Source organism: Marmota flaviventris, chromosome 3 (assembly GCF_047511675.1).
Source record: "Marmota flaviventris isolate mMarFla1 chromosome 3, mMarFla1.hap1, whole genome shotgun sequence".
NCBI lineage: Eukaryota > Metazoa > Chordata > Mammalia > Rodentia > Sciuridae > Marmota > Marmota flaviventris.
In genome coordinates this window covers 48,088,657-48,225,527 of record NC_092500.1, presented here as the reverse complement: position 1 = coordinate 48,225,527, position 136,871 = coordinate 48,088,657, and the positions used below count along the sequence as shown (strand labels likewise).

Here is a 136,871-nt window from a genome sequence, read left to right as displayed (position 1 = left end):
GGGGGAGTTGAATCAGGGTCCAGATGACTCACCTGCAGGCTTTAGAGTATGTTGAAGATTAGTTCTGAGCAATTAAAATTATCATTTGAGAAAGGAAGTTATCATTAGTGGAGTCTCTTTCAGTGCTTACATTAAAGTTGTGGGTCAGGTTTTGTTAGGTTCTATGTTACTCTTTTTTCTCCCCCTGATTGTTTTCTATGTTGTTATTATACGTTTACATTTTAAAGAAGGTAGTGTTCATTAATCCCACTTGGATTAAATTGAGATTTTTGTCTGTAGCCTACAGAGGCAGAGAACATTTAACCATAATAAAAGATGGCTGAGAGCAATTTTGACCAAATGCCACCCAAAACTCCAGGAGTCAGTCAAGGCCTGATACAGTATAACAAGGAGATACTAAAAAATTATTATTATTCTTTTTAAGTTTTACAAGGAGATTTTTTTTAAATAGAGGATTGATAGTTTCCCCGGTCTTCCTAGTTTTGTTTCTCAACAAATACATGAAAGAAGAATTGTTAATAGTAAGTGTTTTCCATTGCTATCCTGGGTCTTTGTCTCCCTTTTATATTTCATTAACAGAATTCTTGGGTTTTTAAATGGCACATCAGTTCTGATCAGCTGTTGTCAATGCTAGATAAGATCTATACATTCCTGTCCTCCACACAGGGGCATTCTACCAAGTAATCTACATTTCCAGCCATTTTCATTTTGAGACAGGGTCTTGCTAAGTTGCCCAGGCTGGCCTCAAACTTGGGACTCCCCTGCCTCAGCCTCCTGGTTTGCTAGGATTGATAGGCAGGCACCAGGCACCATCATACTTTTATTTTATTTTTACATTCTTTTCAAAAGTCCATACCCCACTTACAGGAGAACTTCAGTAGATAGAATTTATTTCCTTAATGTAGATCTGAATTAAGATTTGGAAAAAGACCTTTCGGCAGGAGTATGCTATTAGTAGGAATTGAAAGAAGAAGGGGGTGAAGAACATAGCCTGAGTGGAAACTCAGCAACAGGCAAGGCCTAGGGCTTGTAAGTCACATTTAAGACTGTCCTAAGAATGCTGTGGAATCCTTGGAAGTGAGTAAAGCATTTCAAGTAGATTCGTTGCAGATTAAATTGGGAAGGAAGTAAATAAGGTAGTCTAATGAGACTTTTACAAGAGTCTTTAGAAAAAAAAAAAAAAGTTGGTTGAAAGACCTAGGAGGCAAAATCAACAGGATGCTGTGAAAATTAGGCTATGAGAAGGTAAGATGATGACTTGGAGCTTATATAATAGTGTGCCATTCACTCAGGGGGGGAAACACCAGAAAAACATTGGGCAGTGGTATGAATTTTGTACATTTGCATTCCAAGAAATAGTTATTAATAGCCATAAGATTCTGGAATTGAGAAGAAAGTATAGGTTAAAGCCTTAATTTTGTAGCCTGAAATAAGGGAGTTAAAATAGAGAAGAAAACATCCCAATATGGGATGAGTCTGTAAAGGGGAATCATGAGGAGTTCATGTTTGGTGTGTGAAGCAAACTGAATGATACCAAAAACAATAGCATCAAAACAAATAGTGTCAAAAGTAGCTTTGGGAACAAAGAGGAACTTCCTTTGGAAAAGGATACAAAATATGGAAGGTTGTGGGCTTGTAGTAGGTGGTAGAAACTTTAAAAATGTTTATATTTGGTGATTTCTATTTGAAATAGAAGTTGAGAACATTGTTATGTGAGTATGGCTTAAGTTTGCAAGAGGTAGGATTTGGGGACTCAGTGTATCTAAGCTTGAACACTCCATTTTTGTGGTGGCAGTCCAGTTAGTAACATTTTTTTCCACGAAAGGAGTTATAATAGCCATAAGATTATATAGTAGTTATAATAGCCATAAGGGTGAATTAAACCTGTGGGATGAGGAAAGTAATAATTATCTTACTAATATTACAGTTTAGTGATTGTCAACCCATCTACAAAATAGAATCACCCATGCCCTCCCCTCTTGGGTCAAATTGCCATTCTGCATTACTTAAAAATTGATTTTGTACTTGCTAACTCACTAGTTTTGTCTACTAAAATAGGTTAAGATAATGTTCTACTTTTACAAAGGCAGCTCCAAGGGACTGGCAAGAATGGGTGAGTAGAGATTAGAATAATTTTATGATGCCAGTTTTCCAGTTAAACTTTGTTCATCCTGAAACTGTACACACTTGGGAATATATTTCTTATAAATGTTTGTTTTTACATATCTTGAACACCTACTCTATAAGGTGCTGTTAGATGCTTACATGTATACAAGACCTTAGCAACTTAGTGGTACCTTTTTTGTTATTAAAAAAAAAAAAGTCTGATATAAATACTTGTACAGATTCTACCTATATAATATAGCTATCTATTAAGAATGTAAGGTAGACAGGTATAACTAACACTTATGGGGAATTTGGGCCCTACATGTAAACGCTGAATATCATCCCAGTATAGTATAGAAACTTGGGCCCTGTATATCACTTTAGTAAAGCATCTTTCATCCTAAGAATTAGCAAGCAATTTGCACAAACTGGAACAATAAAAAGCTAGTTATGGCTAGCTTTTCAGAATTAATAGCATATCTTAGTTTATTCATTATGAACACCAGTCTTTGAAATCATTTATATACAACTCAAAAATTGATCCAGGAATGCTGGCAGCCATTCTACTCCAAGTGAATGAGCTCAAATAATTTATGAATACATGTATTTGCACACAAAGAGATTGCCTATCTACAAAGTTCCATAGCGACCCATTTTACATTGTTTTCAATAAATGATCTAATTGATCTAAATACGTGAGTGGACACTAAAAGGAAGAGGAGCATGAATGGTCTAACCTCTTTTATTACCTAAAGTTGGCTTCTAAGAGTTATTTCCCCCATTTACATACAAAGGACGGAGAACATGCCCTCTTATCAAACTCAGCCAGTCTGGTGCTTCATCAGTTAGTGGGGACAGTTAAAGCAAGGAGTCATAAGTGCAAGTTGAAATTCATTTCTTACACCTTTGATATGCTTTGTTGTTTCTTTTCCCTGATATTTAAAAAAAAAAATTGGGGGCACTCTTGGTGTTCTTATTTAGTTAAGTCTTAATGTCAGTTTCCACATATATATTTTCCAATTCAGACCTTTCTTCCAAACTAGCATTTTAAATGCCAAGGCTGAATTTTTTTTTAAAGAGAATTTTGTAATATTCATTTTTTAGTTTTCAGTGGACACAACATCTTTATTTTATTTTTATGTGGTGTTGAGGATCAAGCCCAGCTCCCTGCGCATGCCAGGCAAGCCCGTTACCGCTTGAGCCACATCCCGAGCCCCTGATTTCTTAAATCTTTTACCCTCTCACCCCCTCAGCCCAGTGCCTTCTCCTGTAGCTAACATCAGTACCTTCATTTCAGTGGCTTAGGCTCAAAACTTGCTCTTGATTCCTCACATCTCACATAGAAGTCTTGGACATGCCATCAGAGAATGCTTAGGACCACTTAATACTATCCCCACTGTTTTCTGCCTTTGCCACCATATACAGTCTGTTCTCAGAATAGTTGTCAAGACTTTTTAATCTGCTTTAATCAGCTTTCCCCATTTCAGAGTAAAATCCCTATCAAGTTCTTCTGTACCCAGTTCATCCCAGCCACTGTGACTTTTTTTTTTTTTTTTTTTTAAACAAGCCAGGCATACTCCTCCCTCAAAGTCTTTGAAGGAGACATTTCACCTACCTGCAAGTTGTGGATATCTGCATGTGACAAGTTCTCAATGAGATTTATTTTCACCTTTCTATTGAAATATAAAACCTACTTAGTCTTCTCTTTTTTATGCTTTATTCACTTTTCTGACCATATCTTGGGTTTTGTCCGTTTGAATATAAATCTCATGAAAGCAAGGATCTTGTTAAATTACAGTGTCTATCGGTATGTGACATAAATACTCAGCAAATATTTCAAAAGAATGAATGCCCTTTTAGTTGTACCATATTTTGTTAGCTTAAACTTACTGCAGTTTTGCTGTTAGTTTGGGGGTTTTGTTTGGTGGTGCTGGAAATCAAACCCAGGTCACAGGCTAGGCAAGCACTATACAACTGAGCCACACCCTTAATTAGCCACCTCATTTTTTTAAGTTGTAAAAAATATATCACATTTGGGGCTGGGATTGTGGCTCAGTGGTAGAGCGCTTGCATAGCACTGGGTTTGATTCTCATCACCACATAAAAATTTCAAACAGCTAATAAAAAATTTTTTTAAAAATCACATTTTAGCTTCAGGTCTCACTAAGTTGCCCAGGTCGGCCTCTAATTTCTGATCCTGCTGCCTGAGCTTCTCAAGTAGCTGGGATTATAGGTATGTACTACCATGCTTTGCAAGTTTTTAACTGTTTTAAGTGTGTAATTCAATGGTACCAAGCTTATTCATAATGATGTATAACCATCACCCCCCCCCCCCATTTCCAGAAATAACTACCCATTTCTACTGTAGCCCCAGCCCTGGCAACCTGGATTATACTTCTCCACAGCTTACGTACTCTAGGTGTCTCATATTAAATGCAACCATATAGTAATTATCTTTTGATGTCTGGCCTATTTGACTTTGCATAAAGTTTTCAAAGTTCATGTTGTAGTATGTAAATATAGAATTTAATCCCTTTTATGGCTGAATAATATCTTATTGTATATACCACTTTTGTTTATCCATTTATCAATAAGCATTTGGGTTGATTCCATCTTCCGGCTGTTGTGAGTAATGCTGGTGTCAACCTGGATGTATAACTACGTTTTAAAGTCCATTCTTGATCCTTCTGGGCATATACTTAGGAGAGGAATTGCTGAATCACAATGGTGTGTCTGTGTTTTCTGGGTCCTGCAATGGATGTAATTATAAGAAACTTTTGAAGGAATCATGAAACTTTTTTTAACTAGCAGTTGTACCATTTTACATTTTGATCAGAAGTGCATAAAGATGTCTGTTTCTCCAATATCCTCACCTCCCTTTTTGTTATTGTTTTGTTTTATAATAACCATCTTAATTGGTTTGAAATGGTATCTCATTGTCAACAGTAGTTTTCAGTGACTTTTTTTTTTTTTTTTTTTGAGAGAGAATTTTTTAATATTTATTTTTTAGTTTTCAGAGGACACAACATCTTTGTGGTGCTGAGGATCAAACCCTGGCCACACGCATGCCAGGCCAGCATGCTACCGCTTGAGCCACATCCCCAGCCCAGTGACTCATCTTAATTGAGTCTTTCCAAAGTATTTAACTTTGTTCTCATGGAACCAATTCTCTTTGCATTCATGTTCTGTTGGTTTATATATTATATATATTGGTTTATGAGACCACAGGTATACTATTGACATAGTTTAGAAACAGATGCAGCCTACTCTATTTAATATTTATTTTACTCTATTTTAGCTCAGTTAGTAGGATTATGTTGGATTCCAATGCTGCATGAATGCCCATTTTATAGAGAGAATGTATGGGTAGCTCATGTGGGGGGCTTGAGGACTCTTAAATAGCAACATTTTTTTTATTAAATGGTCCAAAAAACTTGGCACTAAAAGTTTGTTCTACAAACCAGAAGCATAGGTATCAGTTCTGACCTTGGAACTGGTATCAGAATTTGCAATTGAATGAGACCAGGTGATTTGTATGCACATGAAAGGTGGGCCAGTTGAGTTTTTAGACTTTTGTCTAAAATATGATATTTTGACTAATTTAACTACTTTTGTCTTTAGGTGTTCAAATTATTTCACTAAATTTTTGGCTAGGATAAAGGGTACTGCAATGGATGTAATTTTAAGAAATATTAGTGCAGATGTTTTTTCCAAAAATTAATTTCTTACCGACTGCTTCATTCAAAATGTGAACACTTGAGGTTTGTGACACATTGAATTGCCCTACCTTTACCATAGCTGTAGATAAAAATACCTGTTTCTCTGCATTTCTTAAATAGGGTAATTTTTTTAAGTGTCAGTTTTGGAGATTAAAACTGATATATTAGTTTTACATATTTTGTGCTTTTTATAGTTTGTGCTGCTGGGGATTGAACCCAAGTCCTTGCACATGAGAGGCAACTACTTTACCACTGAGCAATAAGTGAGCAATATGCCTGCCCCAGTTTTTAAATATTAGTGCTATGCTGTCATCTAGTGGTAAGTTGGTGTTAAAAAAATGAAAGTAAGTCTCAGTTTGGTATTTCCATTTTATAATAGGAAATAGTTCAGTGAATGCATTCAGGACCCAAGTTATACAACCAATAAAAGGTAACTCAAGAACTGAAAGAACCAAGAAAGATCTGAAAGGTTGTTTTCTAATCAAGAATCCCCATTATGCAATACACTCAAATCCTGGTGAGTATGATAATATGCTGTCTGCTGTGGTGAAATTAGCTAATCACAATCCATTTTGTGTGTGTTTGGTGCTGGGGAATGAACCCAGGGCCTTGTGCATTCGAGGCAAGCACTCTGCCAAATGAGCTATATCCCCAGCCCCACAATCCTTTTTTGTATTCATCCTTATATTGAAAGTATTTCTAAATTTGTTAAGATGCATATAATGAGTCATTTAAAAGGAAAGTATTCTATACTTAAATACATAGGTCATTGCTTAGAGAACATGTTTAACCTTTTTTTAAAAGGAATTTTTAGTGTCCTGACTTGCTGAATTGTATTTTTTAAAAAAATATCTTTATTTTTATGTGGTGCTGAGGATCGAACGCAGGGCCTTGCACGTGCTAGGTGAGTGCCCTGCGCTGAGCCACAACCCCAACCCCCTAAATCGTAGTCTTACAGTAGGTGCTTTAGACTGGAATTAGTTTTACATAGTTCTGTGATGCTGATTTTGGCAGGGAGGAGTACTGAGGATTTAATTCAGGGGTACTCAACCACTGAGCCACATCCCCCCCTTTTTTTTTTTAGTTGTAGTTGGACACAATACCTTTATTTATTCTTATGTGCTGCTGAGGATCGAACCCAGGGCCTTGCACGTGCTAGGCAGGCACTCTACCACTGAGCCACAACCCCAACACCCCCCACCCCCACCCAGCCCTATTTTGTACTTTATTTAGAGATGGGGTCTTACTGAGTTGCTTAGCACCTCACATTTGTCCTCCTTCCTCAGCTTCCCAAGTCTTTGGAATTACAGCCGTGTGCCACCACACCCAGCACTGATTTTGGTTTTAACGCTAAGTGAATAGCATTTAGGTGTCCATTCTGTGCATGTGGGATTCAGAAGAGGAATACAAAGCCAAGCAACATGATTTCTGTCTTTTGGGATCCAGGGCATAAAATGGTTTCCACCCAATAAATACTCAAAATTATTGCATCAAGCAAAATACCTTGAGCACATAAAACAATTGGCTGTCTGAAAGAAAGGAATTAAAAAGTATTGGTCACTTTCCCATGTGCAATTTTATATAAGCATCAAAACAGTCCCATTGGAGTTCTTCATCATACCAGTAAGGTAACAAAGTTATAGTAGTAAAGCAGTGGTCCATTTTATCTTGGAGTTAGAGGAGCCATCTATAGAATGTAACAGCAGGACTAAATTTCTTAGTAGTCAGCCTGCAGATAATGTGTGAAGATACCATGTGAAAGAATCTACTGATAAATTAGAATTAAAAGTTGAGCAAACTCGGTGAATGCAAAATCAATTTAGAAGCTTGATATTTCTAGTGTTAAATTTAAAAAATTGTTGGGCATGGTGTTACACACCTGTAGTCCCAGTAACTCGGGAGGCTGAGCTAGGAGGATTGCTGTTTCAAAGCCAGGCTCAACAACTTAGGCCTTAAGCAAGGGCTGGGAATGTAAGCCAGTGTTTTCATAGACATTAATTGACAGGAAGAATTAGCATTGTATGTATGACAGTTCCAAGTTGACCCATAGCATCACCTCAAATAGAGTTAAAATCCCAAGATAAGGTGTTTTTGTTACTGATGTGGCAATCTGGTTCTATATCTTATGGAAGTTCAGAGGCAAATAAGAATGAGATGGGATAAAACTTTCCTAATGGATCCCAATGACCTGTAATGAGTAAGGTAGTACAGATTTTGTGTGTGAATAGACAGATCAGGGAACAATAAGGAGACAATAGAAGCTATGTATGAAAACTAGATTTGTGATAGAATGGGAATTGCTATGGGCTACACTGGGATGGAAAAATTAAAATAGGATCTTCATGTTATATATAGATATCAATTCTAGATTGGTTAAATATGGGCTTATTATGAGAGGCAAAGAAAATATAGGAAATAATTTATGGCTTTGGATCAGAGAGGCATTTTTTTAAGACAAAAAATAATGAAGATAGGTTTGAATACATTAAGAACTAACAATCATTGAAAGTAAAAAGAGAAGTCCCAAACTGAGAAGATACTTGAAATGCATATAACCAACAAAGAACTAGTATCAATAATAAATAAATTACAAATCTGTAAGAAAAAGAGAACTGGTATAAAAGTGAACAACCAATAAGAACTAACATTTCACAGAAGAAACAGTCCATAAGTAATGAAATAAAAGTTCATTAGTAATCTGGAAAATGCATATGAAAGTCACTGGTGCCATTTTACACCTGCAAGACTGGCAGAAAGTTTTTGACTTGTTCTAAATACTGGTTGGTATATGGTACATTAGCACTGCTGGAGGAAGTGTAAGTTTTTACAACCACTTTGGAACACGCATTAGTATTTCTTTGTAAAGTAAGTATGCATGTATTTCCTAGAGAAACTTGGATCTTTAATCTAGGAGACATTTACAAGATTGTGAATAGGATCATTTACTTCTAATAGCAAAAAAAGAAAAATAGCTCAAATATGCACCCCTAGCCAGGCATCGAACACACTTGTAAACCTAGGAACTCACAAGGCTGACGTGCTCACAAATTTGAGGCCAGCCTCAGCAACTCAGCAAGGCTCAGAGCAATATAGACCCTGTCTTTAAAAGGGAGTTGTAGCTTGATGATAAGGCCCCTAGATTTAATCTCCCATACCCACACACATACTCCCCAAAATACATATGTATATGCCAGTAGATTAGTAGGATATTCATAAGTGAAATACTATGTAACGTGAAAACAACTCTAGCTACATAAATGAGTTTTTAAATTATTTTGACTGGAAGAAAACAAATCACTGAAGAGTTAATATGGTATTCCACTTATGTAAAATTTTGACGACAGGGAAAATTGAGACTTGTACATTAGAGATTCCTATGTTGGGGATATAATAGAAAATAAAATACAAGGAAATTATTAACATAATTCAGCATTGTTTAGAAGCAGAGGAATACAATTGGGATTCCATGGGGGGCTCCTTATGTCCCCTAGTTTAGCTATTGGCCACAATGTTGATGCCCGTATGTTTTTTTTGCTGTTTTTTTTTTTTTTTTTTTTTTATTGGTTGCTTAAAACATTACAAAGCTCTTGACATATCATATTTCATACATTAGATTCAAGTGGGTTATGAACTCCCATTTTTACCCCAAATACAGATTGCAGAATCACATTGGTTACACATCCACATTTTTACATAATGCCATATTAGTAACTGTTGTATTCTGCTACCTTTCCTATCCTCTACTATCCCCCCTCCCCTCCCATCTTCTCTCTCTACCCCATCTACTGTAATTCATTTCTCTCCTTGTTTTTTTTTTCCCATTCTGTAAATATACATTTTAATGCACATGTATGATGTATTTTACAATAGATACAATAAAAATAGTAGATAGTTATAAATCTACCTGGATTCTAAACCATTTAAGTTACCATCATACCTAGAAAATGATCATTAAAAGTATTTCAAATGGGTACAAAAGTGCATGCCTATAATTGTAGCTACTTGGGAGGCTGAGGCAGGAAGATCACAAGTTCAAGGCCAGCCTGGGCAACTTAGCAAAACCTTGTTTCAAAATTTAAAAGCGTGTGTGGGGTTGTGGTGCAGCTCAGTGGTAGAGTGCTTGGCTTGGCATGCACAAGACCCTGGGTTCAATCCTTAGCATGGGAATTTTTTTTTAAAGAAATATGTTCAGATATTTCTTCAAAAGTTCAAAATTTTTTTCTATTTGTACGCGAAATTTTGTTTTAATATGGTCATCTTGAAATGGGAGATAATCTGCTGTATCAGAGAATCGCAACGTGAAAGAGGCATGTATGACTTGAAAAACCTTAAAATTCCATTCCTTTGATAAGCATAAGGAAATTATTAGAAGTGGGCTGGGATTGTGGCTTAGTGGTAGAGCGCTTGCCTAGTATGTGTGAGGCACTGGGTTTGTTTCTTAGCACCACATATAAATAAATAAAGGTCCACCGACAACTAATAAAAAATTTTTTTTAAAAAAAGTGACCTTATTAGTCTACACACAGCACTGGGTACAGGAAGTTTCTGGTCAACCAGTGTCCCAGGTACTGGACTGAAGGTTGGGAAGAGTGCAGTTACCAGTGATGGTATTTATAGGTCCATAACAAGGTAAACAATCTTAAACATTTACTCACACATAATGCTACACAAAGTGCTTGTATTCATTGTCTTAGATGGGATAACAAATCAGCACAAGTAATGTATCTGAATAGGCAATAACCATTATCTTCTCTCATGAATCAGACTGCTTTGGAATTTTATCCATCTTGGACCAGTATCCATGCTTAATATCTTTGTACCCCACAGTAAAACCATCTGTGCAAAACAATTTCTGCCCATATGGTAGTGTGGTATGATGGTATGAAAGGAAACTTGGAAAGGTATGTGCAAATAAGTTATGTAATCTAACATTTTATTATCCGTTGCTATTTGGAAAATAAGGGACAGTTGAAATAGGCATTCCAGGGAATAATTTTGCATTAATATAGGTAAAACAATATAGTGGTTTAAATTAGGGGAACTACAATGGAGTCACAGCACAGTTAAGATTTTCTCTCTCTCTCTCTCTCTCTCTCTCTCTCTCTCTGTGTGTGTGTGTGTGTGTGTGTTATCAGTACTAGGAATTGAACCCAAGGATGCTGTGCCACTGACCTACATCCCCAGCCCCTTTTATTTTTTATTTTTTAAATTTGAGCCAGAGTCTTTTTAAGTTACCAAGGTTGGCCAACTTTTGATCCTCCTGCCTCAGCCTCCCAAGTTGCTGGGACTACAGGTGTGCACCACTGTATCTGGCTGAGTATTTTAAAGATAAAGCCAACTTCGTTTGTTGCCAAGCAGCTGTAAAAGAAAGAAATCAAGAATATTTTCAAAGTTTCTGACAAAAAAAAAAAAAAAATGGAAACGCCTTTAACTGAGGTCAAGAAGACTGGGAAATGGGGTGGGGACTTTTTAAAATTTATTTTTTAGTTGTAGTTGGTCACAATATGTTTATTTATTTATATGTGGTGCTGAGAATTGAACCCAGGGCCTCACACGTGCTAGGTGAGTGCTCTACCAGTGATCCACAACCCCAGCACACGAGGAGCCTTTTTTGAGAGGGTAGGAATAAAATGTTTCATGTTGAATTTGAGAAAACTATTAACCCATCAAATGGAAATATCTAGACATATGAATATATATATCTGAAATTCAGGGTCAATGTCAGCACTGGAGACCAATTGTGGGAAGTATAGGTGTATATATGGTATTTATGCAGTGGGACTAGATAAAATCACTGAGAAAATGATGATGGACAAAAAGAAAGGCTGAATCATGGGATGCTCCTGTATTTAAATAGGGAAACAAAGAATGATTCAATAAAGACTGAAAGGGGATAACCTGTGAGATAAGAAAAGGGGGGGGGGGAGAGGGCTGGAAAGAAAGATGGGATGGTAGAAAGAGAGGAAGACAGTGTCACAGAAGCCAGGTTTCACCTCAGAGGGAGCAATGTAGTGTCACCTGATACCGAGAAATTGACTAAGATGAAGCTTTGGCTTGATGGTTAGTACTACTAACTAATGGCTGAGTACCTGTGGAGTGGTAAGGACAAAAAGATCATTCAAGTGAATTCAAGAAGGAATGAGAGGGGAGGAAGAAATAGTCTTTCAAAAACTGTTGTAGGCCATCAGCAAGATTGTAGAACAGGAAACCATAGGCCCTCCGCAACACAAACGAATTTAACAATGATGTACAAACCAGATGTCTCTGGAGAAATGCAGAAACTAGTTAAAGGTTCTTGTACTACAGGTGAGGCTGAAGTCAACTTCAATGAGGCCAGGATAGGAAATTTAAGGGTGATATCTCTTGCCAGAGTATCCCAACACAACCCCCTCTCCCTGCACAGCATGGCACAATTAGAAAAACTTCAACATGTTTTTTCCTTGGGGGAGAGAAAGGTATAGAACATACGTCAAATGTTCTTCTGTCAGAGGGATTGGTTCTGTTGTGCCTGAATCCAATCACTGATGGGTGAGGTTGGAGTTTCTGAGAACAAAGGAAATTTGAAGTACCACACATAGATGCTAGGTGGAGATCAAGTATCATGATTACCCTAGCACCAGAGGGACCACCTTATCACAGACACCAGGAGCTTCTGAGTTGACCAGAAAACCTCTTCGATTAGAATGATATACCCAAGCCAAGAGAGAACGCATTGTCAGAAAAGGCCTGAGATGTTTCCAAGGTCTCTAGCCAGACTGGGTTAAGAAAGTCTTCCCTGTATAAAACCAGACCACAAAATCTGGAAGAGGTGGCTCATTCTTCAATACTGAAGTCCAGAAAAAATTAAGAAGACATACAAAAGAGTGGAAACATGGCTCATGTAAAGAAACAACAGAAACCAACCTGAAAGAAATGGAAACCATGACTTGCCAAGGAATTCAAACATACATCATGCTTATTGAATTAAAGCTCAGACAACTAAATAAAATCATGAAAATGATAAATAAATAAATAAATGAGAATATCGATAATAAGGGCCTTAACAATTAAAAAAAAAAAAGAAACTGTAAAAAAGAACCAAACAAATTCTGTAACTGAAGACTACAATACCTGAATTAAATTCACTTTTGCTTTATTCCTCTGTTGAGGGTACTGAATGGCAATGGCAGGGAGTGCCTGTCAAAGCAAACTGTTTACATCATGAGCCAGGAAGCAGAGAAGACCAACTGGGATCCTATAATCCCCTTTAGGGATACACTCCCAGTGGCCTAAGGACCTCCCCAAGGCCCCATTTCTCACAGACTCCACCACCTCTCAATAGCACCACACTTGATACCAAGGCTTTAACATGGACATTCATCCAAACCACAGCAAGGTAGAAGAAAGAACTAGTGAATGAACTCCTTTGAAACTATCAAGGCAGAGGAGAGAAAAGATAAAAAATAAAGAGATCCTAAGGTGCCGCGGTCTGGCTGGGCACAATCAGGAGCCACTTGTCAAAAGAAACTAACTTTATTTTTAGAACCACACACGCCAAACAAAACAGCCTCTCAGGAAAAACCCTCAGAGCCTCAACTGCCACCACCGGCTTTCCACAAGCCTCTCTCTCCAACACAAGCCTCTCTCCACACCTCCCACAATCCTCCTGCTCTTGAGGCCGATTGGCTGGGTCACGTGGGCGGAGCCAAAAAAGTCCCCCAATGAGCAGCTCCGTGGTCTGAAAGGGCAGGGAAACAGCCCAATGAGCATCACCGCAGAGGAGCCAATCAGCTAGATGTTGCTGGGGCCGCTGTGAGCCAATCATCAGCCGGCAGCTGGAAGTTTGCTGGGGCCCCTTCGGCTGTGGCTCTCAACACTAAGGAGCTTATGGGATGCCATCAAGCAGAGCAATATACATATGAGAGTTCCAGAAGGAAAAGGAAAAACAGAAACATCTTGAAAAACTAATGGTTTAAATCTGAGAGAAATAGTTCAAATAACTCTACAACTAGGATAAATCTAAGGAGACCACAGCAAGACACATCATCATTAAACTAAAAAAAAAAAAAAAAGTCACAAGGAGAGCATCTTGTATCAAGAGAAAGGCAACTCATTATTTACAAGAACACTTCTATTATCAGATTTTTCTGTAGAAACCTTGCAGATCAGGAGTGATACAATATAGTCAAAGAACTGGAAGAAAAAAACTGCCAACCAAGAACACTATATCCAGTGAAACGTCTTAAAAAATGAAGGCTTTCTCAGATGCACAAAAACAAGTCATTACCATTAGATATGCCCACAAGTGAGGCAAAAAAGATATCAGGGGGCATTTAGAAAATATCTGGAAACAAATACACAACATTACCAAACTTACAGAATGCAATGAAAGTAATACTAAAAGGATTGTTACCATGGCAAATGCTTACATTCAAAAAGAAGAGAGATTTGAAATCAACAACCTAACCTCCCACTAGAAAAGAACAAGCCTAAAGTCAACAAAAGGAGTCAAGATTAGAGGAGATAGGAACAAAATAGAAATACAATAGAAAAAAGTGAAACCAATTTTTTTTCAAATAACAAAATTGATAAACTCTTAGCTAGACTAAGAAAAAAGACAACAAAAACTGGAAAAAAGAGAAGACATTACAAAAGATGTCAATCACAGAATTAAGAGGGTTGTGAGACTATTGTGAACAGATATGCCAATAAATTGAATAATCTGAAAGAAATGGATAAATTCCTAGAAACAAACCACCTATAAAGGCAATCATGGAGAAGAATCTGAATAGACAAAAATAGTAAGGAGATTGAAGTAGTAATCAAAATCTTCCAACAAAGAAAAGCCCAGTACCATGAAGTTTCACTGAGAATTGTATACATTTGAAGAATTTACAACCGTCCTCCTTTGACTCTTCCAAAGAATTTAAAAGGAGGAAACCCAAATTCATTCTGTAAGGTCAGCACTGCCCTCATATCAAAGCCAAAGACAACAGTAGAAAAAAACTATTGACTAATATCACTGACGAATATATTTGCAACAATTAGGCATATGAGGAATTTACCTCAACATAGTAAAGGTCATATATGACAACCTAACATGTTTAATGTTGCAAGAATGAAATCTTTTCTTCTAAGATCAGGAACAAGACAAGGATGTACACTCTCAGCACTATCAACATAGGGACACTTTACTAACTACTATCTCCAGTCCTCATGAATGGTAGGTAAGCTCTCTACCACTGAGCTGCATTTCCAGCCCTATTTATTAACCCCAGCCACAAACTTGGGTTTCTCCTAACCCCAACCTCCCAGATAACTAGGATTACAGATGTGCACCACCGTGCCTGGCTAAAACCCAGCCATAAGACCTAGAATTACAAAAATCCTTGAGGAAAATTTGGGGAAAGTCTCTAGGACATTGGATTTGGTCATGACTTCTTGAATATGACACCAAAAACATAGGTAACAAGGACAAAAATAGATAAATGGGATGTCAAACAAAATCTTCTGAATACCAAAGAAACAACAATGTATAAATATATATACATTGAAAGCCACATTATGTGCTGGGAAATAGTGACTCCAAATGGTTGCCACAATAAGAGTTCTGTTTCCAGCAATGGTAGAATAGATGGTTTAGGCTTCGCCTCATTAAAAACAATTTGAAAACATCAGAAAGCAAATGATGCCAGAGGAATTGTGGGATTCAGATCTAGGAAAGGAAAAAAGAGACATGAATCTGGCTCTTGAAGCCCCCTCTCCCTGCCAGTTCTGAAAGTGGAAGCCAAGAGGTTTAGAAGCTACACAAGGTTTTTTCATAGATGCATAGGGCTGAAGGGACAAAAGTAGAAAGGGCTGCTGAGAAGGTATACGCCTCAGGTTTTTATCTGAGACCCCAAAAGTCTCAGCTCTACATTATCTCAATGTTGCTTCGGAGTAGAGGGATTAAGAGGAACTATTAGTAATGTAAATCTCCTACCTATCTTAAACAAAAGTTATCTGGGGAAGAGTACCTTCTAGAAGTCTCACACTATGTACAGTTGTTCAAGTGCAATTCTGGTACTAGAAAATGACCTGATTTACAGAAGACATGATATGGATAAAAGCCAAGAGAAACAAGCATTGGAAACAGACTAAAAAGGAATCTAATAGGTTCTGAGTCAGGGGTCAGCAAACAATGACCCATAGGCTAAATCCAGCCCACTGCCTGTTTTTATAAATAAAGGTTTATGGGCACACAGCTACACTGATTTGTTTATTTTTGTCAGTGGCTGCTTTGATACTCTGAACAGCAGAGTGAATAGTTGCAGTAGAAACTACATGGCTCACAAAGCCTAAAATATTCAACATCTTAGCCTTTACTGAAAAACTTTGCTGATCCCTCAAATTTAAGTTCTGCCACAATAAGGTAACAAAACAACAAAATTTAAAAATAGAAGGAATACAACTACAAAGATAAAAGAAATTTGTGGAATATTAAACAGATTCAATATAGACAACAATTGGTATTTAGAAAAGATAATTAAACCCCTAACAAGACAAACTTTAAAGTAAAACTAACCAGTATAAGGAATAAAAAGAAATTAATGAAAGTTTTACATAATTTAAAAGATAAGAGGATTTATCAAATAATTATAGTAATAAACTGGAAAATTTATAAGAAATGGACAAATTCCTAGGGCAAAAAATAATTACAAAAACTAAAGAGAAAAAAATGAAGACGTGGTGCAGTGGGTGCAGGCCTGTAATCCCAGCAGGTTGGAATGCTGAAGCAAGAGGATTACAAGTTCAAAGCCAGCCTCAGTAATTTAGTAAGGTCCTAAGCACTTAGCAAGACCCTGTCTCTAAATAAAATATAAAAAGGGCTGGGAATGTTGCTCTGTGGTTAAGTGCCCCTGGGTTCAATCCCTGATACAAAAAAAAAAAAAAGAAAAAATGAAGAATCTTCTATTAAAGGAATTCTCACACAAAAAATTATTAGGTGAGTTATTTCAAACATTTAAGAAAGAAATACCAATTTCTTAAGGGTGAAGTGGGAGTCCATAAGGAAAACTGGCCTAGAGTATGGTGTTAGGGTCTAAGCTAAGACTTGCCCACATGGGGGCAGCCTTACATAGTCTCTCAGGGCTCAAACAACAGGAGGGTGTACTTATGGAAGAGGGAACCTGGTAGAGCGAGGTCACTCAAGTCATCCCCAAGGGGAGTAGTAGCCTTGTGGATTAGCACAGCCCACCTAGTTGAGTTAGGTGTCTGTGATTGGATGCAGGAGAGTCAGATGAGTAAGGAGAAGAATAAACCATTGTGGGTTGACACAGCCCACAGGAGATGAGAGATTGGTTACATATGAGGGGAGAGGGAATGGTTAAATAGGAGAGTGGAAGACAGGGCTTTCACTTTCTTAACAAGGAAGTTAAAATACACATAAGGTGAAAGCTAGAGTGAACTCCATGGTTTCGTATTAGATGGATAGACATCTGAATTTTATCTACTGAGAGGGAATGATGGAATTTCATTATTAATGAAGGTATCTGCATCCAGATCTTGGCTTTTTATTTTTATTTTTGGTACTAGGGATTGAACCTAGGGTGTTCTACCACTAAGCTATATCCCCAGCCCTTTTATTTATTTTTAGACACGGTCTCACTAAGATGCCGAGGATGGATGGGCTGCAGCCCGGCATCCCAGAAGTGGACGCTCCGCTGGATGGTGTGTTCTTCGGTTACCACCCCCCCACCCCCACAGCTAGGACTTGGGGCCAGGTTTTACTACTTCTTGCAGCGCCTGGCGCGCCAAGAACTTCTAGCAGCACCTTGGTGACGAGTTGGAATCGTCATTCGAGGCTTTGCTAGTCTTGTGAGTCAGGATTATGTCAGTGGCCCCTATCAGGAAGAAATGTGAACTGTTGTTGGTCAGTGTATCCAGAAGTTTCTGGATATTGAAAGACAATTTTTTTCTACCAAAAAAAAAAAAAAATGCAGTTGTCTGTCTAGAAACCAAAGCAAGTTATCAGTGAAGACGTCTCAAAACTAAAGAATGAATTGCAGCTAAAGATGCGCTGGTGCAGAAGCACTTACACAGCTGAGGCATTGGCTTCAGGGGCTGGAGGACATAAGTGTGCAGCACAAAATGCCGGCTGAAGGCCCTCAGGGCTCCTTGGCCTACCTGATGCAGGCATCTGCCAATATCCCTGTGCCTGAGAGCAGTCTGGCCTATAAGGTGCCCTCCTACAGACAGTTTCTCCAAACTTCTCTCTATGTGGACATGGCATTTTAGAAGAACTATTTATTTGCCAGAGAATGAGTTGGTGTTAATTTTGTTTCCACCTAAAAATTTCCCCAATTTTTACTTGAGTACTTTATAGAATGCCTGTAGCTTGGCAAAGGAGGTGAGCGGTCTACTGCTGAGCCACAACCCAGCCCGCCACAGATTTTTTTCTTGGTTTTTTTTTTTTTTTTTTTTTTTTTTTTGCTTGTTTTTAAAATTTTTGTATGACTTTATATAGGTTTGTGGGGGGTTTTTTTGTTTGTTTTGTTTTGTTTTTGTTTTTTTAGTTGTTAGTTTGTTATGATCTGAGGGGGAAAAATAAAATTATTGGAGAATCAGGGGAGGAGTTTGGTTTTAGGCCTTTTACAATTACTACACATCCATGGTAGTAGAGAAAAATATATAAATTTACTGTCTCAAGTCTTTGAACTACCTTAAGAAGAGGAATCTAATGCAACATTTGTAATGCTTCCACAGCAGTACAGAGTGCAGATATTTTGTAAATGTGTCAGAAAAAAAGGATTAAAATATGCTAGGTTAGTATAGTAATATTGCAGTAGATCCTTTAGTTGATTCTGCCTTTTCTTTGGGTGAGTGTATGTGTTGTGTGGTGTTTGCTGTTTTGAGGGAGCTATATTAGGAGTACAACCTGCTGGGGGCCTTGCAGTAATGAACCAGTGTGAGTAACAGCAGACCCAGTCTCCCTAGCCTGACAGCTAGAGCACAAGTGAAGTACAAGGGGTCAAAGCTTGGTTTGATTCTTTTTCTTTTGAGTTTTGTTTTGTTTGCTTGTGTTTTTGTTTTACTTTTTGGAGAAAAGACAGTTTACATGGAGGAAGGTTCTTGCTCATGAATTTGATTCCAAGAGACTAGGGTCTTGGGGTGGAGGGTGACCTGAAGAGTGATCCTCGGCTACTTAACCTCCACAGAGAGCATGTAGATCCTCTGTGGGGAAGGTATTTTGCCTTCTTGTCAGAAGAGGTTTTCTTTTCTCTGCTTTATGCATCTCTTAGATTACATCCCTTCAGCCAGTGCAAACACTCCACTGTCAGTAGGTCTGTGGCTGTGTCTTGGTTCGTTTTGTCCTCTCCAGCCCTGATGATCCCTTCCCACTGCCTCAATATCCACTCATGTTCCTGATCTGGCCTGAATGCCACCTGGTCCATGAAGCCTTCACTCCATTCCAGGACATAGGACCTTTATTTCTTTCACAGTCTTGTGGAATATGAGGTAGGATGTGAGAATATAGAGGTATTAGATTATAGGACTAGTGAAAGGGTAATCAAAAGAAGTTAGCTGTTAGCAGGAAAAAAGAGAGAGAGAGGTGACCCCATGAAATGCTCCCTGTTGCCTCTACAACAGGATGCTTTCTGTTAGCATACCTAGTAAAGATACTTCTGGTGCAACTAGGCCCACAAGGACCTTGGTGACAGTTTTCCAGGTCCTGGTTATTGTCCCTAGATGGAAGTGGCCATGTGCCTAGTTGGTGGTGGCAGTCATGTCAGGGCACCTGCAGATACCTCAATGTTGGGCTGTCAGTGTCCCAAGGTGGAAGATGCCCCAGCTAAAGATGGCAGAGGCAGAGGTAACCCAAGATGGTGGTGGAGGTGTCCTAAGATGGAAACAACTACTTTCAGAGATGGGGCTGGAAGGATGGGCTGTATGGTGGCATTGGGAGGCCTATTTGGTGATGCCATAGTGTGGTGTGTGGTGCTGCAACAGGCAGCTGCCTCCTGGCCCTGTCCAATGTCCCATAATGGAGATTACCACGTGGGGAGGGCTATGGTGGTGGCTGCAGTTTCCCAAGATGGAGACGGTTTGGGTGGAGCCACATGTTAGTGAATAGGGAACCTCAGTGTGGTGGTGTTCCTCTCCAGTACAATGGACCATAGGGTGGGTCAGGCCTCTCCAGGGCAGCCTTTGTTTGCTTTTTGATAATGGAGTATTATTGGCCTCATAAAAATGTGTTGGGAATTATTTACTGCTCTTCTATTTTTTGGAAGAGTTTTCGAAAAGTGATATTATTTTTGGAAGGAGGGTACTAGGGATTGAACTCGGACACTCAACCACTGAACCACATCCCCAGTCCTATTTTGTATTTTATTTAGAGACAGTGACTCACTGAGTTGCTTAGCACCTTGCTGTTGTTGAGGCTGGCTTTGAACCCGTGATCCTCTTATCTTAGCCTCCCAAGCCACTGGGATTACAGGCATGCACCGCTGTGCCCGGCTTTTCTTCTTTTCTTATTAATTCAATTTAATGTTATTATTAAGACATTAAAATGCTCCATTACAAAACGTTCACTTAAGGCAAAAGAAAGCAGTATAGGAGAATAGTGGAATGAAATTGGCATGAGACACATAAAAATATAAAGCAAAAAGACAATTTAATGTTATTATTGATATAGTTAGATGTGCATCTTTTTGCTTTATATTTTTATGTGTCTCATGCCAATTTCATTCCACTATTCTCCTATACTGCTTTCTTTTGCCTTAAGTGAACGTTTTGTAATGGAGCATTTTAATGTCTTAATTATTTGTCTCAATTTTTTAAAGTATTTTAGTAGTTATCCTAAGTTTTGTCATGTACATATTAAGCTATCAGTATCAGCTTCAAATTTATATTAGCTTAATATCCGTGACATATGGAAACATTACTCCTATATAAATCTATTCTCCTTTCTCCATTTTTGTTGTATTATTTTAATGCAGGTTACATCTGTTATTATTCCAAACCTAACAATACAATTGGATTTTACAGTATTACAATACTTCACTATTTGTTGTTATTTCCTTAGCTCACTACTACTTTATTCTCACCTATCTTCTTTGTGCTATGTGATTTATGTGCCAATATTTTTGAAAACTGTACATTTTAGATGAAATATCATTCTAGGCATACCTTGGAGATACTGCAGGTTTGGTTTCAAACCACTAAAATGAAGTTATTTTCATAATAGAATGAATCACACAAATTTAAAAATTTCCCAGTGCATATAAAAGTTATATTTATACTTTATTGTAGTTTAAGTATGTAGTAGCATTAAAATGCTAAAACATATATACTTTAATTTAAAAGTACTTTATTGCTAACGATCCTAACAAACATCTGAGTCTTCAGTAAGTTGTAATTTTCTTGCTGGTAGAAGTTCTTGCCTCACAATTGATGCTTGCTTGACTGATCATGGTGATGGTTGCTGACAGCTGGGGTGGCTGTGGAAATTTTAAAAAGTGAGATAGTAATAAGTTTGCCACATTGACTAATATTTTGTTTCCTGAAAGCTCTGATGGATACCATTTTTATCCACAGCAAAACTTCTTACAAAATTAGAGTTAATCCTCTGAAAACCTGCCCCTGCTATGTTAAGTAATTCTATGTAATATTTTAAATAGTTTTTTGTCATCTCAACAACGTTCACATCATCTTCCTCAGGACAGATTCTATCTCAAGAAGCCACTTTGTTTGCTCATCCATAAGAAGCAATTCCTTATTTATTAAAATTAATCCTGAGATTGCAGCACTTCGGCCAAATATTCATGCTCCACCTCTAATTCTAGTTCTCTTGCTATTTTCACTACATCTGCAATGACTTCTCCACTGAAGTCTCAAACCCCTCAAAAGTCATCATGAGGGTTGGAAACAACTTCTTCAAACTCTTATTAATATTGATATTTTATGTTCTCCCATGAATGTTCTTAATGATATCTAGAATAGTGAATCATTTTCAAGATTTTCACTATCAGAGGAATGAGTATCTATGGTAGCTGTAGACTTATGAAGTGTATTTCTTAAATGATAAGACTTGAAAGTTGAAATTACTCCTTGACTAGAAGCTTCAGAATGGATGTTGTGTTAGCAGACATAAAAATAATATTAATCTCATTGTACATCTCCATCAGAGCTCTTGGTGAAAGCTACATACATTATCAATGAGCAGTTATATTTTGAAGGAAATTTTTTTCTGGGAAGTAGGTCTTAACAGTGGGCTTAAAATATTCAGTGTACCATATTGTAAACAGATGTTCTGTTATTCGGGCTTGTTATTCAATTTTCAGAGCACAGTGGGTTCCGTATAAATTTTATGGGTCTTAGGATTTCTGCAAGAGCAAATGAGCATTGGTATCAATTTAAAGGGACCAGCTGCATTATCCTCTAACAAGAGAAGAAACTTGTCCTTTGAAGCTTTTTGAAAAAAAAATTTATTCTTTTTAGATATACATGACAGTATATTTTCCTTTGAAGCTTTGAATCCAGGCATTGACTTTTCTCTAGCTATGGAAGTCGCAGATGGCATCTGCTTCCAATAAAAGCTGTTTGAAATCTGTTGTTTCATGTACCCACCTCCATTGGTTATCTTAGCTAAATCTTCTGCTATAACTTCTATATCAGCATTTAATGTTTCACTTTGCACTTTTATGTTTTGGAGATGACTTCTTTTCCTAAACCTTATGAACAAACCTGTGCTAGGAACATCAAAGATCACAGATCACAGTGCTGGGGCTGGGGCTTAGTGACTGTTTGCCTAGCACTGGGTTCGATCCTTAGCACTTCATACAAAAATAAACAAATAAAATAAAGGCAAGATATCCATATATAACTACAAAAAATTGTTTTAAGTCACAGATCACTATAACTATATAATAACAATGAAAAAGTTTGAAATGTTGAGAGAGTTGCCAAAATATGAGTTCAAAGCTGCCTTCAGCAATTTAGTGAGGCTCTAAGCAACTCAATGAGACCCTGTCTCAAAATAAAAAGGGATGGAGATGTTGCTCAGTGGTTAAGGGACCCTGGGTCCAATTCCCGGTAAAGAAAGAAAGAAAGAGAGAGAGATGGGGGTGGTGGAGGGATGAATGGAGGGAGGACATGCTATTGAGCAAATGACACCAAAAGACTTGCTCAATGTAGGGTTGCTACAAGCCTTCAAACCTTAAAAACGTGAAATGTTTTGGGAGTGGAATAAAGTGAAGCACAATTTTGAAAAGTTATGTCTGTATTTTTTTTTTTCCTAAACATACATACCTATGATAAAGTTTTGGTTTTTATGTTTTGTTCTGTTTTATTGCAGTACCAGGGATTGAACACAGGGGGGCTCTATCACTGAGCTACAGTCCCAACACTTTTTGGTTTTTTTTGTTTTGAGACAAGGTCTCAACAAATTGCTGATCCTCAAACTTGTGATCCTCCTGCCTTAGCCTTCCGAGCAGCTGGAAATTCAGATATGCACTACTGTGCCCAGCTATGATAGAGTTTAATTTATAAATTAAGCACAGTAAGAGATGAACAACAAGTGATAATAAAAATAGAACAATTATAACAACATACTATATTAAAAGTTATGCGAATGTAGACTCTCTCAAAATATCCTAGTCACCCACCCTTCTTTTTGTGATGATGTGAGATGATACAGTACCTACATGATGAACTGGAGGGAGATGAATGGCACAGGCATTGTGACAGCACTAGACTGCTACATTAGGGTTACTTGAACACAAGCAGTATGATACCAACATTCAATTTGAGAACCAACAGCTGCTAAGTGAAATATGGCAAGGAAGGCAAAGGGATGAATCATGTCCTAGTCAAGATGGAGCAGGACAGTAAAATATTTCATTATACTACACCAATAGCATAAAATCTAAATCTTATTGTTTATTTCTGGAATTTTTCCTATCATATTTTCAGATCACACTTGAATACTGATAGCTGAAGGAAAAGTAAAAATATAGATAAGAAGGGACTGCTGCATAGAGAAATCCCGTGGAGCCATTCTTTAGCCTCCCCCAATGTTAACATCTTGCATAACTATGGAACATCAGTCAAGAAATTGACATCAGTGCATGTTGAGAGCCACAGCCAAAGCGGCCCCAGCAAACTTCCAGCTGATTGGCTCCTCTGCAGTGACGCTCATTGGGCTGTTTCCCCGCCCTTTCAGACCACGGAGCTGCTCATTGGGGGACTCTTGTTGGCTCCGCCCACGTGACCCAGCCAATCAGCCTCAAGAGTGGGAAGAGCCGGTGGTGGCAGTTGGGCTCTGAGGGAATTCCTGGAGAGCTGTGTGGTGCCGAGTGCGTTCTAAAAATAAAGTTCGCTCCTGCTTGACAAGTGGCTCGTGAATTGTGCCCAGCCAGACTGCAGCATTTTGGTGGCCTGTATGGGGAACAACTGAGGTTAAGTGATAAGGTAAACTGCTCGCCCCTGAGGGCAGGGTGAGAGGATGGGTAGCCATTTTAAGATTCTTCTTTCGTTTTGTTTCGCTTTTGTTTTGCTTTTGTTTTAAGTTGCCTGTCCCTGGAGATGGGTGAGACGGAAGAAAAACTGCTCACATCTGAGGAAAAACTATTTGCATCTGAGGAACAGATAGGGAGAAAGGACAGATGGACATTTCAGGAAGATAGAAAGGCTGATATAATGAATTTTTGTTCCATTTTTGTTTCATTTTGTCTCGGTTTTGATTTGCATTATCTTAGTGAGGGGTATCTTTGTCACGGAAATATGGAATTAAAAATTAGTAAAAAACAAACCAAAAAAATGTTAAGTAAATTGTTAGAGGAAGGAGGCACCCCAGTAATATCAAGAACAATTAGGGCATACATTGAAGATTTAAAAAGGATAGAAAAGGAAAGCCCAGGAACTCTGCCAGTTGGCACATTACTATTATGGACGTTGGTACAATCTTGTTTACTTAGTCAAGGAGAAGACATTTTAGATCAAGTAAAAGAGGAGGCCTCTCGAGATAGTCAGAAAGGGGAAGAAAGTTTAAAGCAGAAAAAGCCATCAGGGGAGAAGTTACAACAGGAGACTGCTACTAACACCTTTCTATCACCAGAGGGCGTAAGTGTCCAACCAACAGCTCCAGCTATAGAGACAACATATGCTGGGAGGCCCCCAACCCCTGTAGTGATAGGTGGGATCCTGAGACAGGACCTCAAAGATTAGCATGCCCTGTATTTGAGCAGGCAGGAGGGCAGCGAATTCACCATGCTTTAGATTTCAAAACAGTGAAGCAGCTAAAAGAGGCTGTAACACCTATGGTCCTCAAGCACCCTTCACTGTAAGCATGGTCGAATCCATTACCAACTTGAACATGACGCCAGCAGATTGGACTAGTATGTGTAAAGCTGTGCTGAATGGAGGACAATACCTGTTATGGAAGATTGCCAATGAGGAATTTTGCACGGAGACAGCTAGGCGAAATGCCGCAGTCTGGCTGGGCACAATTCAGGAGCCACTTGTCAAGCAGGAACGAACTTTATTTTTAGAATGCACGTCGCACCACGCGAGCTCTCCAGGAATTCCCTCAGAGCCCAACTGCCACCACCGGCTCTTCCAGCAAGCCTCTCAACCGGCCTCTTCCCGCTCTTGAGGCCGATTGGCTGGGTCGTGTGGGCAGAGCCAAAAAGAGTCCCCCAATGAGCAGCTCCGTGGTCTGAAAGGGCGGGGAAACAGCCCAATGAGCGTCACTGCAGAGGAGCCGATCAGCTGGAAGTTTGCTGGGGCCGCTTTGGCTGTGGCTCTCAACAAGTGCACTCTGTGGAGTTTATTTAAATTTTAGCAATTGTGCATGTTGTGTGTGTATGTATGCAATTCTGTCACGTGTATGCAAAACCATCATCACATTCAAGATATTAAGCTACCCCATCACCCAAGACTCATGTCACTACTTCAGAGCCTCACCCATCCCCCAACTCTCCCATATCACTACTTTATAACCACACTCAAAGCCTCTCTACCATCCCTGACTTCTGGCAACAACTATTCTGTTCTTTATGTCTATTATTATGTTATTTTTAAAATGTTAAGTAAATAGAATCATCCAGTTTATATCCTTTTGAGAATACCTTTTTTCATTCAGCATAATTTTCTTGAGTTTCCTCCAAGGTGTTGTATTTATCAATATTCCATTCCTTTTCTATTGCTGAGTAGTAGTAGTAGTAATAGTTCCATGGTATGGATATACCACAGTTCATTTAACCATTCACCCATTAAAGGACATTCGGATAGTTTATAGTTTGGGGCCATTGTAAATAAAATTGCATGAGCATCCAGGTAACAAGTTTTTATGTGGCAATAAGTCATATCTTTGTATATATGACCAAGAATATGCTGCTGGATTGTATGATAATCCCAACTTTTATTTTGACAGGTGTTGCCAAGTAGTATGGTCTGAATTTACATGTCCCCTTTACATTTAGTTGCACCTGCAGTTATCTCAGGAATTCTTAGTTGGGTCTGACTTCCCCCTTCCAAAGCCTGGTTATATACATTTATTTTAAGGAAAATAATGAAATTATTTTTTAAATTTTGAATTAATGTTTATTGTTCTAAATACTACAGAAATCAAACTTCAATATGGATATTTCACTTTTCTAAGTTAGTAACTTATAGCTCCAGTCCAGACCCTCAAGGATCCAAGGATCCAACTGGAAATGCCTACCTAGCATATCCACTTGGCATCATAATGATAAACACAGTATTCAGAACTGAACTCAGTCATCTCCCACCCATCCATCCCCCTTCAGGTTTATTATGCCTTCCCACTATTGGCCCAGCAGAATTAAGCATCAAGATAGATTCTTCCCTCTACCTTATACCTTTTCATCCAAGCAATCAAAAAATTCTCTTGATTCTGCCTCCTTGATAGCTCTTACCTGACACTTCCTTTGTATGTACTCCCTGCCTTCCCTTATCTTGTCTTGTCATTATTTTTCTTGTGTAGATAATAAGTTTTCAGAGAATGAAACAGTAATTTCTCAAAGAATGATTTGCAATCTATAGTCCTTATAAGTGCCCATGAATTGATTTTTTAAAAGTCACTTTTTTCATTTATAAGAACTAATAATGTAAAATTGTATATATTTTTATTGTCATATACAATAAAGGATTCATTACTAATAACCAATTAGGTGAGTTACTACTGGTTACCAAAATGTTGTATTAATAAGCTAAAGTTATATTAGTAGGATCCTCTCATTAAACTGTTACCCTACAAAGAAGTCTGGCTGAATGCAATGTTCATAAATAGTTGGAGTTTCCCTGGTTTTCAGAAAGGATGCCTTTTGATTGTGTCATGGTTTTCAGTTTCTGCTTTTTTACTTTTTAATTATAACTTCCCATATGTGTGGATTTATATACAATGCTTTATGCTTATACCTAAAAGATAAATTTTAATTCAAATATTAATCATTCATAACTATTAGGCTGAATTAAATGAATATATAATCCTCCCAAACTTGCTTTTTTTTTTAAGTAACATTTTATCTTGATGACTCAGTACTTTTTCCTCTGGACTATAACAATTGGTGGGGTATGAGAAGTTATGGGATCATTTCTTCCCCTTGCAAAATGGATCACAGTCAAAAAAGTGAGAGCCTCTGTCTATGATCATGTCATATTTAATTCCAGCCTTCCTTCTTCAAACGTATACACAATGCACTTTGTACTGTCAAAAAGCAATATGAGATTGCTAACACACAACATACAATCGTGTCATTCCCTCATTCTCCCTCCCCCCCCCACCCCCCCACCCCCGCTTTTTGTGGTACTGAGAATTGAACCCAGGGTACTCTACCACTGACCTATATCCCCAGCCCCTGAATCTTCTGGCTTCCCGTTTCACCATGTGATCTTCTTTCATGTGCTCCTGCCGTTGTGATGCCATCTACCTTGAGGCCCTCTCTAAAGGCCAAGCAGATGGTGTCACCTGATGTTGGGCTTTCAGCCTCCAAAACTGTAAGCCAAATAAACCTTTTTACAAATAAAGTATGCAGCTCCAGATATTTTGTTACAGCAACAGAAAACAGAGTAAGACACAGTTTATCAGATGTTCCTTACTTTTGATGACCTTGACAGTTTGAGAAATACTGAGTCAGGTATTTTTCAAAACAAATTTGGGGGAGCGGGAGTACCAGGGATTGAACTAAGGGGCACTTAAGCACTAAGCCACATCCCCAGCCCTGTTTTGTATTTTATTTATTTAGAGACAGAGTCTCACTGAGTTGCTTAGCGCCTTGCTTTTGCTGAGACTGGTCTTAGACTTGCGATCTTCCTGTCTCAGCCTCCCAAGCCACTGGGATTACAGGTGTACACCCCTGTGCCTGGCCAAATTTTTTAAAAATTGGATTTGTTTTATGTTTTTCTCATGATTAGGCTAGAGTTATGTGTTTAAAAGAGGAAGAACACAGGGGTAAAGTATTATTTTTATTGTGTCATAACCGGGAAACATACTGTCAATGTGCCTTATCATTGTTGATGTTAACCTCAATCTGTTGGCTGAAGAAGAATTTGTCAGTTTTCTCTACTATAAAATTATTCTTCTCTCTTTTCAAACTGTTCTTTAGAAGGAAGTCACTATGCAAAGCTCATACTTAAGGAATAGGGAATTATGCTCTATTTCCTTGAAGTGGAGTATCTATATAAAGTATTTAAAATTCTGCACAGGAATTTATCTATTTGCCCCTTCCTTTATTTTAAATATGTTTACCTCTAACTGGAATGCTAAAATAACAAAAACAATTTTAAAATTTTCCAATGGCTTAGTACACGTTCTATTTCTTGTTCATTACAAAATGTCAACTATGGTTCAGCGGATACCTCTGCTACACATAGTAACTCAGACTGCCAGAGGTTCTGTTAGCTTCAGGTAGCTATACACCGACTTTAATTTCTTTTCTTTATTTCTTGCTTTCTTGCTTGCTTTTTCTTTTGATACCAAGAATTGAACGCAGGGTTACTTAACCACTGAACCACAAGAACTTTTTAAAAATATTTTATTTAGAGATAGTGTCTCACTGAGTTGCTTAAGGCCTCAGCTAAGTTGCTAAGGCTGCCTTGTAACTTGTGATCCTCCTGCCTGAGTGTGTGCCACAGCTCCTGGCTCAGGTAACTGCACCTTCTGAAACATACAACTTCATCTGTTGCCAAGGCATAGGAAGAGCTCTGGAATGTTTCACACCAGCACCTTCTGAAACATACAACTTTATCTGTTGCCAAGGCATAGGAAGAGCTCTGGAATGTTTCACACCAGCAAGTAAAGGTGTCAATTTAGCAATTACATTTCTACCCATAGTTCATTGACCAGATTTAGCTTAACATGACTGTGCCTAAATACAAGGCAGTGAGGGAGTCTAATTCTGCCCGCTTCCCTCTGGCTCCCATTCCTGCAAGGAGAGAGAATCAGGCATGAGTGAGTAGTAGGAGTAAACACAAATCTCCTACCCCAGTTGCCCACAAAACAAAATCCTGTTTTTTCTCCAGTTACTATTCAGCTGAAATGCTATGAACCTTCACTATCTGTTTCATACTAACTTTGGGTCCACCTAAAGCTCCCTCAGCACTTTATATATCAATATTAAAATAACAGTTATATTAGATTATAGCCATGTTTTTTCACCTTGATTTCTCAGCATCAATGTCTCTTACATTAAAATACTCAATAAACCTTTACTATTTATTGAATTAAATAAAGAGGAGAAATGGAGGAATTCTTAAAATTTGTAACCAAATGTTTCACTGTAACTTCTTCTATAAAAAAATTACTTATTTTGTAATTTATTGGCAATTCAAGTAGAATTTTTTCCCTTATTAATTTATTATTATTATTATTATTATTATTATTATTATTTTTATTTTTATTATTATTATACTAGGGACTGAATTCAGGGACACTCAACCACTGAGCCAAATCCCCAACCATATTTTGTATTTTATTTAGAGACAGGGTCTCACTGAGTTGCTTAGTGCCTCGCTTTTGCTGAGGCTGGCTTTGAACCCGTGAGCCGCTGGGATTAAGGTGTGTGCCACCACACCCAGCTCCTTATTAATTTGAAACGAAGTATTTAATTATAACTTCAAATAGATTTTTACCTAGATTGGCATAAGAAATTCTGGGTCTCAAACACAGAATCTTATTTCTAATTTACTTTAGAGGGATAAATTAAATGTATATTTAAAATTTTTTCTTTATTTTATTTATACTTATATTCTATGTATAGGTATTCTCTGCCTGACGAGTAATTATTTTCTAATTTTTCAGAAAGGACATCCTTATGTCATTCATGATTGATTTTTGTTGTTGTTATTGTTGTTTTATTTTTTTTATTTTAATTAAAATTTTTTTCTTGTATTGGAGATAGAACCTAGAACCTTTACCACTGAGCTACATTCCCAGCCCTATTTTAAAATTTTGAGACAGTGTCTGACTAAGTTGCTTGGGGCCTCACTAAGTTGCTGAGGCTGCCCTCACTAAGTTGCTCAGCCTCCCATGTCGTTAGGATTACAGGTATGTACCAGTGTACCCAAATTGTGATTGGTTTTTTACTTGTAAATTTTTAACTTGCTTACCTCATTTGTAATATGAGAATCTTGTTTTAACACATGGTCAGGAAAAGAGAACACTTTAATTGCAGGTAGAATCATTTGGGGTTTTTTGTTTGTTTGCTTGAGATAAGTTCTGGCTCTGTTGCTCAGGCTGGCCTCCAACTCCTGGACTCAGGCAATCCTCCTGCCTCAGCCTCCCAAATAGTTGGGACTACAGGCGTGTGCCAACTGGCCCAGCAGAAATGCATTGTTTTAGACAATGACTTAACCATATTTGTTGAGTGATTACATCATACCAATGCGTGTGCTTTCTACTGGAAAGGTAAAAGAGAAGATTTCAAGGAGAATAAGATCTTACAGAGCTCATTATGACAAATATAAATAAAGACAATATAAATGCAAACCACAATAATAGACAATACCGTCATAGATAACAAATTATTGATGTATCTGTGTCATAACACTAAGTCACTCTGAATTCAAGTATGGTACTCTCCTGGTGCAGTAGGGATCAGAGGGGAGAGAAACTGGAACTAAGGAGATTAGTCAAAAAGCCATGTTCATAGTCTAGTCATGAAATTCAGACCTAAAACAAATTCCAAACTCCATAGCACACACGCACACACACACACACACACACAATGTTTAACTTGAAGTTTGACTGAATTCCTTGCATAAAGAAGATGTTTTAAGTGTAGTTTTTCCTGTATTTATTATTCCTGTTGTTTTTCACAAGATTAGTAATTGTGTGTGTGTAAACTTTTCTAGAAAATAGTACATTTATGAGGAAAACAAAAATATCTTGACTTCCTAGATGCAAAACCATCTATTCTTTTGTGTGTGTGTGTGTGTGTGTGTGTGTGCTGGGGATTGAACCCAGGGCCTTGTGCATGCAAAGCAAGTACTCTACCATCTGAGCTATATCCCCAGCCCCCATCCATTCTTTTTTTAGTGGATTAGAATTTATCGTAATTGAACATGAGTTTGAATTAGCAGTCAAAGAAACTATTTTCCAAAATAAATATATGAGACACTGATACCAGCCTTCCTCATTTGGGGGTCAGGCAAACTTCATTTGAAAGATCCAAGTGCAAATGGTACTGTTTGTGTGTTTGTTTATACTTAACTCAGTAGGAAACAGGCTGTCCCCTGTCCACAACCAGGTACTTCACAGAGGTATTCTATTGACTATAGAGTTGTGAGGCCAGGAAAGGGAAGAATAAGTGTGGCTGCATATAAAATAACTTAAAAGTGATGCTGAAGGGGAGAACAGATAGCACCCTCTTCAATTAAATGTGTGCATATCTTACTTGCTAAGGGGTGCAACAAAATATTTGTTTGTCAAGATGAAGGAAAATACAACCAAAAAACATGACCCAATTCCTTTACTTTTGAGAATCTTCCCTTTTCCCCAACTTTTTTGTGATATTTTTTAGAGCTCATTTACAAGTTGAAATCCCTGATTTTTAGTTTAATTAAAGAGAATTTAATGAATATACAGTTGAACAGGCAAAATAAGATTATATGGAAACTTAAACATCATACCTAATACAGAAATGAAATGCTGAAAGGAGGAAATAAAAATAGGGACATATCCATTTCTTTGCAAATAGCTGTATTTCATCACATGTTATTTCATTATGATTTCTCAATGTTGAATCACCAGTTATTTTGCAAACTGAGAAGGGATTTTTGCAATGTGGCCAAAGTGGGAAATAAATTATTTGTTTATAATGTAGAATGAGGAAGTGAAATCCAACCAAAATTCTAGTTGCTTTGACCCTGTTATCTTAAGGTGACAGAACTAATAAGAGTATTGAAAAAACATTCACAGAGAAATCAAAAGCTCTCCAGAATTCCTTAATCAGCTGCTCAACAAAAAGGATTCTTGTTAATAAAATAGGCTCTAGGCTATCAGTGGTATTGTCTAGTACTAGACCAATCCCTTAAAGAACACTCACACCTTTAAAATAAATATGTGTATGTGTATATAAATGAGTTTGCACAACTATATCAGGAATTGAAATCAGAAAGGAGAAAAATGTGAAATTATAGTGTGCCAAGGAGTAAGAATTGGGTTTCAATAGAAATTATTCCCTTTTAACTTCCACTTTTACAAGATAGTGTAGTAAAAAAGAAGATGCAACTGACCTCAGCCCAAATCCCAACTCTGCCACTTACTGTGTTTCTTTGGGCAAGTTGTTAGCTCTATGAGGTGCAAATTATTCATTTATGAAATGGAAACAATACCTATTAAAACCCTTGTGAGAATTATACTGTGCTTTGTTTTGTTTGTACCAAGGACAGATCTCACTGAGTTGCTTAGGGCCTTGCTGAGTTGCTGAGGCTAGCTTTGAACTCAAGATCCTCCTGCCTCAGCCTCCTGAACCGCTGGGATTACAGGCGTGTACCATCCTCCCACCTCCCCACCCAGCTAGAATTATACTATTTTATTTAGAGACCAGCACTTTGTAAGCATTCAATAAACAAATCTAATATTATTTCCTTTGCCTTTTCCTTTATCTCAAGTCTGAGTCTCAATCACCAAGTTTTGGTAATTCAACTTCCTAAACATTTCCTGATCCCTCTCAGTTCTCTCCATACCCTAATATCATCTGCCATCTGGATTATTTGTCAGTTTTTTTGGCAGCTCTCCTGGAGCCCAATCTAGAGAAATTTGCAAAGATTTTGATCCTAGTATTCCCTTATTTGATATGCATGAATAATTTCTCATTATCTTTGGGATTCAATTCTAAATTCTAAATCCCACTGTCTTTAGAATTAAGTACCTAACTCTGGCCCTGCTCCATCCAGTATCATTAGTTTCACCATTTGTCACTGTATATCCTAGACTGCTTTCAGTGTCTTCTTCAGCCTTACCCTTACCTCTTGCCGCGGGCCTTCCAAACATGTTGTTTTAGCCCCATTCGTCCTCAGTTTCCCTACCCTTTCTCATTGGCTACCTACAATTCATCATTCAGGTCTCAACTAGAATCTCCTAGATAAATCTCCTCTGTTACTTTCTTCCATAAGCACTGTACTTCCCTTTCTGTAGAACTTGGCTGTTTACCACTGAGCAGCATCCTCAGCCCTTTTTTTTTTTTTATTTTAAGACAGGCTATCACTAAGTTGCTTAGGGCTTCACTAAATTGCTAAGACTGGCCTTGAACTTGTGATCAATCCTCCCACCTCAGCCTCCCAAGTCACTGGGATTACAGGCATGCACCACCTTGCCAGGCAAGTTAGATTTCTGCAGTTTGGATGGTGTCAGAAGACCCAGGAAGGAAATTCTATTCCCCATTTGATCTAATTTTTCAATAAGCAGGAGCTTAAATTGGAGGGATATTGAACCCTAAAAAAAATAAAGGGATCGTCAATTCTTGGAGAAAAATACACTGGTCTGGATATTACAAACCCAAATTATGTACCATTTCCTAGCAACCCATGCATCTCAAGAGCCAACAAAATGCCACTTGTGGGTTGGGGTCAAGTTCTGCTCCTGTGGCAGAGGATGTTCTCGCAGGCAACTCTGACCTTTGCAGGTGCAGCTGCTTGGGGTGCCCTTCTGTTTTATAAAAGTCAGTTACACAGCCAAAGGGCAAGTCCACCAGTTGAGAGAGAAATTATTTCACCTTAACCTTTCTTCATCTGGTCTTCAATGAAGAGCCACAGTTGTTGTCCCACCTCCTGCATATTCTCCTAGCATCCACAACAGAGATGAAACTAGGTCCTCTGCCCCCACAGGGGCAGCACCAGCTGAGTGCTGAGTGAAATGAGGCTGCTGTAACCATGCACTTGAAGGTCCTTAATGACAAAAGAAGCATGCACTGCTCCAGTGTCAAATGAATATTGATGCCTTGGGCAAAATATACTGTTAACACAAAATTATTTCCTCCACTAATACAGACTATTTTAATTTTCTTGGATCATCCTAATTAGAATAAACAAGTCCAGATCAAATAGGATGGTGGGTGTAAGTTTGCTAAACCGTAAGTGGATATAAGGAATAGCACTCTGCTTTATTTTTCTAAATCAAACAAAATTTGACTCTAAGCTCTATTTTCCCCTGAGTGGTGGCAATGATAATCTTTTAAAAACTTTTTAAGCAGACTTCCTGACCAGGAACTTCCAAGAGTCTCAAGAAACTACAAAGTCAGAAAACTCAGGGGAGACTTTAGAGCTTCAGTCTGCTGTGGTCATGCTTGAGAAATTCATACAGTAGTTATTACCCAAAGGCTGGAAGCTCCTTTTCTGACCTCCTTGACTTGCAAGATATGTTTAGTCTCCTAGCAGCTACCTGCCTTCCAACAGACCTCTTGCCATCGCCCTGGATCACCTAGAATGGAATGGAGGCCATCTCTTAATTCTATTAGATGTGTAATTAATGTGGCCTTATTTAGAAAGACCAAGGGCTCCATTTTTATTATAGTGTCTTTGTTTATTCCATGAAAGTGATATTTTCTCTTATTGCTCTGAGATATTAATTAGGGTTTTTATTTTATTTTGCATTGCCTCTGTTTCCTCTAAGTTCCTCTTCTTTAAATGTTTATTTTGATTTTTCTTTCCTATTAGTGGCTTTCATCAAGTATCTGATTGATTGTATATATGGCTTAAGCACTAAGGAACTAAGTGGAAAATCCATGATGGGTCGTACCACAGGCAATTGAGCAAAACAGGACATTTCGTCATGGGCTCCAAATATTAGTATCTATGGGTGTTTTCTCCTGGATCAGATATTTGCCCCAGAGAAGAATCCTATTGACTCCTGCCTGGGAAATAATTTGACAACCATATCAGTAGAGGTGGATAGAGAGCTAGGGGATTGGTTTCTGGTTCAGAAGGCAGACTTTGACTTCATCTCTCTGTTTATGTTATGGCCTGTAGCCCACCCCCCTAAGGTGCTGCTTTTCCCTTTGTTTCTTTTATTGTGGTGCTGAGGATCAAATTCATGGCCTCATGCATAACAGGCAAGTAAGTACTCTACCACTGAGCCACATCCCCAGCCCTTTTTATGTGCCTTGCGTTTCAAGTCCAGATTCTCTGGTTCATTCTCACCAAAGAATGATCATCGCATCTTTCTTTCCCTCAGGCTAAGAAGAAACAGCAACCTGCTTTACTGGTCAAAAGGAGAAGACCTGAGAATTAAACTACTCCATATAGACTTCCAACCAGTCTTACTGTTCTTAGCCCTGCCATTCACTCCTGCTTCAGAGTTGCCTAGTCTTTTCCCAGTTCTAAGACAAAAGTCATCTTGCTTTTTATTAACTTCCTCTTCTACAGGCTCTGGGTTCTCAGGTTTCCCCATTATCCTAAATTACCACTATCCCCTCTGGATTACAAAATTGTATTGAAGTTTCTCATTTGTTGTTGTCTCTTCTGCTTTTCCATTGCCCTTGTTGCTTTATGCCTTTTATAACTTCTACTGTTGATATTTTAATGGGGTTTGGAAGAGGGAAGAGATAGTCCTGTGTTGTCTGCACACTATCTTTAACAGACATTCCATAGCACATTCTCTATAGTATCATAAGTTGTGCTAAGTCTTGGCCTTTAAGAATGATTTCACTTTGGGAGAGTAATCAAAAGTCTGAGAGATCCTTGGTCAAATTCCCTTTCCTCGGCCTGAAGTCCCCAACACTCACCATAATTATTTTTTCTCTATTTTTTGGGAAAATAACTTTAATAAATTATTAATTGTGAGCAATTAATAAGTTATTATCCACTGTAATAGGACAAACATCTGGGCTCTACAAACACCTTTTGTTAAAAGGCAAAATGCAGATATTGCATCAAATAAAACATTTAGTATACACACAATTTTGGGGAAAAATATTTCTGCCCCCCAAATCATACCTACTTGCTCTTTTATTTTTAAATATCTTGTTTTTTATTTCAAGTGAAATAATAACAATGTTTATCAAATGTTACCACTGCCCATAACTCTTGCCCTTGAGGAAATAACAAAAGGGGATTAAGAATGCCTCTTTCCTTTCAAGTAGTCACACTGTATCATTGTTATCAGCTTGGCTCTGGGTGGCAAGAAATCATAAGAGCATCACTGTTCAAACATTTGTTTAAGAAAAATTAATCTTACCAGCTGAAGGCAGAAACCAGCATAGATAATAACAGGGTGTTCTCCAAGTATTGAGTTAGGAAGAGTACAAAGGGAACCAAAGACTAACTAACTGATTCCTATATCTTCGGTTCCTGAAAATCAGCCTATTATTATTTTTAATTTAGCTTTATTCTATTTTATTTTATTTTGTATTTGTGGTGCTGGGGATGAACCCAGGAGTGCTCAAACACTGAGGTATATCCTTGGCTCTTTTTATTTTTAATTTTGAGACAGGATCTTGCTAAGCTACTGAAGTTGGCCTCAAACTCCTTCCTTCCTTAGACTCTCAAACAGCTAAGATTACAGATATGTTCCATCACAAAAAAAAAAGAGGCATAGTTTAAACAATATGATTATTCTTGATTTTCTAATAGGATTGCCAGTCATTTAGAACCAAAGCTGGTAACCTGTAAAGGCCAGGTGGAAATATACTGTCATTGATGCAAAATAAGGATAACTACACCAAAAAATGACCTTTTATGTGGCTGAGAATCCTTCCTCATAGACATGGCCAGAGCATAGTTCTTTTTTAGTTCTGGTAGTGTTGTTTTTAACAATTTTTTTTTTTTTTTTTTTTTTTTTTTTTTTTTGGTACAGGGATTGAACTTGGGGCACTTGACCACTGAGCCACATCCCCAACCCTATTTTATATTTTATTTGGAGACAGTTTCACTGAGTTGCTTAGCACCTCCCTTTTGCTGAGACTGGCTTTGAACTCACAATCCTCCTGTCTCAGCCTCCCGAGCTGTTGGGATTACAGGTGTGTGCCACGGTGCCTGGCTGACAATTTTTTTTATCTTTCTTGTTTTTATGCATTTTATCACTGAGCCACATCACCAGATTTCTTATTATTTCTTCAGGAGAAATTTCCAATGATAGATTGCTCAGTAAAAAGTTAGTGGGGCCAGGTGCAGTGGCTCATACCTGTAATTCCAGTGGCTCCAGAGGCTGAGGCAGGAGGATCATAAATTCAAAGCCATCCTCAGCAAAAGCAAGGTGCTAAGCAACTCAGTGAGACCCTGTCTCTAAATAAAATACAAATAGGCTGGGGATGTGGCTCAGTGGTTGAGTTTCCTGAGTTCAATCCCTAGTACCCCCAGCCAAAAAAAAATTAGTAGGCATGTCTTTTTTCACATTATTCAAAGAGGACCTTCTGTCATATTAATAATTCCAGAGCCTCCCCCAATGTAAGTAAATGAGAAACAACATGCTGTATTTCACATCAAAAGGAAAAGAATAAAGAAGAAGTTTTCCCCAACAATCACATATATGGATTCTTGGAAAATAACTTCTTGGTATGCTTTCCTCAGCCTAACAGAATAAAACTGGCTAACGGTAATGAAATTCCAGTGAACATCCTTTTCATTCCTCACCACCTCTCTTTCAGCTTTGTTGCAAGATGACATTTATCAAACTGCAGCTTATGCAAAAAAGGTTATCAGTGACTAAGACATTAGTGCATGGTATGACTTAAGGATTAAAAGTGGGAATTGTTTTACCCTATTCTTGACGAATGCAGTGAGATATAACTTTCAGAGACCCAAGTGTTATTATGAAACTGAAAGTTGCAGTCTGGGGCATGTACTGTATAATATATCACCTCCATCTCTGAAGAGGCAATCTATTTTAACTGATTCCGAATCTTGCTCTTTTACTCCTCTATTAATTTTAGAGATTTCTAGAGTTTCAAACATTCTTCACTCTCTACTAGTCCTTTCTCTTATCTTGGAACTAATTTGTAGAATATGTAAATGTTCCATGCACATAATTCAACATTTATGTTCAGCATTCTGTGCCCTATGGAGGCCTCTGAGGAAGAGCAAAGCACCTTGTGTATTAATTTCCACTTAATCAGTAACATTATCTAGGTCTAGTTGTAGCCTGTATGATATTTATGGATAGGATCTTTTGTTCCCCAAAGAGGTTTAAGTATGTACACTACAATGCAGATATGTTTTAACCTTTGCTTGTGTGTTTCTCTTTTCTCTGCAGGGTGGCATGGAGAAATCATTGTCAAAACCATGACCTCACTCAGTATATTCAGGGGTGTGGATGTAACTGCAAAATTTTCCTTCCTTCTCCAGCTCATTTTTTCTCTTTGCCACATTAAGGGACACACTACCATTGTTTCCCCTTCAAACGAATAGCATTTTTACAGAAGTAGGAGCAAAACACAGCCTTTCTCATAAGAGCCATACTGTTCACTAATGTGCGTATTATTTAATAGTTACCCCCCCCCCATTTCCAGCTTGCTAATAAAGCTAAAGCTGGTGAAAATTTAACTGCAACCTTGATTATTAAATAATCTCCAGCACATTCAGTTTTTCATTAAAGAAATTATCTATCCAGACTTAATCTTAAATGATACAAGTAGTTCCCAATATTACCTAAAATACAAAAAAAAAAAAAAAAAAAAGGCTATCTGAAATGCATTGATATTAGGCAAAATCCAAAGTGTGTAGAATCCAATGCTTCCCATCTTCATAGTTATCTTCAAAGATAGGAAAAAGAACCACTCTCTTGGACAATATAAAATTTTTTAAAGAGTTGATGCCAGATGGCTAAAGATAGATATGGACTGAATAAAGAATTTTGTTGGCACAAAGTATGTGAACTTCAGTGTAAATATTTTCATAGATATTGCCTTTATACAGCTTTATAAATAAACTTACAATATATCAATCTATTTTAAACCTCTAAAAAAACACTTACCTACATCTCACTCATTGTGAAGGTATTAAGAAGGGATTAAATGGGCTGTTGCTGTTCCCATTTCTATTAACTTAAATTCATTGGGCTGGAGATGTGGCTCAAGTGGTAGCGCACTCACCTGGCATGCCCAGGGCACTGGGTTCAATCCTCAACACCACATAAAGATATTCTGACTACCTAAAACTAAAAATATAAATATTAAAAAAATTTTTCATACATTTCATCTAAATCTGAGATAGATAAGCTTGTATAACTAATAACCACAGGAGTGAAATTATGCATATTCTAAAATGTTATTATTAAGGAGTTCAAATCACATATTTTGTCTGCCCTTGTTTAGACCCATCTAGTGTCTATGGCGAAAAAACTTAAATAATTTGTAAAAACAAACAAAAAAAGATGTAGCACTCTTAATGCCTACTGTATCCTCACCTCCACTTAAACAGGTAGATATCGCTGGAGAAAAATCCACAAGCAGGCTAATAAATCTTACTTTGAATTCAAAACCATGAATCTCAAGTGGACCTCAAGTTAGCATGGTCACCTCAGTCACTTCTCTGGATTCCTTTTGTGTTGTTGTCCCCTCTCTCCAAAAGATTATGACAATTTTGTTTCTCTTGTTCTCTGTTGAGAGCCCCAACATGCACATCTGGTGCCTTGTCATCCCCCTCACCTCTACATCCTCTATTCTCAGAAGATAAACTAGCCTCATATTCGATGGAGAGAAAAGACCACTTCAAAGAAGCACTACAAAGTTCTCCCCCTGTCACAAAGCAGCACACCTTCCCCTCATTGACCCTTCCTTCCCTCCCACTATTTCTGGGATTAAGAGCCTTTGCTCCTGGCAAAGGCAGCATCTCCATATGCAGCCTCTGTCCCATGCCTCACAACTCCCAGCTAGGCTGAGTTTCTCCCTCTCTGCTCCATCACCTCCACCTCACAGACTGTTTCTTCTCAGCCTATCCTCCCATCCTACAAAGAACATTCCACTGACCCTACACCACCCTCCAAGTACAACCTCAGCCTCTGCTCTCTCTATGGTAAGACTTCTAGGGGAGAAGTGCATCCCCATCTCCCATCTCTCTTCAGCTCTTTCCAGTCTGGCTTCTGTCTCACTCAGCCACGTCTGCTGCCCCAGGACTTCTCCCATGACTCCTGGGTGCAATTCCAGTGATCATCTGCTCTCTGCTCTTTCTACTTGATCTTCATCAACATTTAGCTGAGTGAACCACTTCATCTCACTAGAAGCTTTTTCTCTCTCACCTTCTTACTTACATCCACCTCACAGACTGTTTCTTCTCAGCCCATCTTGCCTACTCTTTCTCTGCAAGTCCATTTCTTTATTTTTTAAAAAAATATTTTTAGGGCTGTGGTTATGGCTCAGCGGTAGAGTGCTCGCCTAGTATGTGTGAGGCCCTGGTTTTGATCCTCAGCATCACATAAAAATAAATAAATAAGATGAAGGTATTGTGTCCAACTGAAACTAAAAAATAAACATTAAAAATATTTTTAGCTGTAGATGGACACAATATCTTTTTTTCTCTTCCTCTTTTTTTATTGATTTTATTATTTTTTTAAATACACAACAACAGTGGAATGCATTACAATCCTTATTACACATATAGAGCACAGTTTTTGTATCTCTGTATATAAAGTATATTCACGTCAACTTATGCCATTATACGTGTACTTTTTTTTGCATTACAATTCTTGATACACATATAGACCACAATTTTTACAATATCTTTATTTTATTTCTATGTGGTGCTGAGAATAAAACCAGTGCCTCACATGTGCTAGGCAAGCACTCTACCACTGAGCTGTGACCCCAGCCCCTCTGCTATTCCATTACTAAATGTATGAATGTCCCCAGGCTCAAGCCTATAACCCTTTGGTATGTAACAAATTTTACTTATTCATATACAGTAGTCCCCCCTTAACCATAATTTCACTCTCCATTGTTTCACTTATCTACAGTCACCTATGACCTAAAAATATTAAATGGAAAGTTCCAGAAGTAAACAATTGATAAGTTTTTATTGCATGCCATATGGAGTAACATGATGAAATCTCCCACTGTCCTGCTCTGTCCTGCTTGGGACATGAATCAACCCTTTGTCTAGCGCACCCATACTGTATTGCCTTCTGATCATTAGTTCCTTAGTAGCCTACTCGGCTATCCTATGAACTGTGGGAGTATCCGAGTGCTTGTGTTCAAATACCACTTATATTACCTAATACAGTAATTGTTCTATTTATTATTATTAATTTCCTACTGTCTAGATCATAAATTTATAATTTTAAAATCATAGGTATGCATATAAAACTAAAAACATAGTGTGTGTGTGTGTATTATATATATATATATATATATATATATATATATATATATATATATATATGTATATGGTTCAGTACTACCTATGGGTTCAGATATGCACTGCGCACCTCTAAATGTATCCCTCATGACTAAAGGGAATTATTGTATTAATCTCTGCTCAATAAAATGTAACTTCCAAAAAGATTATTTTTCCACTTGTTAAAAGCATTGCATTAGGCTGGTGGGCAGAATAGCTCAGTGGTAGATCAGTTTGGCTAGCAGGCAGGAGACCCTAGGTTTGATCTCCAGCACCACAACAAAAAAAAAGAAAAAAGAGTGAGAGAAACACAACACACTCTCTCTCTCTCTCTCTCTCTCTCTCTCTCTCTCTCTCACACACACACACACACACACACACACACACACAGAGTTTTACTTTCCTCCCTGATCTTCCCATACTTCTTCTCCTCTGGTTGAGAAGGAAGAGCAAGCTGCTGTCGTGGCCTGGGGGAGAACACTGAGAGTTGAACTGCTCCACATGGACTTCCAACCAGTCTTCCTGTTCATAGCCCTGCCTCAGAGTTGCCTTAGTCTTTTCCCATTTCTAGGACAAAAAGTCAGCTTGCTTTGTACTGATGTCCCCTTCTGCAGGCACTCACATATCAGCTTTATCCATTATTCTAAATTACCTTTCACCCTCTGGATCATGAAATTGTATTGAAGTTTCTTTTCTATTGCTATCTCTTGTGCTTTTTCCATGGCCCTTGATGTCTTATGCTTTTAAAATTTCTTTTGATGTTTTCATGGGATGTGGAAGGAAATAGAGACAGAACTATCCCATAGTATATGCTGTAGAATATCATTGATCATCATAAATCCTAAGTCATCCTATGGATGATTTTTTTTCGGGAGAATAATCAAAAGTCTGAGAGAACCTTGGTAAAATTCGCTTTTCGTGGCCTGATCCCCAAAACTCACTATAATTAATTTTTTTTTTCAATTTTGGGAAAAATAAAAGAAATTAACAGTAATTAATAAATTATTATTCATTGTAAAGGTACAGAATTATCTGGGATCTATAAACATCTTTTCTGAAAGACAAAATAAATATATTTTATCAATAAAACCTGCAGAATACACAGAACTTCTGGGGGAAAATTCTCTGCCCCATCATGCCTACTTGCTCTTTTATTTTTAAATAGCTTGCTCATTATTTCAATTGAAATAATAACAGTATTAATTGAATGTTATCATTTCCCTTAACTCCTGTCCCAGCTAAAGGAGTGTGGATGTAGCTCAGTCGTAAAGTGCTTGCCTACTACTCATAAGGCCCTGCGTTTGATCCCTGACATAAAAAATAAAAAGACCCAGGGCATAGGGGTGTAAACACTTCTTCCCTTTGAAGTAGTCACAATATATCAGGCAGGGTATCATGGCTATCAGTTTGGCTCTTGGTGGCAAGCAAATATTTGCTTATTCTATCCTCAAAACATGTAAGTCCATAATTGTTCAAACACTTGAAAAGAAAAATTAACCTCATCAGCAGAAGGCTTAAACCAAGACAGATAATTTTATTTTTCCAGTACTAGGGACTGAATCCAGGACCTCCCACAGTACTAGGCAAGTGTTCTACCACTGGGCCACATCCCCAGCCCACAGCTGGGTATTCTCAAGTACTGAGTAAGGAAGAATACAAAGGGGACCAGAGACTATCTCTTTGAACCATTTTCATTCTCTTTGGGTTCCCCAAATCTGTCTCACTCTTTATTATTAAAGACTCAAAGGTAGGCCTCATCTGAACAATGTGGTTATTTTTTTATTTTATTTTGAACAGGCTTCTCAAACACTCATTCACAGCCAAAACTAGTAACCATTAAAGGTCAAGCAGAAAGAAACTTTCACTCATGCAAAATAAGGGTAACCACAAGGTGATAACCTTAATGTGGCTCAGAATCTTTCTTACTAGGCAGATCCAGAGCACAGTTCTTTCTGAGTTCAGGTAGTGTTTGTTCATATTCTAAGAGTGTGCAGAGCCTCCTGACATGATTATCTTTGAAGGCAGCACTTGGTTGGATAGATGTGTTTCTGTAGGTTTCAGTGTTAAAGTCCTATTGCTTTATAAGTGACCTCTTATGTTCTAACATGGAACAGGAGGCAAAGCATTGTGGAAGTGGAGATAGGAAAGTTGTTCCATGAGCCTTATTTAAGATAGGGAATCACTGATTTTTAACAATATAAAGCATGGGATAGTGGTGGTAAGCAGAGGATATCTTCACACATCTCCCAGCAACCCAGAGTAGTGGCTTAGAGAAGAAATGGAATGTGCTCTAAGGGACCCTATGATTATGAAAGACTTCTAGGAGAACTAGTACCTCCTCCATGTCATCCCAGTGGTGGCTACCATATAGTAAATAGTGTTGTGCCAAAGGAACCACCACTGCTAGACAAACCTGGTAAAGGAAGCTACAGTAGACATTACAATCATGTTGACTACTGAGTAATGATGAGAGTCACAGGTTTTCTCGTGATCAAAGAAGTGGTCCATTGCAGGAAGTCATCCGTGAAATACATGAGGACATTCTCTCAGCATGGAAGCCAGGGAGGGATAGGCCTAGCATTGGGAACTTTTTGTGGCTCTCCCATGGCAATAGATCACCCAATGCATGTGACCTTCTCCTCCACACTGCTAGAAAGGTCCCTCATAGTAGTACTGGAGATGGGTGTGTCCCTTTAGGAACTGAAAAGCCCACCTCTATCCTATTTTGGTGAAGAACATTCTATGGAAGGCCTTAGATATTTCCCGCTATAAATAAAGCAGACATGGACTCCATTTTCATTTTATTTTTTTATTTGTATGTGGTGCTAAGGATCAAACCTAGTGCCTCACACGTGCTAGTCAAGTGCTCTACCTCTGAGCCACAATCCCAGCCCCTCAGGCTCCATTTTTTCACAGAAGCCTGATCCGTCTCAGAGCTTGCCTGTCCTGCCCCTGCTGTTGACACTAGTTTCTGTGTTTTGTGCTCTTTTTTTTCCCGCTGTTTTATTTCTCTTAGCTTTTAATTCTCAGTGTCGTGATGGGCAAAAGGTGAGACTTATGCAGTTGAGGGGGAGAAATAAAGAATGTCCTCATGCTTCTGACCTTTTCAATGCTTTATTCACTTAAATCACTCAGTACAATTTCACTCTATAGGTTCTTAATCAAGAAAATGACAATCCTTTTTTTAGAAAATGTTTTTATACCTTTGTTTTATTTATTTATTTTTATGTGGTGCTAAGGATCAAACCCAGGGCCCCACATGTGCTAGGCAAGTGCTCTACTGCTGAGCCACAATCCCAGCCCTGAAAATGACAATCTTTAATGCTAGGCACTGCAATAGATATAATCAATTAACAGCAAAAAAAAAAAAAAAAAATGCTAGATTCATTCTAAGCACTGCAAACACACTTAATCATGACAGGCTCATGACAGACATTTCCTCTGCATGCTAAGTCAAGTATCAGATCAAAAGTCTCAAGCCTTAGGCTTTAAGTCCAGCAGATGCACACTCATTCAGACCATGGTGATCAGGTCAGGAGCCAAGGCAGACTTCACTTCTCAGGTGGAGCTGACAGCCGGGTGAGGAGAGGGTCGTAGTGAGAAGTTGAAGCTCTCACCAGGGTCAAGATGTGGCTGTAGAGTTTGAAAGCAGTGAGAAGGATGCAGAGGAACAAGCCAACAATGGGAAGAGTTGGGATGTCAGTCCAGGTCCTCATCAGGCTCTCCAGCGTGAGGACATCAGTGTCAGCTGGCTGAATGTCTATTCATTTACTCCATTATTTATACTAAATTTTGGGGCTTCTGACCACCCTTTCAATCCCTATCAGCTGCCACTGGATTTCTCAGTGATGTCATTTGCCCTGGGGTTAAAGCATCTGGTCTGGTGGTCCCCACTGATTTTCTTACCTCTTTCCCTGATGGGGTGAGGACAACATGACACAGATTTCACTCTGAGCTTGTTAGGGCGGGGAGAGGTAACTTGTTTGTGCCTGAGGGCCATACTGGAGGGCTCCATAGGTGTGCCTGTTGAGACTCCAGGTTTCAAAGTGGAGTTTTAAAATGGAGTTGCTTAGGCTCAGGCCTAAAGCCATCCTTACACTCAGCCACTTCTTTCCACCGAGGGGAACTCCATTCTCACTGCTTTTGCAAGACGTGGGAGGGAGTCCACCTCGCAGAGGAGATGAATCTGGCTTTACGAGGACAAGAGATGATTGTTCTGTAAACCCACAGCTTGAGGACAGGGACATGAGGGATGGATTTAGAAGAAAAATCTCCACTGTTTGCATTACCAATACACCAATCTCCTCATAAAAGAGAGGCTCCTGTTGCACACAGTCACTGGCAGGAAGAAAGGACTCTCCACACAGCAGATCTGGCTCTTGGCTCAATAGAAGCAGCTTCTCTCCAGAATGAAGCAAAACTTACTCTCTCCATCAGTGTCATAGAGGTGAAAAAAGACCTAACAAGTCTTTAAAAATTTCAAGAGACATTTGCCCTCAGGAGTTCCTTCATCGAAGGTGTTAGACAAACTCAGGAAGCTACATGAAAAGGAACTTACTGACTGCAAGCAAATGCACTGCCAAAAAGTTTAGCAATCAGATGAAAGTAGCTTGCCTGAAATTTCTGAGTTTGAGGCGGGATCCACAGCACTGTTTTTCACTAACCAGCCAAAGAACCAGAGTCACATCCAACAGATGGCATAGAAGTATTTGAAGACAATCAGCTAACAGTTGCTCTAAAGCAATAGCATCAAAACCCAAAGAGACCAAACAGGTTGACCAACAGGATGGAAGCATTTCAGATGGTGGTAAAAATGCTGCTTGAAAATGATTCTTCATTAGAGAAGTCTACAGAGTTTGCACTGAGGCAGAGTTTGATTGCAATAGATGAGTGCTGTGTTGGAAAACCCAGGCCTTTCACTGCAGAGTATGATTGTTCTCCTCAAGATTTTGTAGAGCCTTTTTAGAAGGTTTAGTGCTCAGGCAAAAAATAAAATAAAAATGTTTCTAAATTTTCCCCCATTGTTCAATCCTTAATATGTGGAATTTTTGTAATGAAGAGAAATACTTCATGCTAGCTGACCACATTTCCAGTATCAAATAAACATCTAAAACAATCTGCTTAAAGTATTTTAATTAGAAGTTTCTTGTTTTGGAATTTGTTTGTATTTTTTGAGGGTTTTTTTTGGGGGAGGGTGAACAATCTATACCCATCCCTCATCCTTGCCCTCCACCCAAATGATGGTCAATTAAATTTTTAAGCTTGAACAAAGCAGACATGGGGTGCAGCTCTCTGTACTAACTCCTTCCTATTCCATAGTCTTCCATTTACAGATTAGAGATCATTTCACTCAAACATTACTAGTCTTTTTTTAATATTTTATTTTATTTTTTTAGTTGTAGTTGGACACAATACCTTTATTTTATTTATGATAAAATAGGATCAAGCCCAGGGCCTCCCACGTGCTTGGCGAGCACTTTACGGCTGAGCCACATCCCCAGCCCCACATTACTAGTCTTTTTGCATTTCATAGTGAAGATATCATGTGGAAATGTTGGAATTCTGAATTGTGGTGTTATTGACTTGTGCTCGCTTTCCTTAGGCTTTGTAACTTTTAATAAGTCAATGTGTCCTATCCTGAGTACTTAAGTATCTTAGAGAAGATTTGCTTTGAAAATACGTCTCAATGATAAAATAGAGACACCTTAGAATAAAGTCTTTCTTTCCAAGTAAATGAACTCAATGTGTCTCTTCCAAAAGGCCCCTGAAACTTTTGCCTTCTCTTACTGCTGGGTAGTCTTCAACAGTATCAAATACAAGACTAAGAGAAGGGGCAATTTTAGATGAACAATAAGGGATATTTTAAAACTGAGATTTTTCAAAACCCCTCAGATCAGTACAGTAAACATTTAAAATATACAGGAGAACAGGAGTTTTATTTATTCTAAGGTTCATACTACCTGTCAGGAAACAGATTGATAACATGCTCTTGATTAAGTCATTTTCAGAATTATTCTGTTTTTAATCTGTGTAATCTGATGAGTTTTTTGTTCTGCTGACTCTTAGAGGTTCTTAGACATTCAAGAGAAATCTTGAAAGAAAGAGAAGAACAGGCAGTAATCCCCCCACAGCCAGCCTTACCAAGCCAGGCTGTGTCATCAGCCCTTCTAGTGGGCAATTCAAATTACAGGTTAGTTGAAAACCTAACAGGGACCCATTAGGACACTCCACTCATTTTCTGGTCACTTCCAATAGCCCAGTGCCATTGAGCTAAAATATATAATCTGGTGACATTAGCAAGGAAACCTTAAAAATCATGTTTGTTGTTACTAGCCAATTTCATTATCCTCCCATCCTCCTTCCTTTTCTCCTCTATTCTACTTTAATTTTGGTATTCTTTTTATTTTTTTTACTTACCCCAGAGTATATCAAGGATATTCTAAAAGTAGAAATAGCAGTGTGAATAATTTCAATGGCTTCTCTCATGGGTGCCCCCAAATATGTATTGTGCCATTCCACGTATTTAAAAACTAATGAGGGAGTACATTTTTTTTAAATTTCATAAGGGAGAATACCTTGAATTTTTATTTTTCTCTTTGAGAGATTGTATTTAACTATCTTTTATAAGCCAAATGAAATCCCACATATTATCTCTGATATTTTTTCTTAAAGTGTAAAGTGATATATTTGTTACAAACCTTAAAAAGATTAAGAAACTATTGATGTCATTTCTCCTGTCCCCAGTGTTTTGTTTTTCTTAAATATTCTAGTCCCAGGATTTAGGTTCTTTGGTTGGTATGTCACAAGTTTGAAAATAAAATCTTTATCCAGAGATGTAAGTTGTTTAACACACTCAAATTAATAAACATAATTCATCACCTAAATAGAATTAATGACAAAAATCACTAAGTCATGTCAATAGATGCAGAGAAAGCATTTGACAAAATCCAGTACCCATTCATGATAAAAACACTGAAGAAAGTAGGAATAGTATGAATTTACCTCAACATCATAAAGGCTATATATGAAAAAACCTAAGCCAACCTCATAGTAAGTGGAGAAAAACTGAAACCCTTTCTTTTAAATCTGGAATAAGATTTTAAAATCACCACTTTTATTGATTTTAAAATCACCACTTTTATAGTGCTTGAAATTCTAGCCAAAGCAATTAGACAAGAGGAGGAAATGAAAGGACTAAAAATAAGAAAGGAAGAAGTCAAACTGTCACTGTTTGAAGATGAGATACTCCTATAGTTAGAAGATCCCCCAAACCCCAGCAAACTACTCCAGCTACTAATCAAATTCAACAAAGTATCAGGCTACAAAATCAACACACAAAAATTAATAGATTTCCTACACAAATTGAATCTGCTGAGAAAGAAATCAGGAAAACAGTACCATTTACAATTGACTAAAAACAAAAAACAACCTAGGAATACATCTAGCCAAGGAGGTGAATAACCTCCACATGAAAACAATAGAAAAGTGAAGAAAAAAGTTGAATGAGGCATAAGAAAATTGAAAGACCTCCCATGCTCATGGATAAGCAGAATTAATATTGCTAAAATGGTTTAATTGGCTTAATATTGCTAAAATAGCTGGGCATGGTGGCACATCCCAGTGTCTCGAGTGACTGAGACAGAGGATCATGAGTTCAAAGCCAGTCTCAGCAACAGCGAGGAACTAAGCAACTCAGTGAGACCCTGACTTTAAAATAAAATACAAAGTAGGGCTGGGGATGTGGCTCAGCTGTTGAGTGCCTGGTACAAGAACAAAGAAAAATGGCAGAATTAATGAAGGCAATATGCAGATTCAATGCAATCCCCATCAAAACAATAATGACATTCTTCACACAACAAGAAAAAATAGTCCTAAAATTTACTTGGAAAAATAAAAGACCCAGAATAGCCAAAACAATTTTAAGTCAAAATAAGAAATGCTAGATGCATTGCAACACCTAATTTCAAATTATACTACAGAGGGATAGTAACAAAAACTGATACTGGCACAAAAACAGACACATAGACCAATGGATAGAATACACAAATATAAACCCACACATCTACAGTCATCTGATCCTTGACAAAGGTGCCAAAAACATACATTGGTGAAAAGATAGCCCCCTTAACAAACGGTGCTGAGAAAACTGGGTATCCATATATAGAAAATGAGAATAGACCCTTATCCCTCATCCTGCACAAAAATCAACTCAAAATGGATCAAAGACCTAGGAATTAGGCCAGAAACTATTCAGCTCCTAAAAGAAAACATAGGGTCATCACTTCAGCATAGAGACAGGCAAATACTTGCTCAATAGGACCCCTAAAGCTCAGGAAATAATACCAAAAGTTAATCAATGAGATGGCATCAAATTAACAAACTTCTGTGAAACAAAGGAAACAATTAAGAACATTAAGAGGGGCTGAGGTTGTAGCTCAGCGATAGAGTGCTCACCTAGCACATGCAAGGACTTGAGTTTGATCCTCAGCACCACATAAAAATAAATAAATAAATAAAATAAAGAATTGTGTCCATCTACAACTAAAAAATAAATTTAAAAAAAAGAACATGAAGAAAGAACTTACAGAATGAGAGAAAATCTTTGCCAGCTACACTTCTGACAGGATTAATATCTAGAATATATAGCAAATTCAAAAGAATTAATAATAAAAAGACAAATAACCCAAATAATAAATGATCAAATGAATTAAACAGACATTTCACAAAATAATGAATACAAATAGCCAACAAGTATATGGAAATATGTTCAACATCATTAGCAATTAGGTAAATGCAAATCAAAACTACATTGAGATTGCACCTCATACCAATCAGAATGAGAGTTATCAAGAATACAAAAAATAATACTGTCATGTATATCTAAAAAGAACAAAAATTTTAAAAAAGGAAAAAAGAATACAAGCAATTATAAATGCTGGAGAAGATGTGAAGAAAAAGAAATACTTTACACTGTTGGTAGAATTGCAAATTAATACAACCACTCTGAAAATCAGTATGGAGGTTCCTCCAAAGAATAAGCATGGGACCACCGTACGAACCATCTACAGTACTCTTTGGTATTTATCCTGAACAATTAAAGTTGTCATACTGTAGTGATACATGTATACCCATTATTTTGATGACAGCACAATTCACAATAGCCAAACTATAAAACCAGCCTAGGTGTCCAACAACAGACAAATGGATAAAGAAAATATATATATACACAATGGAGTTTTATTCAGTCATCAAGAGGTCAAAAGTAGGTCATTTGCAGGAAAATGGATGGAACTTGAGACCATCATGTTAAGCAAAATAATCCAAAGTCAAAAGGTCAAGTTCATATTTTTTTTTCTCATAAACATGGAAATTAGAGAGGACAAAGGAAAAGAAAGGTGGGGAGTGATAGCATGAAAAGCAAAGGGAGATATTAGACAATTATATTATTGTAGTATGTGCAGGTACTAATACGAGACAACAAATCCCACAATTATGTACAACTTTGAAGCACTGAGAAAAAAGAAAAGATAAGAAAGCCTGAGAAAATACCAGAGACAAAGAAGTTCTTCACTTAAATTCATTTTTTAAAAATGTCTTACTAACAGATATGTTTAAATGTAGGATCAATGGGTAATCTCTGCCTCTTCCTTTCCCTCCAATTTCATTCAACATTTAAACTCTTTCTAAGCTTGCCATCAGCATTATTCTCCTAGGCTTGACAGTGTTGACTTTGTTGGGAATTTTCCTTTTCCTTTACTGCATTTTAAAGTCAAATTATAGGATATATTCAGATGTATACCAGAGTATGTATTTTGTAAAATGTTCTGGATTAAAGATTTATTTGTAAATTATCCACTGTTTTTCAGTATAGCTGACAGATGTGATAAAATTTTCATTTCCTTACCATGAAACCTTGATGATCAACATGGGGAAAGCTGATATTATAGATCTTTTAGTGAATTTTAAAAGTTCGAAATAAAGCAACCAAGTTTAAATAAAATTATATAGATATGTAAATATCTTACAATAGTAACAAAAACACACCAAAGTAAAAAATTGGCTGAATAATTTGGCATCGTGCTATATAACTTTGAAGATAACAGGGATATGTGTCATGTCTATTTACTTGAAAAAAATATATATATAAGAATAATTTTGCATGGAAAATATCAATAGAAATAGTGAAAACAGACAAAAGAATAGAGTAAAAAAATAAAGAAACACAGCTGATTTTAAGTTGTACAAAATAGTCATTGTCTTTTCTTTAAAGTGGTTCAAATTCATAGTGAAATTGAATTTCCTGTCTTGGAAATGGTGCTGTTTTCCCAATTCTTCCTGAGCCAAAGCTTTAAACAACATCATGACTTTATTTTCTTGTAGATTAATTCTCAGAACATCATAATATCTCTCTTCAAACATTAAAAAAAAAAAATTCAAGGGTGGTGAACCAATAAGTAGTTCCTGCTCTGCACACAGCTCCAAAGTTATAGTAGCCCTTTGGAGAAGAAGGAAGACCAATGGATAGAAGAAGGAAGTTCTAAGATGTTAAATACTGAGGCCAGCTTCCCTAGGTAAGCTTAGTGGTCTGACTTTCCCATCAACATGAACGCTTTTCTGATTCTGGGGCTTCTTCTCCTTTCTGTCATAGTCCAGGGCAAGGTCTATGAAAGGTGTGAGTTGGCCAGAACTCTAAAAAGACTTGGAATGGATGGCTACCTCGGAATCAGCCTGGCAAACTGTAAGTTGGGTTTTCCTCATTGTTTTTACAATGATTGAAAACATCATTTTGGTCCTCTAGAATTAGATACCTGCTGAAGGGATATGGGTATTATTCATTTTAAGTTGATTAATCTTCATTTTCTTGCACAACATTCAAAACATGCCATGACGAAAAGTTACTGTATAGCATACTCCAGATTCTCCAATCTCTGTACTTCTCAGATTGACCTCAAACATTTCCCCTTCCACAGCTATTTGTAAATGAATGAGCAAGTAAGTACATGAATGGGTGGTTGAACAAAATCACGGAATAGCCTTTCCTATTCCATAATTCTTGGTTTCAAGATTCAAACTTAACATCCAAATTCACCTTTAGGTATTACAAGAAAATCTCTCTCAGAAAAATCCTTAAATGTTTCTAATAAAGCATTTTCCCATCAGCTGTGTATCTGCTATGAATTTGTACAACCTTCTCAACAGCTCCATTTTCTGTTCTAGGCTCAGTGTTGTCTGAGAGATGAGAACAAGGGGAAGGCAAAAGCGATGGAAAAATAGCAATTTAAAGATTTTTAAAAGTACCTTATCTTGCTTCACAGTCTTATAAACTGATTTGAGCTATAAAAGGATACTCCTAGGGACCCTCTATAACAAAGGTATTGAGGCAGGCAGGCATGGTGGCTCAGACCTGTAGTCCCAGCTACTTGGGAGGCTGAGGTGGAAGGATCACTTGAGACAGGAGACCACCCTGGGAACCCAGTGAGACCCTGTCTCAAACAACAAAACAACCCTAACCTGTTACTGATATTTTATCAATTAAATACATCTTGTACTTACAAAGTAAGTCTCTAGAAAAAATACAATTAGTTGCATAGAATTGGTTTTGATACACAGTATATAAATCAGTTGGTGTTGCTATTTATTACAAAAAACTATTTCTTTTCAGGGGTGTGTCTGGCCCAATGGGAGAGTAGTTACAACACCAGAGCTACAAACTACAACCCTGGAGACCAAAGTACTGACTATGGGATATTCCAGATCAATAGCCACTACTGGTGTAATGATGGCAAAACCCCAAGAGCAGTTAATGCCTGTGGTATATCCTGCAATGGTAAGACTAGATAATATTTGAGTGATGGCACAAGAACTACCTGCATATATTTACAAGAACAGATGTTCAAACAAATCAAATAGCCTTGAAGGGTTTTTGTCAGGGAGCTAGAAAAAGTCCATCTCAACTTCTAGAAAGTGATTGTTATCCTCAAAAATTCCCTGAATAGAAACAGAGCTGGGGATTTAGCTCAGTGGTGGAGTGCCTGCTCATTTATTGTTAATGGCCTTATTGAAGCTTTTCTAAAACTTTGCCATTCCATGTATTCACTGAGAATGGCTTAGGGATCTTTTGATTGTGTGATCCTTTTGATTGTTTTATGCGTTATTATGAAAGGTCCTATGTATGTAGAAAGTTAGATTTTCATATAATGAATATCCAGATGACTGTACACTTTCAACAATAATTGACATCTTTCCATAGATTCTTCTTGTTATTTATACATTTTGCTGAGAGATTTTAAGGTGAATTAGAAATGTTGATATTTTATTTCTAAATCCTCTAGCTTGAATCTCCAAAATACACAATTCCTAAATAATCATTATCACACCTAAAATATTACCTCATGTATTTATATACTTGGGATGAAACATTGTGTTTTAATAAGAAAAAGAACTCTCAAGGTTTGTTACATATATAAGGTATGAGAGTATTAGACTCTTGAACTCATGAAAATAGAAATAGCATGTACAAATTTTAGTGTATAAAATAGTGCATACATATTGCAGACTTGATATTTTAAAAATATTAAATGTTAAAATTCCCAAGAGAAAATCAATTTTATAAAATTATTTTTAACTTAGCTGATTTACTTAAAAATTGCTTTTGTATTGTATAATAATCTATGGTCATTGAATAATATTTAGAAAAATATAAGCAAGGTGAAATAGCATGCACAGTCTTACTACCCAGAGATTTATAACCATGGATAATTTTTGGTGCATATTCTTTCTGAATGTATTTCAACATGTAAAGTTATATTAAACATATACATAGCCAGATACAACTGTGTTTTTACAAAAATTAAATTTTATTATACACCTTGCTCTACAAATATCATCTATTCACATAAATTATTTCCATATCAATGTGATTTTTTGAAAGGGAGAGAGAATCCACTGTTAGGCTGTTTCCACTTTTCCCTTTTAGGAATTGCTACAAATGGCTTTATGGATACATGTAAGGGGTTTCAATATATTTCTCTCTCTCTCAATTCTTTTTAACTTTTGTGCATATTGCCACTGAGACATATTCCCAGACTTTTTATTATTTCTTTGGGATATAACATCAGTGGTAGAATTGCTGAGTAAAAAATTTCGGGGCATGTATTTTTTCACAGTATGCAAAGAGGACTTTCTTCCATATTAATTAATAATTCCAGGTCTCCAACAACTTTAGTAATTGAGAAACACTGTGTTATTTCACGTCAATAACAAAACAAATTAAGAGGAAGTTTTCCCAACAAACACAGATATATAAATTCTTGGCGTGGTATGCTTTCCTCTGCCTAACATAATAAACTGGCTAAGTGTAAACTTCCAAGGAAATTGTTAGAACATCCTTTTCATGTCTCATCACCTCTCTTCCAGCTCTGTTGCAAGATGACATCTCTCAAGCCGTGACTTGCGCAAAGAGGGTTGTCCGTGACCCACAAGGCATTAGAGCATGGTATGTTTTAAGGTTTGAAAGGGGAAACTGTTTTACTCTACTGTTCATATATGCAGTGAGAGGAAAAAAATCAAAGACCTAAGTGTTATTCTGAATGTAAAGTTGCCCTTTGAGGCCTAAGGGACACAATGTATTACCTCCTTCAGAAGAGACAATCAGCTTGAACTGATTCACAGTCTTGTCCATTTACTCCTCTATAGATTTTAGGGATTTCTAAAGTTTTAAATATTCTCCACACTCTACTAGTTCCTTGTCATATCTTTTTTTGGGGGGAAAGTGGGAGGTTTGTATAAGAGATAGAACCAGGAAACTTAACCACTGATCCACAGCCCCAGTCCGTTTTTATTTTTTATTTGGAGACAGGACCTCACTAAATTGCTAAGGCTGGCTTTGAACTTGCAGTCCTCCTGCCTCAGCCTCCTGAGCTGCTACAGTTACAGTCATGCACCCCATGTCGGCCTCCTTGTCATATTTGAAACAATTTGTGGAATAAGTAAATGGGCCATGCACATAATTCAACATTTGTGTTCAGCATTCTGTGCCCTATGGAGGCCTCTGAGGATGAGCAAAGCATCTTGTATACTCATCTCCACTTAATCAGTAGCAGTACCTGGGTCTAGTTGTAGCCTGTATGATATTTATGGATAGGATTTTTTGCTCCCACAAAAGGAATTGAGTATGTACACTACAATGCAGATATGTTTTAACCTTTGTTTGTGTTTCCCTTTTCTCTGCAGGGTGGCATGGAGAAATCATTGTCAAAATCGCAACCTCTCTCAGTACATTCAGGGCTGTGGAGTGTAACTGCAAAATTTTCCTTCTTCTTCAGCTCATTTTGTTACTTTGCCACATTAAGGGACACACTGCCACTAGTGTAGTGTGTCACACTACCATTGTTTCCCCTTCAAACAAGTAGCATTTTTACAGAAGCAGGAACAAAATATAGCCTTTCTCCTAAGAGCCATGCCGTTCATAATTTGTGTTTTACTTAATAGTAACCCCCCATTTTCAGCTTACTAATAAAGCTAATGCTGGTGAAAAACTTACCTACAACCTTGATTATCAAATAATCTACAGTACATTCAGTTTTTTTTTAAAGATATAATCAAGACTTAATCTTAAATGATACCAGTATTTCCCAATATTAGACAACAATACAAAAAAGGCTATCTAAAAACCACTGGAATTTAGGCAACATCCAAACTGTGTAGCACCCAATGCCTTCCATCTATACAGTTATCTCCAAAAACAGGAAAATTAACCACTCTCTTGGGCAATATAAAATTCTTAAAGGATTGGAAAGCCAATGCCTAAAGTGAAGACTGACCGAAGGAAAAATGTGTTTGCATAAAGTGTGTGACATTTGGTTTAAGAATTTTCCATTTATGCAGCTTTACAAACAGACTCACAATTTATATATCAATCTGTTTTAAGCTTTGAAAGAACACTTACCTGCATCTGACTGATCATAAGCCATTAAGGAGGAATTTAAATGGGCTGTTGATGTTCCCCAATTTTATTAACTTAGATTCATGCATTTCACCTAAATCTGAGACAGATAAGCTTGCATTACTAATTAACCACAGGAGTGAAATTATGCATACTGTAAAAATACAAATGTCATCATTAAATGGTTGCATTGCATATTTTGTCTGTCCTTGTTTAGACCCATTTGGAGTCTGGGGGGAAAAAATCATATATATTAGAAAAAGAGAAAAGAAAGAACTTGGTACTCTTAATGTCTTCTATATCCTCACCTGCACTGAAAGCTAGCAATGGCTGGAGGAAAATCCACAAGCTGCCTAATAAATCTTACTTTGAATCCATAACCATGAATCTCATATGGCCTCAAGTCAGCATGGTCACCTCAGTCACTTCTCTGGATTCTTCCTGTGTTGTCCCCCTCTCCAAAACAACTATGATTATTTCACTTCTCCCATTCTTTGTTGAGAGCCCAACACACACATCTGACACCCTCTCTGCCCCCTAACCTTCCACTATCCTCTGCTCTTAGCAGATAATCTTTGCTTATATATACCATTAAAAAAAAAAAAAGCCATTTCAAAGAAGCACTACAAAGTTCTCCCCCTGTCACAAATCAGCAGTCACACCTTCCCCTCACTGATCCTTCCTTCCTTCCCACTGTTTCTGGGATGAAGGGCCTTTGCTCCTGGCAAAGGCAGCATCTCCACATGCAGCCTCTGTCCCATGCCTCACAACTCCCAGCTAGGCTGAGCTTCTCCCTCTCTGCTCCATCACCTCCATCATTGTGCAAAGGGCCCCCCAGCATTCTCCCATCGTACAAACAACATTCCACTGACCCTACACCACCCTCCAAGTACAACCTCAGCATCTGCTCTCTCCATGGTGGGACTTCTAGGGGAGAAGCACATCCCCACCTCCCATTTCTCTTCAGCTCTTTCCAGTCTGGCTTCTGTCTCACTCAGCCACGTCTGCTGCCCTAGGACTTCTCCCATGACCTGGGTACAATTCCAGTGATCATCTGCTCTCTGCTTGATCTCTCATCAGCATTTAGCTAAGTGAACCACTTCATATCACTAGAAGCTTTTTCTCTCTCACCTTCTTGCTTACATCCGACTTCATAGGCTGCTCCTTCTCAGTTCCTCTTTCCCATTCTCTCTCTGCTATTTCATTCCTTTTTAAAATATTTTTAGTTGTAGAGGGACACAATACCTTTAATTAATTTATTTATTTTTATGTGGTGCTGAGGATCAAACTCCATGTTTCCCACGTGCTAATCAAGGGCTCTACCATTGAGCCACAGGCCCTCTGCTATTCCATTACTGAATGTGTGAATGTCCCAGGGCTCAAGCCTATAACAATTTGATATGCAAAAAATTTTACTTATTCATTTATGGTGTCCCCTCTTGTCCACGATTTTATTCTCCATTGTTTCAGTTATCATGGTCAACTGTGACCCAGAAATATTAAGTGAAAGTTCCAGAATGAAACAATTGATACATTTTGAATTGCATGCCATAGGGAAGTGTGTGATGAAATCTCCCACTGACCTGCTCTGCCCTGTATGGAACATAAGTCTTTCTTTGTTGCACCATCCTTTATTGCCTCCTGATCATTACTCATTTAGTAGCCAACTCGGCTACCAGATTAGCTGTGAGAGTATCCAAGTGCTTATGTTCAAGCTCCTTATTTTACTTAATACAGTAATTGTTCAATTTAATTTTTAGTTATTGTTAGTCTACTGTGTCTAATTCATGTATTTATAATTTATAAATTAAGCTTTGTCATCAATAGCCAATAAAATAAAAAACATAGTATGTACAGGGTTCTGTACTGCCTGTGGTTTCAGATAGCCACCTGGGGTTTTGGAATATATCCCTCAGGAATAAGGGACAACCATTGTATTAATATCTCCTCAACAAATTACAACTTCAGAAAGGATAGTTTTTCCACTTGTTAAAAGCATTGAATTGGGCTGGTGGGCACAATACCTCAGTGGTAAAGCAGCTTGGCTAGCAGGCAGGAGACCCTGGGTTTGATCCCTAGTACCACAATAAAAGAGAGAGAGAGAGAGAAACACACACACACACACACACACACACACACACACACACACACACGGTCTTACTTTCTCCCTGATCTTCCCATCCTTCTTCCCCTCAGGCTGAGAAGAAAGAGCCAGCTCTGGTCCTGGCCTGAGGGAGAACACTGAGAGTTGAACTGCTCCACATGGACTGACAACCAGTCTTCCTGTTCATAGACCTGCCATTCACTCCTGCCTCAGAGTTGCCTCAGTCTTTTCCCAGTTCTAGGAAAACAGTCACCTTGCTTTGTATTGAAGTCCCCTTCTACAGGCACTCACGTGTCAGCTAGACCCATTATCCTAAATTGCCCTTCACCCTCTGGATTATAAAATTGTACTACATTTCTCATCGTCATCGATTCTGCCTTTCATGGCCCTTGTTGACTTGTGCCTTTTAAATCTTCTTTGGGTGATATTTTCATGGGATGTGCAAGAGATGTGAGATGGTGCTATCCCATTGAACATTCTAACAATATCATAAATTGTGGCAAAGATTTGCTTTAAAGATGACTTAGTTTTGGGGAATAGTCAAAGTCTGTGAGATCCTTCCTCATCTCCTATTTCCCAGTCCTGAAGTCCCCAACATTCACCATAATTAATTATTTTTTCTCAATTGTAGGAAAAAATAAAGACAAAATTCTGAATTGTGAATAATTAATAAATTATTATCGATTGGAATAGGATAAAATTGTCTGGGATCTAATGACATCTTTTCTGAAAAGACAAGAGACTCATATTTCATCAAGTAAAACATGCAGAATATACAGAACTTCTGGGGAAAAATTCTCTGCCCCATCATGCCTACTTGCTCTTTTATTTTTAAATAGCTTGCTCATTATTTTAATTGAAATAATAACAGTATTAATTGAATGTTATACAGAGTGCTTGCCTTGTTCATGTGAGGTACTGGGTTCAATCCTCAGCACCACATTAAAATAAAATAAACAAAATGAAGATATCATGTCCATGTATAACTAAAAAAAATTTTTTTAAATAAAATAAAACAATCTGCTTAAAGTATTTTAATTTGATGTTTTAACTCCCGTCCCAGCTAAAGGAGTGTGGATGTAGCTCAGTCGAAGAGTGTTCCCTGACATAAAAAATAAAAAGACCTGGGGCATAGGGGTGTAAACACTTCTTCCCTTTGAAGTAGTCACAATATATCAGGCAGGGTATCATGGCTATCAGTTTGGCTGTTGGTGGCAAGCAAATATTTGCTTATTCTATCCTCAAAACATGTAAGTCCATAATTGTTCAAACACTTGAAAAGAAAAATTAACCTCATCAGCAGAAGGCTTAAACCAAGACAGATAATAATGGATGTTCTGTTTTGTTTTTTCCAGTACTGGGGACTAAACTCAGGGCCTCTCACAGTGCTAGGCAAGTGCCCTACCACTGGGCCACATCCCCAGCCCACAGCTGGGTATTCTCAAGTGAGTGAAAAAGGATACAAAGGGGACCAGAGACTATCTCTTTGAACCATTTTCATTTTCTTTGGGTCCCCCAAATCTGTCTCACTCTTTATTATTAAACACTCAAAGGTAGGCCTTGTCTGAACAATGTGATTATTTTTTTTATTTTTGAACAGGCTTCTCAAACACTCATTCACAGCCAAAACTAGTAACCATTAAAGGTCAAGCAGAAAGAAACTTTCACTCATGCAAAATAAGGGTAACCACAAAGTGATAACCTTGATGTGGCTCAGAATCTTTTCTTCCTAGGCAGATCCAGAGCACAGTTCTTTCTGAATTCAGGTAGTGTTTGTTCATATGCTAAGAGTGTGTTGAGCCTCCTGACATGATTATCTTTGAAGGTAGCACTTGGTTGGATAAATGTGTTTCTGTAGGTTTCAGTGTTAAAGTCCTATTGCTTTATAAGTGACCTCTTATGTTCTAACATGGAACAGGAGGCAAAGCATTGTGGAAGTGGAGATAGGAAAGTTGTTCCATGAGCCTTATTTAAGATAGGGAATCACTGATTTTTAACAATATAAAGCATGGGATAGTGGTGGTGAGCAGAGGACTATCTTCACACATCTCCCAGCAACCCAGAGAGGTGGCTCAGAGAAGGATGGAATATGCTCTGAGGGACCCTATGATTATGAAAAACTTCCAGGAGAACCAGTACCTTCTCCAAGTCTCCCCAGTGGTGGCTACCAGATAGTAGTGTTGTGCCAAAGGAACCACCACTACTAGACAAACCTGGTGAAGGAAGCTAAGTAGACATTACAGTCATGTTGACTACTGAGTAATGATGAAGATCACAGGTTTTCTCATGATCAAAAAAGTGGTCCATCTCACAGAGGAGATGAAACTGGCTGTACGTGGACAAGAGATGATTGTTCTGCAAACCCACAATGTGAGTACAGGGACATAGGGGATGGATTTAGAAGAAAAAATTTCCAGTGTTCCCATTATGCAACACACCAGTCTCATCAAAGGGATGTTCCAGTTTGTAGACAGACACTGGCAGGTGGAAAGGACTCTCCACACAGCAGATCTGGTTCTGGAAGTATTTGAAGATGGCACAGAAGTATTTGAAGACAGTCAGCTAACCAATTGCTCTAAAGCAATAGCATCAAAACCCAAAGAGACCAAACAGGTTGACCGACAGGACTGGGAAACATTTGGGATGGTGGTGATTTTTTTTTTTTTTTTTTTTTTTTTTTTGAGAGAGAGAGAGAGAGAGAATTTTTTAATATTTATTTTTTAGTTTTTGGTGGACACAACATCTTTGTTTGTATGTGGTGCTGAGGATCGAACCTCATGCATGCCAGGCAAGCGCGCTACCGCTTGAGCCACATTCCCCAGCCCGGTGGTGATTTTTAACAACATAAAGCTTGGGATATTTGCTGCTTGCAAATGATCCTTCATTAGAAAGGCCAACAGAGGTGGGCTGGGGTTCTAACTCAGTGGCAGAGCACTTTCTGGCACATGTGAAACTATGGGTTCAATCCTCAGCACCATATAAAAATAAATAAATAAAAACAGAGGATTTGTGTCCATCTACAACTAAAAATATTTTAAAAAAGAAAAAGAAAAGCCTATAGAGTTTGTATTAAGCAGAATTTGCTTTCAATAGATGAGCACTTTGTGGAAGAACTGAAGTAGTTTCACTGCAGAGTATGATATTCTCAAGGCTCTTTTGTAGAGCCTTTTTAGTGGGTTTAGTGCTCAGGCAAAAAATAAAATAAAAACGTTTCTAGATTTGTTTTCCCCCAATTGTTCAATCCTTAATATGTGGAGTTTTTGTAATGAAAAGAAATAATTTATGCTAGCTGACTACATTTTTGTATCAAATAAACATCTAAAACAATCCGCTGCAGGCTGGGGCTGGGGCGCTTGCCTTGTACATGTGAGGTACTGGGTTCAATCCTCAGCATCACATTAAAATAAAATAAACAAAATGAAGATATCATGTCCATGTATAACTAAAAAAATTTTTTTTAAATAAAAAAATAAAATAAAACAATCTTCTTAAAGTATTTTAATTTGATGTTTTTTGTTTTGGATTTTGTTTGATTGTTTGCTTTTGTTTTATTGTTGTTTTTCTGGTTTTTGTTTTTTGTTTTGTTTTGTTTTGTTGTTTGCATGTAGAGCCTAATCTATACCCATCCTTCATCCTTGCCTTGCCCTCAATTAAAATTTTTAAGCTTGGACAAAATAGTCCTGGGGTGCAGCTCTCTGTACGTCTTTCCCATAGTCTTCCATTTGGGCACATGAGTGTAATATACAGATTAGAGATCATTTCACTCAAATATTACTAGTCTTTTTGCATTTCATAGTGAAGATAGATACCTTGTGGAAATATTGGAATGCTGAGTTGTAGTTTTATTGAATTGTGCTCACTTTCCTTAGTCTTTGTAATTTTTAATAAGTCAATGTGTCCTATCCTGAGTACTTAAGTATCTTAGAGAAGATTTGCTTTGAGAATACATCTCAATGATAAAATAGACATCTTAAAATAAAATATTTCTTTCCAGACTCAATGTGTCTCTTCCAAAATGCTCCTGAAACTTTTGACTACTCTCACTGCTGGGTAGTCTTCAACAGTATCATAAAAAAAGACTAAAAGAAGGGGTAATTTTTAATGGTCAATAAAGGATATTTTAAAGCTGAGATTTTTTCAAAAACCCTTCAGATAAGTGAAAGAAACATTTAAAATATACAAGAGTTTTATTTATACTTAAGTCCATACTCCCTGTCTCAAAAAAAAAAAAAAAGATGACGGATAACATGCTCATGATTAAGCCATTTGCAGAATTACTCTTTTGTTAATTTTATAATCTGATGAGTTTTTGTTCTGCTGACTGTTAGAGGTTCCTAAACCTTTAAGAGAAGTCTTTTATTATTTTTTAATTTTTTAATTTATTCTTTTAGTTATACATGACAGTAGAATGTATTTTGACATATCATACATGCATGGAGTATAACTCCACACTCGTGTGGTTTTACATGATGTGAAATTACACTGGTCGTTTATTCAGATGTGAACATAGGAAAGTTATGTCCAGTACATTCTACTGTCTTTCCCATTCCCATCCCCCCTCCCCTCCCTCCATTCCCTCCTGTCAAGACAGGTGAGCATCACCCCACCCCCTGCCACCACCCCTCATTGTCAGTCACATCCACATATCAGAGATATCAGAGAGAACATTAGGCCTTTGATTTTTGGCTTATTTCACTTAGCATGAGAGTCTCCAGTTCCATTCAAGAGAAATTTTGAAAGAAAGAGAGAAGAACAGGCAGTAAGTCCCCCACAGCCAGCCTTACCAAGCCAGGCTGTGTCATCAGCCCTTCATTAGTGGGCCGTTCAAATCACAGTTCAGTTGAAAACCTAACAGGAACCCATTAGGACACTCTACTCATTTTTCTGGTCACTTCCAGTAGCCCAATGCCATTGAGCTAAAATATATCATCTGGTAATATTTGCGAGGAAACCTTAAAAATCATGTTTGTTGTTACTAGACAATTTCATTATCCTCCCATCTTCTTTCCATTTCCCCTTGATTCTCACTTCAATTCTGGCATTCTTTTTAGTTTTTAGAGTTACCCCAGAGTACATCAAGGATATGCTAAAAGTAGAAATAGAAGTCTGAATAATTTCAATGGTTTCTATCATGGATGCCCCAAAATATATATTATACCATTTCCCAAATTTAAAAACTAATGGAAGCCTGGGGTTGTGGCTCAGTGGGGTAGAGCGCTAACCTAGCATGTGCAAGGCCCTGGGTTCAATCCCCAGCACCACATATAAATAAGTAAATAAAATAAAGGTATTGTGTCCAATTACAACTAAATATAAAAAATTTTTAAAAATTAATTGAGCCAGGCCTGGTAGCCCATTCCTGTCATCCCAACACCTTGGGAGGCTGAGGCAAGAAGATCACAAGTTAAAACCAGCCTCAGCAACTTAGCAAGACTCTGTCTCAAAATAAAAAAAAATTAAAAGAGTTGGGGATGTGGCTCGGTGGTTAATTGCCCATGGGTTCAATCCCAGATACCAACACACACACACACACACACATACACACACACACACAAAAAAAAAAAAAAAAAAACTAATTGAGGCTAACATTTACTTTTTTAAGTTTCTCAAGAGAGTCTACATTGAATTTTTATTTTTGTCATTGAGATATTGTACATAACTAACTCATAAAACATAAGCAATGTGAAATCCAACATATTATCCTTGATATTCTTCTTTAATGTGATTGATTTGTTATAATCTTAGGAACATTAAGAAAATATTGACGTCATTTCCCCTTGTCCTCAGTGTTATACTTTTTCCTAAATGTCAAGTCCCATGATTCAGTTTCTTTAGTCAAGATTTCACAGGTGTGAAGACAGAAACCACAAGAGACAAAAGACTTGTCCACCTTATTGAAATTCATTAAAAACAAAACTCTCGGGGCTGGGGCTGTAGCTCAGTGGCAGAGCACTTGCCTAGCAGGTGTGAAGTACTAGGTTCAATGATTAGCACCACATAAAAATAAACAAATAAAATAAAGGCATGAGTCCATTAACAACTACAAAAAAGAAAAAAGAAGAAAGAAAGAAAACTCTTACTAACAGATACATTTAAATATACATTCAACAAGTAATTTCTTCATCTCCTTTACCTAAGTTGCATTCAACATTTAAAGCTCTTTCTCCCTTGCCATCAGCATTATTTCCTAGGCTTGTCAGTGTTAAGTTAGAGTTTTTTTCCTTTTCTTTAATGACTTTTTAAAGTCCAATTATAGGATGAATTCAGATGTGTACCAGAGTATGTATTTTGTAAAATGTTCCGGATGAAGATTTGATGTGTAAATTATCCATTGTTTTTTCAGTATAGCTGACGGATGTGATAAAATTTTCATTTTCTTACCAGGAGGACTTTATGATCAACATGGGGAAAGCAGGCATTGTAGAGCTTTTTGTGATATTAAATGTGCAATTTAAAGCAATCAAGTTTAAATTTACATATACATGTGTGTGTATGAGTGTGTATGTGTGTGTGTGTAATTTATAAAAGTAACAAAAATACCACAGTAGGAAACTAGGTGAGCAACATGGCATCCTGCTGTATAACCATTAAGATGATAGGTACAGCCAGGCACAGTGGTACACGCCTGTTATCCTCACAGATCCAGAGACTGAGACAGGAGGATTATGAGTTCAAAGCCAGCCCCAGCAACCGCAAGGTGCTAAGAAACTCATGAGACTCTGTCTCTAAATAAAATACAAAAATTGGGCTGGGGATATGGCTCAGTGGATGAGTGCCTCTGAGTTCATACCCTGGTACAAAAAGAGAGAGAGAGAGATATGACAGGAATATGTGTCATGTCCATTTTGTGAAAAGTATACATAAAATAATTTTAAGTGAAAAAGATTATTAAAAATAGTGAAAGTACACAAAACAATTGAATAAAAAGAAAGGGGCTGGGGCTGTAGCTCAGTGGCAGAGTGCCTGCCTAGCATGTGTGATTCACAGGTTCAATCCTCAGCAAAAACATTAAAAAAAAAATCAATAAACAAAGATACTGTGTGTCCCACTACAACTAAAAAACTATTTTTTTTAAAAAAAGAAAGAATTAAAGAAATTCAAAAACCACAGCTGATTTTAAGCTGTACAAAAACAGTTGTTTCTCTTTCTTTATACTTGCTCAACTTCATAAAGAGAATTTAAACAATATTGTGACTTTATTTTCCTATAGGATAATTCTCAGAACATCCCAATCTCTGTCTTCAAACATAATAAAAATAAAATAAAAAGACCTTAAATAGAGACAAATCACTAAGTAGTTCCTGTTCTGCACACAGCTCCAAGGGCGTAGCCCCTAACCACTAGAAAAAGAAGGAAGTTCCAAGACATTAAATACTGGGGCCAGCTTCCCTAGCTCAGCCTAGTGGTCTGACTTTCCCATCAACATGAAGGCTTTTCTGATTCTGGGGCTTCTTCTCCTTTCTGTTATAGTCCAGGGCAAAGTCTATGAAAGGTGTGAGTTGGCCAGAACTCTAAAAAGACTTGGAATGGATGGCTACCGTGGAATCAGCCTGGCAAACTGTAAGTTGGGTCTTCCTCATTGTTTTTACAATGGTTGAAAATATCATTTTGGTCCTCTAGAATTAGAGATAGCAGGTGAAGGGATGTGGGCATGGGAGGGAAAGATTCTATACCATTCTGAGTCCAACAGGACCTGATGTCCTCTGCTAGTGCCACTAGGTGGGCAGTTGCCTCTGATTCAATCGCCCACATACACTAACCAAAAAACACACTGAAGGACCTGTTTGGAACTCAGGTTCTCAGCCTAGAGTACACAGTTATTTTTCTTTTTTAAAAAATTATTCTGCCATGCCAGCCACCATGGCCCACATGTGTACTCCCAGCGACTCTGGTGCCTGAGGCAGGAGCATCTCAAGTTTGAGGCCAGCCTGGAGACCTTAGTGAGATCCTGTCTCCAAAACCCAACATGCTGAGGATGTAGCTCAGTGGTAGAACGCCCTGGGTTCAATCCCACAAAAGCCTACAAAACAAACCCCTTACTATGACAGCGTATGTTTCATAGCAAAATCTTTCAAAATTATGTTGGATTCTCCAGAAAAAGGTGGTAGGACCTCTCATTCCCCACCCCGTCACTATTTATATAACGATCTCTACAACTCGGGGCTGAGATTGTGGCTCATGGGTAGAGCGCTCGCCTAGCAAGGCCCTGGGTTTGATCCTCAGCACCACATATAAATAAATAAAATAAAGGTATAAAAAATCACATAAAAAAGATCTCTATAATCCAACATAAAATGATTTATAATTCATTTTAAGTTGATTAATTTTCAATTTCTTCCACAACATTCAAACATGCCATGACAAATAGTTACTTTACAGCATACTTCATATTCTCCAATCTCTGTACTTTTCAGATTGACCTCAAATATTTCCCTTCCACAGCTATTTGTAAATGAATGAGCAAGTAAGTACATGAATGGGTGGTTGAACAAAAATCACAGAATACCTTTCCTATTCCATAATTCTTGGTTTCAAGATTCAACCAAATTTAAATTTAAATTTAAAAAATATCAAATTCAAGATATCCAAATTCACCTTTAGGTATTACAAGAAAATCTCTCTCAGAAAAATCCTTAATTGTTTCTAATAAAGCATTTTCCCATCAGCCTATGTATCTGCTTTGAATTTGTACAACCTTCTCAATCGCTCATTTTCTGTTCTAGGCTCAATGTTGTCTGAGAGATGAGAACAGGGGAAGGTAAAAGCAGTGGAAAAATAGCAATTTAAATACTTTTAAAAGTAACTTATCTTGCTTCACATTCTTATAAACTGATTTGTGCTACAAAAGGATTTTCCTAGGAACCCTCTATAACAAAGGTGTTGAGGCAGGCAGGCATGGTGGCTCAGACCTGTAGTCCCAGCTACTTGGGGGGCTGAGGTGGGAGGATCACTTGAGCCCAGGAGACCACCCTGGGAACTCAGTGAGACCCTGTCTCAAACAACAAAACAACCCTAACCTGTTAACATATTTTATGAATTAAACACATCTTGTACTTACAAAATAAATCACTAGTAAAATACAATTAGTTGCATAGAATTGGTTTTGATACACAGTATATAAATCAGTTGGTGTTGCTATTTATTATAAAAAAACTATTTCTTTTCAGGGGTGTGTCTGGCCAAATGGGAGAGTAGTTACAACACCAGAGCTACAAACTACAACCCTGGAGACCAAAGTACTGACTATGGGATATTCCAGATCAATAGCCACTACTGGTGTAATGATGGCAAAACCCCAAGAGCAGTTAATGCCTGTGGTATATCCTGCAATGGTAAGACTAGATAATATTTGAGTGATGGCACAAGAACTACCTGCATATATTTACAAGAACAGATGTTCAAGCAAATCAAATAGCTTGTAAGGGTTTGTCAGGGAGCTAGAAAAAAATCCATCTCAACTTCTAGAAAGTGATTGTTATCCTTAAAATTCCCTGTATAGAAACCTAGGGCTAGGGATTTAGCTCAGTGGTAGAGTGCCTGCTCATTTATTGTTAATGGCCTTATTAAAGCTTTTCCAAAACTTTGCCATTCCATGTATTCACTGAGAATGGCTTAGGGATCTTTTGATTGTGTGGTCCTTTTGATTGTTTTATGCGTTATTATGAAAGGTCCTATGTATATAGAAAGTTAGATTTCATATAATGAATGGCTACATTCACTTAGCATATTGTACACTTTCAACAATAATTGACATCTTTCCATAGATTCTTTTTGTATGTATGTGTACATTTTGCTGAGAGATTTTAAAATTAATTAGAAATGTTGACATTTTATTTTTAAATCCTCTAGCTTGAATCTCCAAAATATACAATTCCTAAATAATCATTAACACACCTAAAACATTACCTTATGTATTTATGTACTTGGGATGAAACATGGTGTTTTAATAAGAAAAATAACTCACAAGGTGCATTACATATATAAGGTATGGGAGTGTTAGACTCCTGAGCTCATGAAAATAGAAATAGCATGTTCAAATTTTAGTGTATAAAATAGTGTATACATATTGTGGACTTGATATTTTTAAAAAATTTTAAATGTTAAAATTCCCAAGAGAAGATCAATTTTAGAATTTTATTTTTAATCTAGCTAATTTACCTAAAATTATTTGTATTACATAATAATCTATGATCATTGAATAACATGTAGCAAATAAAAGCAAGATGAAATAGCATCCATAGTCTTACTACCCAGAGATGTATAAGCATGGATAACTACATACTCTTTCAGAATCAACATGTATATAAATGTAAAGTTATATCAAACACATACATAGCCAGATACAAATATGTTTTTACAAAAATTAAATTTTATTACATATCCTGCTCTACAATTTGCACTTATCACATACAAATCTGTTATTATTATTTGAAAGGGTGAAGAGAATTCCACTATTAAGTTGTTTCTACTTTTCCCTGTCATGAATTGTTACAAATGGCTTTATGGATACATGTGTAGAGTTTTGATACATTTTCTCTCTCTGTCTTTCTCTTTTTATAAAATTCTTTCTCATTTTTGTGATTTTGCCACTGGGCCATATCCCAAGATCTCTTATTATTTTGGGGGGATAAATCATCAATGGTAGAATTCCTGAGTAAAAAATTTCTGGGCATGTCTTTTTTCACAGTGTGCATAGGGGCCTTTCTTCCATATTACTTAATCATTCCAGGGGTTAGGGTTGTGGCTAGCAGCAGAGCACTGACCTAGCACGTAAGAGGCCCTGGGTTTGATCCTCAGCACCACATAAAAATAAATAAAATGAAGGTATTGTGTCCAACTACAACTAAAAAATGAATATTTTAAAAAAATAATAATTCCAACAACTTTAGTAACTGAGAAACAATGTGTTATTTCATGTCAACAAGGAAAAGAATTAAAAGGAAGTTTTTCACAACAATCACAGATATATAAATTCTTGGAAAAGAACTTCTTGGTATGCTTTCCTCTGCCTAACATAATAAAACTGGCTAAGTGTAAACTTCCAATGAAATTGCTAGAACATCCTTTTCATGCCTCACCACCTCTCTTCCAGCTCTGTTGCAAGATGACATCTCTCAAGCCGTGACTTGTGCAAAGAGGGTTGTCCGTGACCCACAAGGCATTAGAGCATGGTATGTTTTAAGGTTTGAAAGGGGAAACTGTTTTACCCTGCTGTTCATATATGCAGTGAAAGAAAAAATTCAAAGAGTCCTTCTGAATATAAAGTTGTCCTTTGGGGCCTAAGGGACACAATGTATTACCTCCATCAGAAGAGACAATCTGCTCGAACTGATTCACAGTCTTGCCTATTTACTCCTCATTGATTTTAGGAATTTGTAAATATTCTCCACACTCTACTAGTTCTTTCATATCTTTATTTTTTTTTTGTGGGGGTGAGGTATAAAAGGGATAGAACCAGGGACACTTAATCATTGATCCACATACCCAATCCTTTTTTTTTTTTTTAATTTATTCTAATTTGTTATATATGACAGCAGAATGCAATTCAATTTATATTACACAAATAGAGGACAATTTTTTTATGTCTCTGGTTGAATACAAAGTAAATTCACACCATTCATGTTTTCATATATGTACTTACGGTAATGATGTTTGTCTCATTCCACCTTCTTTATCACCCCCATTCTCCCTCCCTTCTCCTCCCTCCCCTTTTCCGTATCTAAACTTTGTCTATTTCCCCTATGCCCCCCTCTACATCCCCATTATGAATCAGGTTCCTTATATCAGAAAAGACATTTGGCATTTAGTTTTTTGGGCTTGGCTACTTCACTTAGCATTATATTCTCCAAATCCATCCATTTATCTGCAAATGCCATGATTTTTTCTCTTTTATGCTGAGTAATAAATATTCCATTGTGTATATATGCCACATTTTCTTTATCCATTCATCTACTGAAGGGCATCTAGATTGGATCCACACTTTAGTTATTGTAAATTGTGTTGCTATAAACATCCTCAGTTTACACCCACAGGACTTAAAAACAGCATACTACAGGGACACAGCCCCAGTCCTTTTTTATTTTTTATTTGGAGACAGGGCCTCACTAAGTTGCTAAGGAGGACTGCAAGTTCAAAGCTGGCTTTGAACTTGCAGTCCTCCTGAGCTGCTACAGTTACACGCATGCACCCCATGTTGGCCTCCTTGTTATATGTGAAACTACTTTTGCTATAAATAAATGTTCCATGCACATAACTCAACATTTGTGTTCAGCATTCTGTGCCCTATGGGTCCCTCTGAGGAGGAGCAAAGCACCTTGTATACTCATCTCCACTTAATCAGTAGCAGTATCTAGGTCTAGTTCTAGGCTGTATGATATTTATGGATAAGATATTTTGTTCCCACAAAGATATTTAAGTATGTGCACTGCAATGCAGATATGTTTTAACCTTTGCTTGTGTTTCCCTTTTCTCTGCAGGGTGGCATGGAGAAACCATTGTCAAAACCGCGACCTCACTCAGTACATTCAGGGGTGTGGAGTGTAACTGCAAAATTTTCCTTCCTTCTTCAGCTCATTTTGTTACTTTGCCACATTAAGGGACACACTGCCACTAGTGTAGTGTGTCACACTACCATTGTTTCCCCTTCAAACAAGTAGCATTTTTACAGAAGCAGGAACAAAATATAGCCTTTCTCCTAAGAGCCATGCCGTTCATAATTTGTGTTTTACTTAATAGTAACCCCCCATCTCCAAAAATAGGAAAAATAACCACTCTCTTGGGCAGTATAAAATTCTTAAAGGAGTGGAAAGCCAACCCTTAAAAGTGAAGACTGACTGAAGGAAGAATGTGTTTGCACAAAGTGTGTGACCTTCTGTTTAAGAATTTTCATAAAAAATGTTCCATTTATCCAGCTTTATAAACACACTCACAATTTACATATCAATTTGTTTTAAGCTTTGAAAGAACACTTGCCTGCATCTGACTGATCATAAGCCATTAAGGAGGGATTAAATGGGCTGTTGCTATTCCCCAATTTTATTAACTTAGATTCATGCATTTCATATAAATCTGAGACAGATAAGCTTGCATTACTAATTAACCACAGGAGTGAAATTATGCATACTGTAAAAATACAAATGTCATCATTAAATGGTTGCATTGCATATTTTGTCTGTCCTTGTTTAGACCCATTTGGGGTCTGGGGGGAAAAATCACATATATTAGAAAAAGAGAAAAGAAAGAACTTAGTACTCTTAATGTCTTCTATATCCTCACCTGCACTGAAAGCTAGCAATGGCTGGAGGAAAATCCACAAGCTGCCTAATAAATCTTACTTTGAATCCATAACCATGAATCTCATATGGCCTCAAGTCAGCATGGTCACCTCAGTCACTTCTCTGGATTCTTCCTGTGTTGTCCCCCTCTCCAAAACAACTATGATTATTTCACTTCTCCCATTCTTTGTTGAGAGCCCAACACACACATCTGACACCCTCCTGCCCCCTAACCTTCCACTATCCTCTGCTCTTAGCAGATAATCTTTGCTTATATATACCATTAAAAAAAAAAAAAGCCATTTCAAAGAAGCACTACAAAGTTCTCCCCCTGTCACAAAGCAGCAGTCACACCTTCCCCTCACTGATCCTTCCTTCCCTCCCACTGTTTCTGGGATGAAGGGCCTTTGCTCCTGGCTAGGACTTCTCCCATGTCTTCTGGGAGCAATTCCAGTGATCATCTGCTCTCTGCTCTTCCTACTTGATCTCTCATCAGCATTTAGCTAAGTGAACCACTTCATATCACTAGAAGCTTTTTCTCTCTCACCTTCTTGCTTACATCCGACTTCACAGGCTGCTCCTTCTCAGTTCCTCTTTTCTACTCTCTCTCTCTGCTATTTCATTCCTTTTTAATATTTTTAGTTGTAGAGGGACACAATACCTTTAATTATTTTTATGTGGTGCTGAGGATCAAACTCCATGTTTCCCACGTGCTAATCAAGGGCTCTACCATTGAGCCACAGGCCCTCTGCTATTCCATTACTGAATGTGTGAATGTCCCAGGGCTCAAGCCTATAACCATTTGATATGCAAAAAATTTTACTTATTTATTTATGGTGTCCCCTCTTGTCCACGATTTCGGTCTCCATTGTTTCATGGTCAACTGTGACCCAGAAATATTAAGTGAAAGTTCCAGAATGAAACAATTAATACATTTTGAATTGCATGCCATACGGAGTAGTGTGATGAAATCTCCCACTGCCCTGCTCTGTCTGCCTGAAGCATAAGTCATTTTTTTGGTACACCCACCCTATATTACATCTTGATCATTACTCATTTAGTAGGCAACTCAGCTAACAGATTAGCTGTGAGAGTATCAAAGTGCTTATGTTCAAGTACTCCTTATTTTACTTAATACAGTAATTGTTCTATTTAAGATTTAGTTATTGTTAATCTACTGTGTCTAATTCATATATTTTTAATTTACTAATTAAACTTTGTCATTGGTTGTCAATAAAATAAAAAACATAGTATGTACAGGGTTCTGTACTGCCTGTGGTTTCAGATAGCCACCTGGGGTTTTGGAATGTATCCATTAGGAATAAGGGACAACTATTGTATTAATATCTCCTCAACAAATTATAACTTCAAAAAGGATAGTTTTTCCACTTTAAAAGCATTGAATTGGGCTGGTGAGCACAATACCTCAGTGGTAAAGCAGCTTGGCTAGCAGGCCTGGGTTTGATCGCTAGTACCACAATAAAAGAGAGACACACACACACACACACACACACACGCAGAGAGGGTCTTACTTTCCTCCCTGATCTTCCCATCCTTCTTCCCCTCAGGCTGAAAAGGAAGAGCCAGCTCTGGTCCTGGCCTGAAGGAGAACACTGAGAGTTGAACTGCTCCACATGGACTGACAACCAGTCTTCCTGTTCATAGCCCTGCCATACATTCCTGCCTCAGAGTTGCCTTAGTCTTTCCCCAGTTCTAGGAAAACAGTCACCTTGCTTTGTATTGATGTCCCCTTCTACAGGCACTCACGTGTCAGCTAGACCCATTATCCTAAATTGCCCTTCACCCTCTGGATTATAAAATTGTACTACATTTCTCATCATCATCGCTTCTGCTTTTCATGGCCTTTGTTGACTTGTGCCTTTTAAATCTTCTTTGGGTGATATTTTCATGGGATGTGCAAGAAATGTGAGATGGTGCTATCCCATTGAACATTCTAACAATATCATAAATTGTGGCAAAGATTTGCTTTAAAGATGACTTAGTTTTGGGGAATAGTCAAAGTCTGTGAGATCTTTCCTCATCTCCTATTTCCCAGTCCCGAAGTCCCCAACATTCACCATAATTAATTATTTTTTCTCAATATGGGAAAAAGAAGACAAAAATTGTGAATTTGAGTAATTAATAAATTATTATCTATTGGAATAGGACAAAATTGTCTGGGATCTAAAGACATCTTTTCTGAAAAGACAAGAGACTCATATTTCATCAAATAAAACATGCAGAATATACAGAACTTCTGGGGAAAAATTCTCTGCCCCATCATGCCTACTTGCTCTTTTATTTTTAAATAGCTTGCTCATTATTTCAATTGAAATAATAACAGTATTAATTGAATGTTATCATTTCCCTTAACTCCCGTCCCAGCTAAAGAAGTGTGGATGTAGCTCAGTCAAAGAGTGCTCCCTGACATAAAAAATAAAAAGACCTGGGGCATAGGGGTGTAAACACTTCTTCCCTTTGAAGTAGTCACAATATATCAGGCAGGGTATCTTGGCTATCAGTTTGGCTCTTGGTGGCAAGCAAATATTTGCTTATTCTATCCCTAAAACATGTAAGTCCATAATTGTTCAAACACTTGAAAGAAAATTAGGGTGGGGATTGTGACTCAGAGGTAGAGCGCTCACCAACCATGTGTGAGGCACTGGGTTCAATCAGCACCACATAAAAATAAAAAATAAAGATATTGTGTTTGCCTATAACTAAAAAATAAATATTAAAAAAACCGAAGAGTTTAAAATTTTTTAAAAAATGGAAAATTAATCTCATCAGCAGAAGGCTTAAACCAAGATAATAATGGATGTTCTGTTTTGTTTTTTCCAGTACTGGGGACTGAACCCAGGGCCTCTCACAGTGCTAGGCAAGTGCCCTACCACTGGGCTACATCCCCAGCCCACAGCTGGGTATTCTCAAGTGAGTGAGAAAGGATACAAAGGGGACCAGAGACTATCTCTTTGAACCATTTTCATTTTCTTAGGTTCCCCCAAATCTGTCTCACTCTTTATTATTAAACACTCAAAGGTAGGCCTTGTCTGAACAATTTGATTATTTTTTTTATTTTTGAACGGGATTCTTAAACACTCATTCACAGCCAAAGCTAGTAACCATTAAAGGTCAAGCAGAAAGAAACTTTCACTCATGCAAAATAAGGGTAACCACAAGGTGATAACCTTGATGTGGCTCAGAATCTTTTCTTCCTAGGCAGATCCAGAGCACAGTTCTTTCTGAGTTCAGGTAGTGTTTGTTCATATTCTAAGAGTGTGCAGAGCCTCCTGATGTAATTATCTTTGAAGGCAGCACTTGGTTGGATAAATGTGTTTCTGTAGGTTTCAGTGGTAAAGTCCTATTGCTTTATAAGTGACCTCTTATGTTCTAACATGGAACAGGAGGCAAAGCATTGTGGAAGTGGAGATATAGGAAAGTTGTTCCATGAGCCTTATTTAAGATAGGGAATCACTGATTTTTAACAATATAAAGCATGGGATAGTGGTGGTGAGCAGAGGACTATCTTCACTCATCTCCCAGCAACACAGACAGGTGGCTCAGAGAAGGATGGAATGTGCTCTGAGAGACCCTATGATTATGAAAGACTTCCAGGAGAACCATACCTCCTCTAAGTCACCTCAATGGTGGCTTAGTAGTTAGTGTTGTGCCACAGGAACCATCACTGCTAGACAAACCTGGTGAAGGAAGCTAAGTAGACATTACAGTCATGTAGACTACTGAGTAATGATGAGGGTCACAGGTTTTCTCATGATCAAAGAAGTGGTCCATCTCACAGAGGAGATGAAACTGGCTATATGTGGAGATGAACACTATGTTGAAAAACCCAAGCCTTTCACTATAGAATGTGATACTTGTTAAGATTTTGGAAACTTTTTTAGAAGGTTTAATGCTCAGTCAAAAAATAAAATGAAAATATTTCTAGATTTCCCCCCTCCCCAATTGTTTAAATCCTTAATATATGGAATTTTTGTTATAAAGAGAAATATTTTATGGTAGCTTACCACATTTCCAGTATCAAATAAGCATTGAAAACAGTCTGTTTAAAATATTTAAATTAGAAGTTTCTTGTTTTGGATTTTCTTTGTGGGGTTTTTTTTTTGGGGGGGTGGATTCATGTAGAGCCTAATCTATACCCTATACCCATCTCTCATCCTCAGCCTCCACCCAAATGATGGTTAATTAAATTTTTAAGCTTAGACAAAGCAGTCCTAGGACTGCTTTGGGTGCAGCTCTCTGTACTTCTATCCCATAGTCTTCTACTTGGTCACATGAGTGTAATTTACAGATTAGAGATCATTTCACTCAAACATTACTAGTCTTTTTGCATTTCATAGTGAAGATACCATGTGGAAATGTTGGAATGCTGAGTTGTAGTTTTATTGACTTGTGCTTGGTTTCCTTAGGCTTTGTAACTTTCAATGTCAATGTGTTCTATCCTGAGTACTTAAGTATTTTAGAGAAGATTTGTTTTGAGAATATGTCTCAATGAAAAAATAGAGACACCTTAGAATAAAATCTTTCTTTCCAAGTAAATAAACTCAATGTGTCTCTTCCAAAATGCTTCTGAAACTTTTGCCTACTCTTACTGCTGGGTAGTCTTCAACAGTATCAGATACAAGACTAAGAGAAGGGGCGATTTTAGATGGACAATAAGGGATATCTTTTAGCGGAGATTTTTCAAAAACCCTTCAGATCAGGAAATATTTTCCTACAGGAAACATTTAAAATATACAGGAGAACAGTAGTTTTATTTATTCTAAGGTGCATACTACCTGTCTCGAAAAAGATTGATTGATAACGGGCTCATGATTAAGCCATTTGCAGAATTATTCTTTTGTTAATCTTTGTAATCTGATGAGTTTTTTGTACTGCTGATTGTCAGAGGTTCTTAGACCTACAAAAGAGGTCTTTTTAAAATTTTTTTTTAATTTATTCTTTTAGTTATACATGACAGTAGAATGTATTTTGACATATCATACATGCATGGAGTATAACTCCACACTCGTGTGGTTTTACATGATGTGAAATTACACTGGTCGTTTATTCAGATGTGAACATAGGAAAGTTATGTCCAGTACATTCTACTGTCTTTCCCATTCCCATCCCCCCTCCCCTCCCTCCATTCCCTCCTGTCAAGACAGGTGAGCATCACCCCACCCCCTGCCACCACCCCTCATTGTCAGTCACATCCACATATCAGAGATATCAGAGAGAACATTAGGCCTTTGATTTTTGGCTTATTTCACTTAGCATGAGAGTCTCCAGTTCCATTCAAGAGAAATTTTGAAAGAAAGAGAGAAGAACAGGCAGTAAGCCCCCCACAGCCAGCCTTACCAAGCCAGGCTGTGTCATCAGCCCTTCATTAGTGGGCCGTTCAAATCACAGTTCAGTTGAAAACCTAACAGGGACCCATTAGGACACTCTACTCATTTTTCTGGTCACTTCCAGTAGCCCAATGCCATTGAGCTAAAATATATCATCTGGTAATATTTGCGAGGAAACCTTAAAAATCATGTTTGTTGTTACTAGACAATTTCATTATCCTCCCACCCTCCTTCCTTTTCTCCTCTATTCTCACTTTAATTTTGGTATTCTTTTTACTTTTAGAGTTACCCCAGAGTACATCAAGGATATGCTAAAAGTAGAAATAGCAGTATAAATAATTTTAATGATTTCTATCATCAACATCAATGCCTCAAAGTATATATTATGCCATTCCTCAAATTTAAAAACTTAGCAAGACTGTGTCTCAAATTAAGAAAATTAAAAGAGTTGGGGATGTGGCTCAGTGGTTAATTGCCCATGGATTCAATCCTAGATACCAACACACACACACACACACACAAAAAAAAAAACTAATTGAGGCTAACATTTACTTTTTTAAGTTTCTCAAGAGAGTCTACATTGAATTTTTATTTTTGCCATTGAGATATTGTACGTGACTAACTTATAAAACATAAGCAATGTGAAATCCCACATATTATCTTTCATATTCTTCCTTAATGTGAATAGTGATTGATTTGTTAGAATCTTAGGAACAGTAAGAAAATACTGATGTCATTTCCCCTTATCCTCAGTGTTATACTTTTTCCTAAATATCGAGTCCCAGGACTCAGTTTCTTTAGTCAAGATTTCACAGGTGTGAAGACAGAAACTACAAGAGGCAAAAGACTTGTCCACCTTATTGAAATTCATTAAAAACAAAACTCTTGGGGCTGGGGCTGTAGCTCAGTGGCAGAGCACTTGCCTAGCAGGTGTGAAGTACAAGGTTCAATGCTTAGCACCACATAAAAATAAACAAATAAAATAAAGGCATGAGTCCATTAACAACTACAAAAAAGAAAAAAGAAGAAAGAAAACTCTTACTAACAGATACATTTAAATATACATTCAACAAGTAATTTCTTCATCTCCTTTACCTAAGTTGCATTCAACATTTAAAGCTCTTTCTCCCTTGCCATCAGCATTATTTCCTAGGCTTGTCAGTGTTAGAGTTTTTTTCCTTTTCTTTAATGACTTTTTAAAGTCCAATTATAGGATGAATTCAGATGTGTACCAGAGTATGTATTTTGTAAAATGTTCCGGATGAAGGAGATTTGTTTGTAAATTATCCATTGTTTTCCAGTATAGCTGACGGATGTGATAAAATTTTCATTTTCTTACCATGAGGCCTTGATCATCAACATTAGGAAAGCAGATATTGTAGAGCTTTTTGTGATATTAAATGTGCAGTTTAAAGCAATCAAGTTTAAATTTAAAATATGTGTGTGTGTGTGTGTGTGTGAGAGAGAGAGAGAGAGAGAGAGAGAGAGGATATATATATATATATATATATATATATATATATATATATATATATATGACTTATAATAGTAATAATAAATGCCACAGGAAACTGGGTGAGCAACATGGCATCCTGCTATATAACCATTAAGGTGACAGGTACATGTGTCATGTCCATTTTGTGGAAATTTTAAGTAGAAAAGATCATTACAAATAGTGAAAGCAAACAAAACAATTGAGTAAAAATAAAAATCAAAAACTACAACTGATGTTAAGTTGTACAAAATAGTCATTATCTTTTCTTTATACTTGTTCAAATTCATAGTGAAATTGAATTTCCTGTTTTGGAAACAGTGCTACTTTCCCAATTCTTCCTGAGCCAAGACTTTAAACAATATCCTGAATTATTTTCCTATAGATTAATTCTCAGAACATCACAATATCTTTCTTCAAACATTAAAAAAAAATTAAACAGAGATAAATCACTAGGTAGTTCCTGTTCAACACACAGCTCCATGGGCGTAGCCCCCCCACCACTAGAGGAAGAAGGAAGTTCTAAGATGTTAAATACTGGGACCAGCTTCCCTAGCTCAGCCTAGTGGTCTGACTGCCCAGTCAACATGAAGGCTTTCCTGATTCTGGGGCTTCTTCTCCTTTCTGTCATAGTCCAGGGCAAGGTCTATGAAAGGTGTGAGTTGGCCAGAACTCTAAAAAGACTTGGAATGGATGGCTACCGCGGAATCAGCCTGGCAAACTGTAAGTTGGGTCTTCCTCATTGTTTTTACAATGGTTGAAAACATCATTTTGGTCCTCTAGAATTAGAGATAGCAGGTGAAGGGATGTGGGCATGGGAGGGAAAGATTCTATACCATTCTGAGTCCAACAGGACCTGATGTCCTCTGCTAGTGCCACTAGTGCCCACTGCTAGGTGGGCAGTTGCCTCAGATTCAATGCCCCACATACACTGAAGGACCTGTTTGGAAATCAGGTTCTCAGCCTAGAGTGACACAATTCTTTTTCTATTCTTTTCTTAAATTCCTCTGCCATGCCAGCCACAGTGACAAACATGTACTCCCAGTGACTCTGAGGTCTGGGTCAAGTATCTCAAGTTTGAGGCCAGCCTAGGGACTTTAGCAAGACCTTGTCTCCAAAACCCAGCAGGCTGAGGATGTAACTCAATGGTAGAGCACCCCTGGGTTCAACCCCACAAAAGCCAACAAAACAAACCCCTTGCTATGACAGGGTATGTTTCACAGCAAAATACTATAAAATTATGTTGAATTCTCCAAAAAACCCTACCCCATTCACTACCCCATTCCCCACCCCATTCACTATTTATATAAAGATTCCTAAAATTCAGCATGAAATGCTTCATGATTCATTCTAGGTTGATTAATTTTCAATTTCTTCCACAACATTCAAAATGTGCCATGAGGAAAAGTTACTTTACAGCATACTTCATATTCTCCAATCTCTGTACTTTTCAGATTGACCTCAAACATTTCCCTTCCACAGCTATTTGTAAATGAATGAGCAAGTAAGTACATGAATGGGCGGTTGAACAAAATCACTGAATATCTTTCCTATTCCATAATTCTTAGTTTCAAGATTCAAAGCTAACATCCCAATTCACCTTTATGTATTACAAGAAAATCTCTCTCAGAAAATTCCTTAATTGTTTCTATTAAGCATTTTCCCATCAGCCTATGTATCTGCTATGAATTTGTACAACCTTCTCAATAGCTCCATTTTCTCTTCTAGGCTCAATGTTGTCTGAGAGATGAGAACAGGGGAAGGTAAAAGCAATGGAAAAACAGCAATTTAAATATATTTTTAAATACCTTATCTTGCTTCACAGTCTTATAAACTGATTTGTGCTACAAAAGGATTTTCCTAGGAACCCTCTATAACAAAGGTATTGAGGCAGGCAGGCATGGTGGCTCAGACCTGTAGTCCCAGCTACTTGGGAGGCTGAGGTGGGAGGATCACTTGAGCCCAGGAGACCACCCTGGGAACTCAGTGAGACCCTGTCTCAAACAACAAAACAACCCTAACCTGTTAACATATTTTATGAATTAAACACATCTTGTACTTACAAAATAAATCACTAGTAAAATACAATTAGTTGCATAGAATTGGTTTTGATACACAGTGTATAAATCAGTTGGTGTTGCTATTTATTATAAAAAACTATTTCTTTTCAGGGGTGTGTCTGGCCAAATGGGAGAGTAGTTACAACACCAGAGCTACAAACTACAACCCTGGAAGCAGAAGTACTGACTATGGGATATTCCAGATCAATAGCCGCTACTGGTGTAATGATGGCAAAACCCCAAGAGCAGTTAATGCCTGTGGTATATCCTGCAGCGGTAAGACAAGATAATATTTGAGTGATGGCTCAAGAACTACCTGCATATATTTACAAGAACAGATGTTCAAGTGAATGCAATAGCCTTGAAGGATTTGTCAGGGAGTTAGAAAAAGTCCATCTCGGTGGTAGAGTGTCTGCTCATTTATTGTTAATGACCTTATTGATGCTATTCCACAACATTGCCATTCCATGTATCCACTTAAAATAGCTTAAGGATTATTTCATTGTGTGGTCCTTTTTTGATTGTTTTATGCTTTATTATTAAATATTCTAAATATGTAAAAAGCTAGGTTTTCATATAATGAATACCCAGATGACTATGCACTTTCAATAGTTATTCACATTTTTCCATAGATTTTACTTGTATGTGTATGCAGATTTTGCTGAGATTTTAAAAGTGAATTAGAAACATTGACATTTTATTTCTAAATCCTCTAGCTTGAATCTCCAAAATATACAATTCCTAAATAATCATTATCACACCTAAAACATTACCTTACGTATTTATGTACTTGGGATGAAACATTATGTTTTAATAAGAAAAAGAACTCACAAGGTGCATTACATATATAAGGTATGGGAGTACTAGACTCCTGAACTCATGAAAATAGAAATAGCATGTGCAATTTTCAGTGCATATAATAGTGCATACATATTGTAGACTTGATATTTTAAAAATTTTAAATGTTAAAATTCCAAAGTGTAGATCAGTTTTAAAATATTTTTTAACCTATCTGATTTGCTTTAAAATTACTCTGTATTATATAATAATCTATGGTCATTGAATAATATTTAGAAAATATAAGCAAGATGAAATAGCATCCGCAGTCTTACTACCTAGAGATTTATAACCATGGATAACTTTTGGTATATACTCTTTCAGAATGTACATCAACATGTAAATTATACACATCAAATCAAAGTTATATCACACATATACATAGCCAGATACAAATGTTTTTATAAAAATTTAATTTATCCTGCTCTACAATTTGCATCACATAAAATTATTGCCATATCAACTCATACAAATCTATGTTATTATTATTATTATTTGAAAGGGTAAAGAGAATTCCACTAATAAGTTTTTTCCACTTTTCCTTTTTATAAATTGCTATAAATAGCTTCCTGATTACACATCATGTGAGGTTTTAATATATTTCTCTCTCTCTCTCTCTCTCTCTCTCTCTCTCTCTCTCTCTTTAAATTCTTTTTCATTTTTGTGCATTTTGCCACTGAGCCATATCCCCAGACTTCTTATTATTTCTTTGAGATAAATCATCAATGGTAGAATTCCTGAGTAAAAAATTCTGGGCTTGTCTTTTTTCACAGTGTACAAAGAAGAGCTTTTGTCATATTAGATAATAATTGAGGGCCTCCAACAATTTAGAAACTGAGAAACAATGTGCTATTTCATGTCAACAAGGAAAAGAATTAAAAGGAAGTTTTTCACAACAATCACAGATATATAAATTCTTGGAAAAGAACTTCTTGGTTTGCTTCCTCTGCCTAACATAATAAAACTGAATAAGGGTAAACTTCTAATGAAATTGCTAGAACATCCTTTTCATGCCTCACCACCTCTCTTCCAGCTCTGTTGCAAGATGACATCTCTCAAGCCGTGACTTGTGCAAAGAGGGTTGTCCGTGACCCACAAGGCATTAGAGCATGGTATGTTTTAAGGTTTGAAAGGGGAAACTGTTTTACCCTGCTGTTCATATATGCAGTGAGAGAAAAAATTCAAAGACCTAAGTGTCCTTCTGAATGTAAAGTTGCCGTTTTGGGCCTAAGGGACACAATGTATTACCTCCATCAGAAGAAACAATCTGCTTGAATTGGTTCACGGTCTTGCCCGTTTACTCCTCAGTGGATTTTAGGGATTTCTAGAGTTTTAAATATTCTCCACCCTATACTAGTTCTTTATCATATCTTTTTTTTTTTTTTTAGGGGCGGGGGAGTGGGAGGTTTGTATAAGGGATAGAACTAGGGACACTTAACCACAGCCCCAGTCCTTTTTTATTTTTTATTTGGAGACAGGACCTCACTAAATTGCTAAGGCTGGCTTTGAACTTGTAGTCCTCCTGCCTCAGCCTCCTGAGCAGCTATGGTTACAGGCACGCACCCCATGTTGGTCTCCTTGTCATATTTGAAACAATTTGTGGAATAAGAAATGGGCCATGCACATAGCTCAACATTTGTGTTCAGCATTCTGTGCCTATGGAGGCCTCTGAGGATGAGCAAAGCATCTTGTATACTCATCTCCACTTAATCAGTAGCAGTACCTGGGTCTAATTGTAACCTGAATGATATTTATGGATAGGATCTTTTGCTCCCACAAAAAGAATTGAGTATGTACACTACAATGCAGATATGTTTTAACCTTTGCTTGTGTGTTTCCCTTTTCTCTGCAGGGTGGCATGGAGAAATCGTTGTCAAAATCGCAACCTCTCTCAGTACATTCAGGGCTGTGGAGTGTAACTGCAAAATTTTCCTTCCTTCTTCAGCTCATTTTGTCTTCACCATAATAAGGGAGTTGTATTTAATTGAAAGTTCACACTACCATTGTTTCCCCTTCAAACAAATAGCATTTTTACAGTAGCAAGAGCAAAATATAACCTTTCTCATAATAGCCATAATATTTACTAATGTGTCTATAATTTGGTAGTGAACCCCCATTTTCAGCTTGCTAATAAAGCTAATGCTGGTGAAAATTTATCTGCAAACTTGATTATCCAATACATCACCAGTACAGTTTTTCGTTAATGAAATACTAGTATTTCCCAGTACTATATAAAAGTATAATAAAAGGCCATCTTAAAATCAATTGATCTTAGGCAAAATCCAAGCTGTGTAGGCATCCAATGCCTCCCATCCACATAGTCATATCCAAAAATATGAAAAATAAACACTCTGTTGACAGCATAAAATTTTTTAAAGGAGTGGAGTGCCAAATGGCTTAGATGGATACTGACTGAATTAAGAATTTTGTTCGCACAAAGTTTATGGCCTTTTGTTTAAGTATTTTCTTGAAATATTGCATTTATACAGCAAAGAGACTCACAATTTATATATCAATCTTTTTTAAAGGGCACTTAGGTGCATCTTGCTGACTGTAGAAAGATTATGAGGGATTAAATGGGCTATTGCTGTTCCCCAATTTTATTGCTTGCATCACTAAATTAACCACAGGAGTGAAATTATGCATATGTAAAAATTACAAATGTTATCATTAAATGGTTGCATTTCTTCCTTGTGTGTCTTTGTTTAGACCTATGTAGTGTCTCAAGAAAAAAATTACACATATTTGAAAAAGATAAAAGACTTAAATTTCTTCTATATTCTCACCTGCACTTAAATAGCTGGCTATTGCTGGAGGAAAATCCACAAATTCTACAAAGAACAAGTATGCTAATAAATCTCACTTTAAATTCATAACCATGAATCTCATATGTGCCTCAAGTCAGCATGGCCATCCAAGTCACTTCTCTGGATTCCTTCTGTGGTGTTGTCTCCCTCTCTAAAATGACTATGATTATTTCACTTCTTCCATTCTTTTTTGAGAGCCCCAACACACATATCTGATACCCTCTCTGCCCACTAACCTTCCACCATCCTCTGCTCTTAGCAGATAATCTTTGCTTATATATACCATTTTTTTTTTAAAGCCATTTCAAAGAAGCAATACAAGGTTCTCCCCCTGTCACAAAGCAGCAGTCACACCTTCCCCTCACTGACCCTTCCTCCCCCCGCCCCTCCCCACTGTTTCTGGGATGAAGGGCCTTTGCTCCTGGCAAAGGCAGCATCTCCACATGCAGCCTCTGTCCTATCTCTAGCGACAGATATTCCAAGCTAAGCTGAGTTTCTCCCTCTCTGCTCCATCACCTCCATTATTGTGCAAAGGGCCCCAGCATCCTCCCATCCTACAAAGAACATTCCACTGACCCTACACCACCCTCCAAGTACAACCTCATCATGACTCTGCTGTCTCTATGGCAAGACTTCTAGGGGAGAAGCATAGCCCCACCTCTCTCTTCAGCTCTTTCCAGTCTGGCTTCTGTCTCACTCAGCCACATCTGCTGCCCTAGGACTTCTCTCATGACTCCTGGGTGCAATTCCAGTGATCATTTGCTCTCTGCTCTTCCTACTTGATCTCTCATCAGCATTTAGCTAAGTGACCCACTTCATATTGTTGGGTGCAGAGCAGGCTGAACTGTGTTGTCTGCAGGGCAGGCTGAACAGATGTTGGCTGCAAGATAGCCCACGCACTCAAACCCCCCTCTATCTGGTCCTTTATCACCTGTTTGCCTCAAGTCTGAACATTCAACCCTGCTTAAGGCTGAACACTTAACCCCCCCTTGGGCCAACAAGGCAGCTTGCAGACCCAGAGGCCCCATTAGATTTGGGCTATAAAAACTCCCTCCTGCCAGGCCCCCCTCTCTCTTGCTCTTTCTCTCTTGCTCTCTCTCTCTTGCTCTTTATCTTTCTTACGCGCGCTCTCTGTCTCTCTCTTGCTCTTGCTCTCTCCCTGTTCATCTCTTCTCTTTTCTCTCTCTTTCTTTCCTTCTTTCTTTTCTCTTTGTTGCACTGCTGCAATAAAGATCTTTTGGTTGCTCTGAGTGTTGTGGTCACTTTCCTTTCATTGGTGCCGAAACCCAGGAGAGGGTTAAAACCCACTTTTGGGTCCCCCTTCCTTCGGAAGTGCCACTCACCAGATGGCCTGAACCCAGGCCTGAACCCATTTTCTCGACTGCCAGAACTCCATCCACCACCGACCTTCGATTGGTGAGTTTCCCCTTCCTGGAGTCCTAAACCCAAAGGTGGTGTCAGGAGGATTTGGCCGTTGATTGTCCGGCAAACCTCTTTGCCCACCTGCGGGGAGGAAAACACCCCACCACAGCCTTTAAGGCCACGGTGGCCCTCAGGGACTCCTTCCTAGGGCAGAATAGACTCCTGGGTTCAAAATTATTCCCTTCCCTTCCCAGCTGTTAGTTACCAGCATAGGCTTTGTAGGTCTCCCTCAAAGGACTGTGTAACCTCCAGGGACACATAACAGAGAACTGAACATCACAGTCCACCCAGACCTTCACCATCTTGGTGGCTCTCCTAAAATACTAGTCCTCAGACACTTACCCAACACATATCACCAGAAGCTTTTTCTCTCTCACCTTCTTGCTTACATCCCACTTCACAGGTTGCTCCTTCTCAGTTCCTCTTTCCCACTCTTTCCCTGCTATTTCATTTGTAAATTGTGAGTACTCCAGTGTTCAAACCAATAAACATTTGATACACTACAAATTTTCCTTATTCATATACAGTAGTCCCCCATTGTCCAGTAATTCACTCTCCATTGTTTCAGTTATCCATGGTCATCTGTGAGCTAAAAATATTAAGGGGAAAGTTCCAGAAGTAAACAATTGATAAGTTTTGGTTGCAGGCCATATGGAGTAGAGTGATGAAATCTCCCACAGGTCTGCTCTGTCCTTCCTGGGACATGAATCATCCCTTTGTCCAGTGAACCTGCACTGTACATGCCTCTGCTCATTAGTCATTTATTATCCAACTTGGTTATCAAATTGACTGTGCTTAGTTACAATTTCCCCTTTATGGGTTTGAGGTTTGAGTAAGGCCTATTGCTTTACAAATGACCTCTAACATGGAAATGGGAGACGAGGCATTATGAGAGTTGGGAAAGTTCACATGAATCTTATTTATGACAGCAAAACATTGATTTCTACCAATATAGGACTTACAGGTTAACAAAAAACAGAGAAGGAAACTGATGAGCAACATGTCATCATGCTATAAACCATTTAAGATGACAGATACATGCATCGTGTCTGTTTTGTGGAAAAGTGTACATAAAATATTTAAGTAAAAAAAATCAATACAAAATAGTTAAAGCACACAAAACAGTTCGATCAAAATGAATGTTACTCAAACACCACAGTTGAGATGGAGGCAGTGGTGGACACCTGTAATATCAGTGACCCCGGAGGCTGAGATAGGATTGAGGGTTCAAAGCCAGCCTCAGCAACAGCAAGGCACTAAGCAACTCAGTGAGATCCTGTCTCTAAATAAAATACAAAATAGAGCTGGGAATGTGACTCAGTGTTTGAGCACCCTTGAGTTCAATCCCCAGTTCTCCCTGCCCTCTCCCATCAAAAAAGGCATTTGGGACTGAGATGCCAATATTATACCCAATGGCCCTAAATACTTCAGTGTGTAAGTTCTACAAAGACTTTCTGTTAGGGTAGCTGGTGCAAATATCCTCGAGAGGCACACCTCTGAGTCAAGAAAAGGTTTATTGACAGAGAATATCTGCCAACCTGCCTTTCTGCAAGACTCAGCAACCTGCTGGAAAAACTTCTTAACTATATAGTCATGTACAATGAAGTAGTTTAAAAATAGCCCATCTAGTGCTATGATTATTAGTTGGTTTCTTTGTTGTGGTTTTGGTAGTTAAGGACTCACTAGGGGCAGGCCTAACGGGAAGGTCATGCCTGGGTGGGCAAGTGCTGATTTTCAAAATGGCATTACTTTGGCCTAAGGACCTAAAACTTTCTCCTACATAACCTCAAAATAACCAGCCTTATTAGGAAATTAACACTAATACAATACTACTCTAATAATTAGATCCCATTTTATTTCACCAATAAAGGCACTTTATAGTAGTGAAACCACAGATGATGAGAATCAATCAGGGCAGAGTTCTGTTTCCCCAGATGTGAAGATTGCCCGAGAAACACATAGGCAAGCAACATAGGCAAGCAAAGAAAACAGTTTTATTTAAAGGATACAACAGAAACCGACTTTTCCACGAGAAGGGTTCCCAGAGCTGAAAATCCAAAGAAGTGGGAGTGTCTTGACCCTTTTCTACATTTTAGAATTCCTTTATTCTCATGCCCTCCTTCCCCTTGCCTTGCTCCTCTCCCCATCTTGCATAGTGACCAGTGGCCAGGAGATGAGCCAAAAGGTGAGAAGGAAGCCCTCCAGGGATGCCTCTCAGGGTCTACCCAAAGTGGACACCCAGGAGGTGCTTCATTAACAACCCTTTGAGAGGAATATTTCCCTGTAAGCAGGTTACCTTGGTAACGGGTTGAGGAGGAGGGGGAAGTGCTCTGGAGGTATTAGCATTTCAGTCTTCCAGAGGTAACCCACATCCTCGCAGACCCAAATCAGGTCCCAACAATCGACCCTATTATTTATTATTTAAATTCACTGACTTTTGTCCCACAGCTTCAGTAAAATAGTGACAGAAGCAAAAGCCCTTTACTCTCCCAATAAAGTACTTAAAAACAATAAGATCTAATTGAGAATCATCGGTTATATTTGGTTGTCATGGTTTTTTTTGTCATGGCATTACTTTGGCCTAAGGTAAAAATCTGCATAAGTTTTTCAGTTGTCATTTTTTTCTTGACTTTTATGTCTGAAAGCAAATGAGACAGACCTTGACAGATTGTTGTAGGAAAGCTGGACACTGAGGAATTAGCAGGAAGCAGGTTTATCAGCTGCAGCCAGGTCCAGATGTTACTGCTGTTTACCTGTGAGTCCTTACTTCCCCCCCCCCCCGCCCCCCACATGCTGAAGTATAACACCAAAGAAGCACGCCGAGGCAAGTTTAGAGTGGAAAGTAAAAGCTTTATTAAAGGACAGTAGAAAAGACTTCTCCCTGGAGGAAAAAGGGGACCCAAGAAGTGGAATCCATGGAAGAGAGAGGTCTTCCCTCTTTTATAGCTAGTCTTCTCTCAGCTTTCCTGCATTCCTGTCGCATTTCTGTCCTTAGTTCTGTTATCTTGCAGTGAGGGAATGTAGGTGGGGAAGCCCCAAAGTGTGGGGTCAGGTGGGCCAAAGGAGTAATCCCCGCAGGAAGGACTTTTGGATTAGCATCTCTGTGTTTGCTGGGAGCTGCTTCATTAACATTTCCTTGGGATGGGCTCTGGGCCTTGGGGACATTTTTAAATCCCCTTTTCCTGAACTCCATTCTCAATATGGCCTTCATTCTTGATATTAGACCCGATTTACCTAACCTCACTAACTACCTATCTGTAAATCTGGCTTCACAGAGGGAGCTTTTGCCTAAATCAATTTGTCCCTCTGAACCCTGAATTAAGAAATGTTTAGAACTTTGTACCCAGTGTGTAGGGGGAGGAGGAGTTCAGAGGCTCACAATCTGCAGAAATCTAATAAAAGTAGTTTTTTTTTTTTTCTACTATTTTGGGCAATCAACTCAGGCCTGGAAAATAAATCAAGGACACTCTCAGTGCCTAGGAAAGGGACAGATCCCCTCCCCTTTTCTGCCAGCTGGTTTCCAAGGAACCTAATTTGTATTGTTTACTTTTATCTTTTGGATTGTAAAGGACTTTCCCTAGGATCCAACTACTGTCCTTTGAAATGCAAACGCCTTTGTGAAGGCTCCAGGCTGCACTAAAGGCCTTGAGTTAGTCTCCCTTATTGTCTGCTTCTGTAAACACTCTTCCTGCCTGAAATTCTTGCTGATAGTCTAAGAACAGTTATGGTGAGGGTCTCTGGAGAAGATTAAGATTTTTCTGGGGAGGAGGGGGTGCCACTACAAGATCAGTGATGCTTTATTAAGCAAAAGAGGGGCACATTTTCAAGGGAAAAATGGTGATAGGCTGTAAGAAGGGTCTGAGTTTTATAGGATTTAGCAGAACCAGGTCCTGGGAGGAGTTGGTCAAACTCATTTAGGGTGGAACAGGAGGACAAGTGGGGAAGTTCCCTGGGGTCTATTTTTTCTATTTGTTTGTACAGGGGACAGTGGTTCAGCTAGGTGGGAGCCAGGTGTGAATTCTTCAATTTCCCTCCCTGCCTTAGCTCTAGCTGAGGACTGGGCTTCTAAATGACAAAAGCTCCAATTTACCACAGATAGCTCCCCACACACTGAAGGAAAACAGGTAGGGGAAAAGCTGTAGATAGGGAAGTGCCCTGGGGGCCTATTCTCCATGTCCTTCAATGTCCTTGACACTTTTGAACACCACAGAGAAGTTATATTGTAGCATGTCCCTAAGGGTTTTTCTGATATTCTCTGGATTAGATTAAGAATGCTACAGAAACAGTGTTCTTTTCATTGCATCCATTTAGGTAGTTTGGATTTGTCCTGTTATTGATGATGTTCACTTAGAATACTTGCCTTCCACCCGGTTCTGATACCCCTCAGGGAACTGTTCCCTCCCCAACACCTGGATGTCCTCTTATCCATATTACACTTGTGACAAACTATACTGAATCACTGTTCTGATAGGAAGGAGAGCAGAAAATTTTTTACTTTTGTTCATTCCATATCCCAAAGACCTAGAACAGTGCCTTGAACATAGTACATGCTAAAAAAAAAAAAAAAAAAGCTAATTTTTTTTTAAAAATGGAATGAATCTGTTGTTGATTATTTAGTATATCCCTCTATTTTGAGCATTCTAAGATTTTTCTTACTCTTCAAACCCACATGATTCCAATATAACAGCTTATGGGTTTCCAAATCATACCTCATATATGTAATGTAGTGTATAGTCCAACCATGGGGAGGCAGCAGAAGACCTCTACACAGGTACAGCCTTAGACTTTGATTCTTGGACCATACTGATGTGCATGATCTCATAAAGAATCTGAGCTGTGTAGCTAGGCGCTATGGCACAATCCTGTAATCCCAGTGGTTTAGGAGCCTAAGGCAGGAGGATCTTGAATTCAAAGCTAGCCTCAGCAAAAGTGAGGCACTAAGCAACTCGGTGAGACCCTGTTTCTAAATAATATACAAAAATAGAGCTGGGGGTATGGTTCAGTGATTGAGTGCCCCTGAGTTCAATCCCCAGTACAAAAAAAAAAAAAAAAAGAGTGGTAGAGCGCTTGCCCTAGCACATGTGAGGCACTGGATTCAATCCTCAGCACCCCATAAATCAATAAAGTTAAGAAGAATATGAGCTTCATCATATCAGGATACTCGAAGATAGGTGAAGAACAACAGTAACAAAAAATTCATCAAAGTAGAAAGTGACAGCTGAGAAACAGCACATATCCAAGAAGTGTCAGGCTGCCTGAAGAAACAGAGATTACAAAAATTGAGTGAAGAGGAAAAACAATGGTTGTGGGAGGTTTTGTTTTAGTGTTTTTGATAAATATGTCAATTATTTATCATATAATTAAACTCACAAGTCAATATTCTACTCCTATGTAGAGAGCAGAATTAAAATATCAATGGGGCTGCAGTTGTAACTCAGGGGTAGAGCACTTCCCTAGCACATGTGAGCCACTGCGTTCAATTCTCAGCACCATATAAATAAACAAATAAATAAAGATATAAAAAAGTTTGCTAAACAAATTATTAAATATATCAATGTTTGATCATTTTCAAAAGAAATTCAATTCCTGTGTTGTTATGTGATATGAAATAGCACAACTGAATTCTTTTTGTTAAACATTTATTTTTTAGTTGTAGATTGATACAATACCTTTATTTCATTTTTTTTTTTTAAATGTGGTGCTGAGCATCAAACCCAGTGCCTCACGCATGCTAGGCAAAGGCTGTACCTCTATAAAGCCACAACCCCAGCCCCACAACTGAATTCTTTATATGACACTAATTATAATTAAGCCCTCAGCATATTTGTTGCATTTCTATTTAGTAGAATAATTTTTAAAACATTGTTTTAAAAGTTGCTAAATGGAATTATTAAAAATTATAATCAGTAATTCGTTTTTCAGTTATTTCTATGCTTTAAAATGTTGACCTTATATTGCTTTTTCTTGAATTTCCATTTTAGAATACTGATTTCCCAGGACAGAAGTTTAAATTCTATTTCCTTCCTTCTTATCCTTATCACACATGGCACCCTTCCCCAAAGTCCATCCTTCCAAATGTAATTTTTTTATTTGTATTTTTATTAAGTCAATTCTCAGTACTTAGGTAGCCCTAAATGCAAGTTTGTTTTCCCTAAAGCTACTAACTGGATAATTCTTAAATCTGCTTAGTTTTCTGTGTATCTGTCACGCATTCAGCTCCCAAACTCCAGGTCTAACTTATTTAAATTTCCTCTTGAAGCTTCAGAGATGGCTGAAATGTTTTCTATTCCATTCTTCTGAAGCAGTATATCCCAAAGGCTTCTAACTGAATCTCACATGGACTGGTTGCTATGTAAGTTTCTCCTTCGTGGTATGTTCCCTCATTTTGGTGTGTCACATCTCCAGGACCATTCTGAGAAAGGGTACATGAGATTTTTTTGAGATTTAGCATGTCTGAAACTTTCATTCTATGCATGCCCTTGGTTGATGATTGGCTAGGTATTGGAGACTAAATTGGTGGTGATTTTCCTTGAGAATATTGAGTAGTGCTTTACTTGCTCCCTAAGTTCCAATGTTGACATTGTACCATTGATGCTATCCTGATTTCCTTATAACCTTGAAGTGTGTGGTATCTTCTCTTTAGCCCCATGCTCTAAAAGTTCACCGTGATATGTCTTGGCGTGGATCACTTTTGTGCTGGGTGCCTGATATAGTCTTTCAGTGTATAAACCCCTGCCCTTAAGTTAGGGAAAACTTTCTGAAATCATTTATTATTTCCTTCCTTCCGTTTCCTAGTTCTCTCCAGAACTTCCGGACATAGCCTCTCCAGTTGTTATGGCAGCAGCCAGACGCGTGCGCAGTGTGCGCGGCGTGAGCGCGAGCCCATCGCGCCTGCGCACGGCGTGGTAGCCGCTCCTCCTTCCGCTCCGATTTCCAACAGCGCGGGGCTGAATGGCCTACCCCTACGCTACCCGAGTGGAGGAGCCGGCTGTTATTCAGTGCCGCAAGTCTCGGTGACTTGCTCTCCTTCTGTCAGGACCCCTCCACCGGCCCGCGCGGGAGGAGCGGGGCCTTTGAGGGGAGCGGCGACCCCGCCGGCCCCGGTCTCTTTCCCTGGCGGCATCGGCTTCTTCCGTGGGACAATATGTTCAAGAGAATGGCCGAATTTGGGCCTGACTCCGGCGGGAGAGTGAAGGTCAGTATGCAGCCAGCGTCTCTCCCGTGGGGGGCTCTCCCGCCCCGGCTCCTTCCTGCACCTGGCGGGAAGGACCGCTTGGTTCCCTTTAGCGCCTTCCCTACTCGGTCTTGAACCATGTACTCAAGGCTGAGAGCGTGTCAAAACCTCTGAGCGAAAAGTTGGATGTTCATTGGCTCAACCTCCCTGCGTCACCGCCACCCTTTCATCCCCGCCAAAAAGTAAATCTTGTTGGGGGTGACTTGGGAAATGCTGAACCTGGCGGCTGAGGAAACAGGTCACGCTGAGGGCTGGGAATTCCTGGTATGCTGCACAGAAGCTGTCTGCCCAGGTCTTCGGTAAAGTGAGGGCGTCGCCCTCCCGATTGTGAGTATGATAAAGGTAGCATATTCTGTGAGCACTTAGCTCACAGAATTTGCAAATCCTGGGCTGGAAGAATCTCCATAGTATTTACAAATAGGAGATCTGAGACACCTGGACATAGATTTACCAGAGTTCTGGCAATCACCGAGCTCCATAGCTATGGCCACGATGTCAAGACATACAAAGACCGTGATACTGTGCCTGGAACAAGGGGAACTTTTAGTAAATGTCATCTTTTGTTTTTAATGAACATTATCATAGAGCCTAACATAAGGTTGGACATTATGACACTTACTCCCCTCGCTTTTATACATCCACCATCATGTTAGTTTTTAAGGCAGGGTCAGCTGGTTTCTAATAAAACACCTGGGTTTACTCTTCTGATTCTTAATTTATCACAGGAAGGAATTTTTCCTTTCAAAGAAAGCATCCACTTTTGCATCTGTCTACTTAGATTTTCTTAAAGAGTCCTTATCTGTGTCATTATTTTTATATTAAAAAAATTTCAATTATGGTATGTATACAACTATCTGTTTTAATATTACTTGTAAAATGCAACCCTTTGAAAATTCCAAAAGCACTGAAATTTCATAAAAAGAGATGCCAGGTAAAAATTCATAGTAGCAGAGACATAATTTATACATTTTGCCAAAGCTTTAGGGCAGGGTTTTGGATTGATAGGAAACTACTACAAAACAAAGGGTCTAAGGGTTAAAACATTAGATTTTGAGCAAGACATTTACTTATATCATGTTAAATTCTAAGAGTTTCAGTCCAGGACAACCTGAAATTAAACCTGTAGCCCTCAAGTGATTTTCACCTAAAAATAGTCATGTCAAGATGCAAATTAGTGATCTATTTCTCCTTGCTGATTTTCTCTTTACTCTTTTAGGCATCTTTTTCCAATTTAGATAACTTGCATCCAGGTAGTAAATCTATTGATAAGTGGTTCCTTTTTGTTTTTAATGAACTCTGCAAATTCCTAGTGAATAACTTGCAGCTGTGGGATCTGTTGTATACTCACCAGGTCAACACCCTTGCACTCATTTGGTCAAACCTTGAACCTGTGGCCCCATCTATGGTTGCTACAAAACTCATTGGTAGCGCTTACTATAATTATTTGTTTGCATACAAGCTGCTTGGCTTCTTCTGAACTTTTTTTTTTTTTTTTTGTACTGGGGAATAAACCCAGAGGCACTCTACAACTGAGCTACATCCCCAGTCCTTTTTAATTTTTGAGAAAGGGTCTCACTAAGTTGCCCAGGCTGGCCTCAAAACTTGGGATCTTCCTGCCTCAGCCTCCCTAGTAGCTAGGAGTACAGGTGAGTACCACCATACTCTACCTGCACTAAGTTTAGATTTATAGGTATTAGATTTTGTTGACTATTCAGCCTGAACTTGAAATTCTCCACTGTATTCACTTTTTCTTATTTCTTATTGATTATTGTTGATTACATTGGAATAGCACTTTTCACATACAGTATGTCTTGCTTTTTGTCCTTCAGGTACATTCCTTCTGTTGAATATTTGGTCTCCAGAGTCATGTACTACACTAAATATTTCCTCTTCGCTTGAAATTTTTAATCTCTTTTCCATCATAATCTGAACACATTGCCATTATGCTAATCGAATGTGGCAGGAAATGTATTTACATTACAGAACTGAGTACAAATGTAGCAAACATGCCATTGGCCAGTGTTTACCAACCTTTGTTTTTCCAAGTGCCACTTTACCATTTTTGCTATATCTGAATCCAGTTATGATATTGATTGTAACATTTATATTAAAAGCAATTCAATTTTTAAAAGAATCTTCCTAAGCATTTTGAAATTGTGGATTTAAAGTTCTAGTAACATTTTTTCTAACATTTTAAAGTAAATCCATAAATAATAAAATGAAATATATTTTCTCATAGCAAAAATATTCACACATACTGCCTTTGATTTTTATTCTGTGCTTTGGTAAACACTGCGATAAGCTAATTAGTAAGGCCATTACCATCAAATGATGCCAGTTAATTTACAGTTTTTATTCAGATGCTTAGCTTTCAGGTTTGTAAAGAAAAGGCCTTTTGCTTTTCTCTTACTAAAACTCTCAACTGCCTTACCTGGTGATTTAAATAAAAACATTTTCAAAGAGAGAACATGGTAATTAATCTGGTATTCAGTTATTTGTGTTAATATGAAATGAGAATGTCTGAAATTGATTTGAGAAAAATCCTGTTGTAACTAAGCTATATTGTGAGATTGTCATTCATTGAGACAAGTTTTCAGAGCTCTCATTCTATTTAAGTAATGGTACAATATTTACTGATTTTTAAATTACTTTTCTTTTAGGGGGTTACTATTGTTAAACCAATAGTTTATGGTAATGTTGCTCGATATTTTGGGAAGAAAAGAGAAGAAGATGGGCACACCCATCAATGGACAGTATATGTAAAACCGTATAGAAATGAGGTAGGCACTTGTTTTCAGTGTAACTTTCTTTGAAGCTACAGTTTGTTTTGTTTGAAGATAAATTGTAAAATTCTTTTATAGTAACTTTCTGCCAGAAAACTGGTCCATTATAAAAATGTTACCCTCCCCTCAAAATTGAAAGAATGAAGTAAGAACTGTCATCTTCATGTAATTAGTAGATTATTTTCTAAAAATGTTTTCTAATTAAAATTAAGGTAACAAGAATTGTCCTGCTATAAATAGTAAAAATAGACCTTCCAAACATCACATCTTAAGTTAACATAGTATTTAAGCAACTATTTCAGGAATAGCAGTTAATACTTAAAGTGATAATGTTGTAATAAAACAATCAAAGAATGTAGTCTGGTCACTGGTAATTTTGTTTTGCTTCTAAATCTGCACTTCTTCGAGAACAGCTAGATATTTATTGAAAGAACAAATTATTCAACTTGTTTATATGAATGTAGTAGCATTATTCATAATAGCCCAAATGGAATCAATCCAAACATCTGTCAGCTGATAAATGGATAAGTAACATATTGTATGTCCATTTAATGGAATTTTAAGTTAACTTTTAATTGTACATTATAATTATACAAAATAGTAGGAATCATTGTGACATATTTATATATGCACATAACATAATTTGGTCAGTTTCATTCCTTGATAACTTCCCTTTCCTTCCCTTCCTCCCTCTGGCCCCCTTCCTCTATTCTACTGGTCTTCTTTCTATTTTCATGAGATCCACCACTCCCCACTCCTCCTTTTTTTCCCTCTCTCTAGCTTCTACATAAGAGAGAGAACATATAACCCCTGACCTTCTTAGTCTAGCTTATTTCACTTTACATAACTTTCAAGTTCTCTCCATTTTCCTGCAAAAGACATAATTTTTTTCTTTTTTATAACTGAGTAAAACCCCATTTTGTGTGTGTGTGTGTGTGTGTGTGTAGAAAACATTTTCTTTATCCATGAATAGAATATTATTAGGCAATAAAATAAAGTACCGATAAATGCCAGCCCATGGATGAAAATTGGAAGCATTATGCTAAGTGAAAGAAGACGATACAGTGTTATATATTGTATATTTTGTATATTTCACTTACATGAAATATACAGAATAGGCAAATTTATAGATGCAGAAAATAGATTAGTGGTTGCCAAGTTGGTGGGAATAAAAAGGAAGTTGGGAATGAGGACAGTATGGGGTTTCTTTTTGCGTGTTAAAAAAAAAAATGTTCTGGGCTGGGGTTGTGGCTCAGTGGTAGAGCACTCACCTAGCAAGTGTGGGGCCCTGGGTTCGATCCTCAGCATTACATAAAAATAAATAAAGGTATTGTGTCTAACTAAAACCAAAAAATAAATATTTTAAAAAATGTTCTAAAACATTGTGATGATGATTGTACAAATCAGAATATACTAAAAACCACTGCACTGTGTACTATACAAAGGCAAATTATATGGTATGTGAATCATATTTCAGTGAAGCCGTGATTTTAAAAAACAACCCTAAGTGACTTTCTAACCTATCTCTGCAGCCTTATTTCTGTCTATGCCTCATTTCCTTATATCTTCCATTCTACAATACTGTTATCAAAGGAATACTCTTGAATGTCTTCAAGCATTTTTTTAACCACTCATTCTGTTCCTTAAAGTCTTGGTTCAAGTATTGTTTTCTTTGGAACTATTTGCTGGTCCTCCAAAGACTAAATTAGGTGTCCCCCCATCCCCATGAACTTGTACCTAATGCCCTCCTAACATGTTATGTTTAATGTGCATTTTATCATCTGTCCCCTATTTCACAGTGAATGTCTCATGCCTGAAGAAAAGGCCCTAGTTTTTTTTTGTATTTCATTTAGAGACAAGGTCTCACTGCGTTACTTAGTGCCTCACTTTTGCTGAGGCTGGCTTTGAACTCTTGATCCTCCTGACTCAGCCTTCCGAGCCACTGGGATTATAGGTGTGCACCATTGTGCCTAGAAAAGGCCTTGTTTTATTAAACATTGTATAATTAGCATCTGGTACAGCAATATTGGTAGTCACTCAGGTATTTATAGAAGAAATGAAATCAAGTATTCCCAAAACTGGCTCCAAAGGTGCTTATGAAAATCTGCATCAGAAAAATATCCCTACACCATAACAAGTGACAAAGTATTAAGATTATTACAGTATAATCCCAATTTCATTTTAAAAATATATGTAGATATAAGTATATAAAACATTACTGAAAACAAAAAGGTTTGCATTTTTCTTTTTCTATAAGGTTTTTTTCCCCCCAGTATTGTGGATTGAACCCAGGCCCTCACACATACTAGGCAAGCAGTCTACCTAGACCTTTTTTATTTTAAGACAGGGTTTCACTAAGTTGCCCAGGATGGCCTCAAACTTGCAATCATCCTGCCTTAGCCTTCTGAGTTACTGGAATTACAGGCATGAATCATCACACTTGATTTTGAATTATATTTTTAAAAAGCCACTTTACCAAAGAAGCCCTATTATATACTTGTACTAATAATAATAAGTATGCTTCTGTGATTCAAAATATAATGGAAAAAAAGGAAGTTTTATATCCATCAGTTTAAGTTGCTTTATATTATCTTTATTTCTGGTAATATTATTAAATGCATAAAGAAGGACATGTATATTTCTTTATGAATATGAAAGAATTCAGCCAAAAAAAGGGGGGAGGCAAACCCCCACCTCCAAATATAATTGATTTTTTAAAATTGGATTTCATAAAATTTCAGGGAAGGTAGGTTTTATAAAGTTAGGTCCATATGCTAAATGTATTTCCATTCTAGTTTTCATATGTAGATGATAGAACTAATTAATTTCTCTCTATTTCAGGATATGTCAGCATATGTAAAGAAAATCCAGTTTAAATTACATGAGAGCTATGGCAACCCTTTAAGAGGTATAGTATAATCTTTTGATTCATAACATGCAAAGTTAAAAGGATCTAGGAAACTAAATTAGTAATTTATAATTGTTTTATTTTCCCCTCCTCTCTTCAGTTGTTACTAAGCCTCCATACGAAATTACTGAAACTGGATGGGGTGAATTCGAAATAATCATCAAAATATTTTTCATTGACCCTAATGAAAGACCTGTGAGTAATGCTAATCTTTACAAATAGAAAATAGATTTTTTGGTAAATGTGAAAATGTCATAATACTTAATGAATAGCTAATGTTCATTCACATGTATTTTATATAAACCTGTGGTGTGGTATATCTTAACATGAGTTATGGTTTTCTATTTTTAAAGTGGAATGCTTTTTGAAATGCTTTTTTTCCCCTTCAAATATAGAAAGAAGGGATATAATATAAACATGTTAGAAAGAAAGAAATGGAAATCAAATGATTGCTAAAAGGGAAAAAAACATTTAAAAATCATGAGTATCAAAAAAAATAAAATTTCTAGTATCATCCAGTTATTGGTAGTAAACAATTTAAATTAATATGCTGTCTGAAATGAGTATCCAGGTTCTTTTTTTTTGGGGTACTAGGGATTGAACTCAGGGGCACTTGACCACTGAGCCACATCCCCAGCCGTATTTTGTATTTTATTTAGAGACAGGGTCTCACTGAGTTGCTAAGCACCTCACCATTGCTGAGGCTGGCTTTGAACCCATGATCCTCCTGTCTCAGCCTCCTGAGTTGCTGGGATTAGCTTCTGCATATTTGTGAACACACTCAACCTTTGACTTATTTATTTATTTTTATGTGGTGCTGAGGATCAAACCCAGGGCCTCACACATGCTAGGCAAGCACTCTACCATTGAGCCACAACCTCAGCCCCGTCCTTTGACTTTTTTGGACTAGCTTATTTCACTTGGCATGATAGTCTTCAGTTGCATCCATTTACTACCCACAAATGCCATAATTCCATTCTTCTTTATGACTGAGCAATACTCTGTTGTGTATAAATGCCACATTTTCTTTCTTTATTCATTCGTTGAAGGGAACCTAGGTTGTTTCCATAATTTGGCTATTGTGAATTGTGCTGCTATAAATATTGATGTGACAGCATCACAGTAGTATGCTCATTTTAAATCTTTTGGATATATACTGAGTGGGATAACTGAGTCATATGTTGGTTCCATCCCTAGTTTTTTGAGTAATTTCCATACTGCTTTCCAGAGCAATTGCACTAATTTGCAGTCCCACCAACAAATGTATGAGTGTATCTTTTTCTCTATATCCTCACCAACATGTATTATTTATTTGTAATCTTTTTTGGGGGGGAAGAGGGTGTTGCAGATATTACCCAGGAAGGTTTTACCATTGAGCCACATCCCCAGCTTTTTTATTTTTTGTTTTGAGACAGGGTTTCACTAAATTGCTTAGGGTCCCACTAATTGAACTTGCAGTCCTCCTCCCTTAGTTTCCTGAGTTATTGTGATTACAAGCGTGCATCACCATACCCAACTGTATTCGTGATTATTGCCACCTGACTAGAATGAGATGAAATCTCACTGTAGTTTTGATTTGCATTTCCCTAATTGCTAGAGATGTTGAATAATTTTTTTAATATTTGTTGATCATTTGTGTTTCTTCATTTGAGAAGTGTCTGTTTAGTTCTTTTGCCCATTTACTGATTGAGTTATTAGAGTTTGTGTTTTGGCGTGTGTGTGTGTGTGTGTGTGTGTGTGTGTGTGTGAAGTTTTTTTGAGTTCTTTGTATGTTCTGTAATTAATGCCCTGAGGAGCAAGTGGTATAGATCTCCCATTCAGTAGGCTGTATCTTCATGTTCTTGTTTACTTTGCTATGCAGAAGCTTTCTAATTTGATATCATCTACTTCATTGATTTTTAAAATTTTATTTCTTGTTTTTTTTTAAAGAGAGAGAGAACGATTAAATGAGTGAATCTTTTTTGTAGGTGGACACAACACAATGCCTTTATTTTTATGTGGTGCTGAGATATTTCTTGTTCTTTAGGAGTCTTGGTAAGGAGGTTGGTTCCTATGCCAAAATGCTGGAGTGTTAGGTCTACGTTTTCTTTTAGCAGTTGCCGTGTTTCTAGTCTCATTCCCAGGTTTTTTTGGGGTTGTTTTTTTTTTTTGGTTTTGTTTTGTTTTTAAGAGAGAGAATTTTTTAATATTTATTTTTCAGTTTTCAGTGGACACAACATCTTTATTTTATTTTTATGAGGTGCTGAGGATCGAACCCAGCGCCCCATGCATGCCAGGCGAGCACATTACCGCTTGAGCCACATCCCCAACCTCATTCCCAGGTTTTTAATCCACTTTAAGTTATCTTTTGTGCAAGGGGTTTTAGATTTCATACTTCCTATGAATGGGTTTCTAGTTTTCCCAGTACCATTTGTTTAAGAGGCTATATCTTTTCTCCAACATATGTTTTTGTCAACTTTGTCTATTATTAGGTAATTGTACTTATATGAGTTTGTCTCTGTATCTTTTATTACATTGATCTTCATGTCTGTTTTGGTGCCAGTACCATGATGTTTTTGTTACTGTAGTTCTGTAGTGTAGTTTGAAGCCTGGTATCGTGATGTCTCCAACTTCATTTTCCTAAGAATTGCTTTGGCTATTCTGGGTCTCTTGTTTTTCCAAATGAATTTCAGCACTACTTTTTCTACTTCTGTACTCATTGGTGTTTTGATGGAGATGCTTTGAATCTGTATTAGCACTTTTGGTAATATGGCCATTTTGACACTATTAATTCTGCCTGTCAAGGAACATGGGAAATCTTTCCAACTTCTATGATCTTCAATTTCTTTCTTTAGTGTTCTATAGTTTTTATTGTAAAGGTCCTTCACCTCTTTTGTTAGATTATTATCAAGTATTTTATTTTTTTGAGATTATTGTGAATGGAATAGTTTTCCTAATTTCTTTTTCAGCAGATAGATTTACCTTGGAGTATAGAAACACAATTGATCTATGAGTATTGATCTTGTATCCTCCTACCTTGCTGACTTCGTTTATGAGCTCTAAAAGTCTTCTAGTGGAGTTTTGGGGCTGCTGGGAGGCATCTCCTAAATATAGGATCATGTCATCAGCAAGTAGATAATTTGAGCTCTTATTTGTATCCCTTTAATTTCCTTCTCTTGCCTATTTGCTCTGGCTGGAGTTTCAAGGGCTACGTTAAATAGGAGTGATGAGAGTGAGCATCCTTGTCTTGTTCCTGTTTTTAGAGGAAATGTTTTCAGTTTTTCTCCATTCAATATAATATTGGCCTTGGGTTTATCATATGTAGCACAATATCATTTTTAACTTTGTAAGATTGCTCTATTTTCATTTTTATTTTGAAAATGTTGCTTACCTCTGCTTCCTAATTTGTTGTACTGCACCCCAATTGGAAAATATATCTATGAAAGAAATTATTTTTTATCTCATAACTTCTTTTTATAAGACAGCTCTGAGTCACTCTTAGAAGGGTAAAGTAATATCTATTGTACTTCCATATTGACTCATCTGTTGCCTAGGTTCCCATACAGATCTACTAGACTGTATCTCATTCTCTAAAAAATATTACAGGTCTACTAGGCTATATCTCATTCCCTAAAAAGTATTTTAGTGTACTTTAAGTATAATGAAACCATTGTACTTTTTCAGTAGCAGGCTTAAGTGATTTCTGATTTACTTCTGTTTTCTAGTAACCTATTAAAGGTTAAGTCACTACTTTAAAAAAAAAAAAGTTGTATCTGAAAGCAGAATGATAAAATTGGGATTTCATTTCTGGAAATTGGAATTTCTAGGTAGGTAAGACAGTTTTATTGCTCTAAGAATTGTCTAATACCACTCAAAGTTAGTTCAGATTTGTTATTGCCTGTATCTGCATTAATGCCTTGGGAAGTCGGAATAGTGAATTTAGAGGACAGTTTAATGGTCTAATTTTAAAACTTTTTTTTATTTTTATAAAAGTCAAATGTTTTAAAAGATTTTTAAAATAAGAAGTGCAAATTAGTCCTGAATTAGTTTCCTAGTACTACAACCTGGGTTGCTTAAAACAGTAGAAATTCATTCTCACAGTTCTGGCTGCTAGAAGTCTGAAATCAAGGTATTGGCCTTGTTCTTTCCAAAGCCTCTAGGAAAGGGTCTTTCCTTGCCCTTTCCAGCTTTTGGTAATCCCAGGTGTTCTTGGCTTTCAGCAACATAACTTCAAACTTTACTTCCATTTTCACATGGCCTTATCTCTCTCCCTGTCTCTATCTCATCTCCTCTTATAATGACACCAGTTATACTGGATTAGAGTCCATCCTAATGTCTGCTCGCTCACTTGCTCACTTGCTTTTTTTTTGTTTTTAGTTGTTGATGGACTTTTACTTTTATTTATTTGTATGTGGTGCTGAGAACCCAGTGCCTCATGCATGCCAGGCCACCGCTGAGCCACAGCCCCAGCCCTTGCTTGCTTTTTCTCTGTCCCCTCCCCTTCTCTCCCCTCCCCTCCCCTCTCCTCTCTCTCCTCTGCCTCCGCTCCCTTTCCCTCCCCTCCTTCCTTCCTTCCGTCCTTCCTTCCTTCCTTCCGTCCTTCCTTCCTTGTTTTTCAGATGGGTCTTGCTATGTTGCTCAGATTGGCCTTTAACTCACAAGCCTCTTCCTCAGCCTTTCAGATTGCTGGGATTCTAGTCGCATTCTACCCGCCCAGCCATTTTAATTATATCTGCAAAGACCCAAATATGGTCATATCAACAAGTACTGAGAATTAGAACTTCAGTTTATTTTTTTGGGTGACACAGTTCAATTCATAACTTCTTCTTTTCTCCATCTCCTACCCGTTCCCCAGGAAAACCGCAGTTTTTCCCTCCAGTACTGGGGATTGAATGTAGGGCCTCGTGCATACTAGGCAAGTAGGTGAGTGTTTTACCACTAAGCCACATCCTCAGCCCTTATTTTATTTTGAGACATGGTCTTACTAAGTTGCCCAGTGATCTACCTGCTTTAGCCTCTCGAATAGTTGGTATGACAGTAATCCCCTGGAACTACAGGGCACCCAGCAGGAAAACCACTTTTTAACAGTGGTTATTTTCAGTTCCTCCAGAAATTAACCCTGTATATCTCATATATTTAATCTTTTAATTTTGGATTTCTCAACTATAGGTAATATTTATCAACTCCTAGTGATACCAGGTGATCCTTCCTTTTCCCCTCTCTTCAGGTTTTTTCATTTGCTAAAAGAATTTCTTCAGAAAGAATGCTTGAGAAATTAGCTTTATTTCTCCTTCATACTTGACTATTGTGGTATAAAATTCTAGATAGTTTACTTTCTTCATTTTTCAGTAAGTTTTTGGGTTTGCTCTGCTTTGGTTTATTATCCTGTATAGTAGTAACAGTTCTATTCTTATCCCCAAAATTTGTCAAGTTATCTTCAGATATGACATATAATTCATGCTCTCTCATTTTCAGATTACCTGTCTATTCTGTTACTTAGTGGAATTCTGTGCATATCCCTTCTTCCTTTTAAACACACACTCCTAGTGCTGGGGATAGAATCTAGGACCTTGCATGTGTTAGGCATGCACTCCATCACTGAGTTGTGTACATCCTTATTCTTCAGTATTCTCTCTCTTCCTCCACCCCCTGCATGTGTTATCTCCCCCCCCCCCCACTAGGGATTGAATTCAAGAACACTCTACCACTAAGCTACATCCCCAGTCCCCACTCCTTTTTTGGGGGGGGGTGGGGGTTGTAAATGGACACAATACCTTTATTTTATTTATTTATTCTTATCTGGTGCTAAGGATCAAACCCAGTGCCTCATAGTGTGAGGCAAGTGCTCTGCCACTGAGCCACAATCCCAGCCTCCACCCCCCAGTCCTTTTTATGTTTTGTTTTGAAACAGGGTCTTGCTAAGTTGCTGTATCTGTTCTCAAACTTGAAATGCTCCTTCCTCAATCTCCTGAGTTACTGAGATTACAGGCATGCACCACCATGTCCAGCCCCATGATTTTTTTTTTTTTTCCAATAGTGAGCAGTCAACCACTGAGCCACATCCTCAGCCCTATTTTGTATTTTATTTAAAGACAGGATCTCACTGAGTTGCTTAGCATCTTGCCATTGGTGAGGCTGGCTTTGAACTCTCGACTGGCCTTTTTCAGCCTCCCAACCCTATGGGATTACAGGCATATGCCATCATGCCCAGCTCCCATGAATATCCTTTTTTTTTTAATTTTTAAAATTTTTTGTGGTGCTAGAGATTGAACCCAGGACCTTGTTCATGCAAGACAAGCACTCTACCAACTCAGCTATATCCCCAACTTCCCCATGACTATTCTTAATGCACCAACTTGAACCTGGAAAACATCTTTATTTTTTTTAAATATTTTTTTAGCTATACATGGACACAATATCTTTATTTTGTTTGTTTTTATGTGGTGCTGAGGATTGAACCCAGTGCCTCACATGTGCAAGGCAAGCGCTCTGCCACAGAGCCACCACCCCAGCCTGGAAAACATCTTTAGAAAGGATACTTCACTGGCTAAATCATGTCCAGAGAAATCTGATATTTCTGTAAATTGAGCTTTATCTTTAAGGGGATTTGAAGATGGTTGTTCAAATTCATATGCAAATATTTATTTTCAGACTTCATTAGGACAGCCTTCCTATTTCATGATTATGTTAAAGAACTGCATTCCCTCATAATAATTTTAGATAACCTTTAGAAATTTCTTCAGTCTCTGAAATGGTTTCTGTAATTTCAGCTGAGCACTGATATTTTACCAGCTACATTCTATTTTGCTTAAACAATCACACATTGCCTGCAAAGCTTTTAAATATTTGAAAGCATGCTGCTCTTGCCACAGTGAATTATCAATGACCAACATTTTGTTTGTTTATTATGTCATTTACATAATAAGCTTACATCTCCAAGGAAAGTATCTTGCTCTCATTGAACATTTTAGTACTGGTTCTTCCTTTCAAAAGTATCAAATTTTTTTTTCTACAATAAATTCATAAACTCTAATCTTCACAGACAACTGTTAGAATTAATCTAATTTCACTTGTGTAAATAAAATACTTCATTTCTCAGTGGTTTTCCAGTTTAATTTCCATAGCTGTATTTTGTGTTATTTTTATATATAGTTAACTCTCCAGAGATGCTTGACTGGATGCTGTTTGCTTCTTTAAAATGTTCATCTTAGGTTAAGTTCAGTGTTAGAGCACTTGCCTAGCATGCATGAGGTCCTGAGTTGGATCCCCAGCATTGCCCACTGCCCTCACCCCCCCCCAAAAAAAAAAAAAGTAAAAGAAGAAATTTTAAAAAGGATTCGTGTTAAGTAGATGTGAATGGATGATGATACCGAATAGGAAAATAAAAGATGAAGAGTTGAGTGATTTGACACAATAATTTACATTAAAACAATATCCTGAATTTGATGTTTGCTAATTTCAGTTCTAATTCAATTAAAGAAATGAGTGTCTCCTTATGGTGATGAAACTGTTGCACTGATGTGACATCTGTTTTTATTTTTCAGGTAACCCTGTATCATTTATTAAAGCTGTTCCAATCAGACACCAATGCAATGCTGGGGAAAAAGACAGTGGTTTCAGAGTTCTATGATGAAATGGTAATATTTTATAATGTGAGTTTTTAAAACATTTTAAATTGGAGAATTTTTAAGTTATTGGCCTTTTTCCCCTCCATTCTTCCTTTAAGATATTTCAAGACCCAACAGCAATGATGCAACAATTATTAACAACATCTCGTCAGCTAACATTAGGAGCCTATAAACATGAAACAGAATGTAAGTACCATGTTTTCATAATTAATCCTGAAAAATAATGTGTCCTACAATAGTGAAAAGATTGTTTGATTAGCACTATTAAACTTATTTTAATGATATAAGTCATTTCTTAGAAGTTAGTAAACAAGATATGATACTATAGAACATGTAAAGAGGTTTTAAATTTTTCTCATAGTAGCTGGGCACGGTGGCGCACACCTGTAATCCCAGTGGCTCAGCAGGTGGAGGCAGGAGAATCGAGAGTTCAAAGCCAGCCTCAGCAAATTAGCAAGGTGCTAAGCAACTCAGTGAGACCCTGTCTCTAATAAAATACGAAATAGGGCTAGGTAGCTCAGTAGTCGAGTGCCCCTGAGTTCAATCCCTGGTACCCCGCCTCCAATTTTTTTTCCCATAGTAGGTCTACTTTTAAAAAGGTAAAAACTTACCACATTCTTTGAAGTTTTGTTTATTTTATTTCATAATTCCATTTTAATATAGCTTTTCATTAGTTTTACTTACCACTCATTGTCTGTTTACTAGTCTTTGCTAACAAAATTTTTGTGAAGAACCTGTTAGAATGTAATTATATTTTTGTGTACTGTTAACTAGTTTATCTTATATTTTTAGCTATGTTGTTTTACATATTGATTCAGGTTAGTACTTAAGTGGTGAATATCAGAATTTTACATTAATAATTAGTCATATTTCTAGTCTAAGCTGATATAGCCTCAGAATCCTTTATATATCACTGCATTTATCAACTGCCAGTCATTAACAGTTGGCATTCAAGATGAAACTTATTTGCCATCCCTGTATTAATATTTGTCAGTATTCAGTAATTTTTCTGACTGAATTAATAATATATGCAATAAATAATATATATTGAGCACCAGTTATATACTGCTGTTCTAAGTGCTAAGGATAGGCCAATGTGTAGATCTGCCCTCATGGGTTCACATTCTGTTGGGGAGAAGACAGATGTTAAATAAATAGAACAATAAAGTACAAGGTAGCAGTTGGACCCTATGGAGAAAAACAAAGCAGAACAGGGAACTTCTTTGGCAAGAGGAAATGGTTAGAGTTTCAAATATGAATACTTTCTAGGATTATAACATTTGAGGATCTAGAGGAGTAAGGTAGGGATCTGGGACAACAGTGTTACATGTAGAAGGAGCAGCAATGACAGGAGTCCAGTGTAAGAGCATGCCTGGCCTGTCTAAGCAGCAAGGAGGCCAGCATGGCTGAAGGGTGAATAAGGGTAAGAGGAATGGGAAAGGAAGCCAGACAAGTTAATAGGGGACCAGATCATACAGGGACTTGTGGATAACTGTGAGGACTTTAGATTATTAAACTGAGTAAGATATGAAGTCATTTTTTGAGTACTGAGCAGAGTTATAACTTTATCAGATTAATACTTTATAAAATGATCCACTAGCTGCTCTGTTGAGAATAGAGTATAAACCAGAAGTGGTGAAAACTCAATTGTTAGGAGGCTGTTCTAGTAATCTAGATATGATAGAATGGTGGCTTGGGCTGAAATGATGGCAACAGTGAAACAGTGAAAAGGAATCAGATTCCTGCCCAAACAATAACAACAAAAGAAAAGGATCTTTTGTTGTTATTGTTTGGGCAGGATGTTGAAGGTGGATGGGACAGGGCCTCACCAAGTTGCTTAGACTGGCCTTGATCTTGGAATCCTCATGCCTCAGCTTCTCAAGAAGTAACTGGGATTACAGGCCTGTGTCATCGTGTTCAGCTCTGGGCATATTTTAAAGAGAGGTGAAGTAGGATTTGCTGGTGGTTTGAATAATAAACTGTGGGAGAAAGATTAGCAAAGGATAACTTAAGGTTTTTGCTTAATGGACACCCCCCCCCCCCAAATAATGTTACTGCTTTTTATAAGATGGGAAGTCTAGGGGGAGCAGATTTGGGGGAAAGATTAAGAATGTGATTTTAGACATGTTGAATATAGGATGCCTGTAAGACATGTAATTAGAGATCTTAAGAGAACTGTTTGCATCCTAAAGTGTCTGGTATTCAAGGAGAGATTCAGGCTGAAGATAAAAATGTGGAAAATTACTAGTGTATGGATGGAATTATAAATTGTGAGGTCAAATGGTATCATCAAATTAGTGAATGAAGATAGAAGAGAGGTCCAAGTACTGATCCATGAGCACTCCAACATTGAGAGGTTGAGGAGATGACCAGCAAAACTAAGAATGAACAGCATATATGGTGGGATAAAAACCAGGTACATTGGGCTGGGGCTGTAGGTCAGTCATGAGTATTTGTCTCACATGCAGGAGGCACTGGGTTCGATCCTTAGTACCACTTAAAAATAAATAAAGGTATTATGTCCATCTACAACTAAAAATATACTTTAAAAAAAAAGTGCATGAAATGTCCTGAAAGCCAGTGATAAAAGTGTATTAAGAAAAGTCATCAGCTGTGTTCAGTTCTGCAGGGCAAGAAATGATATAGCAAGATAGAGGTTTTGCTGGGTGTGATGGTGCACGCTTGTAATACCAGTGGCTCAGGAGTTCAAAGCCAGCCTCAGCAACAGCGAGGTGCTGAGCAACTCAGTGAGACCCTGTCTCTAAATAAAATACAAAATAGGGCTGGGGATGTGGCTCAGTGGTCAAGTGCCCCTGAGTTCAATCCCCAGTACCAAAAAAAAGAGGTAGAAGTCCTGATTCCCATAACAGGAGTAGTTAAAGTGGATAAGAGAAAATGAGATGAGAGAAATTATCGAGACAGGCCCTATAGATGGTTCTGTCTTGAAGCTTGGCTAAAATGGAGCAGTAGGCCTTATAGCAGAAACAGGATATGGGGTCAAGAGGATATTGTTTTCAGGGAGAAGTAACTAGTTTATTCTTTTTATTTGTTCTAATAAATTATACATGACAGCAGATTTGATTGATTGTACACAAATGCAGCACAGTTTTTCACTTCTCTGGTTGTACATGAAGTAGGGTCACACCATTTGTGCGATCATACATGCACCTAGGGTAATGATGTCCATCACATTCCACCATCTTTCCTATCCCCGTGCCCCCTCCCCTCCCTTCCAGCCAATCCAAAGTTCCTCCACTCATCCCATGCTCCCCCACATTATGGATTAGCATCTACTTATTAGAGAAAACATTTGGCTTTGTTTTTTGGGGATTGGCTTAGAGAAGTAACTAGTTTATTCATGGACTGGAAAGAATAATCTGATAGTAGAAGGAGTAGAAGAATGGTAATGTGGGGAACAAGGCAATTAGTGTTTAACTGTTAGTGGTTTACAGCAGGGTTTATCTTCATGAAACCCATGTCTAGGAATTAAAAGATCTGTATACGCCAGGCATTGTGGTGCACACCTATAATCCCAACAACTCAAGAGGCTGAGGTAGGAGGATCACAAGTTCAAAACCAGCCTCAGCAACTTAGTGAGACCCTGTGTCAAAAGGGGCGGGGGGTGGGGGGGGCTAGGGAGGTGGCTCAGTGGTTAAACATCACAGGGTTCAATCCCTGTTACAAATAAATAAATAAAAGATCTGGATACTAATTATAATTTTGGCAATTGGTAGCCGATTTATATGCACAAATTTCTACATCTATAAAAATATTTGCCTGGCCCATTTTGTTGTGAACATAATAAGATAGGTGTGTACATGATCACTTTGAAAAGGTTTTAGCACTACTTATATGCTATTTAAATTGGTTTTTATTCACTTTCTCTAATACCACGTAGTACACCCATTTATAGAAAAAAATTCTCTTTTAAAACTTAAGTGCCCACATTTTTGTGTTTTCAGCAAAACTAATATTATTCATTTGTATGTAAATAGATATAAATTATATGTTTTATTAACTGTTCTTTAAGTCAATTTGATGTGTTAAACTTATGTATAAAGCTTAGTAACCTTGGAAAGTCTTGATCAGTAAATTACAGGTTTTATATTATTTTTAGTTCATTTTTTAAATCATCAAATTGGTAAGAAATTAAAAATTAATTCTATAAATAGTGTTGGTGCAATGGTAAGCTTCTGAAAGGAAACTTAATTTTAGATCATTGCTTCATAGTATTTACCAAAACAAATTCCAGTTTAGACCATCAAATATATTTTAAAAATCAGTCAATCTAAGCAATACCTAATGGGTCCCCATTTGCCCAACAGGAGCTCTTGTCTCTTCTCACTTGAATAAGTCCTATTCAAACTCTCACAAACACACACACACATCAACCTTTTTTGTTTTTTAATTAGATTACTGTTTACTGTGGCTAAGGTGGACTTTCTAAGTTTAAGGCATTAGAAGAAGTCACATTAAAAGAAGGGCAAAGAAAGACTTACAGAAAATGTGGCAAAGGATCAATATCTTTATTTGGCGAAGAAAAAAAAAAAAACTATTGATAGTATGCCCAGGACTCTAGGTTTGACCCCCAGCACTGCAAAAACAAAACGAAACCCTAAAGTTGATAAGCAGAAGAAAATGTTTAACTTTATAAAGTAGTTAAATGAGCAAAAGACATGGACAAGTCAAGTGGGTGGAAGAATATACAATAAAGATAGGAAATAGGAAGCTGTTTGCTCAGCTTTACTTAAGTAATTTTAAAAATGTAAACCAAATAATAATGAGTAATTATATTTTTCCTATCATATTAGCCGAAAGAATTTTTTTTAAAGGAAACAATTACTTTTTTTTAATACCTTTATTTAGTTTTTTTATGTGGTGCTGGGGATCGAACCCAGTGCTTCATGTGTGCTAGGCAAACGCTCTGCCACTGAGCCACAACCCCAGCCCCAGCAAAAGGAAATTTTAATAGTTGCACCAGCAGTGACCTTTATTCATGATTCTCATGAATCATTTCTGTGAGTCTAAATTGCTTTTAGGAAAATTATTTGGATGTATTAATCAAAGGCCTAAAAAAGATATGTACACTTGCACCAATTTGAGGGCATGGTATTCAATTATATTTTGTTATAATATCTGATTTACTGATTGCTTAATTATTTCTACTCTTAGACGTCTATACATATATGTACTCATTATTTCTACAACCTTATTAGGTAATCCAGTTTAGAAAAAGGAACTGAAGCATAGGAAGGTTGGGAAACTTGACCAGGATCACTTAGCTGGTTGGTGGAAGAGCCATAACTCTACCTTAGATCATAGACTCTAAAATGCAAATCAAAACAACTCTTGAGATTCCATCTTACCCCAGTCAGAATGGCAGTTATCAAGAATACAAGTAACAATAAATGTTGGCGAGGATGTGAGGAAAAAAGTTCATTTACACATTGCTGGTGAGACTGCAAATTGGTGCAACCACTCTGGAAAGCAGTATAGAGTTTCCTTAGAAAACCTGGAATGGAACCACCATTTGACCCAGTTGTCCCACTCCTCAGTTTATACCCAAAGGACTTAAAATCAGCATACTACAGTGATGCAGCCACTTCAACATTTGTAGCAGCTCAATTCACATAGCCAAGCCATTGTGCCATCCTAGGTGCCCTACAACAGATGAATGGATAAAGAAAATGTGGTATATAAACACAATGGACTATATTACTCAGCCATAAAGAATGAAATTGTGACATTTGCCAGTAAATGGATGGAACTGAAGACTGTCATGCCAAGTGAAATAAGACAGTCCCCGAAACAAAGGCAGAATGTTCTCTCTGATATGTGGATGCTAACTCACAACAAGGGAAGAGAAGATTAGAAGTTCATTGGACTAGACAAAGGGAAATGAAGGGAAGGGAGAGAGAATGGGAATAGGAAAGACAGAATGAATTGGATATAACTTTCCTATTCTTATATATGTAACATCATGTACAACCACAATAATGGGATCCTAATTGGAACAAGTTACACTTATTCTGTGTTGTATAATATGTCAAAATACACTCCACTGTCATGTATATCTAGAAAGAACAAATAAATAAATAAACAGAAATCATGCTGTACAGTTGCCCACCCCTATAGCTTTCTGAGGTTTCAGATACCTGTGATCAACCTTGATCCAAAAATATTAAACGGAAAATTCCAGGGCTGGGGATGTGGCTCAAGCAGTAGCGCACTCACATGCCAAGAAAATTCCAGAAATAAACAATTAACATGTTAATTAAAAAAAAAAAAACCTTAGGTTTTAAAGTTTAGTAATGTTTTTAGATAATGATCACTATAGAGGTTCATTATGGAACATATTAAAAGATGTTTATACTAAAAGCCAATAAAAGTTTAAGGAATAATGATCTAGATTTTAATAGTAGTTATTGCTTTTATAAGGAATAAAGTAATGAACATAGAGTTTACTATATACCAGTAGACTTTACCATATAAATGTTGAAGTGGCTGCATCACTGTAGTATGCTGATTTTAAGTCCTTTGGGTATAAACTGAGGAGTGGGACAACTGGTAAACACTTTACATGTTTTAGCTTATCTAATATTATAACCCTAGGAGGAACATACTGTGATTAGCTCCATTTTGTAGATAAAAATACTAGACAGATTTGGTAACTTTGAGAATTACCCAGTGGGGCCTGGATTTGTCTATATAAAAGCCATATAGTCTGTGCACCTAACTCTTAAGTTATACTGACTCTACAAAAGTAACAATTCTCTTTTGGATTGTTTTCTTCTGAATTGAAACTTCATTGGGAAATGAAAAGCAAACTTTTATATAAGCATTTAATATATAGGAAGCATAAAATTAGAACAAGCTGAAAGTTCTTCAGTGGTTTCCTCCAGGATCTCATTACTGATTAACTCAGGTCTTCTGACTATATCATACCCTTTGCAGTCTTAGCAGTTGTCAAAAATAAAGTATCATGGTGGCATACACCTGTTATCCCAGCAGCTTGGGAGGCTGAGGCAGGAGAATCACAAGTTCAAAGCCAGCCTTAGCAAAAGCAAGATGCTTAAGCAACTCATTGAGATCCTATCTCTATATAAAATACAAAATAAGGCTAGGGATTTGGCTTAGTGGTCAAGTGCCTCTGAGTTCAATCCCCAGTACCATATAAAGTAAGTAAGTAAGTAACTAAGTATCATGACTAAATCATGTAAGAATCAATGTAATATCTGCAGTGGATGCTGTCTTCTGACAACTGAGTTAAATCAAGTCTTTCTAACTAGATTTAAAACTATTACAATCATACAGGATTTCTTGTTTCCCAGGGCCTGCTTCATCTCCTAACTCCTTTCTCATTCATCTCCTAACTCCTTTCTCATTCTTTCAAACTCAGTTCAGATTTTAACTAATGCCAAGAAGCTTTCCTTGGTCACACACACGCTTTCCCTTTGATGTGAATCCAGTGTACTGTTATGTCTCTCTGTGATTACCTCATTACACTGTACTGCATTTTTTTCCTTGCCTCTGTCCTACCTTTGTATCCCAGCATCTAACAAAGTATCTATCATTTAATATGATTTTTAAAATTAATATTGGAGGAGAGAATGCAAGGGAATAAAAATTTCTGCATAGTAAAAAAGCACTATGAACAAAGTCTATAGAGGGACAAGCCATGGAAAAATGCTGTGCTTGTGTCATAGATGATTAGCTCCTACAAATAAAAGAAAAGACCAGTAATTAAATAGAAAAATGAGCAAAGGAATAGAAAAGAAATGAGAACTTTCTCTTAACAGATAAAAGATTAGTCAGCCTGAGAATGAGAAAGGCAAATTTAAAACTAGTAGACCAAATAGTTGTGCAGTAGGGAAATTTATATACAATCCCAGTGGGATTATAAATGACTAGGTCCTTTATGAGGTACTTAGCATTCTTCCAAAGTTACAAGTGTGTAACACACATCACCTTTAGCCTAATGTTTCCACTTACAGGAACTTACCTGCAAGTATACTGTAATGATTATGCACAACATACACATTGCTTTTTTATAATAGAAAAAAGTAGAGTAATTCCAGCAACTTGGGAGACTTTCAGGAGGATTATAAATTCAAGCCCAGCCTGGGCAATTTAGCAAAACCCCGTACCTGTCCAAAAAAAAAAGGGGGGGGGGGAGCGGAAATATTCTATATCAATAGAAGACAGACTAAATGGGTCATGTATATCCATTCAATGAAGACTTCTACAGTCATTAAAAAGAATAAGACATCTCTGTGATATGAAATGAACTTAACAAAGTATTATTAAATGAAACAGCAAGGTCCAGAACAATGTGTGTACTATGATACAAAGTAAAAACAGTTGGATATTTGCATGTATATCAACAGACTGTTCTGGAAAGATACCAAAAAAAACCTCACAGTGATTATCTGTGGGAAGAAGCACTAAATGGTGGGGGACAAGGGTAGGAGTGGAAGAAAATACTTTTTCACTCTCTGCCTATTTAGCCTTTTAATTTTATATCATGTATTTAATGCCTGTTTTTAAATACATATTTTAAAAAATAAAAGCCATGAAGAAATATAAGGATTGTTTTGGCAATACATGAGTTTGTGTTACAAAATGTATAATAAAAAGTAAACAACAAAAAGCAAAATAATGAAAGTACTCATATTTACTACCTGTTTTTTTAATGTGATAGATACTTTGTAATTACTTTAGTTAATCCTCAAATCCTGAGAAACACCTAGTTTTCACTGTATCTCATAGAGGAAGAAATTGAGGGATACTTAAGAGATATATCCACATTTAGCTAATAAGGGGCTAAGGGTGTATTTTTGTATTTTGAACTCAATCAGAAAGCAGATTTCTCAGTTGTGTTTTTTCACCAAACCATCCTGTTTTCAACTAGTGACCACCCTAAATTTGTGAAAATGTGACTGTACTTTAATAATTACCAGCAACAATTACCTAAAATGTCCACAAGATGGCACTGTTGCATGCTAGCGGGCATTTTTCTTTGTGACATAATTTATGTTACACTGTCTAACTGGCATATTTAAATAAAAGTATCCTATTTTGCAGCAATTTATTATGTATCTGGATAGAATTTTTCAAATATTTAATGGTCCTTTGTCATCATAATAAGTGATAAGGCTTTTTATGAACTGGGCAGTTTTCTGGGTACTTCATATACATTAATTCTTTTAAAACCTTCTCAAGAGCTAGGGATATAGCTTAGTAATAAAGCACTTGCCTAGCATACAAAGGTACCTAAAATCTTCTCAAAAAACAATGCCATGAGGTATTTGTTATTCTAATTTCTGTTTTGTAAGTGAAGAAATGAGCACAGAGATGAAATTGCTTCATGTGTCACAACTAATAACTGGTAGAACTGGAATTCAAATCTAAACAATTATTGATACTTTTGTAAAAAAAAAAAAAAAAACAGGATTTTTTAAATGTAATTTTTCACTTGTACATCAATTTAAGTATACTTTTAATTGGCTCTTATTAGTTGCTGTCTCTTAGACTTGAATGCTCTCTTACTTCCAAATTAATGTGTATTAGGAAAAAAAAAAAACAAGCAAGTGTCTTAAAACCTTAACAAAGAGTTAGTGGCTAGAATTTCATTCTTAACTACAAAAAAACCAAGTTTTACATTCTCTCTTGGGAATTCAGACTTCCTTACCTTCCACTGCCCGTTCATGTTTAATATGATATGATATATCTGAAATTGTAACATTTCATCATGAAAGCATTGACCTAAGGAAATACCAAATTTATGAAACATCTTAGACTTGTGAGAAAAATTAATTCAGTATAATTATTTGTTTCCTTAGTTGCAGAACTTGAAGTGAAAACCAGAGAAAAATTAGAAGCTGCCAAGAAAAAAACAAGCTTTGAAATTGCTGAGCTTAAGGAGAGATTAAAAGCAAGTCGTGAAACTATAAATTGTTTAAAAAATGAAATCAGGAAACTTGAAGAAGATGATCAGACAAAAGACATATGAACAGTTCTGAGGAGAACGTGGTAGTAAACTAAATTGAAAGTAAGGTGGACTTCAATGGAGAAATGGACTTACTGCGAATGCTATGATGTTTCTTAGAGGGACTGTATATGTCATTGTTGACCATGAATTTCTCAGCAATGATGTCATTTGTTCTATTCAAGCAATCTTTAATAACAAATATATATGTATAATAAGAATGGATGCTGGGCATTTTATAAACCCATTTTAGGGAAAGTGTATGATAAGCACAATTTTAAAAAAATTTTATTGGAATATATGTGTAGCTTATTTTCCTTTTGACAAGCATCAAAATTTCATTATAATGTATAACTTGTACAAATTTTGTACTTCTCTAGTAGTTGTAATTAGTGATGAGTATGTATATTTCATTTATTCAAGTTCTTACTTGCCCCTTCTACCTCTTTTGTATATAATATGACCAGTAAGTATTCAATAAATGTATCTTATAGATCCTATTTCTGCCTTTTTGGTATGTTTCTTCCTCTTTGAAGTCAATTAATATGTTTCCATAGTATTGTTGCCTCAGAGCATTATTTAAGAAATGCTTTGTTTTTAAGTTGTGGCATTTTATAAGAATTATGAAGGTCATGCAAAAGTTTCTGTGGTTTGGAATTTCTGCAAGGGTCCTCTAGGGCTTGAGGGTTGTGGCACTTCTTTTAGTTGTGGCAGGGATCATTCAGTCTTCCCCCATATTTTAGAGGAATGCCTGCTAGACCCTTGAGGATAAAATTCCCCACAGTATAGGGTAGGGTCTGGTGATAGATCAGAAAAAAATAATGAGGAAAAAATTATCATTCTACTTGAGAAACTTTGATGTGGGGGATTATCCCTCTATTCATTAAAATCAGGGTCCATTTAGGTAGATCTGACTGTGCATGCATGGATATATGGGTTCAAAATATGTTATGGCTCAGTCTCGCCCTCTGTCAGCTCTTATTACTATGTTAACTATAATCTTGAAAGGATCTCCCTGTGAGGTTATAAGGAACTCCTATAGCTCAATGATTAAAAAGTAGCCCAACTTAGAAATGGACAAAGTATTTGAATCAACTATTTCCTCAAAGAGGATGTAGAAATGGCCAAAAGCACATGAGAAAATGTTCAACATCCTTAGGAGAATATAAATAACCATAGAAAGATACTGCTTTATACCCACTAGCATGGCCATAATTTTAAACAAAACAAACACAAAATTAATGAGGTTGCAGAGGAATTAGAACTCTCATATGTTGCTAGTGGAGATGTAAAATGAGGAGGCCACTTTGGAAAGTAGTTTGGCATTTCCTCAAAAAGTAAACAGCCAAGCTTGGCTGTCTGTGGTTTCAACTACTTAAGAGGCTGAGGCAGTACAATCACTTGAGCCCAAGAGTTCATGGCCCCATTCTACAAATCTAAAAGTATATTTAGCAAGGAATAATTCCCTCATCAAGAAGAATTAATGGATACTCAATTAATTAGGTAGCTCACTTCTTTAAAGATCAAAATACCTATGTATATCAAGGTACAATTCATAATAGCCAAGTTATGGAATCCAGCCTACGTGCATGTCAATGAATGAATAAAATTACACACACATACACACACACACACACACACATATATATATATATATATATGTATATCTATATATATGTAAATACACGTGTGTGTGTGTGTGTGTGCGCGTGCACGTATAAAACATTTCTAAGCTATGTAGGTAGTGCTGTTATCCATATTTTACAGGTAGATTCAGAAACCATAGCTCGATATTGGTTCACAGTGATCACTCAGATGGGTGGGTAATGTATAGCTGTGGGCCTCTCTGCCTCAATATACTCAATTCTCATGTTCAAAACATTAGAACTGTTAATTGTTGCTCATGCATAAATACTTCTCGAACTTCCTTTAAAACATATCCTGTAATTAAAGCTGATCTTGAGTGTCCATGTGCAGTATGAAATGTTCCGTAAAGTGCCAGCACATATTATTGCTTGGGCTTAAAGATGAGAAGCACAAAAGGGAATCTAAAATACTAAACCAAGAAGTTACAATTTAAATTTCCCCTTGGAAGATATAAGAAAAGGTTTAAACACTTTTCTGCATATGAAATTTTTCCATTTCAAATAAGAGTGGTGATGTACAGTCACGGTGACTCCGAATGGTTTCACATGTATATTTGGACAGTCAACTTTTTAGGTAATGGTCATAAGTGACTCCCTTACTTCTCCCATTCATACTGAGTTTGGGTGCCTCCAGTTGCATCCACTTCATACTCTGACCAGTTAAACATTCTGAGCATGCAGAGCAGGGGCTGTGATCTAGTTCTCTGCCTAGATAACTCAGAAAGGCAATAGTACCTAGATTTCCTTCAAGAATTGTTCTGAGTAGTAGAACTGTGTTCTTCGCAGAAAAAAAAACTTGATTAGAGGCTGTGCAAACTGGAGAATCAGTCTTTGTAACTCTGTAATGTTTTTGGTCTTCTGCTGGAAAGAAAAAAAATGCTTTGAAGAATGAAAAAAAAAATTAGGACAGTAAGAAGTAGCCTTTTTCTGTCTTCTCTACAGTGCTTGAAACACTCAGTATTTTGTATTAATCCGAAGCCTAAAGAAATAAACCAAAATGCTGAAGCAATTTTTGTACTATCGTGGTGAATCTTTTTCCTTTTCAAAATGTTTCTAATGTGCTTATATTTTATATTGGAAGCAATAAATAAGAATCTTAAATTTAAATAAATAAATAAAACATTAAATATGAACATCAGGTGACAAATACATAACACTGTAGATAAGAATCTTGCTAGGACTAATATCCAGAGTAAATGAAGAACTCAAAACACACCAAATATACACACAATAAATTGACAAATGAACTGAACAGATACTTTTTTACAGATGGCCAATAATTATATGAAAAAAAATGTTCAAAATCTTTAGCCATCAGGGAAATGCAAATCAAACTACACTGAGATTCCATCTTACCCCAGTCAGAAGGGCTATCATCAAGAATACAAGAAGCAATACCTTGGGGTTGGGGATGTGGCTCAGTGAGAGAGTACTTACCTAGCACGCACAAGGCCTTGGGTTCCATCTCCAGCACCACCACCACCACAACAAAAATGCATTATTGGTGGAAAATGTCAATTATTACAGCTACTAAGGAAATCAGTATGGAGGTTTCTCAAAAAACTAAAAATAGAACTGATATCCAGCTATATCATTACTTGGTGTATACCCAAAGGAATTAATTCAGCATATTATGGAGGAAATATAAATATAGTATAAATATATATTTATATATATTACATATACTATATATATATATGTATTATATTTATATATTATATATACACACACACACACACAATGGAGTATTATACAGCCATAAGAAAGAATGAAATGCCATTTGCAGGAAAATGGTGGAACTGGAAAACATCAAATTAAGCAAAATAAGTCAGACACAGACAGGCATTGTGTTTTCCCTTGTGTAGAATGTGGTGGGGGCAACAACATTGAAAGTAGAAGAAAGACTACCATAGAAGAAGAGGATGGAAGGAAGAAGGAGACATACACTAATAATTGTTTTAAAAATCTTGCCAACTGTACATAACATGTAAGAAAATTCTGATGTTGTCAGGGATGGTGGCACATCCTTGTAATCCCAGCAACTCAGGAGGCTGAGGCAGGAGGATTGCAAATTTGAGGCCAGCCTCAGCAACTCAAAATAAAAATGATTTAGGGATGTAGCTTAGTGGTAAAGAACCCTTGGCTTCAATCCCTAGTACCAAAAAGAAAGAAAAGTCTGGTATTAAATACTGTTAGATAAAATTCTAAAGAACAGATATTTGAAATCTCTTGTAGAAGACATTTCCACTACCTACTCCTTAATATTACCCCTAATATCTCTTATTTTCAACTTCAAACTCTTGAAATTAAAACCAAAGAAAATTAGATTATACATGTACTAGCTAGAAAAAAAAGCACAAGTAAATATTTTCTTGAAGTTGGAAATAATTTTTTAAGGATAATATGAAACCTGAAAATCTCAAATTCAAATGAGTTTAGGAATCTCTTTAAAAAATAACCTGGGGAATGAAGGATGCAGAGGAAACAAAATTGCCCATAGATGGATAATTGTTGAAACTAGGTAATAAATATGTGGGAATTTCTGCCCCTCCCCCCCCCCGCCCCCAGTACTGGGGATTGAACCCAGGGGCACTGTATAATGAGTTATATCACCAGCCCTTTTTCTGTTTTATTTTGAGACATATTCTTACTAAGTTGTTGGGGCTAGCCTCAAACTTGTGATCCTTCTGGCTCAGCCACCTGAGTGGGTGGAATTACAGGCATGCACCAGGTTAGGTTCATGAGAATTTTTTAGTATATTCTCTATTTTTGAATATTCTTGTGGATTTCCATAATTCTTTTTATGTCACAGGAAATCATTACAATTTTTCTTTTTTCTTCTCTGTGAAGTCAGTAACTGAAAAAGCATATCATTTTGACCTTATCCCATCAGTGCACTCTTTGAGACGATGACAGTAGCTTCCAATTGCATCGTTAGCATGTTTACTTCAGTATTCTGATAATTTTAGCAAATTCTTCAACACTGATCATTGGGTAATATAAAGTTTGGAAGCATATATGAGAGGGAAATAGAAAGGAGGGAAACAGAAAAGGAGAAAGAAAATCCCCTGGGGAGCTTTGTACAAAAAGTACAGAATCCCAAGTTTTATCCCGAGAAATGAGCTGAATGAAGTCTGGCATAGAGGCTTGAGAATTTGTATTTCTACAAGGCATCCAGGGGATTTGAGAAACTCATAGTGACACAACTTGATAAATTGGACTACATAAAAATAAAACACTCTGGAAGGGAAAAAAACAATAAAAGTAATCTACAGGAACATTGGGACATATATAACAGTGTCTACTTCCACAAGATAACATTCTTCCAAATCATTAAGGAACACAATGACACTGGCGAAAGAAGCAAAAGACTTAAACAGTTCTCTAAAAGGACATAAAAATGACCAGTAATTATGCTTGACGTTGCTAAACCTTAAGAATATGCAAATTTAAATAGCAAATATACGTGTAGGGTGGAGAAAATAAATACTGATGATACCAAAGAAAAGACTAGAAACATGCCTCTGGTTGATGTAGATGGTTGATTTGATTTTTTTAAATTTAAAATTCAAATTTACCCAGATATTCCATATTTGTGTTTGTTAACTTTACATCTCGGAAAGATTTTTAAAAACAAAATCAAAACAGACCCACCCCACCAACCCCACCTCCTCGCCAACCCCCCGACTTGCCAACCCCCCCACCCCCACCTCCACCACTCACTCCCCCACCACCCCTACCACCCCCCACCTCTCCACCGCAAAAAAAAATAAAATAAAATTAATAATAATCCAAAGCTAACTAGTGCTAGCAAGAGGTTCAGGGAAACAGCTACTCTCACACAATGATGGGGTTCTGGAGGACTATCTGGCAATATCTACTCAAGTACTCTCAGAATTTCACTTGTATATCTACTAAAACATTCTGACTCAACAATTTGACTTGTAAAGTTTATATTTGTTTAACTTTTCACTGAAAGCAACTAGACTTTCAAGAATAGAGTATTTAGAAGCATTTATACAAACATGCAAGATATGTACAAGAATGCTCACTGTAGCGTCATTTACAGTAAATAACAGAAAAAAATGGGATCAGGCAAATATCTACCAATAGGAGCTTGGTAACTATGATATATAGTGATGTAATGGAATTCTTTGCTGCTATCAAAATGAAAAAAAAACAAATTTATATGCCCTGACATAAAAAAAAAATCTATATTATGCTGGTTAGTAAGAGGAGTGGGGAAAGCAGTTTGAAAAAGTGTTCATATTCCCATTTTTGTAGATAATATTATAATAAATTAGGATATCCAGACAAAAATAACTTGGTGGAATTTTCACCAATCTTAACAACAGGAAGAATTATTACAGGGAATGTCACTACATTTTTGTCTAAGTGTTTGGATTTTTTTACAAAAGAATATTTATCATTTAAGTGAAAAGGAAGGGGAAGTAGTTTAAAAATTAAATGAAACAGGAAAACAGATGTCTTTATCAAAACATTGCCTCCTATGAACCAGATCATAACAAAATGTTACATGACAGTTCAAAGAAATGATGTAAGGGACCAAGGAGTCAAGACTTTATCAGTATTTTAGATAGGTACAGTGGCGCAGGCCTGTAATTCCAGCTGCTGGGGAGGCTGAGGCCAGAGGATCATGAGTTCAAAGCCAGCCTCAACAATAGCAAGGTGCTAAGCAACTCAGTGAGACCCTGTCTCTAAATAAAATACAAAATAGGGCTGGGGATGTGGCTCAGTGCCCCTGAGTTCAATCCCCAGTAACAACAACAACAAAAAAAAGACTTTATCAGTATCTTTACTGGAGGTCTTAATAGTAAGATCCTTGCCCTTCAGTGCATCATCCAGGGAACTAGGATAACATTAGGATTCTCATAGAAAATAGGGTTAAATCCATCTTCTGCTTCAGCCTATACTCTCTGCTTTTTAATTAGATTTAGTTACTTTTAATTAAAATAAGTTTTAATTAATTGGCATGCTAGGTTCCAGTAGCCTTATGTAATGTGCCCTATACAAATCCCAACTGAGAAGCCCTCCCCACCCCCACCCTGTTCTGTTTACTTTTTCTCACTTTCACTGCCCACTTACCTTAAATTAACTGTCCTCAACAGGCTTCAATGCTTTTCAGTATTTCCTTCACCTGCCCGTAGTATGTTACTCATCATTGCTATTTGAAAATATCAGGTTAACTGAATCACCACTCCCCTAATTCACTAACTGAATAGTTCCAGAACTGTGAGGGAGCTCTAGGAACATCTCATTCCATTCTCTTATTTCATAAGGGACAAAGTCTTGAAGAAATTAAATTATTTCCAAAGTCACACTATCTGTTGGGGCCAGAGGTAGAATTTGAATTCAGCTTTCACCCCTAACTGAGCAGCTGTGGATACTTAAGTATCATGGTGTAGCTCCACCAGGACTTAGAGAAGAATATGTGAACTGGAAATCAACTTGGAAATTCACTCTGCAAGAAACCTAACTTTCCAGAAAAGGAGGAATCTGTAAATTTGGGTTTACTGTTACTCATACAGCCAAATTCTCTCTGCAAAATCTTGGTTTATTCTTTCTCCAATGAAGTTCATCAAATCATGTTTTCAAAATTAATGAGAGTTGTCACCCCCTACTTGGTTCAATTCTGTGCATGAATTGCAAACACAAATCTATTTACTCTGTACATCGGTAGATGCCCTCAGTTCTTACATCATTAAGATCACTGGCGCCATTCAATTGACTCCATAAACTTCCATCCACACAAAGTTTCTCTTTGTTCTCACCAAATCCTGAGCCTTCTTTCATCTCCCTAAATGCTCTCCTCGTCTGTAATTTTAATTCCCATTTATAGTATGCAGATTTATAATTAGGGGAAAATCAACTTTCTCGAGCCTCAGTTTCCTAGAGTGAATATGAGTATACTATCTGCCTCATGAAATTCTGTTTAAGAGTGAATGAAATAGCACATATAAAAGCGCTTTAGTGGGAATAAAGATAATCATGATATTCTAGCTATTTGCAAAACCCTTAAAGTAGTAGCAAACCAAATCCAACATAGAAAAGGGATTAAATGATCTTATCATCAAATAGGATTTAGCCCCAAAACTCAAGGCTAGTTTAATATGTAAAGTCAATCTATTTAATACACAGTTATGAGCTGAGTTATCCCCCCAAATTCATATGTTGAAGTTGAAAGCCCCAGCACCTCAAAATGTATTTATATTTAAAGTGTTGTTTAAGAGGTAATTTAATTTAAAAAAATTTTTTTTTAAATTTTTGGTACTGGGGATTGAACCTGGAGCACTCACCGAAGTATATCCCCGCCAACCCCCCCCCCCTTTTTTTTTTATCTTGAGACAGGGTCTTGCTAAGTTGCTTAAGACCTTGCTACATTGCTAGACAGGCCTCAGGCTTTCGATCCTTGCCTCCTGAGGCACTGGAATTATGGTGTGCACCACTGCTCCCTGAAAGAGATAACTGAATTAACACAGGGGCCACAAGGGTGGGCCCTAATCCAGTATGATTTAGATCCATATAAAAGGAGATTAGGATGCATATATGCACAGAGGGAGGTCATCTGAAGATACAGAGAGATGACAGCCAGCCACAAACCACGTAGAGAGGCCTCAGAAGAAACCACCATGCCCACACCTTGAACTCAGAGTTCTAACTTCCAGAAAATAAATTTCTGTGCTTTGTTATAGCAGCCCTAACAAACTAATACATACACTGTAAAATAGAATAAAGGACAAAAGAACACATGATCATCTCAATAAATGCAGAAAAAACATTTGACAAAAATCCAACATTCTTTTAGGATAAAACATTGAACAAATTAGGAATATAAGGGAATTTTCTCACCCTATGATGCCTTACATAATGGTCTTCAGCAGGATTGTGTCAACGTTTAGTTGAATTTACAAAGACTTCCTGTTGGGCATAAGTGGAAGGGCCTTCAGGGTAAACTAAAAATAAATTTCCAAGTTAAAAAAAATGTTTATACACAACTTCCATTTCAATCAGTAAGATCTTCACCTCATTTCTTAAATGTACTCTGAACTTGCTTGAATCTCACATTCTTCATCTTTCCCTGGGTTAGAATCTTTCCTAGGCTGATGGGTATCTCACATGGTTGAACCTAAGCCATATGGGGTGGTATGGATGAATCCTATATATAATATATTGGAAGTATATATGGAAGTTGTTCCCTGCCCAAATGAGCTGGCCTTCCTCTGAGATTCCACAGCCTTGTGTTTGTCTTTTTTGTTGTGGTTCATTCCTCTGTAAAGGGAGAGCTGGAATCAATCCCAGGTCTAGTTGGGAACCTAGGTTTTTGGTTTTTTAATATTTTTAGTTGTAGATGGACACAGTACCTTCCTTCCTTCCTTTATTTATTTATTTATTATTCTAATTTGTTATACATGACGGCAGAATGCATTTCAATTCATATTATACATAGAGAGTGGGGCTGGGGTTGTGGCTCAGTGGTAGAGTGCTCACCTAGCAAGCACAAGGCACTGGGTTCGATCCTCAGCACCACATAAATGTAAAATAAAGATATTATATCCACCTAAAGCTTGAGAATAAATATTTTTAAAAAATACATATACAGCACAATTCTTTATGTCTCTGGTTGTACACAAAGTAGAGTCACACCATTCACATCTGCATACATGTACTTAGGGTAATGATGACTATCTCATTCCACCACCTTTATTTATTTTTATGTGGTGGTGAGGATCAAACCCAGTACCTCCCACGAGCTAGGCAACCATGCTACCACTGAGCTACAGCCCCAGTCAGGAACCTAGGATTTTTAACTCTACTTTTTTCCCATCTTTCATGGCTTCTTAGTGAAAAAAGGGAGAGGATTCATTCTTGTTTATCCTAATAATTGTATGTAAAGCACGTGGCATGGCTCCCTTCTAATAAGTGTTCAGTAAATTGTTGCTGACTTTCCCCCACCCACCCCAGGGCAGTGTGAAGTGGGGGAGAAGGGGATAACCTGGGATTGAACCCAGGGGTGCTTAACCACTGAACTACATCCCCAGCTCTTTTTATTTTTTTGAGACAGAGTCTCATTGAGTTACTTAGGCTCTTACTAAGTTGTTGAGGCTTGCCTAGAACTTGCAAACCTCCACCTCAGCCTCCCAAGTCTGTTGCTGGAATTTTATTTATTTTTCTCCAACACTTAATTCTGTTCTGCATCAGGCACAAGTCTAGCTGCAGATCTTGGCTTTGCCTACTGTGTGCTAGTCTGTCCCGAGGCTGGACACAGAGTCTTGTCCTTTCCTGTCCCTGTATCATAAATGAGTATCACATAGTTCCTGTGTCCAAAGTGAAAAAAAACACTAGATTTGGCCTAAAATGGGGCCATTCATGTGGATCTCATTCTGTATGCTAGGATTATTTCTATACCTAAGACTTTAGGAGACTACACAAATTTATACTATGTTTTTTGGTGTTTAATGACTATAACTAAGTTATTTTTATATCTGACTGATGCTTCTTACACTGATTTGCTAGATTCAGAATGCACAAGAGTCACTGACCCCAAGAGGGAGCTCTATGAATTCAGTCTGAGATCAGGTGCTTGTAAAAGTTCTGAATTGACTATATTAGTCCAAGTTACCCTTAAAAAGGAATTGTAGAAGAACTATGAAGTACAAGCACACTGACTCATTTTCTATTTAATCTCACCCAATGCTCGTCGCCTGCCTGATTTTATGTGTATTGCAGAAAGATTCACTCATGAGAAATTCATTTCCTAACCTAAATACATTGCAGTTTGGCCTTGACTTGACCTTCATTATGCGGCCTACTTCATCAGACGTCTTCAGGGCTTCTCTTAGCTAACCTCTTAATAACTTTTGTTGGAAATTGACCAACTTTTTTTTTAACCTGGAACTTTCTTTCTCTTTCCTTTCCATCACTATGATTTTTGTTTTGTTTTGTTTTTATTTCTCCCTTTTTTTTCCCTCTAGTCATTTTGACCAGTTTTTTTGTTTGTTTGTTTTGTTTTTGTTTTTTTGGTTCCAGGGGTACTTTACTACTGAGTCACATCCCCAGCCTTTTTAAAATATTTTATTTAGAGAGAAGTTCTCTCTGAGTTGCTTAGGGCCTTGATAAGTTGCTGAGGCTGGCCTTGAACTTACGATTCTCCTACCTCCACCTCCCCAGCCATTGAGCTTACAGGTGTGTGCCACAGTGCCCAGCTTGACCAGTTCTTCTCAGTCTCTCTCAGCATTTCCACTTCCTCTGTTCATCTTATAATTTTTTATTCTCTGAGGGGTCTCTCCTGAACCAACTTTTAAAAAATTGTTACTTGCTCATGTTTTTTTTTTTTTTCAATTTTTTATTTGTTCTTTTTAGTTATACACGACAGTTGTTGCTCATGGTTTTAAATGCTGTTTTTAGGTTAACTATCCCAAGCCTAGATTTCTAGCCCAGATTCCTATGATGAGCTCCAGACTCTACATTTAAATACTTCCTAGAAGATGCATTTGGGTATTCTGTAGGCATGTTGATTGAATATGTCCAAAATTGAAGTTATCATCCCCTATTTCAATCTTCTCCCCACCATGAATTGCTTACCCTGGTAAATGGCATTAGTACCAACCCAGTTGCCCATGCTCTTAGCAGGAGATAGGATCTCCCAACTTAGACTCCTCTGGTGAGAACTGTAATCCTTACCCACTGAAATAAGTCCTGTGACCATGTTTCTGTTACGTGACCTCTCTTGCTCTGGCTGCATTAGATTTGGGTAGATGCTGAACCCAATTTGGACCAATCTGATTGTCACCTGGGATTATGCTCAGCTATTCGTAATGCTGGAACTAGAGGTGCAGTTATGTGGATGGAGGAGAGTAAGGCTGGTTACAGAGAGAGAATGAGAAGCAGAGAGAGTAAAAGGAGGGCTTTAGATGGAAGTGAGGCTTTGGATAGAATACTGTGAGCCCTACCTGTGCCGAGACCCATAGGGCAGCCCCTGTCCCTGGATCACCACTCTCTGGATACAAAAAGTTGGCCTCAACTCTGATAATTGATTCCTACTTTAAGTTCCACCTATTGAATTACCTGTCGTAAGTGTTGTCTTCCCCTAGCTGGACCCTGACTAATGTACGTATTGTTGCAAATAAGCACAAGAAACCTGCGTAAATTATTTTAAGGGTTGCCTGTGTTCCATGAAGATTCTACCATTTATTTATTTATTTGATTATTGAGGAACGCTTAAGTTGTTTCTTTGTTTTTTTTTTTTTTTTTTTTCTTTTTTTGCTGTTATAATCAGTGCTGTAATGACCATGTATGTATTTCCATTAAAAAAAATTCTAGAAGCTATTAGGGAACAATGTATTAGGGGGTTGTTATTGTTTGTTCATTTGTTGTTTTGTGGTATTGGGGATTGAATCCAGGTGGTTTAATCTCCAGTCCTTTTATAATTTTTTATTTCATTTAAGACAGAATCTCATTAAGTTGCCAAGGTTCAAGGCTGGCTTCAAATTTGCAATCCTCCTGTCTCAGCCTCCTGAGTCGTTGGGGTTACAGACCAACGACTTATCATATACTTATTGTTTGTTTGCATTTATTTTTCTGTGAACTGCCATGTAACTGGTTTTATTTTTTTGCCTTTTTTCATGCATCACCATGCCCAGCAGTGTATGCATTTTTAAACTTAATGATATTGGCAAATTTATTCCCCAAATTTGTACTAATTATTAGTTTCAACAAGTTTGCATTAGAATGTCGGCTTCTCTACTCCCTGGCCCACTTTTTGCCATTCTCTCTCTCTCTCTCTCTCTCTCTCTCTCTCTCTCTGTACTAGGAATTGAACCCAAGGGCACTTAATCACTGAGCCACATCCTCAGCCCTTTTTTGTATTTTATTTAGAGACAGGGTCTCATTGAGTTGCTTAGGGTCTTGCTAAATTGCTGAGGTTGGCTTTGAACTCAAGATTCTCCTGTCTCAACCTCCCAAGAAGCTGGGATTACAAGCGTGCACCACTGTGCCTGGCTCTTTTTGCCATTCTCTTGGGTGAAAAATATTTCATTGTTGCTTTGCATTTCTTTTTCTGTGACCTGCCATGTAACCGGTTTTATTTTTTGCCTTTTTTCATTGAATATTATATGGCATGAACTTTATCTAGAACAATAATTTTAAATTACTATTATCATCAGGGCTGGGGATATAGCTCAGTTTGTAGAGTTCTTGCCTTGCATGCATAAGGCCCTGGGTTCAATCTCTGGCACCACAAAAAAAAAAAAAAAAATCATCAAGTAGAACTGCCTATCAGCCAAGCACAGCCTGCAGTCCCAGCAGCTCGGGAGGCTGAGGCAGGAGGATCAAAACCAGCCTCAGAAAAAGTGAGGTGCTAAACAACTTAGTGAGACCCTATCTATAAGTAAAACATAAAATAGGGCTGGGGATGGGGCTCAGTGGTCTAGTGCCCCTGAGTTCAAACCCCAGTATTCCCTCCCCCTCTAGAAAAGAACTGCCTATCATTTCATTCCATGACTGTGCTATAATTATTCTTTTATTATTGGACATTTAGTTTGTTTCCAGTTTTTCCTAATATTTATAAATTATTTTTGTCTTTTCTTTTAGAAGTGAGAATGATTGAAAATAGGAATAGATTAGAATAAGATGTTCTCAAGTATGGTTATAAATAGCTAGAATTTCCCCTGAAGATCAGGGGTTTAGTCATCAGACAGACCTATCAGCAAGGTGAGAAACTTCTCCAGGTCTGTTTCCTCCACTAAGGACTGAATGAGAAGAGGTATGCAGAGTATTTTGGACAGTTCCTGACACATTGTAGGTACTAAATACATATTAGCCAATATAACATGAAATGTAATACATGCCTGAAGCTTATGTTACAGTAAATATACCTTTGTTCCTGAATGATTAAATTTTCTTTTTAGGATTAGCATATATTTAAACTTGAAATTGTCTGTCATATCCCTATTTGCTAGATATTTGCTAGATAGTTCTGGATCCTGTGATAACCACTGGGTGGTGTACTGGATCACAAGAGGATTCCAAAGTATATTTTAATGTGGAGAGTCTTGGGCTATCCAAACTTCTGAGAAAACTACTGGGAAATGCTGTTAAGCATTACAAGATCATCAGAGTCATCAAAGTCTCTTCAGACTTCCTACTGACCTTCCCTTCTTAGGAAGTTGAGACTAATGAGAGAGTTGATTTAGTGCTGGTAGCATATTTTATTTCTTTAGATTTAATACTAGATTAATTTCTCAATTTCTTTCTTTCTTTCTTTTTTTCTTTCTATATATTTATATTTTGGTACTGGGGATTGAATTCAGGGGCACTCGACCACTGAGCCACATCCCCAGCCCAATATTGTATTTTATTTAGAGACAGGGTCTCACTGAATTGCTTAGCGCCTCACTAAATTGCTGAGGCTAGATTTAAACTCAAGATCCTCCTACCTCAGCCTCCTGAGCTGCTGGGATTATAGGAGTGTGCCACCACACCTGGCAAATTTCTCAATTTTTAGGCAAGTATATTCAGGGTGAACAGGAGAGAGATTTTAATAGTAGAGGTACATACTCTTTACTTGCTGTAAGTTGGATTTGGTTTACTAGTGTGTTAACACATACAGATTTTTTTTTGCTGGGGGGGGGGGTACTGGAAATTGAACCCAGGGGTACTCTACTACTGAGCTACATCCCATCCCTTCTTATTTTTTATTTTGAAACAGGGTCTCACTAAGTTGCCCAGGCTGCCCTTGAAATTTGTGATATTCCCGCCTCAGCCTCTCACATAGCTGTGTGCTACCACACCCAGCTAACACAAATTCTTAGATGAGGAATTATTGAGGCATAAGAGATGTGCGTGTATGTGTGTGTGTGTGTGTGTGTGTGTGTGTGTTTAAGGTTTTTGATACATGTCACCAGATTGCCCAATGAAGTTTATCCCAATTTGCACTGGAACCAGCAGACTGTGAAGATGCCTATTTACCCAAACAAATTTATTCAGTCGAGGTAGCTTCTAGAGAATTATATCATGAACAAGATGATCCCTTGACTAGGCACAGTTACAGGCCATAGTCCCAGATACTGGGAAGCTGAGGCTGGAAGACTGTTTGAGCCCCGAGTTTAAGGCAGGACTATGGCCAGCCTGGGCAACATGAGGTCTCTCTCTCTCTCTCTCTCTCTCTCTCTCTCACACACACACACACACACACACACACAACTCCAGATGTATGTATGGCTCAAATAATCTCCAGAATCTCAGGCTATAGGCAGTCTCTTTGTCCATCACAGTAAGGTTGAAACTACAGACCACCCCTTTCCACTATGTTCTCATTCATTCCACAACTAATTTTTTTAGCACCATTTATATGCCAAGAGATTTTTTTTTTTTCTTGTCCTAGAACTCTCACATCAAAAATGGTGAGAACCGGGCTGGGGATGTGGCTCAAGCGGTAGCGCGCTGGCCTGGCATGCGTGCGGCCCAGGTTCGATCCTCAGCATCACATACAAACAAAGATGTTGTGTCCGCTGAAAGCTGAAAAATAAATATTAAACAATTCTCTCTCTCTCACTCTCTCTTTAAAAAAAAATGGTGAGAACCACATTTCTACAAAACTAGAAATGCCATAATATTTAGAAACAACTTCAGTTTCAGGGAAACCCTGTTTTAGACTGCTCCAGCCTCTCAAGTCACTGGGATTATAATGACTCTGTGGGCAAGTTACTTAATTTCTCTGAAACTCAGTTTTCTCTTGCAGACAATTGAGATTTCAAAGCTTCTGAGAGAGGACTGATTTACAGTGTCTGCTTTATCTGGATACTGTAGGTGATAACATAGGGATTAAAAGTATGGGCTCTGGGAGTGAAACTTCTTAAATCATACTCTACTCCTTACAGGCTTTGTGACCACAGGCAAGCTATTTAACCTCTCTGTGCCTTTCCTCGTGTCTAATGAGGGCATAATTATTTACCTCATAGTATTATTGAGAAGATCAAATGAGATGATATATATAAAGAGCATCAGATTTAGAACCTAGAAAGTACACAATTAATATATATTTTTTAAAACCGCTTTATTAAGGTGTCATTTACATACTGTTAAGGACTGAATTATGTTCCCCTCCAAAATTCCTATGTTAAATTCTAGCTCCTATACCTCAGGATGCAACTGTACTTGGAGATAAAGTCTTTAAATATGTAGTTAAACTAAAATGAGTTCATTAGGGTGGGCTCTAATTCAGTATGGCTGGTGTCTATATGTAAGGATGGCCTTAGTCATTAAAAACCTGCAGTCTCCTCAGGCACAAACCTACAGAGCCCTCCTCTATGTCATCAGGCATAGCCTGGTAAACAAGTCATAAACAAGCCACTTGGTATAAACAAGTCATTTGCCTTACCTCTGTTAAGAATCAAAAGTGTAAAATCAGGGCAGAAGCTACACAAACCATGTGTCTTGGAAAATGTCACTAAGAAACCTGGTAACAGCTGATAGGGACCCAAAGGGAGAGCAGAAGCTCCAAAAATTAGTATAAATAATAGAACAAAAGGACAGACATTCAGCCATCAGACATTGATGCACACAAGCCTGAGAGCCTGATGAGGATCTGGACTGACATCCCAACTCTTCTCGTCATCTGCCTGATCCTCTGCATCATCCTCAGTTCTCTCAAACTCTACTGCAGCCTCTTGACTCTGGTGAGAATGGGACATCTCCTTACAATCGCTCCTCAACCAGCCATCAACTTCACTCCAGAACAGGCCTCCATCGGTTGCTGACCTGATCGCTGTGGTCTGAGTGAGGGTGCTTCTGCTGGACTTCAGACCTAAGACTTAAGACTTTAGACCTGGCACTTGAGCTTAGCAGAGGGAATGTCTGTAATAGGTCTGTCATGATTAAGTGTGTTTGCAGTGCTTAGAGTTAACTTAGAATTGTTTGCTGTGAATTGATTGTGTCTACTGCAGTGCCCAGCAATAAGGATTGTCATTCCTTGATTAAGAACCTATTGAGTGAAATTGTATTGAGTGATTTTGAGTGAATAAAGCATTGAAAAGGGCAGAAGCGCTTGGACATTCTTTATTTCTCTCCTTGACTGCAGATGTCGCACCTTTGCCCATCGAAACACTAAAAAAAGCAGAAATTTGGACGAGACACAGAGCGGGAAGACGAGTTGAGAACAAATGGAGGAGAAGGCTACTGTGTGCCAAGGAGAGGCCTGGAGTAGGCGCTTCCCTTACAGCCTCCAGAGGGAAACTGTCCTGCTGATACTTTGATCCCAAACTTCCAGAACTGCAAGAAAATTAATTTGTTGTTTAAGCCACCCAGTCTGTCATACTTTGTTATGAAAGCCCTGGCAAACTAAAGCACATACCATAAAATACCCATGTTAGTTTATAATCCAATGATTTTTATAAACTTACAGAGTTGTATACCATTACCACAATCTAATTATATACTTATTTATTTATATAAATATATACATAAGGTATAAATATATAAGGTATATATATATATATATATGTGTGTGTGTGTGTGTGTGTGTGTGTATATATATATATATATATATATATATATATATATATATATATATATATATTTATTTATTTATTTTTGGTACCAGGGGTTGAACTCAGGGACACTTAACCACTGAGCCACATCCCCATCCCTTTTTATTTTTTTATTTTGGGACAGGGTCTCACTAAGTTGCTTAGGGCCTTCCTAAGTTGCTGAGACTGACCTCAAACTTGTGATCTTCCTGCTTCAGCCTCCCGAGTCACTGGGATTACAGGCATGTGCCACAATGCCTGGCTTAATTTTATAATATTTTCATTACCTCTAAATGAGACCTTGTACCCATTTGCAGTCACTCCTCATTCCTACCTTCAGCTCCAGGCAAGCACTAATTTTCCTTCTGTTTCAATAGATTTTTCTTTTCTGGACATTTCATATAAACTATCTCCAATGATAAGAGATTCATGTATTGAGAATCAATCTATTGTATATCTTTATCAACTTCTTAAAAATTCTTATAATAAGCCTGTAACTTCTTCTGCCCTGTAACTTCTTCTCTGTAATAACACATTCCTACTGTGGCTTATTCTCAAAAAAAGTAAAACAAAAATTATTAAGTGTGCCACACCTGTCATTCCAGCAATGCAGAAAGCTGAGGCAGGAGGATCGCAAGTTGGGGGCCATCCTAGGTAATTTAGCAAGACCATGTCTCAAAATAAAATTTGTAAAGGACTGGAGCTGTAACTCAGTAGAAGAAGAGCACTTGCCTAACATTTGCAAGGCCCTGGGTTAAATCCCCAGTACTGGGGGGGGGGGGGGAATCACAGAGACTAGATGGGCCAGGCATGGTGGTACACACCTGCAATTCCAGCAACGTGGGAGGTTGAGGCAGGGGGATCACAAGTTTGAGGTCAGGCTCAGCAATTTAGCAAGGTCCTCAGCAGTGTAGTGAGACCCTGTCTCAAAAATAAAATAAAAAGAGCTTGGAATGTGGGTCAGTGGTTAAGCATCCCTGGGTTCAATCCCTAGTACCCCAGGGGGAGAGAGAGAGAGAGAGAGAGACAGAGAGAGACAGAGAGAGAGAGAGAGAGAGAGAGAGAGAGAGAGAGAGAGAAAGAGACTATTTGACTATGTGGGTGTGTTTTTTTTTTTTTTTTTTTTTGAGTTGCTAGAGTATAGCAACAGCCCAAGAAGAATTTCAATAGAAATGCTAATAAAAAGCCACTTCTCCGTGGTAAGACCTGAACTGACAAGTTCTTCCCCAGAGCAGCTCAGGCACATCTGATAACTTGTGGGGACATTCTATCAAGACCACATATGCAGAGCCACGGTCTAACCAGCACAGCATCTAAACTGCCAAAGGAAGTGTTGAGGCTACACACAAAAAAGGGGCTTTGTGCAATGCTCTTTTGTTGAAAAGATCCATCTAAATGAAATCTATCTGGTGTATTATGTCAAAAACACAATGACTGAAGCCTTTGCTTTGCTCACCTAGAAGTGTCAGTCTCTCCTAGCAAACTACCAAGCCAGAGTAACCATAGACCAAAATTATATGTAGGTATACATATTCATGTACCTCTGTGTCTATAGGTAACCATCATTTAACAATGCTTATTAAGTACCCTATGTGCACAAGACACTATTTATAAGCATTTGGCAATATGTTAATAAATAAACAAAGGTCCCTGCTATGACACTAGCATGTTAGAAGGGAAAATCAGAAAAATAGTGGGCATTACAATAAGTAAGTTGAGTACAGGGTAAAGTTAGAAGATATTAAGTGACACAGGAAAAACAAAAATTTAAAAAAAAAATTTGGTTGTAGATGGACACAATATCTTTATTTTATTTATTTATTTTTATGTGGTGCTAAGGATAGAACCCAGTGCCTCACATGTGCTAGGCAAGTGCTCTACCACTGACCTACAACCCCAGCCCAGGAAAAACAAAATTATAACAGGATAAAAGGGTTGGGAATACTGGAGGAAATTGTGGTTGAGATCAAAAATTGTGGGGCTGGGGATGTGGCTCAAGTGGTAGCGCGCTCGCCTGGCATGTGTGCAGCCCGGGTTCGATCCTCAGCACCACATACAAACAAAGATGTTGTGTCCACCGAAAACTAAAAAATAAATATATATATATAAAAAAGAGAGAGATCAAAAATTGTCTTTCTTTCTTTTTTCTTTTTTGGTGCTGGGGATTGAACCCAGGACCTTGTGCATGTGAGGCAAGCACTCTACCAACTGAGCTATATCCCCAGACCTGCAAATTTTTTTCAATATTTTTATTGTATTTATTCATTTATTTTTATGTGGTCCCGAGGATCAAACCCAGCGCCTCACACGTGTGAGGCAAGTACTCTACCACTGAGTCACAACCCCAGCCCCGAGATTGCTAATTTAAACAGGGTGGTCTATCAAGGCCTTATTGAGAAGGTGACATTTCAGCAAGATATTAAGAAGCTGAAGGAGTGAGGAGGCAATTATCTCCAGAAACAGTGGTCCAGGCAGAAGAAACAGCCAGGATAAACCCCCTGAAACAAAATCATGTGGGCATTCGAGGAGGACCCAAAAGACCACCGAGGCCAGAGCCACGTGAGCAAAGGAAAAGGAGTGAAGCCAACAGTGGGTACCAGGGAGTCAGCACAGAGGGTCTTGCTGTCCATGGCAAGGACCTGAGATTTTTGTTCCTAATGAGACTAGAAACCTGAAGCACAACATGATCTCACTTAAGTTTGCAAAAGATCCCTCTGGTTGGTCTCAAGGTGAGCAAGGGCAGAAGCAGAAATGGTGGTCAGGAGCCTATTTTAGAATCCACACAAGAGATAATGATGGTTAGGGTCAGGAGTAGTGGAAGTGCTGTGTTTGTACAACCAGAGATTAATTTATCCAGCAAATATTCATAGGCACGATGTCACATGCAAGGAGGCTCTGACAACATAGTCACAGCGCCTCTATTACTGTAAATGATGTTCAGAGTTAACACTGACAGAAGGCTTGCCAGGGTCAGGTTATCTGTAAGCTTGAAAGGTGTGTTTGCTCAGTGAACTTGAACCTACTTCAAGGGCTCAGTGGTCATTATTTTATTTATTTACTTATTTATTTTGCTGTCAGGGATCGAACCCAGGGGCATTCTACCTCTAAAAAACATCCCCAGTCCTCTTCCTTTTTTTTTTTTCTTTCTCATTTTTGGTACTGTGGATTGAACCCAGAGGTGTTTTACCACTGAGCCAACCCTCATTCCATCCCCCCTCCTTTTTTTTAGTTGTCAATGGATCTTAATTATTTATTTATTTATATGTAGTATGAGGATCAAACCCAGGGCCTCACACATACCA

General features: G+C 37.5%; 4 protein-coding genes and 1 pseudogene across 4 annotated transcripts; all 5 read left to right on the top strand.

Moving 5' to 3' along the window:
- The first annotated feature begins 43,838 nt into the window (after window positions 1-43,838).
- Window positions 43,839-46,536, top strand: LOC114088636 (periphilin-1-like; annotated as a pseudogene).
- Window positions 46,537-52,165: 5,629 nt separating this feature from the next.
- LOC114082680 (lysozyme C-like) lies at window positions 52,166-56,029 on the top strand. Its single transcript, XM_027923819.2, has 4 exons — window positions 52,166-52,308; window positions 53,233-53,397; window positions 54,987-55,065; window positions 55,803-56,029. The coding sequence occupies exons 1-4, from the start codon at window positions 52,173-52,175 to the stop codon at window positions 55,867-55,869; spliced, it is 447 nt and encodes a 148-aa protein (XP_027779620.1). The 5' UTR covers window positions 52,166-52,172; the 3' UTR covers window positions 55,870-56,029.
- A 9,976-nt stretch (window positions 56,030-66,005) lies between these two features.
- LOC114083867 (lysozyme C) lies at window positions 66,006-71,781 on the top strand. Its single transcript, XM_071609696.1, has 4 exons — window positions 66,006-66,178; window positions 67,786-67,950; window positions 69,711-69,789; window positions 71,095-71,781. The coding sequence occupies exons 1-4, from the start codon at window positions 66,043-66,045 to the stop codon at window positions 71,159-71,161; spliced, it is 447 nt and encodes a 148-aa protein (XP_071465797.1). The 5' UTR covers window positions 66,006-66,042; the 3' UTR covers window positions 71,162-71,781.
- Window positions 71,782-79,319: 7,538 nt separating this feature from the next.
- Window positions 79,320-84,316, top strand: LOC114086072 (lysozyme C). The gene is made up of 4 exons (XM_071609162.1): window positions 79,320-79,455; window positions 80,904-81,068; window positions 82,663-82,741; window positions 83,482-84,316. The coding sequence occupies exons 1-4, from the start codon at window positions 79,320-79,322 to the stop codon at window positions 83,546-83,548; spliced, it is 447 nt and encodes a 148-aa protein (XP_071465263.1). The 3' UTR covers window positions 83,549-84,316.
- Window positions 84,317-92,767: 8,451 nt separating this feature from the next.
- On the top strand, window positions 92,768-116,877 carry Yeats4 (YEATS domain containing 4). The gene is made up of 7 exons (XM_027928372.2): window positions 92,768-93,053; window positions 95,753-95,872; window positions 98,717-98,783; window positions 98,884-98,978; window positions 106,307-106,399; window positions 106,489-106,576; window positions 116,233-116,877. Exons 1-7 carry the CDS (start codon window positions 93,003-93,005, stop codon window positions 116,400-116,402), a joined length of 684 nt encoding a protein of 227 aa, XP_027784173.1. The 5' UTR covers window positions 92,768-93,002; the 3' UTR covers window positions 116,403-116,877.
- Window positions 116,878-136,871: the final 19,994 nt, after the last annotated feature.

Excerpts from the sequence above, each read along its gene's own strand:
- LOC114082680 (XM_027923819.2), top strand. The coding sequence starts at position 52,173 with ATGAACGCTTTTCTGATTCTGGGGCTTCTTCTCCTTTCTGTCATAGTC. Across the intron at positions 53,398-54,986 it reads CTGTGGTATATCCTGCAATG|CTCTGTTGCAAGATGACATC; the intron begins GTAAGACTAGAT and ends CCTCTCTTCCAG. Across the intron at positions 55,066-55,802 it reads CCACAAGGCATTAGAGCATG|GGTGGCATGGAGAAATCATT; the intron begins GTATGTTTTAAG and ends TTTTCTCTGCAG.
- LOC114083867 (XM_071609696.1), top strand. The coding sequence starts at position 66,043 with ATGAAGGCTTTTCTGATTCTGGGGCTTCTTCTCCTTTCTGTTATAGTC. Across the intron at positions 66,179-67,785 it reads TGGAATCAGCCTGGCAAACT|GGGTGTGTCTGGCCAAATGG; the intron begins GTAAGTTGGGTC and ends ATTTCTTTTCAG. Across the intron at positions 69,790-71,094 it reads CCACAAGGCATTAGAGCATG|GGTGGCATGGAGAAACCATT; the intron begins GTATGTTTTAAG and ends TTTTCTCTGCAG.
- LOC114086072 (XM_071609162.1), top strand. The coding sequence starts at position 79,320 with ATGAAGGCTTTCCTGATTCTGGGGCTTCTTCTCCTTTCTGTCATAGTC. Across the intron at positions 81,069-82,662 it reads CTGTGGTATATCCTGCAGCG|CTCTGTTGCAAGATGACATC; the intron begins GTAAGACAAGAT and ends CCTCTCTTCCAG. Across the intron at positions 82,742-83,481 it reads CCACAAGGCATTAGAGCATG|GGTGGCATGGAGAAATCGTT; the intron begins GTATGTTTTAAG and ends TTTTCTCTGCAG.
- Yeats4 (XM_027928372.2), top strand. The coding sequence starts at position 93,003 with ATGTTCAAGAGAATGGCCGAATTTGGGCCTGACTCCGGCGGGAGAGTG. Across the intron at positions 98,784-98,883 it reads CTATGGCAACCCTTTAAGAG|TTGTTACTAAGCCTCCATAC; the intron begins GTATAGTATAAT and ends TCCTCTCTTCAG. Across the intron at positions 106,400-106,488 it reads CAGAGTTCTATGATGAAATG|ATATTTCAAGACCCAACAGC; the intron begins GTAATATTTTAT and ends TCTTCCTTTAAG.